Source organism: Suncus etruscus, chromosome 9 (assembly GCF_024139225.1).
Source record: "Suncus etruscus isolate mSunEtr1 chromosome 9, mSunEtr1.pri.cur, whole genome shotgun sequence".
NCBI lineage: Eukaryota > Metazoa > Chordata > Mammalia > Eulipotyphla > Soricidae > Suncus > Suncus etruscus.
In genome coordinates this window covers 48,430,055-48,550,994 of record NC_064856.1, presented here as the reverse complement: position 1 = coordinate 48,550,994, position 120,940 = coordinate 48,430,055, and the positions used below count along the sequence as shown (strand labels likewise).

Below are 120,940 nucleotides of genomic sequence, written 5' to 3'. Positions count from 1 at the left end.
CAGGCATTCCATGTGGTCCCCAGAGCACTATCAGGAGTGATCCTTGAGTACAGTCCCAAAACAAAACGAGAGACTTAACTTTAGATCTGGAGCTTGAAACTATCTGCACTTTCTTCTTTTGGGGGAGGGTCAGACTTAACAGTGCTAAAGGCTTACTCTTAACTCTGAGTTCAGGGATCAGTTTTGGAAGGGCTCAAGATAACTTAGAGCAGTGTTTTTCAACCGTTTTGTGCAAAGGCACACATTTTTTCATGAAAAAAAAAAAAATCACAGGTACATCACCATTAGAAAATGTTTAAAAAACTTTGGGGCCGGAGAGATAGCATGGAGGTAAGGCGTTTGCCTTTCATGCAGAAGATTGGTGGTTCGAATCCCGGCATCCCATATGGTCCCCTGAGCCTGCCAGGAGCAATTTCTGAGCATAGAGCCAGGAGTAACCCCTGAGCGCTGCCGGGAGTGACCCAAAAACCAAAAAAAAGAAAGAAAATATTTTTTTTTTGTTTTGGTTTTTGGGCCACACCCGGTAACGCCCAGGGGTTACTCCTGGCTATGCGCTCAGAAGTCGCTCCTGGCTTGGGGGACCATATGGGACGCCGGGGGATCGAACCGCGGTCCGTCCTAGGCTAGCGCAGGTAAGGCAGGCACCTTACCTCCAGCGCCACCGCCCGGCCCAGAAAATATTTTTAAAAAAGTTAACTCTGTGCCTATATTGACAATATATAAAGTAATTCCCTTGAATAGGGATCAAATAAACACAAAAAATTGTTTTATAATTACATAATAAAGTATTTTATAATTGTTCATATTTCTGTTTACTTACTCAGTGTGAAACCTGGGCCTGTTTGGCTGAACACAAAACTGATATTCTGACAGGAATCAAAGAAAGACACACACGTAGCTCTTTATCAACAGTTCTCAGTCTTTCTGTCTTTAGTTTTTGTTTTTTTTTGGTTTTTGGGCCACACCCGGCAGTGCTCCGGGGTTACTCCTGGCTGTCTGCTCAGAAATAGCTCCTGGCAGGCACAGGAGACCATATGGGACACCGGGATTCGAACCAACCACCTTTGGTCCTGGATCAGCTGCTTGCAAGGCAAATGCTGCTGCACTATCTCTCCGGGCCTCTGTCTTTAGTTTTATAGTCCATAACATGTGCTTTGGCTCACAAATAGACCAATCGTGCCAAAGCCACATATTACGGATGAAATTAAAATTTTTCCCATGGCACACCAAACAATATCTCACAGCACACTAGTGTACCATGGCACAGTGGTTGAAAAATGCTGACTTATAGGATACTGAAGATTAAAACGGCCACATGAAAGACAAATTCCTTATCTGCTGTACGACTCCAGTCGTATCTTTCTATCTTTCTACACTTTGTGGTCTTTTTGGATGGGGTCAGTGGGGAATACATTTATAGGTGCTCAGAAATTACTCTTGGCTCAGTATTTGGAGGTGTTCCTGGTAGAGATCAAGGGACCAATGTGGTTCTCGGTCCCCTGCATACAAAATGTACTCCAAGGCCGGAAAGATGGCATGGAGGTAGGGCATTTGCCTTGCATGCAGAAGGACGATAGTTTGAATCCTGGCATCCCATATGGTCCCCGAACCTGCCAGGAGTGATTTCTGAATGAAGAGCCAGGAGTAACTCCTGAGTGCTGCGGGTGTGACCCCAAAACAAAACAAAACAAAAAAACCAAAACAGAATGTATTCCAACCCAATGGCCTCTATAATTTTCACTTCTCACCTCTATAGTTCTCCACTCTTCTGTATTGCCTATGGTACAGGCTAGTTGAAATGACCAGAGTAGGGCAGACATACTGAGCTGAGCAGACTTCCTGGAGGATGGAAGGGACACCTCAGAGCTGGGGACCATGAGCATATATGTGCCATTCTCTATGGTGTGAGATGGTACCTCACTGTTGTTTTGAGTTGCATCTCCCTGATGATTAGTGATGTGGAGCATTTTTTCATGTGCCTTTTGGCCATTTGTATTTCTTCTTTGAGAAATTGTTCATTTCTTCTCCCCATTTTTTGATGGGGTTAGATGTTTTTTTTTCCTGTTAATTTCTGTTAATACCTTGTATATCTTAGATATTAGCCCCTTGTCTGATGGGTATTGGGTGAATAGTTTCTCTCATTCTGTGGGTGGCTTTTACATCGTAAGCACTATTTCCTTTGAAATGCAGAAACTTCTTAGCTTAATATAGTTTCATCTGTTTATCTCTACTTCTACTTGTTTGGAAAGAACTGTTTCTTCCTTGAAGATGCCTTTAGTCGCAATGTCATGGCATGTTTTACCTACGTGTTGTTCAATATACCTTATGGTTTCGGGTCTAATATCCAGGTCTTTAATCCATTTGGATTTGACCTTTGTGCATGTTGTTAGATGGAGGTCTGAGTTTGCTTTTTTGCAAGTGGCTGACCAGTTGTGCCAACATCACTTGTTGAAGAGGCTTTCCTTACTCCATTTTGCATTTCTTGCCCCCTTTATTTTGTTTGTTGTGTTTATAGGCCTCACCAGCAGTGCTCAGGGGTACATATGGAATGCTGGGGATTGAACATGGGTCAGCCATATATAAAGCAAGCACCTTACCCACTGTACTTTTTTTGACCTTGCATATTTTTCTGGAAGCAAATCACAGTAATTTGATAATTGTTACTTTGTGCCCCTCCAACATCCCTTGGCCTTTCTCAACTTTTTATCACTTCCCCTATGTCTGCCAAGGAGCTCATCATCCTTCAGACTTACTCAGAAGTCACCAGCTCCCTGCAGGGTCCATTCTATGAGTGACCTCTGACCTCCCACACACGTTCTCCTTCACCACACCTTCCTGTCCTCTTTCCATGCTCTCAGAATTATAGAGGCATGTCTGCTCAGTGCCAGCTTCCTGTCCCAACTTTGGTGGAGGTGTCCACCTAGTCTCCCCACACCTGTAGGCCAGTGCTGGGTTCAGTTTTGATGCCCAGTGTGAGGGCAATGACTGCTGTGAGAGAAAATGATTTTTAGTTTTTGTTTTTTGTGGATCCTCAGGCTGTGGACCAGTGGTTAAAAAACACTGGCTTGGGCAGCTGCTTGTACTGTGAGGGGCTGACTGAAAAGAACATGCATCAAGCCTCTGTCCTGTGTTCTGTCTCCTGGACCTAGTCGTCCTAGCCCAGGGTCATAGGGTTGTGAGAAAATGAGATGGGAACTGAGGCTGTTGCCTCAGGTCCCTCACTTCCCTCATTTCCCTCTGAGCTCCATATCCTGGCTGGATGGAGGCCAATACTATGGGTTTGTTCCACCCAGGGAGGAAGGCTCTTCCCATTATCCTCTTCCCATTGCTTGGAATTTGAGTTAGATGCTTGACTGACTCAGGAGACTAGTTCCAGAGTCAACTCTGGGAGAAAGAAGCAGGCACAGCCCAAGAATTGCAGGTTATTTCTAGTTTTAGTTGCTCAATATTCTGTCAGACTGTCAGACTTTTTTTTTTTCCCATGGGTGCCAGTGCATGAGGGCAGGGTAGGGGATGACAATTACTCATTTTTATTAATTTCACTCATTCATCGAATTTTTACTATGGATCCACTTACTCCGGATTCTGGACTTGTGGTAGTCAACAGCCCAAGTGGGCTGTTTGTTTATTTGGTTGACAGGAACCTGGATTCAGTAGTGGCCTTTGCTAACTGAGGCTTCAGAAATGCCTGGCTTTAAGTTAGATTCTGGACTTGGGGTAGTCAACAGCCCAAGTGGGCTGTTTGTTTATTTGGTTGACAGGAACCTGGATTCAGTTGTGGCCTTTGCTAACTGAGGCTTCAGAAATGCCCGGCTTTAAATTAGAGGAAGGTCTTCAAGGATGAAGAGAAGAAAAAAGGGGAAGTGAATTTGCCTGTGTGTCCCATTCACTTCCCCCTTGCCATGGTCATACTCTTGACTGCCTCATCTAGAACCTGGAAGAAATTGATGGTACCTAGGTCTCAAGAAATGCTGGTGCCAAGATGTTGCACAGCAGGTTCCAGATACCCTCAAAAAATCAGGTCCTGTAGTAAAATGAAGCACAAGGAAATTTGACTTTGCCTGTGCAGATGAAAATTCTATTTATATTATTAAGGTGTGTAAGAGAATTCTCTGAAGGGAAGCTCTATCCTTATCTTCATTCAAGTAAACTTCATGGCTAAACTCTACTCAATGTTATTGAGCCTAGTGAGACCTGCCTTTGGTAGGCACATGAGCATATGACTCGCAGTGTCTCCAGAGCTTGAGCAGAACAGTGCCCTGCATGAGGATAATATACCTAGGGAGCAGCATCTTTGACAGGGGTGTGGCACTTTCCTCCACAGTCCAAGGACATGGGTGGAAGAGGCTGCCAAGGAAACTACCCATTTTGGATGAAGTAAGGGGATCTGGAGGTAGCAGGGTACACACCAAAGTGTGTGTATTCCAGGACCTGGGACCTGAGGAAGTGATGAGAATGACTTGATAATAGGTGTCTTGAGTCAAAGGCTAATTTTATATATTCATATTTTGGTTTTAGAGCCATTCCCAGTGGTTCTCAGTATAATGATTGACTTAGTATCACCCTGGAGATGCTGGAGAAACCATATGGGATGCCAGAAATTGAACCCAGGTGAGCCACTTGCAATGCAAACCCCCCCCCCCCATCCACTGTATTTACTATCTCTCAGGCAAAACTGGCTCAGGCTAGTTTTTAGCAAAGGCCTCCCACTTGACCCCACCAAGGGGCCAGATCTGCATAACCATGGGTCACCAACATTCAGCAACTCTACCCCTAGAGCCTGACTTGAACCCCACTATTAACTTTAAAGTCTTCAGAGAGGCTGCTCTCCACAGAGGGTCCCAAACTGACACTTGATGGCCTTCCTATAAGCCCCACTTCCTTAAATTGCCCCCTTGGAAAGAAAATATATGCTTTAGGAGTTAATAGAGAGGAGTCTATCTAAGTTCATTATGGAGACGTGAACAGCTTCTGTGTGGCGGTGCAGCTACTACCAGGGTTTTGACCCAAGTTTAGGCATTGGGCACCCAGTGGAATTCCAGACTAATCTCATATTTTTTTTTTATTACTTTCAGAGTATATAGTTCACATTTGCAGGCAGAATGAAGTCTTTAGCATGTGGTAAGGCCAAACAGAAGCTCCTGGTTCTTGCCCTTCCAACCAATAAACTTGAGTAATGGTGTGATTCTGGCAGAATTATAAAAGTTTCAGCCACCATCAAGGAGCCAAAAGCAGTAGGGTGGTTTGACCACAGTCCATGTAACTTTCCTGTTTGTTTTCTGCAGAAGGTCTGTGTCTCAGAAAATGTGAGGCCATGACTATCCTAAATATTTCCTCACACACATATGTATATATAATCATTTTCCATATAATAAATGATTGTATATAAAATTATTTGGTGTGAAATTTACCCTCAAAAAAGATGATTTTCTCTTTGTAAAACAATTTTTTTCTCCTGGCAGGGGTAGCCATACATCATTCTTTTCTTTCTTTTCTTTTTTTGGTTTTTGGTTTTTGGGCCACACCTGTTGACTCTTAGGGGTTACTCCTGGCTCCTCGCTCAGAAATCACTCCTAGCTTGGTGGGAGGGACCATATAGGACGCACAGGATTGAACCGCGGTCTGTCCTAGGCTAGCACACAAGGCAAATGCCTTACGCCTTGCACCACCGCTCCGGCTCCCCATCATTCTTTTTTTTTTTTTTATCATTCTTTTCTTATCTAGACTTCCTTCTCATATCTTGAAATGTTTCCAGTTGATTTTTCTGTGACAGTCTGACCTGTGTAGATTTGATTGGTCTCCTGTGTCACAATCATCATAATTTCTATTGTGTTGACGATACCATGGATGTGGGCATGGAACGTGGCTAGTATTGTGGATGGCTGAGAACTGATCTACTAAGGTTGGGCAGAATCGCAGGACAGAGAGAAGTTTCTGAATCTCATGGCCTCTGCCATGTCTGTAACAAGTTTCTCAGTCATAGATATCCAGAAAAACAGAATTTATGGAGGATATAGATTATCCAGTTAAAGAGATCATGGAGCTGGAGAGATAGAAAGGAGGTAATTCATTTGCCTTTCATGTAGAAGGTCATTGGTTCAAATCCCAGCATCCTATATGGTCCCCTGAGCCTGCTAGGGGCGATTTCTGAGCATGGAGCCAGGAGTAAGACCTGAGCAATGTCGGGTGTGACTCAAAAACCAAAAAAAAAAAAGAAGTTGGAGTTGGATCATGGTGTTGGGAGAGACAGCATAGCGGTAGGGTGTTTGCCTTGCACCTGGTTGACCCAAACCAGACCTCGGTTCAATTTTTGGCATCCCATTTGGTCTCCTGAGCCTGCCAGGAACAAGTAACCCCTGAGCACCACCGGTTGTGACCCAAAAGCCTAAAATAAATATAAATAAATAAATGAAATTGGATCATGCATGTTAGAGGTTGAGAATCCTATGAAGGTCTGAGGAGCAGAGCTAATGGAATATGTGTTATTGTTTTCAATATTGTAGCTGTGAGCACATATTATCTCTTGTCATTTATCCTATTCTACATGAAGCAATTTTCTTTGCCTGTTTCAGCTAGGCTAAAAACTAAAAAGAACTTTTAAATCCAATTACTTTTCATTGCTCCAACTCTAACCCCTAAGAGCAGAGAGCTAAATAAGGACTTTTATTTCTATTTTAAAATTAAATTAAATTTTATTGATTTTGAGGTCATATCCAGCTGTGTTAAAGTCTTACTCTCTTATTCCTTGATCCATGCTCAGGAATCAACACATGATGTGGCTTGGGGGACCATAGGAGAATGAATCCAGGTTGACCTTATGCAAGGCACCGCCTTACCTGCTGTACTATCTCTCTGGCTCCTTGATTCAATTTAATCTCACCCAGAAACACTCTCACAGGTATATCCAAAACAGTGTTTAACCAAATAGTTCAGCACCCATGGTTAGAAGTCAATTTGACTTAGAAAAATAACCATTACACCCTATAGCATGAAAGAACTGACAGTGCTCTCCACCCCATTGTGGTAGTTAGGAAGAAGGGTAACACTGTTGGGTTCCTGTATATTTTAAAGGCAATGCAGATCCCATCTGGTTTCATGCTCTGATTTGTGAACTCAGTACTCCAGAAGGCTGCCAGCATTGAGAGAAAACTTTTCTGTAGCCTCAGTTAAAATACTGTACTTCACCCACATGGCTCTATGCCCCAGAAGATCCATGGGATCTGCAAGTGGAAAAATGAAGTAGAGCTTTGGTAAATGCTGAAGGCAGAAACACAGCACAGAAACTTGCACTTAGGAGCAAACTGGGCACTCCTATCTAACAATGCTGCTCCTTTTAAGGAAGAGATCCTTGGCTTGAGGCTGGACTCTCTTGGAATGGTCTTTACGTGGGAGGATCCAGCAAGCACAACAGTGGCCAATATTTGGCACAGTAAATCTTGTCTTTTCTCAAGAAAAGCCAGTTAGGTACCAAGAGGCTACTGATCTGACAGAAGTAAATTAATCCTGGGGCCGGAGCGATAGCTCTGTGGTAGGGCATTTGCCTTGCACGCTACTGCCCAGGATAGACCTGGATTCGATCCCTGGTGTCCCATTTGGTTCCCCAAGCCAGGAGCAATTTCTGAGCACATAGCCAGGAGTAACTCCTGAGCATCACCTGGTGTGGACCAACCCCCCCTAAAAGAAGTAAATTAATACTGCATCAGATGTGAAACTCTCCATCACCCCCCCCCTCCTCAAATCTCTGAAATGAGTCTTCTGTTCTTTCAGACTCTGCGATTGCCAATCTCCTCATTTGTTGGGTCCCGTTTACTCTTTTATGGGTTGTTTGTGAATCCACAAAGAGCTCCCAGAATGAGAAATTGATTCCCATCCCTTTGTCCCCTTTTGGGGGGGAGATCTTGGTAATATTTATCCGCAGCAAATAATCCACACAGACAGGAGGATTAAGGGGTAAAAGGTTGGGCGAAGAGAGTCCTTTGTCAGCCTGCTGCTAGCTCCAAAACACCTCGAGTCAGCCAGCCAACTCTGGCAAAAGACCCCGAACGCCGGGCACCCAAGCTATTTATTTGGCTCTCAACAGTGGCCCCACCTGGAAGGTCAAGGTGGGACAACAGGCAAAGGATAATCTTATGGAAATATTTTCATATACAACACTCATTGATCTCCTGATTGCCACAAAGCTACTTTATTGTTTTTATTATAAAATGTGATATACTAGGTTGTTCATAAGACATTCCAAGCATTAAGTATTCAAACACCAATCCTACCTAATGTGCCCTTCCCTTCACCAGTGTTCCCAATCTCCTACCCACCACCTTAGCCTGCTTCCATACAGTCACAAATTTGCTTCATATTGCTTGTTATAAAGTCAAATGGAATTATCAATATTTAGATTAACATGGGTCAATTTGAAATGATGTTATATATATTATATAATTATAAAATTATAAAATCAATGTCTAAGGATTTACTGAGCCATGGTTGGTGCTAGTTGAGCCTTCTGTGTTAGTTACTGTTTAGGCTTACAAAGGTTGGTAGATTACTATGTAATTTTCCCATCAGACTACCTGTGATACTACTGGCTGAAACTACTATAAAATATTGATTTCATGTGGTCATGTGTGGCTGCACAGTTCAGTATTTTTAGATCTGAAACAAATTTGGTGGCTTGGCAGTTTGATAAGGTTAAGTGCAGAACTGGACCATTTTTGTCAGAGGGTGTAGGATGTGGTGTTGGGCTATTATAGTTCATGCAAAAAGAGGGGATCTGTCCCCAGACCCCCTTTTCTGATAGTGCCACAGAGGTATCAGCCTGGACTGAGCTACCAGTAAAGTATTAGCAACCATTATTTTCTTTTGGAGCTTGGTGGATTAGCTAGGTAGTTTTGTTTGCCAGGAATATGGTATTGATAGGCAGGGGTTCCATAATAGTCATTTTAAATCTTATTTTGGAAATAGAGAAAACTTCAAACATAGATGAAAATTGAGAAAATACATCCATAAACCCATCAGAAAATTTCCGTATGCATGTACCTAAATTTTGCTCTTTTGTTCCATGCGTCATTTTAGCCAATTTTATTTTTTGGTTTTGGGGTCACTTTCAGTGGTATTCAGGGTTATTTGTTTCTGGCCCTGTGCTCAGGGGTCACTCCAGGTGGAGCTTTGAGGATCATATGCGGTGCTAGGGATCAAACTTCAATTAGTTGTGAACAAGTTCCAACTGTACTATTTTTTTTCTTTTTTTTTGGGGGGGGTCACACTCGGAAGTGCTCAGGGGTTACTCCTGTCTCTATGCTCAGAAATCCCACCTGGCATGTTTGGGGGACCATATGGGATGCCGGGATTCAAACCACCAACCTTCTACACGCAAGGCAAATGCTTTACCTCCATGCTATCTCTCTGGCCCATATTTCTTTAGCCACATTATTATATTTTATTTTATTTTATTTTAGATTTTTGGGTGACACACCTGGTGGTTCTCAGGGGTCCATATATGATCCTAGAAATTGAACCAGGGTCAGCTGCATGTAAGGCAAGACTTTTATTCTATACTATCTTGTGGTCCCCATGAGCACTTTAAAGCTATGGGGCTGGGGTTGAAGTCGTACAGTGGGTAGAGCACTTGTCTTGCATATGATCAACCTGAGGTTGATTCATGGCATCTCACATGTTTCCCTGAGTTCTTCCAGGAATGATACTTGAACATGGAGTCAGGAGTAAGCCCTGAGCACAGCTAGGTGTGGCCCTAAAATAATAAAAATTAATAAATAAGTGAAACAAAATCCATAGGGCAGAGGGGAAGTCATGTATCTGATCTATGGCCCCTCTTCCCATGCTTTCCCCAGTTGGTGTTCCCTTTAATCTCTTCCAGCCTCAGATACCCCAGCACGTTTCCCTCTGGGTGCCTGCCACCCCCACCCCATAAATAAGGTTGTTTTCCAGAACTTTGCTTGGATCCTCCTCCTATTATCGCCCCTCTCTCTGGATAAAACTACCCCTTTTTTTCAGGAGCTATTAAAATCCATACTGCAATGAGGTCCCCATGTCTGCTTCCATCTCATACCCCTACCCCTGAGATCAATGCACTTGGACCTTGCTCAGTTCCTTCTCCCCAGCATTTCTCTCAAAGCACCTTGAACTCAAGTTCTAACCTGCTGCCTCCTGGGTTCCTACTCAACCACTGAGCACACTGTTAGTCCACACCTACCAGGTGAAAGAGTTAAGGAGAGAACAAACAGATGTCAGCTAAAGCCTCTGTGCACAGAAGCCTTGAGGTAGACAGACCTGGTAGCACAAGGCCAAGATCACACCTACAATGTTCTATTCTTGACACTCCTGAAAAGTTCCCACAAGCGTTTTTCGTAATAACACTTAACAAGTTCACTTTACCAATGCATGTTATGTTCTGTTTGCATTAAGTGAAATTCCTGGGAGAAATGCTACTGGTTAACTTGTACGTAATCCTTTGTTAAAAGCACAATAAGAAAGCTTGGAAGAGGCAGCTCGGGGCTTCAGATCTGGGATGATCTATAGCCCTCTGCTTTTCTAGGATAATCTCATTCTGGGGTTGCTTGAGTCTTCTTTTTTTCTTTTTTTTTTTTTTTTAAAGCCTACAGCACCCGGTATTTTCAGGCAGTTTCCCATCCAAGTACTAACCAGGCCCGACCCTGCTTAGCTTTCAAGATCAGACGAGATCGGGTGTGTTCAGGGTGGTATGATCGTAGACTGCTTGAGTCTCTTACTGACGTACTACAACAAACATAAAGGAAAGATGAGAAAGTTCAGAATATGCAATGTAATCAGCACTGTAATAAAAACAAAAGATGAGTGCTGAGAAGGAACTAGAGCTCTCAGACACTGCTGGTGTTTCAGAATGGGAAATGGTGCTGTCCTGGACAGTCTTGAGTGGGTAGGCGTGATTAAGCTGGACAGCCTTGAGGTGGAGATTAGATGAAAGCAAAGTGCTTGGATGGAAGGTAACCTGGCTTGACTAGGTGAGTGGGGTAAGTAGAAAGGTCAGGGAACTGGGGGGCTTTGTTACAAGGTCTCTGAGGGCTAGACTCAGGTATGGAAGCCACAGATGACGACAGAAGTACTTAGGGGATGGCCTGAACAACTCAACCCAGGATGGCATAAGGCACTCTGCTGCTAGATATGCTGGGGGTGGAGAGGTATTTCCAGAGTTTTCATGGCTTAGGCTGAGGGTAGCCATAGTGACAATTTCTTGGCGTCTCCTTCTCAGATGGCCTAAGTTCCTGGAATTGTGACTGGCCCCGAGAGGGAGGCTCTAGGAAAATGACTAATATTAGAGTTCCTGTCAGCTCTGCCCTGAGAGAAGAGACCTTCAAGCAGATGCCATTTGTTTTAACAAACTCAACCTGTGCCCACATTTCATGTGTCCCAAATGCTATGATGTAGTTTATACTTACAGTTATGAATTGCCTTCTGTGTGAAGTAAGACGGGTGGCTACTAAGAGAGAGAAAAAAGAAAAAGATGGGACAAGTAGTGAGGATGGGTTTTAATGTCTGGAAGCTGAGGGTGGCCTCCAAAAGCACCCCTCTAGTGTCCACGTTTTGGGGGCGCGGTGAGGGGAGTTTGGACCATACCTATCAGTGCTCAGGGGATATTCCTGTGTTCAAGTGTCACTCCTGGGGTGCTGGGGATGGATAAGCTTGCTGTAAGGTGAGCACCTTCACCCCTTGTGCTCTCTGGCCCCAACCTGCCCAAAGTTTCTAAGCGAGGACTGGATCAACAAGAGAGTAATGCCCATCCCCTTACCCCATTCACTATGTGATAGACTTGGGACTCTCCTACCTCAAAGCAGCCTGGCGCCTATGGCCCACCACCTATTCCAGGGCCTGGAAGTGGTCAGCAGGGGTGGAGCAAGGCCTCTCTCAGATGTGTCCTCCCGTCTTGGCCCGCAGGTGGCGCCAGCAGCCTCCTCGCGTCCGGCCTAGCCGGCCTAACCTGGCGGGGCAACCTAGAGTCCAGATCGTAGGCTGGGTGTTAGGGCCGCGAGGATCGGGCTCGGGCAGGGGCACAGACCAGGACCGTGAGATTCCGGGCCGAGAGCGGGGCTCGGCCGCGGGGAGGGATTCGGGGCATCTACCAGCCCCTTCCGGTGCCCAGATGAGGGTGCGGCCCCGGTGTCCCCCCAAGCAGACCTAGTTTCCGGCGGAGAGAAGGGCTGGGGCGCTGGGAAGAACCTGCCCCTCGGGGTGCGCCTGTGAGAAGGGCCAGGGCTAGGAAGCCCAGGTTTATGTGAGAGCCTAGTGCTGCCGTCTCTTGGGGTTCATCTGGGACCACTCTCAGAAAAGACAGGGCGCCTTATTCTCGCCCTGCATATCTCTCTGTCTCTGTCTCTCTCCTCCCTGTGTTTGTCTGTCTGTGTGTCTGTCTCTCCTCTGTGTCTCTGTCTCTCTCTCTTTCTCTCTCTCCTCTCTGTCTCTGTCTGTCTGTCTCTCCTCTCTGTCTCTGTCTGTCTGTCTGTCTGTCTCCTCTCTGTCTGCCTGTCTGTCTCTCCTCTCTGTCTCTGTCTGCCTGCTTGCCTGCCTGCCTGCCTGCCTGCCTGCCTGTCTCTCTCTCTCTCTCTCTCTCTCTCTCTCTCTCTCTCTCTCTCTCCCTCCCCCCTCTCTGTCTCTGTCTCTCTCCACTCTGTCTCTGTCTGTCTGTCTGTCTGCTTGTCTGCCTGCCTGCCTGCCTGCCTGCCTGCCTGCCTGTCTGTCTGTCTCTGTCCTCTGTCTCTGTCTCTCGCTTTTTCTCTGTCTCTCTCTCCCGCCTTCCCCCTGATTTTTTTATGGCCACACCCCACGATGCTCAGTGGTTACTCAATTCTGCATTTAGGGTTCATGTCTGGTCAGCTCAGGGGACCATAATGGGTGCTGGGGATCTAACCCAAGCCAGACGTGTGCAAGGCATACACCCCACCTGCTGTACTATCCAGCTCTTTCCTAACTTTATATTATTTATTTATTTATTTGAGGGGGGTGTTGGGCCACATCTGGCTGTGCTCAGGGGTTCCTGCTAGCTCTGCGCTCAGAAATTGCTCCTGGCAGGCTCGGGGGAACATATGGGTAGCCAGGGATCGAACCGGGCTTGTTCCAGGTTGGCAGTGTGCAAGGCAAACACCTTGCCACTGTGCTATCACTTAGGTCCTCCTTCCTAACCTTTTTTATTTTGGTATATATATCTTTATTTAAACACCATGATTACAAATATGATTGTAGTTGTATGATTTTAGTCATGTAAAGAACACCCCTCTTCACCAGTGCGACATTCCCACCACCTATGTCCCAAATCTCCCTCCCCCCCACCCCACCCCTGCCTGTACTCTACACAGGCTTTCTACTTCCCTCATTCATTCACATTGTTATGGTAGTTCTCAATGTAGTTATTTCTCTAACTGCACTCCTCACTCTTTGTGGTGAGCTTCATGTCGTGAGCTGGACCTTCCAGCCCTCCTCTCTTTTGTCTCTGAGAATTATTGCAAAAATGCCTTTCATTTTTCTTAAAACTCAAAGGTCCCCAGGAAGCAACTTTCTTTCTAACTGGCCCCAAGGGAATGCAATCTCCTCCAGGTGGGGCCTCAGTAGCACCCCACCCTAACCCACCCGTGCACTCTTAGACCTGGTTTGCAGGCCGTGCTCTGGAGAGGTGGTGCCCTGGAATGCGGCTGGGAGGCCCCCATCTCAGAGAGGCACCTGTGTCAGGAGGGTGACTCTGGGGACAGGTATGTAGGAGGGGTGTGTTGGTCAGAAAGAGAATGGGAAGCAAGGAGCAAGGGTATTCATGCAAATACTTATTTTATTTGTTTTAATTTTGAATCATACCCCAAGGTGTCAGGTCTTACTCTTGATTCTGAGCTCAGGGGTTACTCCAGGGGCTACTCAGGGAACTGATGCCAGGATCAAATGGGGTTAGCCCTGTGCAAGGCAAGCAATTGTCTTAAGCCCTGTACTATGTGTCCAGCATTATAAAAATATTTCTTTAGTCTCACTGTGCTTTTCCTTCTTTGCTTGACCCAACAGTTACAACTCATACTGCAATAAGCTTTTAGGACTCTTCAGTGGACGGGAAAGAAGTCTGTGTGTGTGTGTGTGTGTGTGTGTGTGTGTGTGTGTGTAACTTCGGGGCTAGGAATCCCAGGTTCTATAGGAAGTGGCTTGAGGAATCAGGCTCAGAAAACCAGATTATTGGAAGTCATCTGCATTTTCTGTAATCATTTCCCTGGAAGAAGGAAGTTGTGCTCCTTTAGAGAGAGCTCTTTTTTATCTTTAAATATTTTTGTTCGTTTGTTTTGATTATGGGACCATACCAGCTAGTGCTCAGAGATCACTCCTGGCTTCGCACTACAGTTATCACTCCTGATCGGGCTCTAGAGATCATAATGGGTGCTCAGGATCGAACCCAAATTAGATTGATTGTATGGGATTCTTGGGATTGAACCGCATGCAAAACAATTGCCTTAAATCTGTACTCTCTTCAGCCCTTTAACTTTTGGTGAAGTAAAATAATTTTATTTAGAGAAATATGGCGGGGTAGAAAGAGACACACATTAAAAAAAATTAGTGTCAGAGCTAATGATTTAGTTCAGAGGGTAAGGTGTTTGACTTGCATGAAACTGATTCCAGTTTGATCTGAGACACCACATATGGTCCACCAGAATCTTCTAGGAATGATTCCTGAGCACAGAGTAGGTACCATTAGAGTACCACCAGGTAGGGCCATTCCCCCCAAATAAAATAAATAAAAATAAAACAGTGAGATACTCTGGACTTTCTGTTGTTTGTGGTTTTTTTTATTTCTTGGACCACATTCTGTGGTAATCAGGGCTTTGCGTTCAGGGACCACCTGGCAGTGCTCATGAAACCATATGGGGTGCCAGGGATTGAACCTTCATGCCAGCTAAGTTCCCTACCTGTTGCACTATCTCTTTGGCCCTCTACACTACTGGTTATGACTGGGTATAACCCAGTCCTCCCCCCACATAATGGTAGTAGGACTAGGATGTGGACCAGTGCTAAAGCATATGCCTTGCATTGCAGGAAGTCTGGGTTCAAACCCTGGTACTGCAAAATAAAACAAAACAAAAAACAAGAGGCCAGAGAGATAACATGGAGATAGGACATTTGCCTTGCATGCAAAAGGACGGTGGTTCGAATCCCAGCATCCCATATGGTCCCCCCAAGCCTGCCAGGAGTGATTTCTGAGCGTAGAGCCAGGAGTAACCCGAGCACTGCCAGGTGTGACCCAAAAAACAAAAAACAAAAAAACAAAACCAAAAAAAAGCATTAGAATTCAGATCAAAAAACAAACAAACAAACAAACAAACCTACAAAATCTGGAACCAGAGTGATAGTCCAAAGGGTAGTGTGCTTGTCCTGCATTCAGTCCGGGTTTGATACCCATATGGTCTCCCAAGTCTGCCAGGAGTTATCCCTGAGTGCACATTCAGGAGTAATCCCTGAAAACAGTGGGAATAGCTACCCAAACAAAAACAATAACCTACAAAGTCATACCAGATAGATTTTGTCATACATACTTGTCTCTCCTTGGCCAGTCCTTGTTGAACATAAGGAGGTGGTGAGAAGGTAAGAGACTGCCTGTCAAGGGCATGGGGCACTCCTACCTGGTGCATCTCTCTTTATCCTTCACTGGATCCTTTTGTGCTCATTCACTGTTCGTCTGAAACCTGCCAATCATCCTAGCAAATTAGGGAATCAAAGGATGAGTGTGGGGGCCCTGGTTTATGGCCAGTCTATCAGAGATGAGCTAAAATCCTGGTCCTTGAATTGCCTCTGGAGACAGGGGATGGTCTTAGAGCATGAAGCCCCTTAGTATGTGCCCTCATGTTGTCTGCAGGTGAGGAGTGTCAGAATCATGTTCCAGAACTGAGTCAAATTTGAGACCCCCCCAGCTGGTGTTATGAGATTGTTCCTGTGTCAAATGGCCCCAGCTGGTGTGAGAAGTGAGCATGATACCCAATAAGTGGAAACACAGCTTGATGACCCTGGCTTTGTCTTCTGTGGAGATCAGAAGTCCTGTTCTCTCCTCACCTCTTCCATTCATTCCTATTTCAGGCTGATGGCTCATCAGAGTTAAGGATGGCTGAGTGCTTGTGAATGTGAATCGCTTGCATACATGTATGAATACACAAACAATTGACACACACATTCTCACATACAATAACATAATCACACATTCACATGCCCACATCTTCACACACATCTTCACATATGTACTCATATATTGATATATGCACAATACAGGCACACACATTCACATTGACTTTCACACACACACTGTCATATCCACACCAATGCATACACACACACACACACACACACACACACACATACACATATATACCTGGAGCCAAAGTGAGATATTGATGAGCCAGAGGGACCAATTTTATTAGATTCCAGCAAGACTATACAATACATGTTTCATGCAGATTAAATATGTATCTCCGCTGCCCCTGGCGGGAGCACTTTCACTACCAGCTCCTTCCTTGGCATGTCAAGGGGTGGGCCTCAAGGGGAACCCTCGATATATTCTGAATGGGGGACAGTTGGGATCATGACTGGGGGTGGAGGTGGGACAGTGGGCAGCTGTGGGCCACGAGGGCCTGGAATCTTCAGTGGCTCAGAGACCACAGGACCTTGGTCCTTTGCTGCTGGTGGCACCAGAGGATCGTGACCTTTAAGAGGCACTGGAATTATAGGAACTTGACTCTTTATGGACTCAGGGACCACAGGACCTTGATTCCATGGAGGTTCTGGGACCACAGGGCCCTGGTCTTTCTTTAGTGCTGAGACCACAGGGCCCTGGTCTTTGATTTCTGTGGAGACCAGAGGGCCCTGGTCTCTGATTAGTGCAGGGACTACAGGACTCTGATCTCTGATTAGTGTAGAGATAACAGGACTCTGATTTCTGATTAGTGTAGAGATCACAGGGCCCTGGTCTTTGACTGGTGTGGGGACCACAGGGTCCTGGTTCTTTGTAGATATCACTGCTGCCACATTGCGATCTTTCTGGGGCTCCAGGACCCCTCCACCTTGGTTCTTCATGGGGTCTTCCTTGATTCCAGGTGCAGTGACTGTGATTCTTTGATCCTTCAGAGGCCCTGGTACCACAGGCCCTTGATCTTTGATAGGTGTGGAAACTGGAGGACTTTGGTTCTTGGGAGGCTCTTGGGCCAAGGAACCTTGGTCCTTAATCCCTGCTGCAACCGCAGGACTTTGATTCATTGGAGGCTCCCTGATGGGTGCCAAGATCCCAGGACCTGTATTCTTTAAAGGCTCGGGTATCGGGCGATCTTGCTCCTTCACTGATGCCAGGACTTTGGGTCCTGGATCCTTTAGTGATCCTGGGGTCACAGGACCTGGCTCTTTCAGAAGCTCCAGGGGGCCTTTGTTCTTTGGAGGCTGTTGGATTCCAGGCCCTTGATCTTTCAGAGGTGCTGGGACCACTGGACTTGGCTCCGTGGCTACCGGACCTCGATTCTTACTTGAGTCCTTGGTGGGCTCCACGCGACTCCTGAAGAGAAGAGAAAGAGAGTCACTGTGAGGACAGAGGGAGGGCTGAGTAGGGCAGAGCACAGATTGCTGCAAAATTTCGCCGAGTGGAGCCTGGACAGGCAGCCCTTGCTGGAGCACCAGGAATAAAGCTGAATGCCAGATTCTTAGGGCAGAACATGGGAGGGTGGGCAGGTTTGGGCCAGTCATTCAATGTGTTTGCCAATTGATTACCATCTGTGTGTGGCCCAGGTGGTGCCAGGTAACAGCAGCAGAACTGAAGCTCCCCCACCCCACAGTCCTCTATTCCACCTCATCCTTCTTCCATCTCTAGGTTGACTGAGACTTCTCACTTGGATGGGCCTCTGAGCTATGCTCTTGCCTTGTTCTTGAGGCTCCTGAATTTCTTGTTCCCCGAATTTTTTAGTTAAGAGCTATCTATGGAGAGAGCAAAGGTCTGAGTAGTGCCAAGAAAGACAAATTTCCCTCTTCTTTTCCTATCTCCTTTAGGGGACAAGTATTTGATCACGGGCATTGTTGAGAGCAGCCAGCACTGAATATAAAGCCTGTTGGCTGGTTACTGCTTTTGTAATTTTAAGACAATGCCTCTACCCATTGTTGCCTGCATTCCTACAATGTGTCCACCTCTTTTGGGTGACCCACTGGGATTCCTTATTCAGACAGTGAAATGTTTCTGGGGTTGGTCCTTGCTTATTGCAAAGCTCCTGAGCTCAGCTCCCCAAGCCTCTCCTGGGGGTCCTGCAGGCTGCTCTTGGCACCCCTGAAAACCACCTTCCCCAGTCCAGTCACAGGATGTAGAAGAGTACATCACTGCTGCCCCCAAGCAAGCATGGACACATCAGACCAACCATCCAGGCGCAGCACACATACCCCTTCCACGTGGCTGCCCTGCTCTGCTAGGACTCGTCCACAGGACTGTGGGCTCTAGCACTTCATAGCACCCCAGTCCTGGTGCTTCTCAGAGCTCACTGCAGCTCTATGAAAACTGTATCATCGTGTCTAGTCAGAAAAATAAACTGAGGTTCACCAAGAGCAAATGATGGAAGGGGTGAGAACTGTGAGGCTGTGATTGCATCTTCCCCTCCTGGGCCTGCTTCCCTGAGTAGCCTGGCCTGGAGCATCACTGTGGACCTAGAGGGGCCAAGGCAGCTTCCTGACTTAGGGCAGCTCAGAGCACAGGTGCTTAGTGGATGGGCACAGCTGGCTGCCACATGGACCTTTTATGAAGGAGCACATACAGCCTGTCGACCACAGGTGGTATTCAAAGTCCCCTTATGCTTGGTGGCTGTCTCAAGAAATAAAACAGGAATCCAGAATAGACTTAAGCTGGGACTTGAGGCGGCCCCTATTGGGTCATGAACGACCAGGATGGGGTCATGCTGAAAGATAAAGCCAAGACAAGCGAGCAGAGCTTAGATTTGATTTTAGTCCAATCCGCTACCGCAGGCCAGGGTCTCTGCGCCCTCTGCTGACAGGAGTGAGAAAGGCAGGCTAGCTGCGCAGTAGAAAAGTTCTGGAGGGTGTGTACTGCTTTTCCTGGATAGTTTTCGCAGTTTGGGCTGGCCTGCAAGGCCCCATATTCCTGTTTAGTGAGAATTCTTAGCCTACTAGATGCTTACCCCAAATTTTTTGGAACTATAACCCTATTTGCCTTTGGCTAATAAACTTGCTTCCTTCATCCCTGTTTTTAACCATGAGAGGGTTTATAAGATTAGAAATGACAAGTGAAATCTAATCCGAAGTATTAAATATATTTTTAAAAGAGTTGATATGAGTAGATTTATTTAAAAAGTATTTGTGATTTTTTAAAAAATAATTTGGAATTTAAAATATTTAACAGATTTATTTAGTGGTTCTGACACAAAGTATTAATGGAATCATTTACTCAAATTTAGATTTTTTTGTTTTTTGTTTTTTGGGTCACACCTGGCAGCGATTAAGAGCTATTCCTGGCTCTACATTCAGAATTTCCCCTGGCAGGCAAGGGGGGCATATGGGATGCCAGGATTTGTCCTTTTGCATGCAAGGTAAATGCCCTACCGCTGTGCTATCTATCCGGCCCCTCAGATTTAGATTTTTAAGTTGAAAGACTTAATGACAATTTAATGACTTTTGTCAATAATGATAAAACTCCTACTATAAATTATCATATTTTCAAGTCAATTGTAATGATATGCAATTTGAGTTATTTGGGGGGTTAACTTAGTTATTTTTCAACCCCATTAATTTAAGTGTTAAGTTTCACTTGAAATTTTTGGGGCTACAGCTGGTAATACTCCAAGGTTACTCCTGATTCTGCACTCAGAAATCACTGTGGCAAGTTCACTGAACCATATAGGATGCCAGGGATTCAATTTGGGTTGGCTGCTGCAAGGCAGGTGCCTAACCTACTGTTCTATCTCTCCAGCTCCTAAATTTTACTATTTAAAATATTTGTCACTTTTATAAATGAAAAATTCCTGTTGGTGCTTGGGGACACAGTGGTGCCAGTGATCAAATTATGGTCAGAATATGCAAGGCAAATGCTGGTTTCACTTCACTTGGCTCTGTACTAACATTGTCTGCAAGTTTGGGGCTAATTACCCAACCACAGTAGACCTGTTTCCCCACCTGTAAAATAGGGAGAACAATTAAACTGCCAGGGGCTCAGATGAACTCAGCCTCAAAATTTGGGTTATATGGAGGGTTCCAGGCACACCCAACAAACAATTGTCTTCAGTTGTGACCATAGTCATGGACTACTGAAAGTTCACACACTAGATGTCTGACCCTACTAGCCACTCCCGAATGTCCTGGAGGAAGATAGGGCAGGGAGTGGTTGTCTCCCAAACCCTATCTCCTTCTGTTGTCCTAGATCACCTTAGCAAGGTACACACAACTAACATCTGGTTCCTTTTCCTTCTTTTTGGAAGGCCCCTTCCATCCACTTTCTCGTCAGTCCTGGTCCAGAAAGCGCATTCCCATGTGGGAACTGTCAAACTCGTCCCATTACACAGGAGCTCCCTGACGGCAGAGCCATCTTTCCTACCTGCAGTCCCAGTGCCCAGCACAGATTCTGGAACAAAGAAGGTGGAGGAGAAAGATTTACAAAGGACACAGCAACCTGATTCACTAGTTGCCTGTGGGACCGGGTACCAGAAAAAGCTCAGAGTTGTCTAATAATTCCTATTTCTCCACTCTTCACTGAGACCCAGCTATTCCAGCTTCTGACACGGGGCCTTCCTTCAATCTCCTCACTAGCTGAGACTCCTCTCTGCATCCCCTCCTAACTCACACTCCCTGCAGTAAGATGACACCCAGCTATCAACTCAAAACAAAGGGGTTCCCCCAATTTCCTTTTCACCTAGCCCTTTGATATATGTAAGTCCACCTGGACCTTACTCCACCCTCACCTATCCTGGTGGATTTTGTTCTGGGAGAATAAAGAAAGAGCAGTTTTTAGCTTGGCACACTTGCAGAGATACCAAGAGGCAAAAAAGCAAACCGACTCCATGACTCTCTCCTGACTGGCTTGGTTTGTTAATCCTTCACTGTTACCCTGCTTCTTCAGACCTGTCTGCCTGGGAGTAGAAATATGGTGCATGGGGTGATCTCGCAACATGGATTTATTTTACACTCTGCTACCCTGTGATCCACCCCTGGAGGCTTCCCTTGCCTTCATGATGAATACAGAGGTGGTTCCAGAGCCACCCAGCCTGTTCCTACAGTGTTCCTGGACTTGGTGCATCTTTGGCTTTCAGGGAGCCTATTAGCTCTTTGGAAACCTTCCCCCTGCATGTCCTCAGCCTCCTACTCTGGCAAGTCTCCCTTAGAAGCTCTCCACAACCCTGAAGTGAATGGGATTGGCAGCCTTGTCCTGATGCTAGTGCTCTGTTACTTACTTCTCATCACAATGAGTCAGAGCCCTTGGGTACATGGATGTTTTCTTCCCAGACTGCTCAAGGCTGAACCAGTTCCTTCCTAGCCAGGGGATGGCACCAAGGCCAGGGCAATCTCCTGACATCAGCTTTCTCACCTACAAAATAGGGACAACAGTGCCCACTCAGGGACGTTTACTGACTTTCCTGCATGGCCTCTAGAGTAGGGGTGAGTATGATGTGAGTTTCCAAGGGGACTTCAGAATTCAGTCCAGTTGTGGACCTGACTCTATAGAGGAGGAAAAGCTAGGCCCATAGAGGGCAAGTGATTCTCCACAGCCACACAGCATCAGGGTGAAAACACAGGTCTTTGTCTAGCTCATGGGGAAAGCAGATGAAGTAAACTCCGGGTGCAGAGACAAGAGGGATTGGGTGGGAGTACAAGATGGTGGGAGGGGCTACCAGTTTGGAACAAGGACAAACATAACCCACAACAGCTCAGACATTTCACTTTTGGATCCATTACCCCAAAAACTGCTGTCCTCACAACACAGCTGATGAGCACTTCCATCTGACTCTCACCCTTCTGAAGGAAGTGTCACCTTAGAAGTGATTGTGTGGGGGCTGGAGAGATAGCATGATGGTAAGGCATTTGCCTTTCATGCAGAAGGTCATCGGTTCGAATCCTGGCATCCCATATGGTCCCCCGTGCTTGCCAGGAGCAATTTCTGAGCATGAAGCCAGGAGTAACCCCTGAGCACTGCCCGGTGAGACCCAAAAACAAACAAACAAACAAACAAACAAAAAAAGAAGTGATTGTGTGGTTGTGGGATCTGACCTCTACATTGCCCCTGAGATAATCCTGGTTGTTTCTGTTTTCTCTCAGGTTGGCCAGAACAGCTGCCCAAAACACCTTCCCCATGGCCTGCAAAATCCCCCTTTTTGTTTGCAGATTTGGGGTTACTTCCTCAGTTCCTGATGCAGGGATGCTTCTTTCTGGGTTTCTACAGCACCAATCCTCAGCCCCTGCTATCCTCACTTCTTCCCGGCAGTCCCCATAGAGAGGTTACCTCAGGTTGATGTTCTGTCTCCTAACTGGGGATCTTGGACTGCAGAGACCATACTGGCTTCCCCCTCTCAACCTTCCTTCCTCCTTTGGTCCCAGTGTTTCTCCTCTAACATCTCATAAACTTATTAAGGTTCAGGTACTCAAAAGGTTCTAAAATTAAAGGCTAGAGCTGTAATATAGCAGATAGCCTACTTGCCTTGTATGTGACAGACTTGGGTTTGATTCCTAGAATCCCATAAGGTTTCTAAGCACTCTCAGGAGTATTCCTGAGTGCAGAACCAGGACAAATCCATCACCAGGTATGGCACCTAAACAAGTAAACAGACTCTAGGACCAGAGAACCCTGACAAGGCAATATTGAATGGGAGACTAGCATCCTCAACCAGACTTACTGAAAACAATGCAAAGGGCTGGAGGCTGGGGAAAAGGTCCAAGAGGCAGGCCACAAGCCTAGTGTGTTTGAGACACTGATTTCTGCCCTGACACCACCAGTAGTGGTCCTGCTAAAAACCTAACCTCCAGTCAGTTGTCATCACCATAGCCTTTTCTGGCCTCCCAAACTTAGGCCCTTGCTCTTGGTTTAAGAGGATTTTTGCACACAATGTAACAAGCTTTTATCAACTAGGTAGGCAGGGGTCCTCCAGAACCCCCACTTTCAGAGGTGGGAAGATGATTTAGAAAGAGAAGGGCAGGGACTGGAGCAATAGTACAGCAGGTAGGGCATTTGCCTCGCAAGTGGTTGACTCTGGTTCAATATTAGGCAAGGCATATGGTTCCCCTGCACGAAAGAAAAATCTACTTCCAAAAACAAAGGGGAAGCTGGTGGAGCAATAGTACAATAGGTACACTTGCCTTGCACATGGCCAAACTGGGTTTGATCCCTGGCACCACATATGACCCTTGGAGCACTGCTAGGAAAGATTCCTGAGTGCAGAACCAGGAGTAACACCTGACCGTTGCTGGGCTTGGCTCCCAAATAAGAAATATTTTTTAAAGAGAAAAGAAAAGAAAGTGAAGGTTATCCAGTAACTGTGGGACACTCAGCACCTTTCCTGACCGATTTGGTGCCTTTCTTTTCTCTCCAGAACAGTACCCCTCTTGTGGCCCTTCTCTTGGAGAGATCCCTGCTTTGCTGACTGAGGTCTGACTGGAAGTGACCTTTACCATCTCTACTGAAGGATAAAGTCATCCTTTGGCCTTTGTAGGTCCAGCACACAGTTCCTAACAGAATTTTTTTGGAGGCTAAATCACACCTAGGACTCTCATGGCCACAGTCAGCAGGCAGCTGACTAACATTCAGAGCTGGAGACATAATGCTGCTCAGGGCATGTGAGGTGCTGAACCTAAACCTGGGGCATTGAGCCTGCCAGGTCTGTGCTCTGGTCCTGAACAGCAGCTCTTCTCTCTCTCTCTCTCTCTCTCTCTCTCTCTCTCTCTCTTTCTTTCCTTCTTACTTTTTCTTTCTTTCCTTCCTTCCTTCTTCCTTTTTCTTTCCTTCCTTCCTTCCTTCCTTCCTTCCTTCCTTCCTTCCTTCCTTCCTTCCTTCCTTCCTTCCTTCCTTCCTTCCTTCCTCTCTCTCTCTCTCTCTCTCTCTTTCTTTCTCTCTCTCTCTCTCTCTCTCTTTCTTTCTTTCTTTCTTTCTTTCTTTCTTTCTTTCTTTCTTTCTTTCTTTCTTTCTTTCTTTCTTTCTTTCTTTCTTTCTTTCTTTCTTTCTTTCTTTCTTTCTTTCCTTCCTTCCTTCCTTTCTTTTAAACTTTATTTATTCATTTATTTATTGATTGGTTGGTTGGTTTTGGGGCCACACTCAGCAGTGCTCAGGGGTTACTTCTGGCTCTGCACTTAGAAATCGCCCTGGCAGACTCGGGGACCATGTAGGATGCCAGAAATCAAACCAGTCAGTTCACATGCAAGGCAAATGCCCTACCACCGTGCTTTCTCTCTGGCCCAAGAACTGCAGTTCTTGAGAGAGCTGCCCTTCTGGGGACTGGACTCCCCACATCCTACTTCCTGACACCCTAGTCTCCTTGTACCTATTACACAGAATCTTTGGGTTTACCTCCTGGCATTCAGCGTACCCTGGAAAGGAAGTCAGGTCCACAAAGCAAAGGCATCCTGGCCTACCAGTGCCTGTTAAACCCTACCTGTTTGGCTGCTTATCGGCCTACCAGTTGGGGCCACAAGAGGCCACCCAGAGTGACTTGTCAGTTCACAGAAGCAGACAAACTCAGTTTGGAAAAATGCTGCTACCACAAGGCTTCATTCTGGGCTGGGGGAATGAAGAGTAATTGTGACCAAATTCAGCATTTACCCAGATCCCTCCCCATAACTGTTGAGTTCAGTATGACTGAAGCTGGGAGTGAGGAAGGGATGCAATAAAGAGACCATATCAGTTGTTCCTGCCCATACTTTGGAGCCTAGAGCTGCCCCAATAGCTGGCCACAGAAAGAATGGATTTGCATCACTGGGTGCTGGCTTCACTCACCTCTTGGCTCACTACTTAGAAGTTGTGTGACTTTGCTATTTAGTCTTGGTGGGGAGGGAGAGGGCTATGTCTGGTGATGCTTAGGAGTTACTCCTAGCTTTGTGCTCAGGAATCACTCCTGGCTTGGGGTGCCAGGTATTAAACTTGGGTTGAACATATGCAAGGCAAGGACCCTACCTGTTGTTTTATCACTCTGGCCTCTGAGTTAATTTATTTTGTTCTTGATAGGATGATTCCCATAGATGCTCTAGCCCATGTAGGGGCAACCTGACCACAGTAACTACACCGCAAAGACCAAACTTGGGCAGGGGGCAGTGACCCTCATCCTATCTTGGCCCACCCTGGGTACCCTTCAGGCAGATCTGCTATTCTGAATTCAAAGCCCTGGCTGTCTTAACAGCCAGATGACTGCTTTATGCCTGTGCTATTTTTGTCTTTTTGCTATTTAACACCTTTTCCTAGGTCTGACTGCTAAGGAAAAATGTTAAATAAATTTCTAGGTCCATAATAAATATTTTAAAACACATCCTTTGGGGGCCGCAGAGATCATACTGTGCATAGGGCACTTGCTTTGTATGTGGTAAACCAGCATTTGATCCCTGGCATCCCATATGCACATTCCCTGTGCACTTCTAGGAGTGATTCCTGAATGTGGAGCCAGAAGTAACCCCTAAGTGTGAACCAAAACTAAAAACAAACAAAAACAACAAAACACAAAACCCCCAAAACTAAAACACAATATAACCCCCCTCAAAAAAAAAACCAAAAAAAACAGTCTCCCAAACAAAAACAAAAAGCACATCGTTAGTTGTTTTCACACCTAGAAGACAAAGTGAAGGACATAGTTGACTATCTCAGTGGATTACCAGGAATTTGATAATGCTTCCAATGACCTTTTTAAAGGGCAATCTTAATCATTTCTCAGTGATTTTTTTTTTTTTTTTGCCATCTGGCTTGTTGATTCAATGCCAGGGTCAAAGGATGTGGTGCTGTTCATGTCCTGCCATGTTGGGGATTACCAGGCCACACCTAGCAGAGCTGGGGGCCTTCAGGGCATGCCTGGTGATGTTTGGGGGGGCCATGTTGGGTGCCTGACCCCTTATAGTATCTCTCTGGCCCCTGTCATGCTTTTATAAAATGCAAAGTGCTAGAAGAAAGCCACCAGGCAGTGACAGCTTGGCTCCTGGGAACTTGAAAATGGCTTCTGAACCTTTTCCCACCCTATTTGAGGCCAAATATAGTGTCTCAAGTGATTGTGAAAAAACAGTTTCATCTCTTCAGAGGGGCTCAACTGAAACTGTGCAGTAAGTAAGTATAGAAATGGAATCTGGGGCCCGGAGAGATAGCACATCGGTGTTTGCCTTGCAAGCAGCCAATCCAGAACCAAAGGTGGTTGGTTCGAATCCCGGTGTCCCATGTGGTCCCCCGTGCCTGCCAGGAGCTATTTCTGAGCAGACAGCCAGGAGTAACCCCTGAGCACTGCCGGGTGTGCCCCAAAAACCAAAAAAAAAAAAAAAAAAAGAAATGGAATCTGCACATGCTAAGTTCTGGTATGTACAGGGGTGAAGGCTAAGTAGGGCTCATGGGAAGGGAGAAAGACTTTACCCCTGGCTATCTTGTGGTGGAGGCTGTGGATTCCCCCTGTAACTGCAGCTGCCTCACTGCTTGAGACCAAGGATGTGTATTGGAATGTGTGGTGCCACCACATGAACTAAAATCAGGCACATTGTTTGCACAGTATGGTCATGGCAATTTTTTTGTTTTGTTTCATGGCCACACCTGGCAGTGCTAAGGTCTTACTCCTGGTTTTGTGCACAGAGATCACTTCTGGCAGTACTTAGAGGACACTATGAGGTGCTAGGGATTAAAGCTCGGCAAGCCCCATGCAAAGCAAATGCCCTACCCACTGTATTGCTCTTGTCCTCTTTTCATCCATTTTATTTTTGGGCCACACTCAATGATGCTCAGGGATTACTAATAATTCTGCTCTTAGAAATCACTCTTGGTGGTGCTCAGGGGATCATATTAAATGCCAAGGACCAAACCTGGATCATCCATGTTTAAAGCAAGTGCCTTTCCTACTGTACTATCACTCTGTTCCCTGTAGAGTAAACTACAGTTCACAGCCATTCTCACTGGGTTCTCAGGACATCCCAGGGTCTCAGACTACAAAGAGGATTCTCATCTGAATCTCCAAACTCTAGGACCAAACAGATGGGAATGGATCCACTGCCCCTGCTGATCAAACACTTGCTTACATGCTGCATTTCAGCACCAAATGATTTTGAGCAGTGATGGAGTTTTGTTTTATTATGATCTTGTTGAGCCTCAATGTCTCTTTGAGATACTAAGAAGATAAAGCAAAGTCACACAACCAGTAAATAGGAGTCCTTGTATTCAGGTGCAGCTTCTCCTTTTGGGTTCCTGAGGGGTCCTTCTCTGGCATCAGAGTTAAGAGTTTACACTGGACAGGGCTGCTATTCACCAGCCTCCTGAGATGATATTTTTAGCCAGAGTCTATAATTTCATGAAGTGGGGGCTCTTGAGAAAAAGTGGCCAAGTGACCAACCGTTGGGTCAGCTATGAGAAACCAGCTCTGGACTCCTAGGTACTTGGCTGTTGTTGAGACTTCTCTCAAAATCATCCCTTTCACGTGGGCAGAGCCAATGGGAAGTAGAATAAAGCCTTGTGGAAACACTTGGTGAGTGTGGGGGAAGATGAGGAATGATGACATTCATTTGCTCACTCATTTGTCATTCAACAAATACTTCCGAACAGTGGTTTTCACCAGCTGCTGGTCTGCAGCTCTGTGGTGGTCCGTAGGCTTAAACAAGAGACTGAAAACCACTGCTTTGGGACATTCTTCAGGGGGGCAATTGCCTAGGAGACATGAAGACATAGCAAGGACCTGCCTTGGAAGAATACACACACACAAACACACACACACACACACACACAGGCAGATGATACAGTACAGGGATTAAGTTCCATGATGGAGACACACAGGAAGCATCTTACCCAGCCTGTGAGGTGCGGAAAGACTTCCTGGAGCATCCCTGAGCGGAGTCTTGCAGGATGAGTTAGCCAGGTGGAGAAGCAGAGGGCAGTCGGAGAAGGTGGGGCAGCGTGGGGAGGATGGAGTGACAAGCAGCATGGCGCACTCAGGGGACAGTCGCCCCTCAGGCCACGAGGAACCCGCAGATGGCATAAGCAGGGTATGACAGGTTCAGATCTGTGTACTCTAGACTCTTGGGCAGCTCAACCCAGGAGCAGTAGCAGGGCCAGTGATTTATATACCTGCACCCAAAGCTTCCTTGGCTTTAACTAAGATGTCTGCATTAAGATAGACATGATGCCAATTCAACAGTGAGAGGGGTCAAGGGGCAGAAACTTAGCTCAATTTCAATTCCACCTAGAGGGAATGTGCCCCTGCCCAGGTGACTTCTACTTAAATGTGTCAGGTGATTAGAGGTGGATTAAGTGGAGCTTTCTCTAGTACCAGCCTATTTCTTGGGAATTCTAGATTCAGTAACCATGCATTTCAATTTCCCCATTAATATAGTAGCCAGATGAGAAAACTGGTAGAGATGCTGGAGGCTAACTAATTGGGTGAGATGGCTAGATGATGAAGCCAGATGATGGAGCTAGGTAGGAGTGCCTGCCTTTATTGCCTCTGATTTGTCTCAGGATGATTCAAAAAGGGTACTGGGAGCCTGCTAGAAGGACAGCATTGGCCCACCCATATTGTAGCCAGTATCATGTGGGGGAACTTTAATTAACAGTACATCAATATGCAACCTATTCACTTGAGCTAGCCCCAGCCTCCCTTGGTTGAAGGGGGAGGAAGCTCAGGTTGGGGAGCAAGAGCCTTCTTCTTCATCTGGCTTTCTAATTAGCTCCTAGCTGCAGGAGATGCACTGAGATAGGCATGATTAAGAGGCCATCCCTCTCCACTGCTGGGCAAACACCTGCTGCACTTGTTAAGGGAGGTGGAAGGAACAGTCTAAAAAGAAATGCTTCATGTGCAATCAGTAAATAGACAGTGTTAGAATATCATTGTCTGGTCTATGGACTCGGGGGTGAGTGTGGGGGTGTGGGTTTGAGTGACACCTGACAGAACCAGGGTTAGTGGCATTCAAGGTAAGCTCTTTAAACACTGTACTATTTCTAAGACCCTGGCTGGAATTCTTTCAGAATGATCTGCCTCTTTTTGTTTGTTTGTGGTTTTGAGTCACATCTGGCAGTGCTCAGGACTTACTCCTGGTCCCTGTGGTCAGGGATCAGTCTTGCTGAGGCTCAGAGGACTAGGTAATTGAATCCACATCCTCATGTAAGGCAGGTGCCTTACCCTAACCTACTATGGTGCCAGACCTTTTCAAAGTGGCCTTAATCCAAGGTTTGCCTCAAACTCATTCATGGACTCACAGAGATTACTTTAAGTCAGTCATTACAGGAGAGCATAGATCTTTGCTTATTGAGGGGGAAGGAGTCTGCAGTAACCTGTATGGGTCTCCACTGTGGGTTCTTTAGTACAGGATTGAAGTATTTCCAGTCCTCTCTTATTAGGGGAAATGGGAGTATCCCCATTTTCTGAAGAAACCAAAACTCAAAGAGGTTCTTGAGGGGCCTGAGCTTCACTTCCTTCACTTATTGATTTAATTGACTGTATAGTATTTCATGCACTCTGTGTTGGACTCTTGACCTAATTTACTATGGCTTCCAGAAATCAGAAATTGAAGACAAGCAATGCAAGAAAAACCCCGGCAGAGAACTCTAAGCACAGAAGGAGAGAGAGGTCCTGTCTGTGCTTGTTGCCTGATATGTGGGTGAGAAGCATGATGGTAGGAAACATGCAAAGGAAGGGTGTGTCTGGGTATGGAGCCCTGTCATGACCCAGCCCGGCCCCTCTGACCTTCTCAAGTGAATAATTTTACAAAACAGAGCTCACCTGATATGTGCACCTCTTAACCCCCAGCCCTGTCTGAATGCCTGGGCCCCTGCTCTGTTCTACTGGACACCACCTATGCAGACACTCATGCTCCTCCCTGGTCCATGGAACCAGCTAGAAGATCCTCCTTTTTCATGCTGCACTGGACCAGAGACAGAAGCTGATTTTGTGGGGCGCACACATTGCCCAATACATAACAGCTCAAAGAGGTGGGAAGAAGGGTCCACCACTAATATACATATTCTGGTCTTCCACTTTAGCAGTCAGTGCTCAGTGGATAAGCTTGACCCAAGACTGGAGGGTCCAGCCCAGCTCAGTCCAGCCCAGCCCAGCCTGGAGCCTGCCTCTGCTCCTGGTACAGACACTTCTGTCCACTCTTCTAGGTGTCCCTGCCCTAAAACCTTGAATCCATCCAGGAGGAAGAAATCTGTCATAACTGGCATGCTACCTGGTGTGAAACCATATCATACCTCAGTTGATGCTATCCTGTTCAGGCCTCTCTTTTGACAGTCTCTGCACCCCGAGCTTAGGACATGGACAGTCCCCCCATCACCTGCCCAGTGGGCCAGGCTCAGGGAGTGGGTAAACCCTTCCAAATGATCAGATCAAACAAGGACCAGTAGGCATCTCTTTCACATCCATAGTCCTGTTGGTTGACAGGATGGGACTGAGCATCAGGGTCCAGTCCTCCCAGAATGATGCTGGCGCAGGCGGTCACTCATCCCAGCAACACAGCATCAAAATGTTACACTACCTTGTAGGCCAGCGGGTTTCCCGGTCCATCTTCGCCTTCCTCAACACTTAGCTCTGAATGCTCGCATTTAGTATCTGGGAGGCAACCTCAAAGAGTCAGGCTGCATTATGGAGGAGCCCAGAAAACTGGAGGGCACAGCTCATCTCGTGCAGAGTGGCTCATAGGTTGCTTCCTTCACCTACTCAGCTGGGCTTTACCAAGGAAAGAAGATCAAGAATGTAGGGTTCATCTTCAGCATTTATTTGTTATTAGAAAAAAAGGTGTTGGTTGGTTGGTTGGTTTCTGAGCAAGCACAGACCACAAGCACGTCACAATCAATTGGCTATACATGAATATTTTTTCTCATTTTCTTACTAACAGTAGAAATGAAATAGCACCAAGAGCGGTGTGTGCTACATATTATATAGACAATCAGTAGTACGCAACAAAACGCAGGCCACAAAATCATAGACACTTCTTGTGTGCCTCGGAGAGGCAAAGGTATAATGGACCAAACAGGAGCACCAGCAGACAAGAAAAAACTTTGGGGAGCCAACACATAGCAGTAGGGTCAATGTTGTCACTGTTACTAATTTTGGTGTTTTGGGAGCTACTCCCCGCTGGCCCTTTGAGCCATCTCCCTCTCCTTTAGGGATTATTATTATTTTTTGTGTGTTTTTGTTTTTTTGTTTGTTTTGTTTTGTTTTAGGGCCACATCTAGTAGCAGTGCTCAGGGGTCACTCCTGGTTCTGCATTCAGAAATCCTGGCAGGCTTCAGGGGACCATATGGGATATCTTGGGTCCAACCCAGGACGGTCCTAGGTTGGCCGTGTCCAAGGCAAATGCCTTACCCACTGTGCTATTGCTCCAGAACCTAGAGATTATTTTTTGCAGGAAAGAGAGGGAGAAACTGGGAATCCCCCTAGCTAGGGGGATTGGAAAACCAAAGGGAAGTGTACCCCCAAATGAGCAGAAAAAGGCATTGCAAGTTTGGCCACCTTCAAAAAGGCAAAATCAAAACATTGCTTGTGAGGTGGAAATCAGATTCAATCAGAGCTAAGAGGAAATTGGCTATGTCTTCTTTGTAAACAGTAGAACTCAAAGGAGGTTTCTTCCCAGTGGGGCAACACATTCAAGAGTCAGAGTGAATTAAAAATGGGGTTCTCTTGGCTGTGGTCTAAGACAGATGGGAACCCAAAGGTTAAGAATCAGAGAGGGAGGAAAAGGAGGTTATGGGGAGGGTGGGAAATTCTCAACATAAACTAGATCCAACACAGGATCAGGTCATATATATGGATCCCGCTGTTGGGTGACTGTGGGGAGAGATTTCTCTACACTGCCTCCAGTCCAGTGTCCAGCACCAAAACTTTTTTGGAAATGTCCAAAATTGAAGGCTCTCCTGTATAATACAAAGTTGCAGTTTCTTGCTCTACAAGAAACAAATTAATCCCTAGACAAGTTTATGGAGGAATCTATAGAGAAATTGTGATGACCTTCAATAAGTCTGACCAATGCCACAGATAGAGTGAAGGAACTTCTGTTGACCAGTTCTCTAGAAACATTGAGAACTCTCTGCTCAATTTTAAAGTTTGCTGGCATGGAACTAGAATCAGGACTAAGATCTACTCTGGACCCTTCCAGATATATTTGAAATTTGATTTATAAAGGTGAAGCTCACTAATATTTTCCACCTTCCTCAGTTCTTCATGGTCCCAAACCTTGAATGGGAAAGAAAAATGGTTGTGGGCTATGAGCCACTAGCTCTAGAAATAAAGCCCTGTATATTCCAGATGGAACTGATGTGCACGAAGAGAAAAAGGGTGAAAATAGAGACTTGATTGCTTGAAGGGTCAATATAAGGAGGTTTTACTTCCTCCAACCTTGAAGGACCTAAGGATACTTTTGAGGTAAGGAACTCTGAGAGTTTCACTCTTCACCTCTTTCCTTAGAGAATAGAAAGCCTGAGCAGAGGCTTTCTCCCAGCAATTTCAGAGAGCAACAATGATCAGGACAGGAAGGACACAAGTAGATACACACACTGACCAATACACGCTACAGGGTTTTATGTCCATAAATATTAACTTTCCTGATAGGTATTTGGGGGGTTTCTCACGAGCACTGGGGGTTTCTGCACAGCAACTCTCTGACTAATGCCTACAACACAATTCAAGCACAATTAAGGGGGCACTTGCCACCACAGGGGGCTTCAGTCACACAGACACACAACATACCAGAGTTGCTTTTAATCATTAACAAGGTCAAGAAGGCTTTTGAGTCACTTAGCAGGGACTCTCCTGGTCCTTAGCTAAGTCACCAATATTTCCCGTAACCTGCAGCTAGAGCCTTTGTCCTTTCAGAAAAACAGGCAAGAGAGACAAGTCGCCAGGCCAACTACTACTTTTCCTTCCCATCTTGTATTTCTCAAGAAGGTCATTTTCTACATACACTATCTTACACATGGAACTTTCTCCCTGGGTCATTTGTAATAGCTACTCTGCCAAACTGGCAGCACTTGCTAGGCTGAGGGTAAACAAGGAACTCTGTCCCCTGGCTTTTATCATCTTTGTACCTAACACACCTAACCTAACCTTTCCCCTTTGCCTAGTGACAGTCAAGGTGGGTGTCTGTTATCTGTTGTGCCATTGAAAGCCCACTGGTAACAATCAAAGGCAGTCACACATTTTCTCACCAAAGACCACTAAGAATTTTCTTCAACTTACAAACAAAACTCATTTCAGTGATGCTAAGCCTGAAGTTATGTGTCTTGAATTTTGTCCCTATTTCCATGTATATTGTCAATCCCTGAAGCCCACACTGAACTGTCATGGCACATGATAACTCTCCACAGATTGGGAAAGGACACATTGACCTACAAGTTCAAAACTGATCATGGACACAGACCTCAGGCTGAAGGAGGAGGAGAAGGAGGAGGCCTAAGACATTTTGAAGTTTGAGCAGGAGGCTCTGTCTACTGCAGTGGGATTTGGCCTCTTCCTCAGCAGCCAACAGCCCAAGTGAGAAGGGGCACAGCTGGCAAGCAGCTGGCCCGTAGCTTTCTAGGGTTCCCGCAGTACCAGCCCTGATGCCCAGGGAGGGAATGGCAGTATGCAGGACTGGGCTGCTCTTGCAGTGGAGGAGCCTGCCTGCCATACTGCCTTTGAAACAGGCTCCTTCAGGATAGGTCTAAGCAGAAAGCTCCTGGAACACTCAGAACCAAGGCAAATGAGAAGCCTCGAATCAATTTTGTGGCCTGTTTTGTTGGTTGGTTAGGGGAAAAAAAATGAAAAGAAAGAAAGAAAGTTAAAAAAAAAAGAGGGAGGAGGAGATAAGAAAAGGAAAGTGCAGTGAAATTTACTCTTTTGCCTCAGCCAGTTTATTGTTCATCTCTTTACTTTGCTCCTTGGCGGCGGCAGGAGTGGTGCTGGCCTCGGCGCTCTTTTTCTTGGCCGCCCGACCCGACACCACTTGCTTGTCTTTGGCCTTCCTCTGGGGCTTATGGCTCACTGAGGTCTTTTTTGGTTTGGAACTCTGGACACTAGGTCTCTCCACCTGCAAGGACAAAGACAGACGAACCACAGAGGACAGAAATGGAGAAAGAGGATGGGTGGGAGAGATTTGGAGAGAAGACAAGATTAGTGTGAAAATCACAATTGACAAGAGGAAACATAAAGGATTTCCTTCATTCAGGGCCTCTCCAATGCCTCAGGGAAGGAAGCAACAGGGGCCTCTAGTTTGAACTTCCAGATCTAGCAGGTGGGCCTTGGCTAGGCTGGTTCCCTGGGCTGTGAACTCTTCCCTCTGGCCCTGGGTGGTGGCTGAACTCTCTGCTACCTCTCCCTGGTTTATACCTGAGCTTATAACTGCCTCATACCCCTTCAGGCAGGCACCTGATCAGCACCAGATCCCCGAATGTGAGCAGGTATGCAGCGAGTGTCACATCCAGACAGGATAGTGAAACTAAGACTCACTCTTTCTTCTGCCCTTTACCATGTACCACATTCCTGTAGCATGGAGTCACATTCTGGGGAAGGTTTGGCAGATTCTGTTTACTGCCACAAACAAAGGGGCCTTTTCCTGTTCTGCCTCCACGGGGTGCTCTGAGGGAGACACATCCTCAACTTGCAGGGCTCCACTTAGTCAGGATGGCAGATGCCTGGCCCTCTGTGCCTATCCTCTGGCTGGATCCCTGCCCAATCTCCTCAGAGCAACTTTTAAGTCCATGACACAGTCCCCTAAAATTACTCCCCCCACCTCAGCTCCACCCATCTCATGCTCATGAGGTAGCCTTGTCTTCTTAAGGTCTCTGGGGAGGGTGGAGAGACAGCTGACAGGGCTGAGGCAGATCCAAACCCAAGCACTTCAGTATCTCTGAAGTACAGCCAAGAGCAGCCTCAGAGCACTGCTGGGTGTGACCCAGCAAGCACTTCCTCAGCTCCCCACCAAAAGAACTGGGTAAGGGAGGTAGCTCAAGTGGTAGAGCATTGTCTACATGCCCAATGCCTTTTGGTACCACCAGGTATAGCCCCTTTAAAATAAATAAATAAATACAGGGTCCAGGAGATAGTACAGGGATTTTGACACATGCCTCACATCAATTCCTGGCACCACATGCTTCCTCAGACATTCCCATGTGTAACCCTAGAGACTCTTGACCACCTCCAGGTGTGGCCCTAGAGGTCCCTGGCACTGCAGGGCCAAATACCACTACATCCCCAGGTCTTGCATTAAACCAGCGACCCGACTGGCTGAGAATTGTTGGTGGGGCTCTCAGGTCTCCTGAGCACCATTTGGGAGGCTCCAAATGAATAAATAAATATTTAACTGAGTCAATCTTTAAGATACTCTAGAGACTGATTGTTCCATTTGCCTCCCATTTTCCATTCATTTCTACCTCCCAATATTCCTCCTTGTTCTCTTGAATCTCTTTTGTCCACAACCAGTCCCTTCTGAGTCCTGTGTTATCTGATAAAGGTACAAAGAGAAGATACTGGATCCCACAGCTCAAGCCATTCATTCACTGAGCTTTCATCATCCTTGACCTATATGAAGGGCTTGCCCAGGACAGAAGGTTTAATGGGATCTAGAACCTTTAGGACTATAGCTGAAAGTGGGCAGAAAAAATGGGTTGGTTAGTTACCTTACCTGCAAACCAGTCCTAAGCCCAATAAAAAGAGGTTAGGGTAAAAAGCAGATAAAAGATTATGTAGGTTCTTGTTCTCTCTCTCTCTCTCTCTCTCTCTCTCTCTCTCTCTCTCTCTCTCTCTCTCTCTCTCTCTCTCTCTCTCTCTCTCTCCTATTAAAGACAGGAAGACTGATATTTGCAACAACCTATGTGGCTTGACATCATAGATTAAGATATGGAATGCATGATTCTTGCTTAAGCAGTTGCATCTTCAGCACACTTCTCCGGCTCATAAACCATTCTGGGATGCAAATAAGGCCAAGTCAGGTAATTACAGGAAAGTATTTAAATCTGCTCTAAGTTACTTAGAAGTCAAAGTCATTCACAAGCTGTTTATTAAAGCATCAATTTCTTCAGAGCAATTCTTTTTTTTTTTTTTTTTTTTGGTTTTTGGGCCACACCCAGCAGTGCTCAGGGGTTACTCCTGGCTGTCTGCTCAGAAATAGCTCCTGGCAGGCACGGAGGATCATATGGGACACCAGGATTCGAACCAACCACCTTTGGTCCTGGATCGGCTGCTTGCAAGGCAAACGCCGCTGTGCTATCTCTCCGGGCCCCTTCAGAGCAATTCTTACAGCTGAAGCAAGAGGTCTGCTGGGCATGAACTGTGAGTAGACAGTATCCCTCAACAAGAAGTGGGGCAGACAGACAGTCATTAAGGCACTGACCTTGCATATAGCCAACCTGGATTTACTGTGTATGGTACTTTGAGCACCTCCAGGAGTGACCCTGAGTGGAGACCCAGGGACAGATCCTGAGCATCACCATGAGAGTGGGTGCGGGTGAGAGAAGGAAGAAAAGGAGGAAGAAGAAGAGGAGGAGGAGAAAAAGGAGGAAGAAGATGAGAAGGAAAAGTAGGAAGAGCAGGAGAGAGGAATGGCAACAATAGGGGCTAGGATCTGAAATAAAATGTCTTATAACCGGAGCTGAGGAGGAGGCTGGGAGCTTGGTGAGAGATCCAAACCCTGCCAGTAGTACCTCAGGAGCAAAAGTTCAATTTAACAAAACAAGGAGATTTAGGGTTGTGTGTGATATTCTTTTTCTGTGACTTTTCTTCCCAAGGTTTTGCAAAATCAGATACTAATTCTTGGAAAACTTATCTTAAGCTAAGGCATCTATTGATGAAAAAAAACAGTTTAAAGTAGTATTTGTTTACAAAGGAAAAGGAGAAAGTAGTAAAGCTAACCCTACAAGAATAGGAACATGGGTCCTCCTGGAATGGTTTATTTTTAGTGCTTAAAACATTTACCTTTGGAGGCTCCTTGAAAGGCTCACTGTAGAGGCTGCGTATTCTCCTGCGATCAATAACCTTATTATCAGTCAACGTTGGCTTATTAGCTTCCCCTTTGAACTGGGCGCTGTAGCTGGTCTCATGAAACATCTTATCTCCTGGGGGTCTGTACTGAGACCTGGCCTTGATGGGCTTCACAGGCTTGATGTCGGTCCAAGCTCTGAATTCATTCCTGTGAAACACAGAAAGCACATAAGCCACTGATACCCATGGGGCCACTAGCAAGGCTCCTGCACAGAGCTGTGCCCACAGTGCTCTGCCAGGCTGTGGAAGGAGTCAATAACACTCTGCAATTCCAGACAGATGCAAGTTCTCCTTTCTGACCTGGCAAATCCAGGCAGTGACAGTAGCGGCATTGGTACCTGGGAAGAAAAAGTCAGGCTTCAAGCTCCATACATGTAATCAGGCACTTGTTGGTCTTGTCTCTGAACCTCATTTTCCCAAGATCTAAAATGACTATATGATCCAGAAATACCACTTATTGGTATTACCTACCCCCAAACACAAACACATTACTTTGAAAGGTTATATTGCAGCATTTAAAACAATAACCAAGATAAACAACTCAAATGCCCAACTATAGGTGAAAGGATCAAGACGTTGTTGTGTATATATATACAACAGAATACTATGCAGCCCTATAAAGAAAATAATATAATCTATAGCAACACAGATGGAACTAGAGACTATCATGCTGAGTAAAGCCACTCAGAAGAAAAGAGATACAAAATGATGCAGGATAATGTTACTTATATATGTGGGACTTAAAGAGTTATGACTAGTTAGCAACAGAGGTGCAAAGGCAACATAACAGGAAAACTAATCCATATAATTGGGTTGGGGAGGGGTGTTAAGAAGAGGGTTCTGGGGGTCTTTGGGAGGGAGAGGGGGTTCAACAGTGTTGAGTGTAATGTTGGAATTATTTGTATAAGAAATCATTATAGCATTGTAACTATAGATTATCAATAATTTTTTTTCTTTTTGGTTTTTGGGTCACACCTGGCAGCATTCAGGGATTATTCTGGCTCTATACTCAGAAATCACCCCTGGCAGGCTCAGGGGACCATGCTATACCATACCTCCATGCTATCTCTCTGGCTCCATCAATAATTTTTTTTTTTTTTTGGTTTTTGGGTCACACCTGGCAGTGCTCAGGGGTTATTCCTGGCTCCAGGCTCAGAAATTGCTCCTGGCAGGCACAGGGGACCATATGGGACGCCGGGATTCGAACCGATGACCTCCTGCATGAAAGGCAAACGCCTTACCTCCATGCTATCTCTCCGGCCCCTCCATCAATAATTTTTTAAACAAGACTGATATGTCTGAGAGATAAAGCTCCTGTCTTGCATGTGAGTGATCTGGGTTCAATTCCTGGGACTGTATATGGTCCCACAGCACTGCCAATCCCACAGATCTCTAAATTCATAGCCAGAAGTAATCCCTGAGCACTACTAGTTGTGATCTCAAAACTAAATTAACAACAGCAATACAATTATAATAATAATAAAATGAGCCTGAAAATAAATGAACCTAATTTGTGGTCTCATGTACATGATTGTATGACTGCTGTGTGTAAAATCCAAATGGAAAGAGGTCAGTAAGACTATGTATTGGACACTTCTCCTGTTCTGTAGCTTGTGGGCATATACCAGTGTCCTCTCATTCATGCAGAACCACCTTAAGTGAAATTCATTCCTTTGATAGCAGGTTGCTTGATTTATCACTTTAATGAAAATCCTTGGGGCCAGTGAGGTGGTGCTAGAGGTAAGGTGTCTGCCTTGCAAGCGCTAGCCAAGGAAGGACCGCGGTTTGATCCCCCGGCGTCCCATATGGTCCCCCCAAGCCAGGGGCAATTTCCGAGCGCTTAGCCAGGAGTAACCCCTGAGCATCAAACGGGTGTGGCTCAAAAAACAAAAACAAAACAAAAAACAAACAAAAAAAGAAAATCCTTATGAAATGTCTAGGTACTTGCAGATCCTTAAGTGAGCATAATGTACTGTTGCAGTAGGACATGTATGGAGCTGTATGATGGGGGAGAGTGTTCATGAACCTAGGTGTGAATCTCCCTGTGCCCCAACTGCAATATCTTTATATATTTTTTTGAGTCATTAGTTTTCTCATTTGCAGCAATAGGGTTTCTAGCTAGTTGATTCTGTTACTGGGACAGAAGTAGATGGCTGACAAGTTCTAGGACAAGATCCATGAACAGAGCTACCATGGAAGGTGACACCCTGTTTGGAAAGTGGGAAATCCAGTGTCTACACCTTGCAGTTGCTGAGGTCTTGCTGGTTGTTTGTTGATGGGATCATGAGAAGGCATGTGCCATGTGTGGGGAGGAAGAGTTGTGCATGAGCAACTCTGGAGTGAGGTCTTTTTGAAGCTGACTTTTAGCAGGAGGCCCCTGGGGCCCCCAGGGATGAACACACAGGCTTTGAGCCCTAACACAGTCATTCTTACCTGTCAAGGATCAGGTCTCTCCCCTCTCTAAAACTTTGTTTCCTCATATAAGGGAATGAGAGGTCTGTCTTGTTCCCTGTGCCCTGATGTATCAGTCTGAAGATAGAGTCTGTTAGTGCAGATTGTGGGTTTGAGGCAACTCTGGACCTTGCAAGCTATTGGCCCTGTTCCACCCCCACAGGAGCTCACTGGGTATCTCTGATTTTTTTTTTCATTTTGCAATATTTAAACTTTCTCATTATTCTATCTGCTTTGGTGGTTGGTGACTGTGATGTTCTAATTGTCACTGTTTGGGTCTCTATACTGTGCCTATATTAGACAGTAAATTTACTGCATAAATGCTGTAAGTGTTCTTGTGGGAGTGGCTGTTTCTGTCTCTCTCCCTCTCCTCTGGGCTCTGTTCCCTGAGTCACCACAACATTGAAATTAGGCCAATTACAAACCAAAAAAAGGGCTCCAATTATCTGGAAGAAAAAAAATCACAGGTCTCTCACTTTAAACTAAAAACCGAAAATGGCTACACTGAGTGAGGAAGGTGTATTGAAAGGCAAGATTGACCAAATCCAGGCTCTAGTTCAGCCAAGTTGTAGATACCAAGGGAAGTTCCTGAGGAAAACTTAAAGTTCTCTTTCAAATAAAAAAAAAATCAAATAGTCTTGAGGCCGAAGAGATAGCATGGAGGTAAGACCTTTTTGCATGCAGAAGGAAGGAGGTTCGAATCCCGGCATCCCATATGGGGACTCAGTGGCCTGGATAGAAGAGCAAACCAATCAAAACATTCCCTTAACCCCTAATCTAGAAGAGCCCAGAGATAGTAAAAGTGCCACAACTTTGATCTTTGCTGTACTTTCCACTGCTGTGTCCCAGCAACACTGCTGTATTAGAATCTCAGGTTCCACAACCTAAATGTGCTCCTCTGGTGTATCAAGTGTGCAAGCACTACAATAAATCGTGTGATTCTCCAGCAATAACAACAGAGGAGGTCATGGGAGGGAGAAAAGAGTGGGTGAAAGCCAAATCCAAAGCAAAGCCCTAACTTGTCAATTGTATGAAGACTGAAAGGTCAGGAAATTGCAGAGGAAATATTTGAAGCCAGAAGTTGCCTCATGAGGTTTCAGGGAAGATAACATGGTGACAAAATGCAAACTGAAAAGGCAAGTACTGATATGTGGTTTCGTGAAGTAGTTGATTCAAAAGACCCAGTTAAGATCACTGTTGAAGGGGCCGGAGCCATAGTATAGTGGGTAGATGTTTGCACCGCATGTAGTTGACTCAGGTTTGAGCCCCAGCATCCTACTAGTGCCCTGTGCACTACTAGAAGTAATCTTAAGTACAGAGACATAAGTACTGAGCACTGCCAGGTGTGGCCCCCAAACAAAACCAAACCAAAATAAAATAAAAACTACTTCCTGGTTTTCTAAATATTTAATTAATTTAATTTTTAGGGGAGGGCACACTCAGAGGTTCTCAGGGTTTATTCTTAAGTCTGTGCTCAGGGATCATTCCTGGTGGGACTTGGTGAACCATAAGGGATGCTGGGTCTTACATGTTGTATTATCTTTCCAGCACCTATTTGCTTGGGGGTCTGCAGGGACAGAAGAACAGGTGCTGGCTTCAGGGTTTAGGACAAGAGCCACAAAGGTAGAAAGAATTGGGGAAAGAGGAACCATTTTACCTGCCCATGGAGGGGTGGGGCTCTGCGAGTTAGAGAAGCTGACAGGGAGTCAGCCAGAAGAAAGGGAACTAATTACAGGCAGGATATAGAAAACATAAAGCAGCTCAAGGGAGGCAAAGTCCCATTCCAGGTCCTGTGGTCGTTTGGGGGTGAGGGCTCTGGGTAGATGCTTTGTGAGGGCAAAGGAGGCTGGCATTGAGTAAGTCCTGCCAGCCCTTCTTTGGGATGGTCCCAGGGAGATGTTAAATGATTGCCAGCCAAGAAGTGTGGCCAGATTCCTCTGAGAGCTTTGGCAGAGGGTGAATGGAGGACAGGGAGGATATGGCAGGCAGGAGGCCATGGGGACAATGCAGGGAGCAGAGGGACAGCAGCCGTGGGGACACACGCCAGGGCCCCAAGCCATGGAGGAAATGAGCAGGACTTGAGAAGAGCTACAGAGGGAAGCTGGGGCCACGGAGGAGTCTGGAATGGCTCCAGGACTTTGGTTTGTGGGTGGCAATGCAGCTTACCAAGGCAGGGAAACTGGAGAAGGGAATTTAGGGTGAGGACAGATGGCACCCCTCTTTCTGGTAGAAAGGCTGCTCTTTGATCTTTCCCTCCCTGCCTGCACTTCTGTTCCTTTGATTCAATCAGTTACTATGATCCATGTCTGGGACTAACTCAGTTTATATTTGAGGTTCTGGCCTCTATCACCTGCCTAAGGCTCCAGATTTTTCCTTCTTTTCACTCATTAGACAAACCCCTAAGATTTGGGCAGGGCCTCCCAATAGCCACACAGTAGCAATCAGCTCTCAAACATATGCCAGCAGAAATTGGGTTCTCAGGCACTAAGGCTGTGTCAGCATCACTGCTCTCCAACTCAGCAGCTCTCACATCTCTGCAGGGCCTAACTGAGAGTGGGGTACTGGGAAACTCTGGGAAGCCTGGTCTTGAACAGCTACTTCATCTTCATATGAGACCCGGTAAGTAAGTCCCCTGCACTGAAAATAAGTTTAGTGCAATTATGGTAGACTTAAACCCAAATTGTTTTTTTTTTTTCTTACTTTAAGAAAATTAAAATTGGCTGGTCTGATGGCAGTGGTTTATCAGAACTCATTAATGTTAGTATCACAAAAGTTGGTATATAAACCCCCCCACTGCTCAATTTGACTGGCTTAAAAAAAGAAAATTAAAATTAATTAAAAAATTGTGGTTGTTACAAAGTTTTTGATAGTTGAGTATTAGGCATATAATATTTCTTTTTTGTTTTTGTTTTTGTTTTTGTTTTTGGGCCACACCCATTTGACGCTCAGGGGTTACTCCTGGCTATGCGCTCAGAAATCGCCCCTGGCTTGGGGGGACCATATGGGACGCCGGGGGATCGAACTGCCGTCGGTCTGTCCTACGCTAGCGTTGGCAAGGCAGGCACCTTACCTCTAGCGCCACCTTCCCGGCCCCTGGCATATAATATTTCAATACCAATTCCACCATAGTGTCAGCTCCCATCACCAGTATTCCCATACTCTATCATTGATGACCCCCCCTTCAGCCCCTCTTCCCTACTCCCTGCCTGCTACCTTGACAGGAACATTACAAAGTTCAGTGGTTATAACTTAGATCTCATGTTTTCAGTGTTGCTAAGTCTGTGCTTTGGGTGTATATATTTATACCACTCTCCCACATCATCAACATAACCAAAGCTTATCCCCGTTTCCCCATTACTTCCTGTCTCATCTTCTTTACCACCTTTATTTCTTTCCTTCTCTGTCCTCCTTGAGTTCTGGGGTCAAGGGTGATCTAGGCACCCCCTTTTACTACATTACATTTCCTCATCCAGTTATTCTATATACAACAGATAAGTAAGATATCTTGTGTTTGTCTTACTTCTTCTGGCTTACTTCACTCAACATGATATCTTCTAGTTCCAACCAAACTGCAGTTAAGTGCATGATTTCATCATTCCTTGAAGTTGCATAGTATTCCATTGTATATATATATATATATCACATCTTTTTTTTATCTTTTTTTTTATTTAAACACCTTGATTACATACATGATTGTGTTTGGGTTTCAGTCATAAAAGGAACACCACCCATCACCAGTGCAACATTCCCATCACCCAAGTCCCAAATCTCCCTCCTCCCCACCCAACCCCCGCCTGTACTCTAAACAGGCTCTACATTTCCCTCATACATTCTCAATATTAGGACAGTTCAAAATGTAGTTATTTCTCTAACTAAACTCATCACTCTTTGTGGTGAGCTTCCTGAGGTGAGCTGGAACTTCCAGCTCTTTTCTCTTTTGTGTCTGAAATTTATTATTGCAAGAATGTCTTTCATTTTTCTTAAAACCCATAGATGAGTGAGACCATTCTGCATTTTTCTCTCTCTCTCTGACTTATTTCACTCAGCATAATAGATTCTGTGTACATCCATATATAGGAAAATTTCATGACTTCATCTCTCCTGACAGCTGCATAATATTCCATTGTGTATATGTACCACAGTTTCTTTAGCCATTCGTCTGTTGAAGGGCATCTTGGTTGTTTCCAGAGTCTTGCTATGGTAAATAGTGCTGCAATGAATATAGGTGTAAGGAAGGGATTTTTGTATTGTATTTTTGTGTTCTTAGGGTATATTCCTAGGAGTGGTATATCTGGGTCGTATGGGAGCTCGATTTCCAGTTTTTGGAGGAATCTCCATATTGCTTTCCATAAAGGTTGAACTAGACGGCATTCCCACCAGCAGTGGATAAGGGTTCCTTTCTCTCCACATCCCCGCCAGCACTGTTTGTTCTCATTCTTTGTGATGTGTGCCATTCTCTGTGGTGTGAGGTGGTATCTCATTGTTGTTTTGATTTGCATCTCCCTGATGATTAGTGATGTGGAGCATTTCTTCATGTGTCTTTTGGCCATTTGTATTTCTTCTTTGTCAAAGTGTCTGTTCATTTCTTCTCCCCATTTTTGATGGGATTAAATGTTTTTTTCTTGTAAATTTCTGTCAGTGCCTTGTATATTTTGGAGATTAGCCCCTTGTCTGATGGGTATTGGGTGAATAGATTCTCCCACTCAGTGGGTGGCTCTTATATCCTGGGTACTATTTCCTTTGAGGTGCAGAAGCTTCTCAACTTAATATATTCCCATCTGTTAATCTCTGTTTTCACTTGCTTGGAGAGTGCAGTTTCCTCCTTGAAGATGCCTGTAGTCTCAATGTCCTGGAGAGTTTTGCCTATGTGTTGTTCTATATATCTTATGGTTTGGGGTCTGATATCGAGGTCTTTAATCCATTTGGATTTTACCTTCATACATGATGTTAGCTGGGGGTCTAAGTTCAATTTTTTGCAAGTGGCTAGCCAGTTTGCCAACACCACTTGTTGAAGAGGCTTTCCTTGCTCCATTTAGGATTTCCTGCTCCTTTATCAAAAATTAGGTGATTGTATGTCTGGGGAACATTTTCTGAGTATTCAAGCCTATTCCACTGATCTGAGGGTCTGTCCTTATTCCAATACCATGCTGTTTTGATAACTATTGCTTTGTAGTAAAGTTTAAAGTTGGGGAAAGTAATTCCTCCCATATTCTTTTTCCCAATGATTGCTTTAGCTATTCGAGGGTGTTTATTGTTCCAAACAAATTTCAAAAGTGCCTGATCCACTTCTTTGAAGAATGTCATAGGTATCTTTAGAGGGATAGCGTTGAATCTGTATAACGCCTTGGGGAGTATTGCCATTTTGATGATGTTAATCCTGCCAATCCATGAGCAGGGTATGTGTTTCCATTTCCACGTGTCCTCTCTTATTTCTTGGAGCAGAGTTTTATAGTTTTCTTTGTATAGGTCCTTCACATTTTTAGTCAAGTTGATTCCAAGATATTTGAGTTTGTGTGGCACTATTGTGAATGGGGTTTTCTTAATGTCCATTTCTTCCTTATTACTATTGGTGTACAGAAAGGCCATTGATTTCTGTGTGTTAATTTTGTAGCCTGCCACCTTGCTATATGAGTCTATTGTTTCTAGAAGCTTTTTGGTAGAGTCTTTAGGGTTTTCTAAGTAGAGCATCATGTCATCTGCAAACAGTGAGAGCTTGACTTCTTCCTTTCCTACCTGGATTCCCTTGATATCTTTTTCTTGCCTAATCGCTATAGCAAGTACTTCCAGTGCTATGTTGAATAGGAGTAGTGAGAGAGGACAGCCTTGTCTTGTGCCAGAATTTAGAGGGAAGGCTTTTAGTTTTTCTCCATTGAGGATAATATTTGCCACTGGCTTGTGGTAGATGGCCTTAACTATATTGAGAAAGGTTCCTTCCATTCCCATCTTGCTGAGAGTTTTGATCAAGAATGGGTGTTGGACCTTGTCAAATGCTTTCTCTGCATCTATTGATATAATCATGTGGTTTTTATTTTTCTTGTTGTTGATGTTGTGTATTATGTTGATAGACTTACGGATGTTAAACCATCCTTGCATTCCTGGGATGAAACCTACTTGATCGTAGTGGATGATCTTCTTAATGAGGTATTGAATCCTATTTGCCAGGATTTTGTTGAGGATCTTTGCATCTGCATTCATCAGCGATATTGGTCTGTAATTTTCTTTTTTCGTAGCATCTCTGTCTGGTTTAGGTATTAGGGTGATGTTGGCTTCATAAAAGCTGTTTGGGAGTGTTTCTGTTTGTTCAATTTCATGAAAGAGTCTTGCCAGGATTGGTAGTAGTTCCTCTTGGAAAGTTTGAAAGAATTCATTAGTGAATCCATCTGGGCCTGGGCTTTTGTTTTTGGGCAGACTTTTGATTACCATTTTTATTTCATCAATGGTGATGGGGGTGTTTAGATATGCTACATCCTCTTCCTTCAACCGTGGAAGATTATAAGAGTTCAAGAATTTATCCATTTCTTCCAGGTTCTCATTTTTAGTGGCATAGAGTTTTTCAAAGTAGTTTCTGATTACCCTTTGAATCTCTGTCATATCAGTAGTGATCTCTCCTTTTTCATTCCTAATACGAGTTATCAAGTTTCTCTTTCTTTCTTTGTTAGGTTTGCCAGTGGTCTATCAATCTTGTTTATTTTTTCAAAGAACCAACTTCTGCTTTCGTTGATCTTTCGGATTGTTTTTTGGGTTTCCACTTCGTTGATTTCTGCTCTCAGCTTTGTTATTTCCTTCTGTCTTCCTATTTTTGGGTCCTTTTGTTGAGTACTTTCTAGTTCTATTAGCTGTGTCATTAAGCTACTCAGGTAAGCTCCTTCTTCCTTCCTGATGTGTGCTTGCAAAGCTATAAATTTTCCTCTCAGTACTGCTTTTGCTGTGTCACATAAGTTCTGATAGTTTGTGTCTTTATTGTCATTTGTTTCCAGGAACCTTTTGATTTCCTTCTTGATTTCATCTCGGACCCACTGGTTATTGAGTATGAGGCTGTTTAACTTCCAGGTGTTAAAGTTTTTCTTCTGAGTCCCTTTGGAATTCACAAATAATTTCAGGGCCTTGTGGTCAGCGAAGGTAGTCTGCAAAATTTCTATCCTCTTTATATTATGGAGGTATGTTTTATGTGCCAGCATGTAGTCTATCCTGGAGAATGTCCCATGTACATTAGAGAAGAATGTGTATCCAGGTTTCTGGGGATGGAGTGTCCTATATATATCCACTAGGCCTCTTTCTTCCATTTCTCTCCTCAGGTCTAGTATATTCTTGTTGGGTTTCAGTCTGGTTGACCTATCCAGTGTTGACAAAGCAGTGTTGAGGTCCCCCACAATTATTGTGTTGTTATTGATATTGTTTTTCAGTTTTGTCAACAGTTGTTTTAAATATTTTGCTGGCCCCTCATTTGGTGCATATATGTTTAGGAGAGTTATTTCTTCCTGCTCTACATACCCCTTGATTAATATAAAATGTCCATCTTTGTCCCTTACAACCTTCCTGAGTATAAAGTTTGCATTATCTGATATTAGTATGGCCACTCCAGCTTTTTTATGGGTGTTGTTTGCTTGGATAACTTTTCTCCAGCCTTTTATTTTGAGTCTATGTTTGTTCTGACTATTCAGGTGTGTTTCTTGTAGGCAGCAGAAGGTTGGATTGAGTTTTTTGATCCATTTAGCCACTCTGTGTCTCTTAACTGGTGCATTTAGTCCATTGACGTTGAGAGAAAGAATTGTCCTGGGATTTAATGCCATCTTTATATCGAAATTTGGTGTGTCTTTTGGTTAGTCTTGTTTTAAATTAGGTCTTTCAGTTTTTCTCTTAAGACTGGTTTTGAGTCTGTAAAGTTTCTGAGCTGTTTTTTGTCTGTGAAACCATGTATTCTTCCGTCAAACCGGAAAGTGAGTTTTGCTGGGTACAGTATTCTAAGTGAAGCATTCATTTCATTCAGTCTTGTCACAATATCCCACCACTGCTTTCTGGCATTGAGTGTTTCTGGTGACAGGTCTGCTGTAAATCTCAAGGATGCTTGCTTGAATGTAATTTCCCCTTTTGATCTTGCTGTTTTCAGAATTCTGTCTCTATCTGTGGGATTTGTCATTGTGACTAGGATGTGTCTTGGGGTGGTTTTTCTTGGGTCTCTTTTGGTTGGAACTCTTCGAGCATGCAGGATTTGATCACATATATTCTTTAGCTCTGGGAGTTTCTCTTTAATAATGTTCTTGACCGTTGATTCTTCCTGGAAATTTTCTTCCTGGGTCTCTGGGACTCCAATGATTCTTAAGTTGTTTCTGTTGATCTTATCATAGACCTCTATTTTCATCTGTTCCCATTCTTTGACTAATTTTTCCATTGTCTGTTCATTTGTTTTAAGTTTTTTTCCAATCTCTCCTGTTGTATGGAATTGTTATGTATCTCATCTTCCACAGCACCAAGTCTATTCTCAGCTTCTGATACCCTGTCCCAGAGCTTATCCATTTTGTCATTCACTTCATTTACTGATTTTTTCAGGCCTGTTAGTTGACATGTTATTTCAGTTTGGAGTTTTGTGATTTCTGTCTTCATATTTTCTTGATTCTTATTAGTGTTCTGTTCTACTCTATTCATGGTTTCTTTGAGTTCTTTGAGCATATTCCATATTGCTACTCTAAAGTCCTTATCTGAGAGATTGATTAGTTGGTTGGTCATTAACTGGTCATCAGAATTGTCATCTTCATTCTCTATGTCTGATGCTGGCCTGCGTTGTTTCCCCATTGTCACACTTGTATTGTGGGTTTTTCTACGTGTTGTGGTGGTATTCATTGGTTATATGATGCAGGCAACACACTTCTCTGGCTCCGCCCTTTCTGGATGGGCCGACTTGCCTCCAAGGTAGGGGAGTCCTCCGTGGATGAAGCCTCACACAGGATCAAATCTTAGGCCCGAGCAGGCAGCAGAGTAGACAGTCTGGAGAGAAATTCTTGCTTCTGTGATCCAGCACAGTTCTTAGTGTGGTTTTTTTTCTTCTTGTGATGGTGTTCTTTTTTTAGAAAGAGCGCACGGCTGCGTAGCGAAGTGGAGCTAAGTGCCTTCTGGAGCCTCTTTTCAGCCCACTCTCAGGAGGTTCACGCAACAGGATAGCAGAGAGACACACACAGGCAGAACTCACAGTTTTTCACAGTCGGGCCCCATTGGTCAGGCGTAGTTTTCACTCGCTCGCTGGGCAGCTTCAGAATGCTATATTTTTGGGGTTCACTTCCCAGGACTCTGAGGAGAGTCACCGGCTCGTTGGGTAGCTTCCGAATGTAGTTTCTTTGGGGTTCGCTTCCCAGGGCTCTGAGGAGAGCTTCCAGAGTTCAGGAGACAGAGAAGAGTAGGACAGGGCTCCCTTCAGGTGCTCAGTTTCTGGCTCGCTGGGTAGCTTCCAAATGTAGTTTCTTTGGGGTTCGCTTCCCAGGGCTCTGAGGAGAGCTTCCAGAGTTCAGGAAAGACAGAGAAGGGTAGGACAGGGCTCCCTTCAGGTGCTCAGTTTCCTCAGAAGAAGCATAGCTGGGTGGAGACTCTGCAGGTAGAGCAATCAGCACTCTGCCTGGAAACCCCCACATCCAGCCATTTCTTACTCACTCACTGGCTTGCTGGGTTGCTTCCGAATGTAGTTTCTTTGGGGTTCGCTTCCCAGGGCTCTGAGGAGAGCTTCCAGAGTTCAGGAAAGACAGAGAAGGGTAGGACAGGGCTCCCTTCAGGTGCTCAGTTTCCTCAGAAGAAGCACAGCCGGGTGGAGACTCTGCAGGTAGAGCAGTCAGCACTCTGCCTGGAAACCCCCACATCCAGCCATTTCTTACTCACTCCTATATATCACATCTTTATAATCCATTCACATGTAGTTGGACCCCTAGATTGATTCCATGCAACAATGAATAATTCTGTACAACAATGAATAATGGTGTGAATGTATCAGTTTGAATGAATTTTTTTTTTTTTTGGTTTTTGGGTCACACACGGTGATGCTCAGGGGCTACTCCTGGCTATGCACTCAGAAATCATTCCTGGCTTGAAGGACCATATGGAATGACAGGGATTGAACCTGGGTCAGCCACGTGCAAGGCAAACACGCTACCACTGTGTTATCACTCTGGCCCCTGAATGAATATTTTTGTGTGTTTTTTGGGTCACACCTGGCAGTGCTCAGGGGTTGCTCCTGGCTCCATGCTCAGAAATTGCTCCTGGCAGGCACGGGGGACCATATGGGATGCCTGGATTTGAACCGATGACCTTCTGCATGAAGGGCAAACGCCTTACCTCCATGCTATCTCTCCTGCCCCGTGAATGAATATTTTTAAGTCCTGAGGGTAGATACCAAAAAGTAGACTTTCTGGGTCATATGGCAATTCAATTTTAAGTTTACTGAAAAGTCTCCATACCATTTCTCATGGGGGTTGAACTAGACAACATTCCCATCATCAGTGGATAAGAATTTCTTTTTCACCATATTCTTACAAACACAGGCTATTCCTACTATTTTTTTTTTCTATTTTTGATACATGTCATCCTCACTGGTGTGAGATGCTATTTCATTGTTGTCTTTATCTGGATTTCCTTAATGATGAGGCACACTTTTTAATGTGCCTAATGGCAATCAATCCACTTGACTTCCTCTGAGAAGTTTCATTTCCTCTCCCCATTTTTGATAGGGTTTTTAAATTTATGTTGTTGTTGTTGATCTTTGTGAATACTTTATATATTCTGAATATTAGGCCTTTTATCTGAAAATGAGAATATTTTTCCCATTCAGTTAACAGTCTTTTAGTTTTAAAGTTTCTTTTGTCATGTAGAAACTCTTTAATTTGATGTAGTCCCATTTGTTGATTTTGATTTTGTTGCCTTTGCCAGTGATATCAGATCACTTTTGAGGTCTAAATCTTGGAACATCTTTGGAACCTATCATTTCCTCAATGTACTTTACAGTTTCCAGTTGGATAAAATTCAAGCAGTTTCTTTGAACTTTCTCTGAAGTCTCTACAAAACCTTTTCCAGAATCATAAAAGTAGTTTCTCCTGTGATTCACCTTTTATAGACTAGAGGGTTTTTATACCTCCATCCTCTATAACCCTTACAACATTACAAAAGACTTACATCTCTTTTACAAAGGAAGACAACCCAGGCGCAATGAGGATAGCAGTTTACCTAAACTAGCATAAATGGAACTAGTCAGGTCAGCCAGGCTCTGCTGCCCACACCTTTCCTTTGTCGTAATCTCAGTGTGTCAAAGCAAAGGGGTGCTCAGCCTGCACCACCCTCAGGAGGCATTTTTGTGGGATCCATCCATGGCAAGCTCTGATCAGTCAAATCCAGTGTATTTTTGCCAACTGTCCATTTATGCCCCATTCTGTGCATCTGGATTTCCTTTATTCATGCATCTACCATAGTCCAGGCAGAGGTGTGCATTGGAGCCACAGGGAGGAGGCAGCCCAGTAAGTTCCCATAACATGCATGGCCCTAAGAAAGGGAGGAATGAAAAGGCACAACATTTTGAGGAGAAGCAGAAGGAAGCCTAATTCCACAGGGGGTGGTGGGACTGTTTAGAAGTGGGTGCTGAAGAACAGAGACAAAGGGACTCCAGACCTCCTTGGGTCTGGGTGGCAGATGAGCTCCTGAGGTACATGCGGGTGGGGTTTATGGAGAAACGGAAGGGGGACCAAGCAGTGCCTGCTGAACCTGAGTGCTGTCGCAGATCTAGGAGCTCTGATTCCTCCTTACTTCCTTATGGATGGCCCAATTTAAATGACTCTTCAAAGCCTGCCACCTTGACAGGAACATTACAAAATTCAGTGGTTATAACTTAGATCTCATGTTTTCAGTGTTGCTAAGTCTGTGCTTTGGGTGTATATATTTATACCACTCTCCCACATCATCAACATAAGCGAAGCTTATCCCCATTTCCCCATTACTTCCTGTCTCATCTTCTTTACTGCCTTTATTTCTTTCTTTCTCTGTCTTCCTTGGGTTCTGGGGCTTGCCCATCTCTTGAGCTTGGGCACTTTATTGTTTCTGCCAACTATTGGATGATCAATGTTGGGCCACTTTGTTTTTCAATTCTTCATGGGTCCATTTTGTTTTTTTATTTTTTTTAAATTTTTTATTGTAAGAATTTATTTAAGAGACAAAATTGATTAACATATTGGGGTGAACTAACGTAACATAATATAGTAACATAACATAACATATAATTAATATAATATAATGCTACATGTAAGTCAAAGAACATTTCTGATTAAAACACAATTTTTTTATCATAATGCTTACATTATTAGAGGCATTTTATTTTTTTTCACAAATCTTACACAGTGATATTTAAGGTACACAGTGACAATAAATGAGGGCCTTTTTATCACCAGTGTTGTCCTCCCTTCATCCCTGTTCCCAAGCATATATCCCTTATCTTTCTTCTTTATCCCCAAGAATGCTAGTGTAACTAAAAGCATATATGCAGTTCCAGATATTTTTACTAGTGGTTTCTTAAAGGTTTAGAGTCAAAGGAGCACTGTAAAAACAATGTTAGAGTGGCAATTATCATTTGCATGGGCCTACCAAAGTATGGGGGTCATGGAAAGGAAAAACTTTGGCCTAAGTACACGGAGACCCTACCCTGAAGTTTCCTGACATAAGACCATTTCTAGGCTCCAGGCAAACTAGTTTGTCCAATCCCGGTCATTGTCTGTAGTGGCCATACAGTTATATTTTTCACAGTCTCTGTTGTTGGTATCATGTTTCTGTGCTGAAGATCCTGGAATCTGTATATCCTACATTGAAGTCAGGATGGTGCGGAGCGGCATCTAATTTCAACTCACAATTGAAGGGCAATGCAGAAAGCCCTGTCCAGTATGCAGGTCATCGTCGTCGTCGTCGTCGTCGTCGTCGTCGTCGTCGTCGTTGTTGTTTAAATCTTCTCAGTGTTAAGGGAAGACTCTTTTGAATAAATTGATGTCAGAGCAGCAGTATGGTCTTCCCTGGTAGAGGATTGCTTCCAGGTGATGTCATAGACAACTTTGGATGTTTCGTAGATGGTTTCCCTGGTTCAAAGATGACTGGAAAATGTCCAAACCTCTGTGCCAGGTCATCATGTTAATGTTCAGGGTGTAAGGTTCCATTGCACCACAAGATTTGTGTGTTCCTATATCTATTAAATAAGAACTTATTTCTATGTATAGTATTTTCCATTTTAATGTGCCCAAGCAAACAAGGAATAATGCCAACTAGCATTATCAGCGCATAAGGGGGCTGCCAGAACAAGTCCAACAATCCCCGTGACCTAGTTCAAACATAAGCATTAAACTGAGGGACTCTTTCACCGAAATTCATTTATATCTCTTAAAAAAAATCGAGGGCCCAGAGAAAACGTGTAAGATGCATACCTTGTAGGCACTGAACCTGGTTTGATCTGATACCACATGTCTCCCTGAACATCACCAAGGGGTCTCAAACTCACGGCCCTCCGTACAACATTTTGTGGCCCTGCCCTAGAGGAATCTTTTTTTGTTTTGTTTTGTGACAGCCTACTGTACCCACTGAGCATCCAGACAGAGTGAGGAGGCAGCCGCAATGCCTTGGATGCCAGTCTGGAGAAGTTGTCATTGGAGTTTGTTATTATGTTCCACTATATCCAAAGGGAGAGACTTAACCTCTCCCAGATAAAGGAATGTCCAAGAAAATATGTCACAAGATGCTCAGGTCTTCTGCCTCCTCCCTGATGGGGCAACCTGGAGGCTTCCCATACAACTGTCCATGAGGGGACTGCAGGCGTGTTCCAGCCCTCCATCACCAATCCCAGCCAGTCCTAGGCACCATAATAATTTTATCAGCAGAACAGTGACATCTGGAAGGTCTCACAGAGTGTCAATACAGAATGGGATGGGAAGAAAGTGCCAGGAGCAGAAAAGATGTAGCCAAAGTCTCAGTGGGAACTTGTGTTTGGGGAAGAACAATATAGTGTTCTCAGAACTGGTGAACGGACCTCACAGGGGTATGTGAGGATTACATAGAGGACACTCAGACATTTTTTATACTTATTTTTTGGTTTGAGGCTACACTTGGTAGTGCTCGTTGGGCTTCTTCTAGCTCTGTGCTAAGTGATCATGTGGAGCCAGGGTTTGAGTGAGGCCTCCTGCATGCAAAGCATCTACCCAACCCCAAGAGGAAAGTTTTAAAGAGCTTGGTCCAGTGCCTAGTATACAGAAGATGCTCACTAAGTAATGATACAATGGCAGAGGAAGAGAAAGAAACTTCCCCATTAGCCATGTGTGTTTAAGCAGGGGTCTCAAACTCATGGGCCACAAACGACCCTCTGTACAACATTTTGTGGCCCTCCCCATCAGGGAGGAGGCAGAAGACCTAAGCATCTTGTGACATATTTTCTTGGACATTCCTTTATCTGGGAGAGGTTAAGTCTCTCCCTTTGGATATAGTGGAACATAATAACAAACTCCAATGACAACTTCTCCAGGCTGGCATCCAAGGCATTGCAGCTGCCTCCTCACTCTGTCTGGATGCTCAGTGGGTACAGTAGGCTGTCACAGAGCCAGGACAAGCTTGCTGACCTTGTGGTGAGGACAGGAACAGGCGCTTCCTGCCAAAGGCCATGTGAGGGAGCCTTCAATTGAATCCTTGGTCCCAGGCAAGCATTCAGATGACCTCCTCAGAGCCCTGAGCATGGACCACCCAGAAACCATCTCCATAGTAAATATAATTGGCCTTAGTCGCTAAAATTTATAGTACTGTTTAACAAGCAATGAACTCTAATAAAGGCCCTAATCACACTGTAAATCTTCAGAGACTGGGATGTAGGAGCTGGAGAGACACGCAGCTGACCCAAGTGATCCCCAACATCCCATATTGGTCCCAAGCACTGCCAGGAGTGATTCCTGAATGCTGAGCCAGGAGTAACCTAGCATCTTTGAATGTGACCCCTAAACCAAAATCAAACAAACAAACAAACAAAGAAAAAAAAACCTAGAGACTGGGTAGCTGGGTCCAAGGGATGCTTCACCTGTGGGACACTGGTACTCCAGCCCAGAGTAGCAACTCAGCACCATAGGTGTGGCCCCAAACCAAAAGCAGCAACAAAAAATATTATTCTCCTCCAAGGGGTCTATATCACCAAGATGTTGGCCAGAACCTTGCTAATTTGAGGCCCTGGGATCATCCCTGATACACCAAAATAAATAAATCAATACTCCTGAGTTTTGTGTCAACAGTGGTACGTGAACTGAGTGGAGAAGTTCCAGTTCCCAGCAGGGCTGGGCCTCCAGGTATCTGAGAGGAGAATGTCCTGGAGTAGGAGACATGGTTAAATTTTTTGCAGTTACACTAGAGAAGCCTCCTATGTTCTAAAGCTGGCAAGATTGTACCCATTTTGGGATGCACTAGTGAGAGATAGGCAGGATATACAGTGTCTGTGTGTTTAGCTCGGGAGCCAGTTTCTCTTCCATCAGTGTGAAAAAAAAATATTGAGCCAGAGTATAGGGACAGCAGGGTTCAGGGGGTCTCAGGCAGAAGCTCAAAAGAGAAATGTGGGGATCCTAGGCCAGAACAAAGAAGGGGGTTCATAGCATGGGGCCTAATGGACTCTGGGATGAGGTCAACCTGAACTCTATTGCAGATCAAACCCTAGGTCAGTCTTAATTTGGGGGGGGCGGTAGGGAAACAAACTGAGTGATGCTCAGGGATTTATCCTGGATCTGCACTGAGGAATCATTCCTGGCTGGCTCAGGGAACCATATGAGGAGATAGGATCAAACACAACATGGCCCTATGCAAGGTAAGCATCTAACTCGCTGTACTATGGCTCCCTCTGGTCCCCTTTCAAGTCAGCCTTTTGCCTGCTCTGTACTTGAAAAAAGTTCATTTGGAAGTATTCACACAAGGCTACTTCACAGGTTTGAGATGGGGATGCAAGAACATTTGTGTCAGAAACACAACATGGAGGGTTCCTGTATAATGTACAATGTGTGTTGGGTTTTCAAGGTAGAGCTGTTTGTTGGAGAAGTATTAAATGTCACCCACACTCCAAGCACAGAACTAGACCTGCAGTATGAACAAGCTACTGCAATTCTAGGCTCTGCTGACCTTGCAGGAGAGCAAGAGGGCGACCTAAGCAACCATACAGGCAAAAATCCACATGCCCGGCTATCCCGTGAGTCCTCTGCTGACTGCAGTCAACATGCCTAAGCACAGAGTGGGCAAAATCTGAGAGCAGCTCCCATTGCCAGGGTCAGTTCATTCTGGACTAGAACAAAGTAGCATTCAATGTATGTGTGCTTACTTGAATCTCCAGTTGCTGAGCATCCACTGTAAACAGATGTTTGCTTAGTAAAGCCTTGTCCCATTTAGCACATTTTCTTGCAGTGATTCAAGGGGGCATTGAAAAACCAATATTGAAAGAGCAATTATCGAGGGAGAGAGGAGACAGGTGAGAGCTGAGTGATTGATGAAGCCAACTCGTAGGAGAGGGAGGAGGGGAGAAGGGCAGGCTGATTTGGTTTTGGAAAGAAACTGTTGTCAAAGGAGAGAATAGAGGCTGCTCTTTCATTGGAACTGATTTGGAAAAGCCTGACATTTACAAGGAACAATGACATAGAGCTACACAAGAAGCAATTTTACTGCTGGGAAGAGTATTACACATGTTAATTGGTATAAATCACTTTCTGACAAATGTGGAGACTTATATAGCATAAGTGGATCATTGCCAACTCCAGACATACATAAAATCCATTTACCTACCCATAAATCCCAGATTTATTTATTGTACATTTAAGTTCTTGGGAAATAAAATCTCCCCTCATCCTCTTGACAACATTTTCAGTAAGATTCTTCAACTGCTCATGAAGGAAGAAACTCATGCTTTAAAGTCTTAATGGTCTACAATCTTCCTACAGATATCCAAAGGCAATTCGTGTTGTCATGGAAACATATTCAAGCTCTGCTCAAAATGCTGCCTTACATTTGTGATATGGAAGAATTCCCCAAACAGGGAAGGGGGTGGTTCCCTTCACAGACACTGATAAAGGCAGTGAGCATGGCTGGCTGCAGAGCTATAGACAGGAGTTGGTTAAAGAAAGTAGAATCTGTAGATCAAAATGAATAAAAATAATGTCCCTGAACCTAGAGGGTATAAGAGGCAACAAAGACGTATCCATCTCTTTTCTCCTAGAAGGGAGACAGAGATCACTGATTGGGCCCAGAAAAGAGGGCACAGAAACATGTGCCTGCATGTTTCTTTCTGTTCTACTTTTTTTTTTTTTTTTTTTTTTTTGCCACACCCGATGACGCTCAGGGCTTATTCGTGACTATGCGCTCAGAAATCGTTTCTGGCTTGTGGGACCATATGGGGCGCCAGGGGATCGAACCAAGATCTGTCCTAGGCTAGTGTGTGCAAGGCAAATGCCCTACCGCTTTCGTCACTGCTCAGGACCTCTACTGGGTTTTGTATGTTTGTTTGTTTGTTTGGATTTTGGGTCACACTCCGCGGCAGTCAGAAATCACTCCTGGTTGGCTTGGGGGAACATAAGGGATGCCAGGATTTAACTGAACCACCATTGTCCTGGATTGACTGCATACAAAGCAGATGCGGAGCCAGAGTAGGACAGCAGTAGGACTTTTGCCTTGCATGTGGCTGACCCAGGATGGACCTGGGTTCAATCCCCAGTGTCCCATATGGTCCCCAAGCCAGGAGCAATTTCTGAGTGCATAGCAAGGAGTAACCCCCGAGTGTCACTATGTGTGGCCCAAACCCCCCCCCCCAAATAATAAAAAGAAAAAGGAAAAGAAAAGAAAAAACGGGGCCGGAGAGATAGCATGGAGGTAAGGCATTTGCCTTTCATGCAGAAGGTTGGTGGTTCGAATCCCGACATCCCATATGGTCTCCTGTGCCTGCCAGGGGCGATTTCTGAGTGTAGAGTCAGGAATAACCCCTGAGCGATGCCGGGTGTGACCCAAAAACCAAAAAAAAAAAAAAAAAAAAAGAAAGAAAGAAAGAAAGATAAAGCATACAAATTAGGAAAGATGAAAAATGTCATTTTCATGTAGAATGGTCAGACATTTAGAAAATCCCAGGAATCTATAAAAAAAAAAACTGAAAACAAATGAGTAAGTTTAATAACATTTTTGGATATGGATATTTTAAAATTCATTCAAAATAACATCAGAAAGAATAAAATATAAACAAATTAAATGAGAGAAAATGCCTTTACACAGAATATAGTTGTTGGGAAAAATAGAAGCCACGGTCAAAATTAGAAGAATTCTAATTCTTCTAGACAATTCTAGAAATTCAAAGAATTCTTATCAAAATTCAAGCAAGCCTTTTTCTAGAAAATGATGAGTTGATATTAAAAGCTATCTGAGGGCCGGAGAGATAGCATGGAGGTAAGGCGTTTGCCTTTCATGCAGGAGGTCATCAGTTCGAATCCCAGCGTCCCATACGGTCCCCTGTGCCTGCCAGGAGCAATTTCTGAGCCTGGAGCCAGGAATAACCCCTGAGCACTGCCGGGTGTGACCCCCCAAACACACACACACACACACACACACACACAAAAGCTATCTGAAGATGCAAAAGGCTTAAATTGCCAAAAAAATTCTGTAAAAGAAAGACAAAGTCTGAGGCTACACACTAAATACACAACAATTCACAGAGCTGGTTAGGCATTTTTGTAAAAAAGTTTGTTTGTTTTTTGACTTTTGGGCCACACCCGGCGGCGCTCAGGGGTTTCTCCTTGTCTCAGTGCTTAGAAATTGCCCCTGGCAGACTCAGATGATGTGATGCCGGGGATTGAACCAGCATCTGTCCTAGGTCAGCAGCTTGCAAGGCAAATGCCCTACCACTGTGCTACCACTCCAGCCTCTATAAACTGTATTTTTTTTGTTGTTGTTTTTCATTTCCTTGACTTTTTCATCACCAAGCCACATATGACCACAGAGTTGAATGTCTGCAACAATTATCACTAAATGTGAAAATGCCTGTGATTTTTAGGTAGAGTGCATGCAGACATACAACTACACATTATCAGAGTCCAAAGAGCATAAAATCTACATCCTTCAGAAAGGCTAGTATATCCCAAACAGGCTGCCTTGCGGAGAGCATAGAGTCCTCCCTCCTGACCTTTCTTTGTTGCTGTTGTTGTTGTTGTTGGTGGTGGTGGTGGTGGTGGTGGTGGTGATTTTGGTTTTGGGATTATACTGGTGATGCTCACAGATTACCCCTGGCTCTGCACTGAAGAATCACTCATAAAATGGAGACCCACCAAAGCTTTTGAAGGAGAAAAGACCCCTAAGAAGCACTGTGTTGGGATAGTGAACACCTTCTGTAAACTGTATTTTTATAAAAGTATCAATGGCTTAAAATCAGTCCTGTGCTAGTTATTCATAGCAGGGAACTGGCTGACACCAGAAGTTGAATATCTCTTTTTGGCCCTAGAGGAGCTAATATTTTTTTTTAACATGAACATCATGCTACTGCTTATATATATAGTTATTTACTCTTAACAAATAAACTAAAGTAATTTAATGGGGTGTGGGATGTGGAGAATAGTCTTCAACAAATGAAGCTGGAAAAACCAGCCAACCATATGAAAAGAAAGAATTTCATTTTATGTCGTATACAAAAATTAATCAGAAACAAACTATAGGAATAATTGTAAATCAGATAACCACTGATGAGGGCCATAGAAATAGCATATGAGTAGGGTTTTTGCATACAGTTAACCCAGGTTCCATTTCTGGTATCCTCCCAAGCACCACCAGGAATAAGTCCTAAGTGCATAGCCAGAAGTAACCCCTGAGTACCTCCAAATGTGGCCTAAAAAACAAACAAACAAAAAAGAAAACCATTGACCTTCTGAATAAAGATATAGTAGAACTATCTTGGAGTAAGAAAGATCTTCTAGGTATGACACAAAACCCAAAAAACAATAGAAGAAAACAATGACAAATTCAAATTTATTAAAATGAAACACTACAAAAGACACCATTGACACTTGCCAAAATGCAAGAGAAAACATTGGCAAAATATCTGACAAATGGGCAAAGTATAAGAAAAGATAGTCAATATTAGCAGAAATGAAACCTGTAAAATCACTTTACTTTTTTCCTTTTACCTTTTTTTGAGTTAATTTGCACAAGTATCCTTAATTATTGCAGCCCTGACCCTCCGGCAATTTATGTTATACTCTGGCTAATAATGTTAGACCCAGACCCTGAGGCTATAACTCAGCTTATAGCAGCTTGAAAGTTTACTCACCACATCTTTTCCCTTCCCAAATACTGCTCCCCCTCATATTCCTAGGCCAAATACTGAGAAAATTAGGTGTCAGCTTGTATCATAGAGTAGTTATAAAAGCCGTTTTGTTTCTCGGTCCAAACAACATCAGACCAGATAAGGGAGGTGGGGGAGACAGGAGTTAGGACTGAGACCTGAGAACCAATCATGTGGAAGTTAAACTGTCTGTATGAACCAATGAAATACTTAGTCTGCTGAAGCCTGTTGACCCTATATAAACTGCCTGTCAGTTTCACACAGGGCCTTTGTCTTTCTTTCATGAGACTGGCCTCAGCATGCTGGAATTAGCTCCCTTTTGCATTTTACACTGTCAGAGATGGTCTTTGACTCTCAATATCACTTGGGTTTTCTCCTCAGACCTTAACAATAAAATTGGCAGAGAAAGCAGCAGAAAGAGAAGCTTAGCTGTCTTAGTAAGAACCAAGAAGCTGCTCAACAACCCCTGGATGAAATGAACCTTTTCCTGTGACTCTGATTTCTTGTGTGAAACTGTAAGCTGAGACCCCAACATTATGGCACTCAAACAGGAACATCATGAGATATCAGCAAACTCTCACTAAACTGGCAAAAAAAAAGAAAAAAAAAAAAAAAAAAAAGGAACACTAATGACTCCAGCTATTGGCAAAAATGTGAACAATGGGATTTTTCATACCTTGCTGACAGGAAGGTAAATGTTTACCACTACTCTGGGGGAACAGAACTGTTTTTGTTTTTGTTTTTGGGCCACACCCAGTGACGCTCAGGGGTTACTCCTGGCTATGCGCTCAGAAGTCGCTCCTGGCTTGGGGGACCATATGGGACGCTGGGGGATCGAACCGAGGTCCGTCCTAGGCTAGCGCAGGCAAGGCAGGCACCTTACCTCTAGCGCCACCGCCCAGCCCCAAAATAGCTCCTGGCAGGCACGGGGGACCATATGGGACACCAGGATTCGAACCAACCACCTTTGGTCCTGGATCGGCTGCTTGCAAGGCAAACGCTGCTGTGCTATCTCTCCGGGCCCCAGAACTGTTTTTAAAGTTGACCATATACTTACATGGAATCTAGAAATTCTATTTCTAAGAAAAGGAATCCTTAGGAATTCCTATTCCTAAGACTATAGAATTCCTAAGAAATTCTATTCAAACAGAAATAAGCACAAGTATCTTGTACATAAATTCTAACTAAAGCCTGCATTATTCATGGTAGTCCCCAAACTACAAACACCTCAATGCTCATTGTCTAATTAATGAAGCAAAATAGGCAAAAATAGGCAAAAAATATATATCATTCAATACAAAAGAATGATCCATAATACATGTATCTCAAAAATGTGCTTTCTGAAGGAAGTCAGACAAGAATGAACGTATACAATATGAGTCTATGTATATGAGACTTGTATAAAGTCAACTGGAAACAGAAAGATGGGTGGTGGCCTAATCCTGGGAGAAGGGTTAACTGTCTGTGAACGAGCATGAAGGTGGCAATTTTCTAAAAGTGTCTTTCAAGGATGGTTGCACAGCCGCAGACATTTACAAAATCTCACCAAGTTGTACATGTGATGGGATGAATGCAAATTATGCCTCAACAGAGCTGTTGAGAGTGCAGCTAGAATGTCCTCTTCCCTGTTCTCCCTGGCTTGCCGAAAGGCAATCCCCATCTCCTTTGAAGCCCAGTGCTTCAATGCATCAGCCTGATCTGTTTCCTCATAGAGTTCTTGGGGTTTGTTCCTGGCCTGTCTGTTCAGCCTGGGAGGCTTTTGTTCTATTTTTGTGTCCTGAATGGAGCCCTGAATGGAGGTTGGAACATTTCTGCACGACTCCATGAGGGTTTACAGAACAAAGAAACACTCTTTGGGCTTTTTGTTTCTTTGTTTGGGGGCCACACCCGGTGGCGCTCAGGGCTTTGTCTTGGCTTTGCACTCAAGAATCACTCCTGGTGGTGTTGGAGGATTGAATCCTAGTGAGCTGCATGCAAGATAAGGACCTTACTGCTGTACTATTGCTCCAGGCCCCAAAGAAATACACTTGTCTTTATGCTTAATTGTAAAAGAAGCAGCAGTCACAGTTGGTGTTCCATTTTTCTTTTTCTTATTCATTTGTAAGAATTCTCTGTGGTATGGGGCTAGAAATAAAAGCTGATAGAGCTCAGGTTGATTCATGCACTGCATTCAGGAGGTCTGGTCTTATCCCTTAACACTTCTTGATCTTCCAGACACCTGCAGGAGTGACTCTAATGCCAAGTCAGGATTTGCTCCTGAGCATTGTCAAGTATGACCCAAACCCAAAAGAATAAAAGATAATTATTTGCAACTATGTTTCAGGATGGGGTTGCTTTTGCCTTAATTATATGCAATATTCATATGTAAGCTATAAATTTGTTATATGTAATTAAACTGACCAGCCTTTTCTTTTGTTTGCTCTTTAGATCATGACCTAATGTCTTCCATATGGGAACCAAAACTTTTCTTATCAGGTTGGCTGTCCCTGGCACGTCATATAGTCCTCTGATTTCCAGGAGTGATCCCTGAGTGAAGAGTCAGGAGTAGCCCTGAGGACTGCTCCCAAACCAAATTAAATAAATTGATTAATGGATTAAATTGAATTTAAATGTTTAACTTAAAAAGTCTTCTTTATGTCAAATTATATATATGTACATATATATACACACCTGTAATGTCTTCTTTATACTTTATTTATTTATTTATTCATTCATTTGGGAGCCACATCCAGTGGTGCTCAGGGGTTACTCCTAGCTCTGTGCTTAGAAATTGCTCCTGGCTGACTCGAGGGACCATATGTAATGCTGGGAATCAAACCCGGGTTCGTCCTGGGTTGGCCGCATGCAAGGCAAACACCCTACCACTGTGCTATCTCTCTGGCCCCCTATTTATTACATTTAAATCTTCAAGTCAGTACTTGGTGGGTGGGGGAATAAAATAATCTTTAAACCATTAAGGAGATGGTGCCTTTTGCATGTAGCTTGCTAAGGCAGGAAAGCAGAGCAGTGCCTCCTGTCAGCAGGCATGTGGGTAGGAAGCATGGCCAGTCCAATGAGGAGGCCTGGGTCAGAAACTCAGTTGCTAAGTGCTCTATGAATATGTGCTGAATCCGAGGACTAAAGAAAGAACCTTTCACCTCATTCTCCCTGATCTAGCATCTTTCTTTTCTAGGAATCTGTCAGAAAGATAGAATTGGGGACTGGAGTGATAGCACAGCGTTAGGGCATTTATTTGCCTTGCACGTGGTAGACCTGGAACCAACCTAGGTTTGATTCCTGGCATCCCATATGGTTCCCCAAGCCTGCCAGGAGTGATTTTTGAGCGCAAAACCAGGAGTATCCCCCAACACTGCCAGGTGTGGCCCCCAAACCAAAAAATAAAAGAATTAAACAAAATATATTTTTTGAAAAAATATATATACTATAAACTTAAGATGATCATCATGCATGAAGGCTACAGTCCATCCTTTGAAATTATGAATAAATTAAAGTTTGTCAGTGCTGGAGTATAAAGCTCAGAAATTATTAAATAATACAAAACATAAAAATTCAAATGGGTTTTAGCCTCACGATGTCATTTTTCTTATAGTTAATGTCACATTTTTTCTTGTTGCTGATGATTCATGAGAAGGAAACTCATTCTATTCTGCCTCTGGCAAACTCTGCTCTAACTCAGCTGAGGTCAGGGAAGCTGGGCAGCAAGGAAAGAACAACCTGATAGTAAAGGGGAAGCAGTCTGCAGAGCCCACTGTGGGACCTGTGCCAGTACAGTTCACTGTTCATATTTTCAGTACCTCTTTTATTTTCATGCTGTGATTTCGTGTGTGTGTGTGTGTGTATGTGTGTGTGTGTGTGTGTGTGTGTGTGTGTGTGTTTTAGACTATATATAAAAGTACTCAGGAGCTACTCCCAGCTCAGAGCACTGGGGTGAGTTCCAGCAGAGTGGGGGTGCTGGGGGTAGGGTACAGGGACCAGGCAGGGCCTTGATGAACCCTGGGACTCTCTCAAGCCCTTTGAGCCACGTTGCTTGCCTGTCTTCCCTTTCCTTTACTAACAATGGTCAGTCAGATCCAGTAGTTATAAGAGGAGGTGCCCAGGTCTGGCAATGCCTGGTCCAAGGATGCCGTTCTAGTCCACCTAACTGTATTCAGGACCACCAGGTGGATGGAGTGCTTTGGGGCGAGAGGGATGTGTTCAGGGAATGAACTCAGGGGACACATATTCTAGACATGTGCTCTACCACTTAAATTATCTCCCCAAACTCCATGTTTTTTCCTCCAGTTACTCTTACAGACCCACTCAGAGATGATGGAAAGGTTTGGGAAAACGTGAAACTATTTTTCAGGTTACAAAATCCAGAGGGGTGGGATTCGGCAATAGTACAGTGGGTAAAGTGCTTGCCTCGCATGTGATTGACCTGTGTTTGATCCCTGGTATCCCATGTGGTACACCCCAAGGACTTCCAATAAATCATGAAAAATCACCAGGTGTGCCCCACCAACAAAACCAAAACCCAGAGGGGTTACATCATAACCAGAATTTAGATTATCTTGATTAAGTTGCTGCTTTAGGGCCATACCTGGTGGTATAAAGTGGTCACTTCTGACAGGCCTTGAGGACCACACAGGATGCTGGGGATGGAATCCAGGTTGTTAGTGTGCAAGGTAACTATCCCTACCTGCTATATTACCACTCCAGTCCCTTTCTTGATAAAGTTGCAGTCCTGCTCATTACTTTCCTCTGCCAGAAATTCTGGGGAACAGTGGAGGTTGACACCTTCCTACACCTGCATACCAGCTTCTGTGCTGCATGCAGACCAGCAGTTTCAACCAAGGAGGCAGACCATGGCTGTCAGTTTTATTGTACCTGCTGATCCACATTGGTCTGTGCACAAGTGTATGAAGACCAACTATTGCCTTGGAGACCAATTACCAGGGGCATCAGGGGCCACAGTGCATTGGCCTCCTCTCTGAGGGAAGTGAAGCACATACATTGACTTCTGAACCTTTTATGTACCCCTGTTAGCCTGGGGCCCACCATATACCAGATCAGTGAAAGAACTTGGGTGTCTTTATCAGGCAGGGACGAATTGACCTAGGTCAGCTCACCTATACCTTTTAAGTGCTGTTGCCTTGTGAATGTCTGAATGCATTCATGTGTGCCTTTGTCCTGTCTTGGACTTGCTCTGAATTCCCTCCACTTCTACTGGAAAAGTTGCATCCAGAGATAGCCCAATAAAGGCAGATAAGGCAGTGAAGAGAGAGAGAGAGAGAGATCAAAGACATATGCCAGCACAGAGAAATCTGCATTTGGAGAAAGTCAGGCATCTCCCTGAATTACTGGTCCCAGTAGACTCCCCCAGCCCACACCCCTGCTGGTCTACAGGTACTGACACAGCCGCACTCACTGGACCAAGAGGATTGAGATTGTTTCCTGCCTCTCAACCTCTGCTGCTGTTTGGTCTCATAGCATTTATAAAGCATCTTTGAGTGCACAAGACCCTGGCACAAGACCTCTGCCACCCAGGAAGTAGAAATAGAAAAAACAAACTTGCTTCCAGGATCTTTTAGGTGAGTGGGCAGGAAACCACACCAGACGTGAGCAAATGTGAGACATAGAGACTGAAGAGAATTTTTTGAGGTGTACTAAGTCCCTTCGGGGAAACTGAGGGGTCTCGAGGGGAGATGCTGGCCCCTTGTGGGGCCTCCTAGGCTCTTTTTAGATGAGGACCCCACAAGAGGCCCCACTAAGTGCCTGGAGTGGAGGGAGAAAAGCAATGCCTTCTGTGAGACAGGTAGTACCCTTTAAAATCTGAGTCTGAGGGCTGGAGAGAGATACTACAGCCTTGTACACAACTGAACTGGGTTTGATTCCTGGCACCCCATATGGTCCCCTGTGCACTGCCAGGATGACTCCTAAGTGCAGAGCCAGGAGTAACCCCTGAGCATTGACAGGTGGGCCAAAACTAACAAACAAACAAAGAATCCAGAGCCAGGGAGATAGTAGAGAAGGTAAGAGAAGGCAAGGCATTTGCCTTACATGCAGTCAACCCATGTTTGCTCTCTGGAGCCACATGTGATTCCCCAAGCTCACCAGGAGTGGTCCCAGAGCATAGAGCCAGGAATAAGCCCTGAGCAATGCCAAGTGTGGCTCAAAATCCAAATAAGTAAATAAATAAATAAATAAATAATCAAATAAAATATGAGTTTATGGAGAGTGGATGAAGATTTTGCAGGAGGTGCCTGAGCTAGGCCCAGCTCAGTTTGCCACTCACACCTGGGTCAAACCCCACATACAAGTAAATAGGTAGATTCATGGTGACTGACACCCTAGAGTGAGAAGGAAGGGGGTATAGGACTCTGGGCTTCAGGGTACCCTATATTTCACCAAATATCCCATCAGCTGGCTTCAACAGTGCAAAGGACAAGATTTTATTCTGTGTTTATAAATAGGAAACCAAGGTCTATTACCTTGCACAAGAACATACAACTAACAAATGCAAGGACCAGAAGCCAGATTCAAAAATTATGACAACTGACTACAAAGCTGACATTTTTCTGTTGTTCTTCATGAGTCAGTTTATATATTATACATATATAAAAAAATAAAGGCAATCTCCCCACCCCTTATTTAAACACTAGAATAACACGTTATGTCAGCCAAGGTGAGGGTGGGCAGACTAGCCATGGCAAGAGAATTATGACCTGAATAAACAAGCTTGGCTCCGTCTAGAGTCAACAATCAAGGAAGACCCTCAAACAGTCAGTTAGCCACAGCCCACCTCAGTAGGCCTACCTCCAACTCTGGTCTTAGCTTATGCTAGCCACTCTTTCTAGAAAGTTCTACTGATCCCCTTGTGCTTTTCTTGACTCCACTCACATGCCACTTCTGTTGGCGCCATCAGGAAACCCTAGCAAGGCTGCAGTGTCCCATCAGGCTCCTACAACTCATCTGTCCCCACATCAGCCTTCTCTTGACAGCCAGGCACAGAACAGACACCCAGAAAAGGTTTGTCCTGGGAACAGGGTTGTGGGAGCAGTACAGGACAGCAAAGCAGATGCAGAGTAGGATCATTTTACAGCTGAGGAAGCTAATAGGGTGAAAGGTGTGTCAGGGCAATGAGCCAAAGCAAGGAGGTAGTAAGGGATGCTCAGGAACCACAGGGAGGGGTGAGGTGGTGATGTGGCCTGGGAAGACTCCAGCACAGAAGACAATGGGAGGCTGGGAGAGGCTGCAGGTTCACCTATATTTGATTTAATGATGGAGTTGCAAACAGTGTCAACTCTGTTTATAGATGATTTTTGTCATTCATTAGCAAAGCAACTTCTCTTTTCTTTTCTTTTCTTTTCTTTTTTTTTTTTTTGTTTTGTTTTTGGGCCACACCCGGTGTTGCTCAGGGGTTACTCCTGGCTGTCTGCTCAGAAATAGCTCCTGGCAGGCATGGGGGACCATATGGGACACCGGGATTCAAACTAACCACCTTTGGTCCTGGAACGGCTGCTTGCAAGGCAAACACCGCTGTGCTATCTCTCCGGGCTCGCAAGTTCTCTTTTCACCATCTGTAACAATGAGGCCCTTTGCTCAAGCACAGAGCACCAAGCATTTGCACACACTTAGAGTGACCTATGGAAAAGAATTCTATTGTTTTCCATTTTCTGGAGGAGAGAAATGAAGTCAGAGAGAAAGTGTCCCTGGTTAAGCCTCAGACAGACTTGAGGCAGGCATTATCACCCAGAGAACCCCCATTGAGAGGCAGAAAAGAAAAACAAATAAAAGGGAATCATGTAGTAGGAGAGGTACTATCAAGGAGCCACACATCGGAGTGCTGGGTCTTAGGAAAAGCGCTTGTCACATTGAAAACAGACCTGCCTCCCTGTAACTTACCCTTTTCTCTTCTTTTGGAGCGGAACCAGGCTATGCAAAACCTAAGCAGATGTGACTAAAAACACAAGCAACGATGTATGAGTCTCTAAAGTCATCTTCATGTTTATAATCACTTAACACATGGCTGCCTCCATGTCATTTCCCAACAATAGGATCAACCCCATTTTTCTGCCTCAGAAATTTTGGGCTATTAGGGGCATCTGGGGTCCCTGGGAGAGAGCTGACCGTGCAGCAGCAGATGTGACACAGGTCCACCACTTCATTAAGTTTCTGAAGGGTCCGTGTAATGCAAGAAATGAGTTCCTGGTGTGTGTGTGTGTGTGTGTGTGTGTGTGTGTGTGTGTGTGTGTGTGTGTGTGTGGCAGGGTAGTGGTGGGGAGAAATGGCACACACAGATTGTTCAGCTGTTAAAGAACTGACATCTAAGAGCACAGTGACTGAGACTCCTAGATGGCTTCTACACTGCACATGTGCTTGGATGTGTCTTGTGTGTGCATGCATCTGTCCTGTGAGTGTCTGTCTTGTGAGTATACATTTCTTTCATATGTGTTGCACGTGTATGTTCTATGTGTGTCCATCTATCTTGTATGTGACATATGCGTAAGTGTCCTGTATGCATCTGTTTTATGTGTTGTATGTGTACAGTCAGAAGAGGGGGTTGGTAACAAAAGGACATGCAAATAAGGGGTCCTATCAATAGAGAAAGGATTTTATTTGAGTTGAGTCATGACAAAGGGGATAATAGTAGAAGGCAGCTTCTATTATTTCTTGGTGTCAGAAACTGGTGAAGACCATTTTCTGCATTATTGTTTTTAATTTCTCAGGGACCAGTACAATTGGCATCTTCACTTTTACTTGCATTTTAGAGACGACAGAACAGGAGCTGAGCAGGTGTAAATGCTGTGCCCATGAACAGAAATAGAGTACCAGGACAAATATGGAAAATTCACTGAAACCCTGAGCACATTCCAAAGGAAGACAAGAGATGACAAGGCAGAATTTTTCTAAGGAAAGGCCAAGAATAGTGGAGAGAGAAAACATAGGCACCAGGAAGGGGTCAGTTTTCAGATTCAAGGAGCCTGCGACCTTGGGGAGGGTGGCAGGTAAAGAGTGAGCAACCTGAGCAATCTAAAAAGGGCAGACAAAGACTGGAGCAATAGTAGCAGACAGGGAGCTTGCTTTGTGTGTGACTGACCTGAGTTTGATCCCCAGAACTCTGTATGAACCCCCAAGCAAGCTGGAAGTAATCCCTGAGTGCAGAGGCAGGTGTAATCCTTGAGCAAATTGTGGCCAACACCCTCCCAAACAAAACAGAAGTGGGGGGTGGCAAATAGATCTGGTTAGTTGGCTGGGAGCAGAATGCAGTGACATGGCTGCATCAGGGTGACCTGTGTTCTCTGGGGGTCAGGACTAACAGCATATGTACTTTCCCTGGACCACAGGGATCTGAAGGCTGCCTGCAGGAGCACCCATCCCAGTGAAGAGAAGCTGAGGCACTGTGGGAGCTCAGCCACAGGAATTCATCAGATCAAGAGGCCTACAGGAGAGATTGCAATAACAAATGGAGCTCCAGAGAAACTAGCAAAGCACCCCCAAGGAAGATACAGCCTCAGCCTGGTGCAGAGAACCCTCACCTCACCCATCCACATAACACTGTGTCTCATGTCTCTTTTGTCCTCTCCTCATCACCTCTGGGCTCCTGCTCCTCCACCCTTTGCAGGCTGGATGCCTGGCAGGAGGAGAGAAGCCCCATCTCAACTCCCCTGTAGCTGTAGGGAAAGGAGTATTGACTTCAAATAGACTAGTGTGTGTTTTTTTGTTGTTTTTTTTTTATACTATGGGACTAGACATTTTAAGACTAAAGAATTTCCCTTTCCTAAAATTTGCTGAGCTAGTTCTGGAGCTTGTCCATAATTTTACAAATGGGTAAGGGAAAGAAATTGCCACAGAGAAAAAATTTAAATTGGGGGTGGCACACCCAGTCCTGTCCATAGCTTCTCTTTATTTTGCACTCAGGGATCACTTTTGATGAATTCAGGGGATCATATGCAGTGCTGAGGATAGAACCCAGGTTGGCTGCATGCATGGCATGTACCTTACCTGCTATACTATCACCCTGGCCTGAGAGAGAAGATTTAAAGGAATAATGGAAAACAAAAGTAAGTTCATTTAATTTTTAAATTAAATAAAATTTTTGTTTTGGGGTCATATCAGCAATGCTTAGGGTCTTTCCAGGCTCAGGAATGACTCCTAGCAATGCTCAGGTGACCATATGAGTTGCCGGAGACTGAACCCAAGTTGACCTGTGCAAGGCAAGAGTCCTGCCCACTGTTCTATCTATCTAGTTCCTCAAACAAGTTGACTTTACAATTATGTCCTATAAGTTAGTTGCATTTATTCAGCTTAAGCATCACCGTGTGTGTGTGTGTGTGTGTGTGTGTGTGTGTGTGTGTGTGTGTGTGTATGTGTGTGTGGTTTTTGAGTCACACCCGGCAGCGCTCAGGGGTTACTCCTGGCTCTATCCTCAGAAATCACTCCTGGCAGGCTCAGGGGACCATATGGGATGCTGGGATTTGAACCACCATCCTTCTGCATGTAAGGCAAACGCTCTACCTCCATGCCATCTTTCCAGCCCCAAACATCACTTTTATAACAAGTGAAAAATGTCTGTGTTTAGAAGATCAAATAATTTATGTACACACTTGATCTAGTTTCATTTCAAACCTTATCCTTCCAAATAGAAGTTATTGTTCATTTGTTATAGAATTCAGAACTCAGGGATGCAAAATGACTTGTCTATAACCACAGATTTAGGAAGTAGCAGTGGAGGGGACTCAAATGCATGAGGCCCTTCTATGTCTGAATCTTACTATTATTATCTTTGCCTGATCCAACTGTGCTGAACAAAGAGGATGTCAGAATGGGAATTTCCTGGCATCTTGAAATGACAAGATCATTTATTCTGATTAGAGGAGTGGGAGGTTTCCAAGCTGTGCTCAGGAGTTCCCTCTGAATCATTCTCAGCCAAGCAAGTCAATGGCTCAATGCAAGAGCCTGAGGATGCAATTGTTGCTCAGGCCTTGTGGGGCTGGGAATATCTGGGACTCTCCTGGTGCTTTGGAGGCCTTCAGGGATGCACCCAGTGATGTTCAGGGGACTATGTGGGGCTTGGATTGCCCACTGTATTGCTCCAGTTCCTGAATTCAAGTTTGTAAAGCCAGGCTGGAGAGCTGCTAGTGAACTAGTGGTAGTGCTCCTAAGGAAAGGGGCTCTTGTCCCTGGATGGGGAGAGAATGTATAGGACAGTGCCAACCAAGGGGGGAGGATGGTAGGAGAGAAAGCAAATCAGGAGAGTATATCCCAATTCATACCCCCAAAGACAAAGATTTAGTGTTTACATCTGCTAACAAATTTTTAACATTCACAATTAGCTATCTAGAACAGAATAACATCAGCACTGGCCTTAGAGAGGAAAGTCTGATCTGTGCATTTGTGTGTGTGTGTGTGTGTGTGTGTGTGTGTGTGTGTGTGTGTGTGTGCTTTCATCACCATTACATCTATACCCTGGCTCTCCCCTTCATGGTCTCATAACTGACCCCTCTAGAACCTGCCTGGCTGCTTCTCTGTAACTCAGCGAATCAGTTGTGACCACTATTTGCCTTTGTTAGGAAATATCATGATCTTTGTCTGGTTTGAGAATCTGAGTAACAGCAGCCTCACAAAATGAATTGGGAAGCATTATCTCTTCTCTGTTTTTGGAAAAGTTTGTGAAGAACTGGTATCGAGTCTCTGAATGTGTGGTAGAAGTCACTGATAAAATGAGCTCTTCTAATCCACTGCACCTACCACATGCTGATAAGCATTTAATATACTGTGTTAAAATTGATCTTTTGCTACAGCTTTACATTTTTATTATTAATTTTTACTTTTAATTTATCTTAAAACATTATTAATAATGTATTTTACTATTAAAATACAATAAGATTTATATGAAATTATTGCAATAATGTATACAAAATTAGGCATGATAGAGTATCATGAGCCTTTATTAAAATTATTATGGAGAATAATTTATACAAAATGCCATATACACTTGACTTTGGTTATTCAATACTTTAAAGAAGGATTATTTATATGTCATAGGCTATTTTAGAAGTTCAGGCTAGAGACCAGATCCTAGTCTATGAATACTAGGACTTGAATTTTATAGTTGTGACCTACTAACTAGCTCTAAAAATAAGTTCCCTCAAATTCCTGTGGATGTTCAATAAAATTCACCCAACAAAACCCAGTGCTGAGTTGCAGCTTACATTCATCATTGCTAAACAATTTCTTTTTTTTGTTTTTGGGTCACACCCGGCAGTTCTCAGGGATTACTCCTGGCTCTGTGCTCATAAATCGTCCCTGGCAGGCTCCGGGGACCATATGGGATGCTAGGAATGAAACCACTCTCCCTCTTGGGTTGGCCAAGTGCAAGACAAATACCTTACCACTGTGTTATCTCTCTAGCCACTAAACTTCTTTTTTAAATAAAAGGGTCCATTACTACATTTAAATGCAAAATGTTTAACTTTTAAAGACTTTAAAATAGGTAGTGATTGTAAATGTTTCATTAACTACAAGGATCTAGTAATTTTTTTTTTTTTGGTTTTTGGGCCACACCCGTTTGATGCTCTGGGATTACTCCTGGCTAAGTGCTCAGAAATTGTCCTTGGCTTGGGGGGACCATATGGGATGCCAGGGGATTGAACCGCGGTCCTTCCTTGGCTAGCGCTTGCAAGGCAGACACCTTACCTCTAGCGCCACCTCGACGGCCCCATAAAGTAGATCTTTTTTTTTCTTTTCTTTTTTTTGCTTTTGGGCCACACCTGATGGTGCTCAGGGCTACTCCTGGCTATCTGCTCAGAAATAGCTCCTGGCAGGCACGGGGGACCATATGGGACACTGGGATTCAAACCAACCACCTTTGGTCCTGGAACGGCTGCTTGCAAGGCAAACACCGCTGTGCTATCTCTCCAAGCCCGGATTTAGTAATTTTTAAGAACAAGGATTCGCTTAGTCTTCAAGAAGCAAGCATTATCCAAGAATTTGCTAATGATGAAAAATCCCACTGTCCCAGCACGGGGTTGAACCCCTGCTGTGTATTTTAACAGGCTCCTTGGGCTCTTTTAAGAGAATTGATCAGAGGGACATGCTTTAAGGAACATTACTTTTGGGACTGGAATAATAGTACAGCAGGTAGGGTGTCTGCTTTGCATGTGGCTAACCTAGGGTTGATCCCAGCATCCCATATATAGTCCCCCAAGATTGCCAGAAGAGATTCCTGAGTACAGAGCAAGCAGTAAATTCCAAGTATCACCAGATGTGTCCCAAACCCACCCACTCAAAAAAAAAAAAAAGAAAAAGAAAAAAAAGAAAAAAAAGAAAAAGAAAAGAAAGAGAGATACTTTAGGGTCATATAGTACCAGGATTAAGGTACTTGTATGCTGCCAACTCAGTTTAATTGTTGGCACTGTGTGGTTCTCTGAGCAGGTAATAAATAAAAGAAACCATGTCTGGAAAGAGCCTGACCCAGCAGAGGGCACAAGGTAGTGTCTGAAGGTGCTGTTGTGAGGGTTTTAGTGTGATCTGAGTCACCTGTTAGACATTTACCCCAGGTGAATTTTCACTTGGAGGTAGAAATTTCACCAGATCCAGGTATTTTAAGTTATTCTTTCATCATCTCTGCTTTCTCCCATCATTAACAAAGATTGGGATCTCAATACAGGCCTATCAGAGATTAGAGGTTGGGGGAGGTGGCTCAGTTATTACTGAGCCAAACCTTGCGCAAATTTGATCTTCAAAGTGAAGACAAGTTGAAGTCAATGGTTAATGTCTTACTTTACAAAGAGTTCAGACAATCTGGGTATTTGGGGTTGGGGGAGGAGGAGAGATTGGAATCCCCAATATGCAATTTACCAGCTCTGTGATTTACAGAATGCAGCCAACCCTAAGTCAGCTCCTTTCTCTGCAAAACAGACAATATCACTTCCTTTGCTTTGGTAATGCCAGATTTTAATGAAATAAGGAAGTATTTTTTTGGGGGGGGTCATACCCAGCAGTGCTCAGAGGTTACTCCTGGCTCTACACTCAGAAATCGTCCCTGGCAGGCTCAGGGGACAATATGGGATGCCGGAATTCAAACCACCGTCATTCTGCATGCAAGGCAAAATGCCTTACCTCTATGCTATCTCTCAGGTCCCAGGAAGTTTTTTTTTTTTTTTGGTTTTTGGGCCACACCCGGTAACACTCAGGGGTTACTCCTGGCTACACGCTCAGAAATCACTCCTGGCTTGGAGGACCATATGGGACACTGGGGGATCGAATCGCGGTCCGTCCTAGGCTAGCGCAGGCAAGGCAGGCACCTTACCTCTAGCACCACCACGCTGGCCCCAGGAAATATTTTTCTTAAATAATCTTTTTTCTTTGCCCTAATCCCTTTCTCATACCCCTCCTGCCATGGGACACCCACATCCACAGGACCTGTAGGGGCATTACATGTTCCTAGCTTTGGGAGGAATGTCTGTCAATTAGTCTTAGCTCACAAAACCCAAATCTGTAAGAGGGGAAGGCAGAGGTAAATACATCTGACTAGAAGATGATAGGTTTGTTTTTTGAACAAAAACCCCAATATAAGTCAGTGGGATTCAACTGAAAAGGAAATTCTTATTTCCTCAGTTGCCTTGATATATTTTGGGGAGACAGGAAGGAATATCAAGGTCAGGTCTATTAAGAGATCCATGAAAAGTGATCATCATTTCTCTGTCCCAGGAGACAGGCACTGAGTATCCAATTATGTGACTGAGATGGGATAATACATTTCGTATCATCCAGCAAAAAGCACCTGCAAAGGCATTACTGGTATTTTTTTCTGCAGCAGACACTAAATATGTGAGTGAGTACATGCCTAGTAATGGGGAAATGAACACTGTGTGAACCATACATTTATTTCAAAGGAATGATTTTAATCAGCCATCTAAAAATTATGTTTTTTTTTATTTTTTTTTCTATTCAGTTCCTACGTGAGGCTCAAATAAGTTGTGTTCCCTTCTTACTTTAGTCCTCTTCTATTTCCATGAAAATGAGGAGTGACAGGCGCCTTCCCTGAAGTGACCCTACTAGAGAGTGGTAGTCCCAACCCTGAGCAGCCTTCCTCTGTGTTCTCATTCATTCCAAGTCTGTGCTTAATCATGTACAGCTTGTTGGGTGGGGAAAATACATATATTTTTGAAAAATAAAATTTTTAGATGTTCTTCTGGGTCTTTCCATGTCCAATCATCTGAGATTATAATTCCGCCAGGTTGGTGCCAGAGAGATAGCACAGCTGCAGGGCATTTGCCTTGCATGCAGCCAATCCAGGACAGAAGGTCGTTCGAATCCTGGCATCCCATATGGTCCCTGTGCCTGCCAGGAGTGATTTCTGAGTGCAGAGTCGGGAGTAACCACTGAGCATCATTGGGTGTGACCCCCCCCCAAAAAACAAACAAACAAAAATCCCTCCAGGTGAAAGCTTCAATATGTATCCTTGTGCAAAATTTTGTAAAACCCTCCTCAAAAATGAAGGCTATGGAGATGGTTCAAAGGGCTGGAGCTCAAGCTGTTCATGTGGCAGGGCCTAGTTTCAATCACTGACCTGGAGGTCCTCCAAACAGTTCCAAGAGCAACCTCCTAGTTCTACTAGGGTGATCTAAATAATTGCCCCACAATCAGCACAAGTAAAGCAGGTTTAATGAGTTTTATATGCCTCCCCTCAGACTCAGCCACAAGTCAATATATCCCTCCTTCTTTCTTTGTACTCAAATATCTTTCATTATCATTATTTTTGCCTTTTTAAGAACTCTATTATCTACTGGTACTCAACTGTCTACTACTTTCAAAGCTCAAAACCTCAGAAGTACACATAATACACTTTCAAATGAAGAATAGGATTATAATAGACAAGGAAAGAATGGGTGGGTGTGATAAAACACACACACACACAACTAGGAGTCATTCAGGGGAATAAAGTTTGGGGCAATATCTTCAGAAACAAGAATTTTCTGAACATCCATCCATTTGTGCATGCATGCGTGCATTCAGTCAGCTATTCCTAATACCTTGGATTATTTTAGAGTTCATAGAAATCCAATAAATCACTTAATTCAATGTGTTAATCCTAAACTTATGGGGATAATAGGTAGAAAGAGAAAATGTTGGGGACTGTGACTTGTTTGAGGTTATTTTGCTATACTTTCTGCCTTAGTTCAGCCTTTCACCTAAAGGCTACATGCAGTCTTGCTGTAAGTTCTTGGGCCAAAGAGAAAGGAATGTGCAGCTGCAAAGTATAATTAATCTTGTAGCCCGGAGGAGAGCAACACGGCCCGGTACCATTCCCAGAAATGAGGTCTTACTCCCTCAACTACATTCCGGAGTCAACAAGGCAGTTATTATGTGTATATGTTACATTGTCTGTACAAAATTATTTCTGTAAGAACATTGCCCCCACCTTATATCTGTTAAAAGTTTAGAAATGCAGCTAGAAGGTCACAAGATGTTTCCATGGATACTGCAAGAAGTATTGCCCACTTGCCTTATTTGGAATAATGAAGTAATTTTCATGCCAAAAGAATGATTGACATTGCCTTTTGCCTGCCTCCTTCACCTTCCCTATATAAAGAGGTGCTGGACCTCAATAAACGCCTTTGAACAGAGTTTATGTCTTGGGCCATTTATTATTAACCTCTCTCAGATTTTTTACAGGTGTGGTTGTTCTTCTACTCAGCAAAATAGAAGTGCGGTTGTCTGAGAAGCCTTCCCAGCTAATTCCTGCTGGCCGGGCCCCCCTGGGGGGCTTCAGGACCCCACAAGAAAAAGTAACACTGATATTAAACAGTACTGAATGGCAAACCTTTCACTTTCTGGTCCAGATTTTCATTTAATTTATTGCGCCATAATATACTGATTATTTTAAAGTTGCTGATTAAGTACAATAATAGTCATCAGTATAAAACTTATTTGCAACGTACTTCGTATTCCATTTGAATGAACACATACAGCGCATTTGAAATTATTACATCGGTTTGCCAAGTTTCCGAGTGTTTTCTTAGTGTTTGTAAATTCCCATTCCAGAGGACTTGTGGGGGTAGAAAACCTTCCCAACAAACCCATCTGTCCCTTATTATTTTGTACTGTCAAGGGCTTCACATGTTTGAGGCAGTGCTTTAGCTCTGAGCTATTCCAGTGATTCACCACCCACCTTTAGATCTTTAGGTTTTGCCCCACAAAGCTGAAATTAAGTCTCCCTTTGTTGGCAGATACTCTCAGTAAATGAATAAGCACTTTATGAGGGATTGCTGAATGATGTTCAATAATCCATTCATTCACTTATTCAACATATACTAGCCTAGCTTCTTTTAGTAGAAGATCGGAATACAATAGTAGACAGAAGAGACAGTACTGGGCTATCTTGGTCTTAGAGTCCAGTGAGGTGAAATGAATAACAAATAGCCACACAAAACGGCAAGTGGTGGTAATTTCTTTCTATTTTTTTTAAATGTTATTTAAACTGCATGGTTAACAAAGTTGTTCTTAATAAAGCTGTCTCAAGAATTCAATCTAACACCAGTCCTACCACCAGTATGACCTTTCCTTCACAATTGTCTCAGTTTCCCAACCATCCCCCAAGCCTTCCCCTTGGCAGGCACAAAATGATTTATTTTCTATTGCAAGTAACAAAATGGCTAATAAAATTACCAAAAAATACTTCAGTAAAAGAAATTTTGTGAAAATGGTTATATCCCACAATGGAGTCATTAAAGTCCTTGTCTGAGAACTATATGGGGTGCCAGGGACTAAACTCAGTTTGGCTGCATTCAAGGCAAGTGTCTTATCTGCTGTACTATTGCTCCATCCCCTTTAGTTGGCTTTTATGATACTTATCATCTAATTTTGTGGGCTCCTACTGGGATGTCAGTTTTGTGGGATTTGAAGGATTCACACAGTTGCACATGCAGCTATGTGATACCTCCAAACTCCAGGGTTTGTAAAACTAATAAATTTACAGTAACTTGACTTTGTCTCTTTAGAGATTAGCAGGAAAGCTGTGAGACTGGGCTACTGCTTACATGGTGGCGGCTGCTGAATGAATGTGTGTGGCTGCTGGGGTTCCTCCCAGTGTGTATGTGGAGGAGGCTGCCTGCCTCACTCAGAGAAGATTCCAGAGTTTATAGACCTTAAACTGTTGTACCTGGAGTTATTGTCAGTTTGGTGTCTGTAGAGATTAGTAATGAAGTTGTGCTTCACTTCTATGGAGGCGTGGGGGCAGCTGTGACGTGTGAATGCAGCTGTTGGGACTTTGACAGGGTGAGGACTCGGCCTGCTCCCCTCCCAAATGTGTCCCACTTTTCAGCCCAAAGATCAGTGTACCTGTGAGTTTTATCATCTTGGATCTCTTTCGAGATTAGTGATGAAACTGGGATGTTTACATGGCAGTGGCATGTGTGGCACCTTTTTTTTTTAAAGTAGTATAAATTTTTTTTGGCCACACCCATTTGATGCTCAGGGGTTACTCCTGGCTAAGCACTCAGAAATTGTCCCTGGCTTGGGGGGACCATATGGGACACTGGGGGATTGAACCTCGGTCCTTCCTTGGCTAGCGCTTGAAAGGCAGACACCTTACCTCCAGTACCACCTCACCGGCCCCAGTAGTATAAATTTTGGGGGGCCTGGAGAGATAGCACAGCGGCGTTTGCCTTGCAAGCAGCCGATCTAGGACCAAAGGTGGTCGGTTCAAATCCCGGTGTCCCATATGGTCCCCCGTGCCTGCCAGGTGCTATTTCTGAGCAGACAGCCAGGAGTAACCCCTGAGCAACGCCGGGTGTGGCCCAAAAACCAAAAAAAAAAAAAAAATTTTTTTTAACAAGATTAATCAAGGTGACTGAGTCTGTGTGTGTGTGCGTGAGAGAGAGAGAAAGAGAGAGAGAGAGAGAGAGAGAGACAGACAGAGAGACAGACAGACAGAGACAGAGAGACAGAGAGAGAGCAATGTCATTGAGAGTCAAATTTAATTTCTTAGAAAATCTGATAGAGGGGCCAGAGAGATAGCATGGAGGTAAGGCATTTGCCTTTCATGCAGAAGGACAGTGGTTTGAATCCTGGCATCCCATATGGTTCCCTGAGCCTGAGCCTGCCAGGAGCGATTTCTGAGCGTAGAGCCAAGAGTAACCCCTGAGCGCTGCCAGATGTGACCCAAAAACAAAAAAAAAAAAAAAAAAGAAAAGAAAAGAAAAGAAAGAAAATCTAATTGAGGTGAGGATATAGACATCTCAGGGAAGGAAGAGTATTCTGGGAAGAATGAGATCTGGTGGTAAGTGGGGTGTGTGAAAAAAAAAAAGGGTTAGTGTGGCCCGGGTAGATGCAAACTTGGAGAGGAGTGGGAGCAAAGATCAAAGGAGGAAGGGCAGGTGGGGCCACAGAAGCAGCCAGGGGTGGGCTTCATTTTGATTTGATTCTATTTCATGTAGATTGGTAACCAGCAGAGGAATGGAGCAGACCCAGTTAAGGACTGAGGGGCAGACCTTGCCTTTTGTATTAGGAAGTTAAGAATGTACACTTGTGGGCCAGAGCAATAGTGCAGTGGTATGGTGTTTGCCTTGCATGTGGCTGACCCAGAAAAGACCTTGGTTTAATCCCCGGCATCCCATATGATCCCCCAAGCCAGGAGTGATTTCTGAGCGCATAGCCAGGAGTGGACCCCTGAGCGCCACTGGGTGTGGCCAAAAAAGCAAAATAAATAAATAAATAAAAAAGAATGTACACTTGTGCACAGAAGAGTGGAGTGGCATGATACTACTTTGGTAATCAGGTGAGGGTCTGGAGAAGCTATGGCAGTTGTGTTATTCTCACCAGGAAAGCAGAAGATACTTGTGGAATTGGTACAGTAGGTAGAGTATTTGCCTTGCATGCTGCTAACCTAGGTTTCATCCCCAGCATCCTATATGATCCTCAGAGCTAATCAGGACTGGAGAAATTCCTGAGCACAGAGTCAGAAGTGACCTCTAAACATTGCTGAGCATGACCCAAAAACCTAATTAAGAAAAAAGATTATTACAGAATGAATGAGTAGTAGACAGGAAGTCAAAGGAACGTGTGAATGAAAAAAAAGTTATCTATCTTATGGACGAAGAGAAGGTGAAAAAGATATTGAGAGGGATACGAGTTTACTCTCAGTAGTTTAGAACTTGCCAAATATGGGAGGCTTTTAAAGGCTACCAAAAGTGCAAGCACATTTCACAAAGAGCCCAAGGTGTGGCTCTGATCAAGATCAAGATCCTGGAAAATAGAGGACATGAGGGTGCAGGAGAGTCCGTGAGGCCTGATATTGGTGAGCCAGGCTTGCTACACCTGAGCAGGACAAAGACGACCTCTCAGGGTTCTCAGCTGGCTGCTGTAGGAGGAACTTGGAGGTGCTGATGGTGAGGACTAATGCCCTAGGTTACTGGTTCCTTTGTCAGGGGAGGTGACTTCTGCAGGTTTCATGAAGCCCATGTACATCCCTCCCCACTCCACCCATCTCTCCCCTTTCCCTTGTGAGCAGGAAAGCTGGTACTGTTCATGTTGCTGCTGGTGTTCTTTTGTTACTGTTGTTCACATTTTTAAAATACATTTTGAATTGAGTCACCATGAGATATATATCTATTCCTCAGTGCACATTTCCCATCAACGGTGTCCCCAGTTTCCCTCCTGCTCCCCACCTACCACTCACAATCTGCATGCATGGCAGACATTTTTCTTCTGTCTGTCTCTTCTGTTTTCTGTTGAGGCATTATGGCTTGCAATATTGCTACTGAAGGGGATATCACTTTACCTCCTTTCAGCACCCAATTTTTGTCCAGAGTGATCATTTCCAACTATCGTTGTCATAGTGGTCCCTTCTCTGCCCTATCTGCACTCCCCACTATTTGTGGTAAGCTTCCTACCATGGGCTGGTTCTCCTGGCCCTCATCACTATTATCTTTGGGTATTACCATACTATTTTATTTTTTTTTTAATATATCTCACAAATGCATGTGAGTCTGGGCTCCTTAGAGGGAGGTGCACTGATTATGACCATGATAACACTTTTCATAATATTTTGCAGGAAAATTTATCCCTTTTCATTTAATGAGGGTTTAAGGGCTCTTAAAATCGCATTTGTCATCTGTAATCATGAAGCTTTAAAGAGAGCCCTTTTGTATTCTTTCACTGTGCTTTCTCACACCAAATTACTAATGAGGTAATTACCAACATAATAATTACTACATAATTACTAGGGGGGAGGAAATGTGGAGCAAAATAAACAGCCAGGCTCAGGGCTGTTGAGTCAGAGAACTGGTGAGAATTTTCTTGGTTACTCAACTGAAAGGTTATCATTTGATAAACTGATTGTTTTATAAAAGCAATAGTTAGAAGTATCTCTTCTAGCCCTAGAGAAACAATATTGGGATGAATGTAGGCAGGAAAGCAAGGACCTGATTTTCCTGGTTGCAGGAAAGCAATCAGCTCCCTATGAAATAATCACCTTCCTTCTTGACCAAACACTTGTCTATGCCTCACTTTACTTAATTTATTTTTGGGATTTAGGGCCACACCAATGCTGCTCAAAGGTTATTCCTGGCTTGATTAATCTTGGAGATTCTCAGGAACAATATCTGGTGCTGGATGTCAAACTGGTGTTGGCCATATGCAAGACAAGCATCTTGCACATATCCCTGTGCTCTCTCTAGCCCTGGGCCTTGTTTTATTAAAGTAAAATGGGACAAATACCTCAAGGGACTTCGGTGAAAGTTAAAAATATCAACACTAAGTGATCAAAGAATGGCCTCTGGTGCTTACCAAGTATGACTCAGCTAAAACTCTTCAGTCACTACCAATCCATACCATACTAAAAGCCCCATTACTCAGGACCAGACGACTTAGAAATTATTCGATCATCTGTACCTTTATATTTTTCCCTTGAAAGTGTCAAAAATCGTTTCAGTTAGTCTGTTGCCTGATATTTTTAAAAGTCTGAGATAAAAATAGTAATCCATGGGGATAAACATGGAATTGTAAATCTCACAGCTGCCTCGAGGCCAGGCTGTGGGGGAGTCCTGCTGCCAGAGAGCTTGGTTGCTACGTTACTTCCATTCTCTGCATCTATCAGGGCATCTGTAATATTAGCCTCCCGGAGCAGCTGGCTTAAGACTACTAGGGCAGCAGGAGGTAGGGCTTTGGGACTTATCCTTTGTTGTCCATGTGTTTAATGGACCTTAGCAGCTGCTCTGTGAGGCAGCAAATCAAATATCACTCCTCTCTCTTCTTCCCTCCCTCTCCTCCTGCCTGCCTTTCTCTCTCTCTCTCTCTTTCTTCCTCTCTCCCTCTCTCTCCATCTCTCTCCCTCTCTCTGTATGTGTGTGAGTGTGAGAGAGAGAGTGTGTGTGTGTGTGTGTGTGAGTGTGTGTGTGTGTGTGTGTGTGTGTGTGTGTGCTAAAACTCAGGGACTCTACCAACTTGAGCTGTTTCCTTGACACCAAACATGGTTCTTTCTTGACGGGGCTACACCTGGGTGGTGCTCAGGGCTTACTTCTGACTCTGCACCCAGAATCACTCTTGGACAACTGGAGGTACTATATGCAGGTGCCAGAGATCAAACTCAAGTCAATTATGTGCAAAACAAGCACTTTGTCTGCTGCACTACTGCTCTGACCCAAACATGCTTCTTATTTAAAGAACTAGTGTATTAGAGACTGAAGTTCTATAAAGGCTATGTTATTTCTCTACAATGCCCATCAGAGTGTTCTCTAAATTGGTCTCCAACTTCAGTGTCCCCAAGATTCTACCAACAAGGGAAGAAGGGGCTTATTAGAATTTTGACTCTTAAGTCCCACTCAGAATCTGAATCTAGTGCCAGTAACTTGAATGCTATTTAATTATTTTATTGTTATTTTTGGTTTGTTGTGCTTAGGGCCTACTTTCATCTTTAAATGTGGAAGCTGATACTAGAGGTGCTGGGGCTGAGTACTATGTGATACTGGGGATTAAGTTCAGCCTTCTGCAGGCAAAGCATCTTTCCAGATTATTTTATACCAGTGCTCCCCCTGAGTGGCGTACACTGAAGAAATTACTGCAATATCCAATCACTTTTTTTTTTTTTTTTTTGGTTTTTGGGCCACACCCGGGGATGCTCAGGGGTTACTCCTGGCTGTCTGCTCAGAAATAGCTCCTGGCAGGCACAGGGGACCATATGGGACACCGGGATTCGAACCAACCACCTTTGGTCCTGGATCGGCTGCTTGCAAGGCAAACGCCGCTGTGCTAACTCTCCGGGCCCAATATCCAATCACTTTGTACAATCATTTTAGAATATAAACAGAGTAATATTCTTTATTTACCCACGGAGGCAACATGCCATGCCATACTCAGAGATAGAACTTCCTGATCCCACCTTAACATGCTGTAATAACCTATGTCCAAACAAATACCTTAATATTGACTCTTCCCTTAATACCCAAGATGCACTTGGCTGTTATGACTTAAGAGTTCTCCCCCTGGTACTTTAGAATTAAGCTCTGCCTTGTCTCCACATAGAGCATCTAGTTCTAATTCTGATGTTTTGCATTTGGGGCCATATTCTGGACTAGCCAGTTCCCAAGTCTGTGAACAACTTCGTCTGTCTTTGATATGCAGACCCCACACTCTTCCCCATTTGCCTCCTGGGGCAGGCTCCTATAGAGGCTGCTCACTACACTGCCCTCATTAACCTGGACCAGAACAATAATCCAAATTTGCCCATCTAAACCTGCTGGGCTACCTGCTCGCCTCAGTCATTCCTTTTTGTGAAAACCATAAGAAAGACTTGCCTCTTACCTGCTCTGGACCAATCCTGGTGTGTTCTCCTGTTCTCTCAGGCCTGGCCTGCAACCTGCCCTCCTTTCAAGAGAGACTGTTCAGAGACTGTGAGGTAACTCAGGTCCCATAGAATCTAGGATCGTCTAACCTGAATAACAAATACTGCATTTTTTTGTTTGTTTGCTTGTTTCGGGGCCACACCCAGATCTCAGAGCTTACCTCTGACTCTGTGCCCCTCCTGGAAGGGCTCAGGGATCATAAGAAGTGCCAGAGATCAAACCCAGGTTCACTGCATGCAAATCAAGAGCCCTGTTTGCTGTACTATCTTTCCAGGCACAAAACCTGCATTTTATTTATTTATTTAAACATTTATTTATTTAGGTTTTTGAGCTATTCCCAGCAGTGCTCAGGGGTCACTACTGGCTCTGTGCTCAGAAATCTCTCTTAGCAGGCTAAGGGGGTCATGTGGGATGCCAGGAATCAAACCCGGGTCTGTCCTGGGTCAGCTACATACAAGGCAAATGCCCAACTGCTGTGCTCATCACCAAGTCTGCATTTTAAACCAGCTTCAAGCATCCAGGAGGACTTTCTCCTTTAAACCTTTAATTATTAGGTTAAAGATAACTCAGAAGCCAAGAGATACAGGGGATAAGGCTAATAATGGCTTGCATGAGATCTACCCTGGTTTGAATCCCCACTGCTTTCTAACATATACAGTTCTTGAAGCACTAATAGGAGTGACTCCTGAGCACAGAGCCAGGAATAGCCCTAGAGCACTGCTGAATGTGGCCCAAACTACCCTATTCCACAAAAATAGATGAATTTAGTGTTTTTTTTTTTTTTGGTTTTTGGGTCACACCCGGCATTGCTCAGGGGTTACTCCTGGCTGTTTGCTCAGAAATAGCTCCTGGCAGGCACGGGGGACCATATGGGACACCAGGATTCGAACCAACCACCTTTGGTCCTGGATCGGCCGTTTGCAAGGCAAATGCCGCTGTGCTATCTCTCCAGGCCCTGAATTTAGTGTTTTACTCAGTGTGACTATTCAAAAATATTTGTTGAATTATTTATTTATTTATTGGCCACACCCAGCAACACTCATGGATTACTGGATTACTCCTGGCTCTTTGCTTAAAAATTACTCCTGACAGGCTCTGGGATCATATGGGATACCGAGAATTGAACCTGGGTTGGCCATGAACATGGCAAACACTCTACCCACTGTGTTATTGCTCCAGCCCTTGTTGAATTAATTTTTTAAATTTTATTTATTTATTGGTTGGTTTTTGGGCCACACCTGGCAGCATTCAGAGATTACTCCTGGCTCTGTGCTCAGAAATCGCTCCTGACAGGCTTGGGGGACAATCTGGGATGCAGGGAATTGAACCCAGTTCCTTCTGGGTTGGCTGCATGCAAGGCAAATGCTTTACTTCTGTGCTATCTCTCTGGCTCCTGAATTAATTATTGAAGTTAATAAAGAATTCGCAGCCTCTGCCATGTAAATGGCCTAGCTTCACAGATTTGTGACTAAGCTCTACAGAGACACCAAAGTAATTTTTTTTTTTTTTTTTTTTTGGTTTTTGGGTCACACCTGGGAGCGCTCAGGGATCACTCCTGACTCTATGCTCAGAAATCGCCCCAGGAAAGCATGGGGGAACATATGGGATGCTGGAATTAAACCACTGTCCTTCTGCATGAAAGGCAAACGCCTTACCTCCATGCTATCTCTCCGGCCCCAAAGTCATTTTAAAATAGATCCCAAGCCAACAATACTCCCCAAAACCCAAGTCTTTGAGCTAAAAATTCTGGCAACCTTCCTCTGCCCCCATAAGGCTAGAAGCCCCAGCAGCCACATCCACAACCTACAGCCTCTTCCAGATAAAGGTCCAGCCTCACCACTAATCTACTAACCTCAGAAGAGAATCCTAGCATTCACATTGGTCTTTTGGCTGAAAACTCTGGGACTCCCTTAGGAGTGGGAGGGCCATGAATAGTCCAGTTCTACAGATCCTGGGGCTCCTGGAGCACTTGACCAACAAGCAACTGTGCAACACCTCCTAAATACTAACATAGTTGGAGCACAGCAAATTAGATGGAACAGTAGTATAAAACTCAATAAGCAAAAACAATAACATAATAGACTCATTTAGAAACAAACAGCTCAGTAAACCCTCAGACAATGCCTTTAATAACACCATTGTGAGATCTAACAATTTTTAAATTTTTTCTTTTACTGAATTATTTTTTGATAATTCTACTTACTATTTTTTGTAACAAGAAATATAATATAAATTAAATTAATTTTGTGCCTGCCTAAGGGGTAGGCATGGTGGTGAGGATGGAGAGAACAGGGGACAATGGTGAATGGGAGGTCACACTGGGGAAAACTGAATGCTCAGAACAACTGTATTATGGATGAGGAGAAACTGGCAAGATATTTGCAGGCATAGGGGATCTGTGAAAGAAGGTAGTGAAGATTTACAAGTACAGAGAGGCCTAAACCACCAGAGCATGATAGCCAGGATAAAACAATTCTGCATAAAACTTGTATTCTTTCTCAGACTTGCTTACTTGATTGCTTCCACATTTGAAGACATAAAAGAAGAATGGACCCTTAGTTTGGGGCTGATAAGGTATTAGGGTGAACAACTTAGTAAAGCATGATGTTTAAATAAAGTTAGAGACTTCAAATTGGGATATGAATAACCTTAAATTCTGTTCGTTCCTTGTATACACCCTGAGATTGGTTTTATTTTGCACATTTGTTGTTGTTGTTGTTGTTTGGGTCACACCCAATGGCACTCAGGGTTACTCCTGGCTCTGTGCTCAGAAATCGCTCCTGGCAGGGCTGGAGAGATAGCACAGTGGCGTTTGCCTTGCAAGCAGCCGATCCAGGACCCAAGGTGGTTGGTTCGAATCCTGGCGTCCCATATGGTCCCCCGTGCCTGCCAGGAGCTATTTCTGAGCAGATAGCCAGGAGTAACTCCTGAGCACCACTGGGTATGGCCCAAAAGCCAAAAGCCAAAAGCCAAAAAAAAAAAAAAATAGATCTACTTTATGGGGCCGGCGAGGTGGCGCTAGAGGTAAGGTGTCTGCCTTGCAAGCGCTAGCCAAGGAAGGACAAGGTTCAATCCCCTGGCATCCCATATGGTCGTCCCCCCCAAGCCAGGGGCAATTTCTGAGCACTTAGCCAGGAGTAATCCCAGAGCATCAAACGGATGTGGCCCAAAACAAAACAAAAAAACAAAAAAAGAAAAAAGAAAAAAGAAATTGCTCCTGGCAGGCTCCAGGGACCATATGGGATGCTGGGATTCAAACCATCACCTGTCCTGGGTCACCTGCATGCAAAGCAAACACCCTACCACTGGTGCTATCTCTCCAGCCTTGCATAACTTAAAAAAATTTCCACACCTTTTTGACTAAATAAAGGCCTTGAAATGTGAATTTACAAAGCCTTCTTTAAAGATGTTGGTAAAGAAGCATAACTGTAGCCTTATGTTCATATTCACATTTTTTGTTTTGGGGTTATACCAAGCAGTTTGGGGGACACTCCCAGAAACGGGGAGATTGTGCAACATGGAGATCACACCCTATCCTTACTGGGAGCTGGAATGATAGTATAGCAGGGTGAGCATTTGCCTTGCACATGACCAGCCTGGGATCTTTCGCTGGCATCCCATATGATTCCTCAAGCCTGCGAGGAGTAATTCTCTTAAATGCTGACTCAGGAATAACCTCTGAGCACTGCCAGGTGTAACCCAAAAACAATTAAACAAAACAAAACAAAAGAACCAGGAACAACAACAACAACTAAAAACCCTGGCCTCCCACATGTAAAGAATGTGTTGTTTTTAGAGGCATCTCTCCAGCCCATATGTTCATTTTTTCATTAGAATTTTAAATGTTTTAAACTGTTCCTCAAACTATTTTTTTCCAAGCAAAATTATAAAAGTCCATGGCAGACCATATGGGATGGTATTTCAATCATGCAGGGGAAGTACTTACTGACACTTCATTGGAAAAGACAGTTAGTTTCTGCTTTCTAGTTTCCCAGGAAAACAGATAGTATTGAGTCAAATAAATATTTAAAAGTCAGAAATATTTAAAAGGGCAGAAACACATTCAATAAACTAAACCCAGCTATTTATAGTATCTCCCTTGGGCCCTTTGGAAGTATTTCTGCAATGGGATGTGAATGATGCAAGATGGAGTCGGAGGGTGCTTGGTGAGAAAGGAGAGCTCTGGGTCAGGAGTCCAAAGAGATATCCATGCAATTCCCTATTCTGAAAAAAAAATAAAACCTTTTTGTGCAAATCACAAACCCTGCTGTGAGCTTCAGCAAAGAGGGGAAACAGGGGGAGGGTAAGAATAGAGGACTTCTAAGACACCTCCTGGTCTCTATACTACCTCAAAAGAAATGCTTTGCAATACAACTTGGCAAAAGAAGATGAAGGAAGAAAAGAGAAGGAGGGAGAAATGCATTCCTTGTCAGGCTTGGAATTCAGTGAGGAAACACTGAAAATAAGTGAACTGCTACTAATGCTAAATAGGAATACTAAATAGGGAGTTTGCAATGTGTAGGGGCAAAGCATGAGACTGACTAGGTGGCCTTCACTGAGCCTTATTCACGAAAGCTGTAACTCACTCCTTCCTGCTGGCCCTGACCAAAAGTCTGTGGCAGCTGTCAGCATTCTGAGGAAGTATTCTGCTCAAGATTATACAGAATGAATCAGAAAAAAAAAATCTAAAGAATAAATCCAGTTGAGAAAACACTCTGGTATAGGTCAGGGGTGCTTTCATAGCCAACTTGCACATTTCAGCTGTAACAGAAAGTCACTGCCCATGGTGAAGTGGGGGTGGGAGCCCAAGTGCTATGGACGGTGGCAGAAACAATAAGGACACTGGCATGAGATGGGTTAAGTAAGTAGTTCATAGCTCATGGCATGCCATGCCATGAACTAAGACTAGATGTGAAGGAGGGTGAAAGGTTTTCCTAGTGCTTAAACAAAACATCCAGGGGCTGGAGAGAAAGCACAGCAGTAGGGCTTTTGCTTGCATGCAGCCAACCCAGGAGGGACATAGTTCAATTCCCAGCATTCCAAATGGTCCCCCAGCCTGCCAGGGGAAATTTCTGAGTGCAGAGCCAGGAGTAACCCCTGAGTACCGCTGGTTGTGGCCCCCAAACCAATCAATCTATCAATCAATTTTAAAAAATCCAATGGTGAGACCAAGCTAAAACACCCAGTTTTCTGTGCCCTATAAAGTCTCTCTTTGTTCCCACCAGGGAAAGCAAGAATAGGTCCCAGTGAAAGTGGCACAGACTCTATGATGTAGTCATTAATGCTTTAGCTTATCAAAGTCATGGCCACTGGTGCCTGGACAGCTTTATGCCTACCATAGAACCCATGGACATGTCAGCATGGCAGAATCTCAGACCTCAGGCATCCCCATGCATTTGGGGAGGAGAGTGGGAGAGAATAGGAAAGAAGAAAAACATGGGGCCCGGAGAGATAGCACAGCGGTGTTTGCCTTGCAAGCAGCCAATCCAGGACCCAAGGTGGTTGGTTCGAATCCCGGTGTCCCATATGGTCCCCCATGCCTGCCAGGAGCTATTTCTGAGCAAACAGCCAGAAGTAACCCCTGAGCACTGCCGGGTGTGGCCCAAAAACCAAAAAAAAAAAAAAAAAAAAAAAAAAAGGAAAATATGAAAACATAAGATGGGAACAAAAAAAGCAATAATGTTGTTCCCCTGGAGCTTCTTTTCCCCTTATGTGTTTTTGCTCACTTGCCTAAAGTTTTCATTACTTCAACCCCTGTAGGGTACATGCCCAGCAGTGCTCAGGAGTTACTCCTTGCTCTGTACTCAGGAATCAGTTCTGGCAAGTTCAAGGGACCATACTGGGTGCCAGGGATTGAACCTGGGTCAGCCCTGTGCAAGATAAGTGCCCTACCTGCTATAATATTGCTCTGGCCCCATCTTCTCTACCTTCTTATGCAAATGCTTTCATACTCTCAATGAAATTTTTTTGAGGGGGTTGTGAGTGCCAGTGGGGGCCCCATTCTCACTTTATTACCAGAAAATTCAGGATACCTGGTCCCTCATGTACATTTCTTATTCCTTTACTTATATCACTCAGAATTTTACACCCTAAAATTCTGTTAAATTATTAAATTCTGTTAAATCCACAAAACTGGAGACCTAATCGGCTTTTATTAAACGATTCCCTAATTCAGCAGTATTTCACCTAGAAAGTACTACAAGGGTCTTTCAGTGGATGACAGTTTTTTATTAGTTTTGACTGACAGATCTTGCCATGGGCTTATTAGCAAGATTCCAGGGTGACAGCAGTTTTGTGCTCAGCTTAGCAACAGGGGCCTTTGTTCTGGAACCTCTGTGGAGACCAGGGTATCATTGGGAGCTTGAGTTCGTGCTGGAGTAGTAGCTGCAATCTAGGTCTTGGTTTGGGCCTTTGCCTTTGGCCATCAGATTCTGAATCCTTGGTACTACAGATAAGTATGTTTCCCAAACTTGGGCTAAGCAAGTAGGCATGTTGACTGTGCTGCTGGTTTCTGGCTCTTGGGATGCTAACCTAATCTCCTTGGGTATTCCAAGGGCCTTAGGAGCACTGCTGGCCCTTCTTGATGTGCTTCTTGGCAAAGTACATGCTCCTCAGGAAATTGGGGTTTGCTTTACCAAGAGACTCATATATGGGCTGGGGAGATGGCTCAAAGAGGAGTCCTAAGATAAATCCTAAAACCTGTGCTACCCCCCTCCAAATGAAACTTTTATCCTTGTGATAGGGTGCAATTGAGGGGTATCATTTCTGTGCAATTTGGGGACTGACTGTGCTTGGTGTGATTCTTGACTTGCTCAAGACTGAACTAAAGGTCCATGGCTCCCTGAGAGCTAAAAGGAAAATAACAAAATAAGGGTATTTAAAGAAAGAAAGAGGGCAGGACAAGGTAATTCGAAGCGTTGGTTTAGATATCCTCATCTGGGCACCCCACTGGGTGGTTTAAGGTAAGACTTTAGGGTGTCTGAAAACTGAACTTGGAGGGGTGTTATGCTTTGCTGGAGTCAGAGGAAGGACTCCATACAGGGACTATCATTTTACCTTTTTCTTAACAGCCCTTTCTTCTCTGGAGGAGTATCTTTTCCTGAAGGTACAGGCTTTTTCAAAACTGTTTAACTGTACATGAAATACCTGATTTAAAATAAAAACTAGTGAAATAATTAAAAAAGAATGCCAGGGACTGTCTGAGGTGGTGGCAGGAATATCTGCCCCTGGGGTATGTGCATTTCAGATCTATTTGTCACTAGGCCTTCATAGCTAAATTTGAAGCTGGAATCCGGAATAGAATGCTAGAATGGAATTCCCATTCCAGCCCTCTTCAAGGTTAATGACTTGACTCCAATGTAGAACATAGAATGAGAAATGCATGATTCCAACATTAGAAAAATATACAGAGACAAATTCCAAAGCTAAAGCATCTGCTTCTGAGTGGAGGGACTGGAAGTGACTTCCAGTTCAGGTTTCTACTTTGCACTAATTTGTCCTTAAAAATTCTTTTTTCTTAGGAAGGAAGAAAAAGATTCAGGGTTGTATCCTGGAACTTTCTGCAGGCTACTGGGCCATCGCTTATACCCACCCTGGCTCTCCCAGGCACCACCTCCTGCTCCCGAATACACAGAAGTCTGTCAAAGTCTGTTAAGTCTGGTTGCACTTTATTTTGACTCTCTTCTCTGGCTGGCAGCCTCCTGGCAATTTGCAAGCTGGTTCCCATGGATACCCTCGCCTTTCAGACAGTGGCTGCTCAGAGCAGATGGTCACTGGTGCAGGACAGGGAAATGAACCAGACTGAACAATGTCTGAGTTAGCTGGTGCCTGCATGCTTCTGTTCACACCGCCTCTGACATGCTATATGCCCGAGCACTGTCTTATTCTGCTTGCTGCTGGCCTTGAGCCCCTGACACTCTCACTAACACTCTCAGCCTTCTGTAACATTTGTTGACTACCTGCTATCTGCCAGAAGTGCTTGGCATCCAAAGGAAATAGAATCACTTGGATGATTTAAGAGTCAGTTAAACTGTAAAGTTTAAGAATTTCCTGTTTCCTACTCAATTCAAAAACTGGAAACTGGATTGTTTGGACCAAAATGCTAAGATTAGTTATGGACTTGGGCCCGGAGAGATAGCACAGCGGCGTTTGCCTTGCAAGCAGCCGATCCAGGACCAAAGGTGGTTGGTTCGAATCCCTGTGTCTCACATGGTCCCCCATGCCTGCCAGGAACTATTTCTGAGCAGACAGCCAGGAGTAACCCCTGAGCATCGCCAGGTGTGGCCCAAAAACCAAAAACCAAAAACCAAAAAAAAAAAAAAAAAAGATTAGTTATGGACTGTTGTTACAGGAGGGAGGGAGAGAGAGAGAGACAGAGAGAGACAGAGAGAGACAGAGAGAGACAGAGAGTAATAGAGAGAGACAGAGACAGAGAGACAGAGACAGAGAGACAGAGACAGACAGAGACAGAGAGAGATAGAGAGAGACAGAGAGAAAGAGAAGAAAAGAGAGGGGAGGGGACAGGAGGGGAAGGGACAGGAGGGGAAGAGGAAAGGAGAGGAGAGGAGGGGAGAGGAGAGGAGGGGAGAGGAGAGCATTTCTGCAGAAATGTTCTTGTGATTTTGTTTAGAGAAGTTTATGAAAATAAACTCGAATGTCCTAGACCAGTGGTCGGCAACTTTTTTTTTTTCAACTGAAGCAAATCTCGCCAAAACCACGATTGAAATTTATTTTGAGAGCCACAAAGGACGCGCACTGACAGAGACTAGGAGCAGAGTCCTGACTCCTGGAGTGGCCGCCCGGCACACAGAAGAGCCAAATTAAAAGTGTAAAGAGCCGCATGTGGTTCGCGAGCTGCAGGTTGCCGACCACTGTCCTAAACTAATATCACAGTGTTTGGTGTAAGAATGTTTAAAATTTTTTCAAATTAGGTGTATCTGCAGAAAGGTTCTAATGTTTATGTTCGGAGAAGTCTATGAAAAATTTTGTGATATGTAAAAGACAAAGATATGGAAAAGCTGATTATTTTGAGAATATGTATGCATAATCTGACCTTTGATGCTTTTACAGCCAACTTTTACAGTGCATATGCAAAATAACTATCATTTTTATTATAAGTTTTGATCTGAGGTTCCTCCTTTGGCGAGAAATTTAGTACAAAACGTTTGTAGCTTTTCTCTCTCTTGTTTTGCTTTGTTTTAAATAAAAAGGGTGAAATTGTAATATGACACGCAGCTATTATTCCAAAACAAAGGCATTTCCCTATCTTCCTCTTACCTTAAACTTCTCCTTTGATATGTAAAAGCTCATCTGGATCTTACTTCACCCTGCCCCACCGGTTTGAATGAGCATTGGTTTAATAAAGAAAGAAGCAGTTCTGGCTTTTGGTTCAGGCAGAAAAGATGAGGTGAAAAACCACAGACTCCATGATCTTTCCTGACTGGCTTGGTTTATTGATCCTTCCAGATACCCTGCTTCTTTAGACCCATCCACCTGGGGTCTGCATGTGGGTAATCTCACAAACTGTGTATTTTATTTTACACTTGGCAGTGCCCAATGAAGCCTCCATTTTTAGTCCCACCTGTGGCACTCCTAGTCAAGAAACTCATCTGGGCACCCACACCAGCACTACTTACGCTGCCTTTCTCACACCTCATACCAGGGCTTGGGCTGCCTGTGGTGTCTGAACATACTTCCTTTACCACTTGACCCCCAATTTTCCATATCTTGCTGATAGCCTTACAACATCATGGCAGCTTTGCTTCCAGCCTTGGCCCTCTAACCTCTCACTACAAGGCTCCCAGACAAGTTTCATCATTGTTACGATGACAAAGGATGGCACAGACTTGCTGGTGGTGCTCCCCAAAGGCCCACACTTCGTGCATACAGTGTTGTTGTATACTAGAGACTTTGATATGACACCAAAAATCTCAAACAACAATGCTGCCAGGATCACACTTGACATGTGGAGTGTTGCAAGGGATGGGACCCAACCTTGTACCTCCAAGGCAAGCACTCAACCACTGTGCTTTTCTGGGATCCAATTAGTATACAGATGCCCTCCCTCCCTTTATTCCTTCCTTCCTTCCTTCCTTCCTTCCTTCCTTCCTTCCTTCCTTCCTTCCTTCCTTCCTTCCTTCCTTCCTTCCTTCCTTCCTTCCTTTCTTTCCTTCCTTCCTTCCTTCCTTTTTCTCTCCCTCTTTCCCTCCCTTGTTCCCTCTTTCCTCTCTCCTTCCATTTTCTTTCCTTTCTTCCTTCCCTCCTTCTTTTCTTCATTCCTTCCTTCCTTTGATCCAACTCCCTCAATTCTTTGTTGTAACAAAAGGCAAGATATCATTTATTCTAGTAGCTGAGTTGCATTCTATTGTGTAGATATGCACCTTCAATTCTTTATCCACTCATTTGTTGTTGGACATTGGGTTGTTTCCAGATGTTGGCCATTGTGAACAGTGCTGCAGCGAACATAGGTATAAATGGATTTTTTCAAACTGATGTTTTTTTTTTCAACAGATGCCTAAAAGTTAAATGACTAGACTGTATGGTAGATCTATTTTTAACATTTTTCAAACTCTCCCTATTTATTTCTATAGGAGCTATATATATTTAAATTTACATGACACCATCTCATTAGAACAAAAAAATAAGTTAGGAAAATGGAATATAGGATGTCTACATGAATTACATGGCACATAAAAGACAAAGTCGAGGTTCTAAGGTAAACTACATACATTATGTATATACCATCATATATGCTGTCAGGTTTTGACCAAATCATTAAATGATACACAATTAAAGCCTACAGCATTGGCTAATGGGTGAAATTCTGTCATGTCTTCATGAATCCTCACTTTTTCCCATTCACTTTCTCTTTATGTAAACAAAATGTCAGTCAACAGTCATGTTAGACTGACACTCAGTTGTCATTAACATGAGTTAGTTCCTTGCTGAATTAACAGCACTCATAATCACAGTCTGGTTTTTTGGCATCATTTGTTAGAATGGAGTTATAGAAACTGATGCTGAGTTTTGGAAGAAACACAATGTCATAGTAAATTTTTATGTGTCTGGAAGTTATAGTAAAGAATATCACATATTTTATTATTATTTGTAAACTGGGCTTACTTTTGAGCATTGGCCAGCACACCTGTGTAGGTGCCCCTTTGCGTTTTGTATGAGCGAGTCACTGGCCCAGGAGAGTAACAAGGAAGCTCTGCGCTGTCTAGGGTTTGGGATGATGGGATGATGGATAAGGGTAAACAATCAGTCATGCTCTAAACATAAGTGACACATAAATGTGGATTCCCTATTTGCAGTGGCCCCCATACATGGATCCCTATTTGTAGTATCCTATTTATAGTTTTATTGCAAACCTCAAACTGTTAAAAATTACACTTTTAATCTTGTAAAAGATTACACTCTGTTTTTACCCAAAACAAAGGCAGTTCCCAACTTCCTCTTTATTTTCACTTACCCCCTTGACTTGTAAAAGTCCACCTAGATAGGTGCTTTTGTCTCCCACTTGATCCTCCTACTCCTGGTTGAATTTGAACTGCTCAACAAAGAGAGGTTTTGGTTTGGTGGGCCCAGAGAGACCATGAGGCAAGAAGCCATCTGACTCTGTGTTTTATTCCCTATGACTGGCTTGGTTTTTGTTTTGTTTTGTTTGGTTTTGGTTTTTTTTGGTTTTTGGGTCACACCTGGCGGTGCTCAGGGGTTACTCCTGGCTGTCTGCTCAGAAATAGCTCCTGGCAGGCATGGGGGTCCATATGGGACACCGGGATTCGAACCAACCACCGTAGGTCCTGGATCGGCTGCTTGCAAGGCAAACGCCGCTGTGCTATCTCTCCGGGCCCTAGCTTGGTTTTTTGTGAATTCTTTGTGGCTACACTGCTTCAGACCCACTCACCCAGAATTGGAAATATGGTGTGGGGATTTATTTTACAACCAGTAAAACACTGAATACCCCTCTCAGAAAATAACATATAATCACCCCAGAGGGCTACCTTATTCATTTGTTTGTTGGTTGGTTCATTGGTTTTTGGGTCATATCCAGCTCAATGGTTATTCCTGGCTCTGCACTCATAAATCACTCCTGGCAGGCTTGAGGGACCATATGGGATGCCAGGACTTGAACCCAAGACTGTTCCAGGTCAGTTGAGTACAGGATAAATGCCCTACTACCTTGCTATTTCTCTGACCCCCAGAGAGCTATTTTAAACGACCACAGTAAAATCTTAAAACCCTTGGAGGAAGTCATCTGCCATGATGATTTGTGTCAATGAAATGATATCATTACCTGAGGAAGCCACCAAGATGGTGAAGAAGAGTGAAACAAATGCATGAGGGTATGGTACATGATATACGAGACAATTGTATAGAGACTCTGACACTGGTGGAGATGAAATGTTGGAATACCGTATATATCAAATATTGCTATTTATAGAATTATAAATCACAGTCTGAATACAAATTTTTTTAAATATGCCATCACTTGAACCATATAAAATAAATATGTAAAATGTTTAAAAGCATAAAATCCAGGAAGAGAGCTTAAGTGATAGCATGATTGCCTGACATGTATGAGGCTTCAGTATTATCAGGCTGAAGCAGAGTCATCAGAATGCAGTGCACTGCCCTGGACTCCTAAGCACTAGTCAAGCAGCCCCTATAAAAAATTTTAAAGGAAGTGCCAGAGAGATAATATGATGGTGGGATACTTTCTTTGTGTGATACCTGGATTCTATCTTGATACCCCATATGATTCCCTGTGACCCCTCAGTGAAAAGTCAGGTGTATTACTTGTGCACTAATGGATATGCTCCAAAAACAAAATTAAAACATAATTTTTTAAAGGCACAAAGAAAAAAGAAATTACAGTAAAATGATAGTGTGATAAAAGGACTCCACTAAAAAGAAGATACATTTTAAAATATCAAATAGAACTTTTAGATATAAATCAAGTTAAAAATTCAAATGGAGAGGCAAGAGAGATAGCATGTGGGGCCTGGAGAGATAGCACAGCGGTGTTTGCCTTGTAAGCAGCAGATCCAGGACCAAAGGTGGTTGGTTCGAATCCCGGTGTCCCATATGGTCCCCCGTGCCTGCCAGGAGCTATTTCTGAGCAGACAGCCAGGAGTAACTCCTGAGCAACGCCGGGTGTGGCCCAAAAACCAAAAATAAAAAAATAATAATAATAAAAAGAGAGATAGCATGGAGGTAGGGCGTTTGCCTTGCATGAGGCAGATCCAGGACAAACCACAGTTTGATCTCAGCGTCCCATATGGTCCCCCAAGCCAGGAGCAATTTCTGAGTTCATAGCCGGGAGTAATCCCTGAGCGTTACCAGGTGTGGCCCAAAAGCCAAAAAAATAAAAAAAAAAGAAAGAAAGAAAAGAAATTATTAAATTAGAAAGAAAAATATGCCATTAAAAAAAAAACTAAACAAATTGAATACAGGAAAGATTTTTACATGTAAATCACAGTTAATAAGATAAAAAAGATAAGTCACAGAAAACAGTTATTAATAACCAGAACTAATATAGTTTTTAATAACACCCTAACAATGGAATATACAATCCAAAGAGGAGGAATGCAAATGGCCAATAAACATAAAAAGCTTCTTAATTTCACTGGAAATGTAAATTAAACAACATACCATTTCTTTTTTTTTTTTTTTTTTTTTTTTGGTTTTTGGGCCATGCCCGATGATGCTCTGGGGTTACTCCTGGCTGTCTGCTCAGAAATAGCTCCTGGCAGGCACAGAGGACCATATGGGACACCGGGATTCGAACCAACCACCTTTGGTCCTGGATCGACTGCTTGCAAGGCAAATACCACTGTGCTATCTCTCCAGGCCCACAACATACCATTTCTTTTTTTTTTAATTTTTCTTATTTTGAATTATGAGAACAAAAGATGCAAAGAAAGAGGACAAGGTAAAGTTACAGTGGAAGGACAATCAGCCATAACATAATTCTCAGAAGAAGTCCCCTTGCTGATATCTTAATTTTGAACTTTCAGCCAAAGAACGTTAAGATAAATAAAACAGAATCCATGTACAATTACTTTGTCCCTCAAGTCCCCAGATTGTAGCACATTATAATATTTCTTAACAGCACACAAGGCAATCTAAAGCCATAAAACTTATGTAACTCCTTAAACATTAGAGGCATAGTATTTTTTACATTTCAATGTACATGCATATTAGCTTAAGTTAACCTCAAATTTTAAGTGGGTGCATTTAACCTCAAATTTTAAGTGGGTGCATTTTAAGGATTAGAGTCAAAGGAGCACAGTAAAAACGGTGTTAGAGTGGCAAGTGTTGTTTGCATAGGCCCACCAAAATATGAGAGGCATGGAAAGGAATAACCTTGGCCTAAATACAAAGAGATCCTACCCCTGAAGTTTCCTGGCATAAGACCAACTCTAGGCTTCAGGCAAGACAACATACCATTTCTAAATTACAAACTGTCATTGCAAAATGACTAAACTCTAATATTATAAGAAAAATGGTACTTTTATAAATTATCAGTTGAGTTATGATTGAAGGCAGTCAAAGATCCAACAATTTCATTTCTTAAATATATTGAAAGAGTGACACCCTGAGCACTGTTGGGTGTATCCTAATTCTCCCTACAATTGAAATAATAAAAGACATAGAATAAACCAGGATGTCACAAACTTGGACCCTAATTTTAGCCCCAGAGTCTAGATCAGCCTCTCAGATGATGCACCCAACAAATACGACTTGTATTAAGTTTAATTGAAGGTAGCATTCTCTACCTTCCTCCATATACCTAGAAACTTGTCAGTGCTTATGAATCACCACATTCTCCCAAATGTAGCTTGAGTCAGGATTTTCACAATGCAACAAGGCTCCCCTGAGAAGAGCAGTGCTAGAGGAGATTACTTATAACTCGAACTACCAAATATTTTTCCAATTCACAGTTGGTCTTTAGCAGACTCTAGGGAAATGCTGGGCCAGGGCTTCTGAGCAACAGTCTCCTGGTAGAGCTCTCCGGTGATTTTCTTGGGTGCTGGAACCCAGGCAAGAGGATTATGTTCCCTCTGCACCTTATAATACCACTATTCCCTTAACATCATTTTGAATGGCCATAGCATCCAAAGACAAATATTATTTCACAATGGTGACTCCTGTATCTTGTATTCTTAGTTACTATGAGACATGGGTTGGTTGCTCATTATAAAATAAAACAAAGAGACATTCTCATGTCCATCAGTGCCCCATTGCTTTCAATTTTGTAAGGAAACAAGAGGATGCCTATGTCACACTTGGGAAGATGTGCTTGTTAAGTCTCAGTCAAGCCAAGCATTCTCAGGCATTCTGTTCAGGAAGTTCTTTGCTACTTAAACACTTGGTGACACATATTCTGACCTTAATAACATTAACAAAAAACTGGTAAACTATGACCTGTGTATCAAATTCAGTTTTGTTCAGTTCTGTGCTAAGAATGATTATTTAAGATATGCAATAATGTTTTTAATATTTGCAATTAATTTCATGAACACATACTCTCATTTTAGCTAATGTAAGTCTTCTGAAAAATAGATATTGCTCATTATGTCCAACTATTTTTATTTATTTATTTATTTATTTATTTACTTATTTATTTTTGGTTTTTTTGGGTCATACCCGGCAGCACTCAGGGATTACTCCTGGCTCTACGCTCAGAAATCGCCCCCAGCAGGCTCGGGGGACCATATGGGATGCTGGGATTCCAGGATTCAAACCACCATCCTTCTGCATGCAAGACAAACACCCTGCCTCCATGGTCTCTCTCCGGCCCCACTATTTTTATTTTTGGCAATAAAACTTTGAAGAACTTTGTTCTCTCCTAATATCTAATATTTAAAGAAAGGTCTGCAAAATTTGAAATATCTATCCCTTTCTTCCTCTTACTGAAAGTTTGCTGACCACTAATCTAGACTTTTTCTGAAAAGTTATACATATTTAAGTTATTTTTTAAAGTAGCTTTAAAAAATAAAACTCAGATTTAAAAAATATAGGAGTTTCTTAGCAGGCCTCATGTTTCTTATGGGCTAATAGCTTGGTGAAGAGTTCACTGGGACTCAGGGTCCATGCAGTGCTGGGATCAAGTTCAGACCTCACAAAACCCTTGGAATTAATTCCAACATCTTGAGTTATCTCCTTGGTTTCTAAAACTTAATTCTAATGGTCATCAAAACTTTTAGAGGATACCAAGGAGCCTCCTAGAACTGTATCACTCCTCTTCTTGAGACATCTGCTATATTTGAGTATCTGGTGCCCAAATTCATGTCTAGCTTATCATGATCTGAAATCAAACCAATCTTTTTAGATCCAGTTCAGATGCCCTGCTCCCCTTTAAAAGTCTTTTCTCATCCTTTAAACCATACTAAAAAGATATTCATAAAAATCTTCTAACCGAGGGGCTGGTGAGGTGGCACTAGAGATAAGGTGTCTGCCTTGCAAGCGCTAGCCAAGAAAAGGCCGCGGTTCTATCCCCCGGCGTCCCACATGGTCCCCCCAAGCCAGGGGCAATTTCTGAGTACTTAGCCAGGAGTAACCCCTGAATATCAAATGGGTGTGGCCCCAAAAACCAAAAAAAAAAAATCTTCTAACTGAGCATTTCATTTTCTCTTCCACAAATTTTGTGTGTAATTAGAGCAAAAGTACCTCTTGATATTGGCCAAGTGGCATTCAACACATTGGGGATAATGATGATGAAATAATGTCATCTAATTTATTACTTAATATGAGATTAGCACTATATTAAGTGCCTACATACATTATTAATTTCTTCAAATAATATCTATTAGTATCTTAATACTATGCACCAAGCTTGGGTGCTGATGTGTAATGGTAAAGATGTAAGAGAGTTAAGATACACTTCTCAAAAGACTAAGAATTGAGCTTTCGGGCCCGGAGAGATAGCACAGATGCGTTTGCCTTGCAAGCAGCTGATCCAGGACCAAAGGTGGTTCGTTCGAATCCCGGTGTCCCATATGGTCCCCAGTGCCTGCCAGGAGCTATTTCTGAGCAGACAGCCAGGAGTAACCCCTGAGCACCGCTGGGTGTGGCCCAAAAACCAAAAAAAAAAAAAAAAAAAAAAAAAAAAGAATTGAGCTTTCATGCTCGCTTCGGCAGCACATATACTAAAATTGGAACAATACAGAGAAGATTCGCATGGCCCCTGCGCAAGGATGACACGCAAATTTGTGAAGTGTTCCATATTTTTACATGCTTACTATTTTAGATGATAGCAGCTTCATTAAGCATAACCACTTATTTTATACTGAAAGTTGTTTAAGATGTAGAAAAACGTTAGTCATCTTTTTGTGAATAATAAAATTAGAGTGATTTTAATTATCTTTAAAAAAAAAAAGAATTGAGCTTTCATATGTCCCAGCAATATATTACTTCTTAACATCTACCTCAAGGGCCCCAAAACTCTATTTGGAAAAGACATTTGCAGTCCTGTGTTCAAAGCACTATTCGTAATAGCCAAAATATGAAAACAATATAAGTGGATAACTGGATAAAAAAAAACCCAGGGGCCGGAGAGATAGCATGGAGGTAAGGCATTTGCCTTTCAAGCAGAAGGTCATTGGTTCAAATCCCAGCATCCCATATGATCCCCTGTGCCTGCCAGGAGCGATTTCTGAGCATGGAGCCAGAAGTAACCCCTGAGCACTGCTTGGTGTGACCAAAACAACAACAACAACAACAACAACAACAACTCAGCTAAGCCTTAATGGTCACCAAATATTCCACAGGATACAAGGACAACTCTCAGGATTCATACAACTTCCACAAATCTTCCCACAGAATTAATCTAACCAACCTTGTAGGCCTGGCAGCCTAGACCCACTAGCTTTGCTGGCCTGCATCCAGACACCACACCTCCTTCAGCAGGAGCTGAATCACGTATTTGAATCCTCAGAGCCCACAGCTTCAATCTTCGAATGTTAGATAGCAGTGAACTTAGAATTAAAGTAATGCTAAGCCAACTGCACTAGTTTATATTATGATCAAACAAATCCAACTAAATTCCCAGCTTTTCTGGAATAAGCCTCTTTCCCAATGGACTAATAGCCCAAAGGATTGAAGGATTTAAAAAGTAGATGGAAAGAGGCAGGAGGTAAAACTGAGCAATGGTTTTGAGGTGGGGCTTGGCAAGGCCCAGAGCAAGGTGTGATTTTCATTTGCACTCAGAGCAGAGAAGCCCCAGGGAAATAATTACATGTTTGTGGCAGGAACAGTGGACAAATATTCTGGGCACAGAAACCTTTTGACTACAGACTGGACATCTTTGCCTTGTTCCGGAAGCAACAGGGCTCCACAGAGAGCTGGGGACAAGTCATGGGAACCACTCCCCACTCCAACTCTCGCCAACAGCATAAACAGGCTGACAGAGGAGGATAATCAAAGCCTAAGAGGCAGGGGTGGAAAATAGCAGTAGAACATTTGAGGGCTGTAACCCTCCTAAGAAAGGCCTATTGAACAAAGAGGACAGGGCAGGGGTCAGCTGCATGGCCCAAGCAAAAGAATAGTGGGCTGGAAGGAGGAAAACCAGGTCTTTAGTCAGCTCAGCCACTGGTTGTTTTTTACCTCAGTCCCCTGGGTGTCACTGATTGTAATCATCACTTTAGAAGGATGCTGACCTTTAAAGGTCACTATCAAGTCTGAGTAAAAAGATATGCAAAGCAATTGGCAGGGAGTAAGCACTCAGTAGATGAGGCTGAAACTCAATTATGTCTGTTCTCTTCTAAAATTCTTTTGCATTCTGCATTGTCTTTGGCCCACTGTTAGAATTTAATCAAGAACAATTCCTGGGATCTAAGAAAATTACAAAAATGCACTCTAGGATAGGTTGCTACTTGGGCCAACTTTCTGACATTGTGGCACAAAGTGCACAGTGAGCACAGAGAACAGTTTTGTGGAATAGACAGTGCTGTAGGGAAGCACTTGCTGTGGGTCTTGTGGCTTAAGACTTAAGCCAAGCCACAAGCTTCTTTTTCTTGCTGAAAGAAATAACACCAGGCTAGATCCTACAAAAATCTTTTCATTTAATTTGGAAATAAATACATGGGGTCAAAAGATAGTACAGGGATATGGCACTTGCCTTGCAAATTGCAGACCCTGGTTCTATCCCTAAGGCCACATGCCTCTCTAAGAATGATCCCAGAGCACAGAGCATGAATGAGCCCTGAGCACCACCTCAAACAAAACAAACAAGAGTAGAAAAGGAAGGATGGAGTATCATTATATAATACACATGGGTTAATAATACACATGTGGGTAATACACAAGGCCAAAAGCAGCCATTATGGAGATTGAGACAATGGCAGAGCATAAGTCTCACTTCTGTTAGAACATGATAAGTCCCCTGTTGGAATTCCAGTAAGCTGTTCCCAAACCATCTCGCAGACAGACCCTTGTAGAGCAACTGATTTAGGGGACCCTGGAGAGCAACTGCTCTGGGGATTCTCCTTGAGGCAAAAGCTTTGGAGACACCCTACAGAACTGGGGAAGGATAGCACAAAGAGGTGTGCAATCTCCTCATGATTTGTAACTACTCATGCTTGACTTGGGGCAGTCTCTCCTCCCTCAACGATACCACAGGTTAATGAAATTGCCTATTTTCTTTGTGGCCATTATTATCACCCATTGTGATGCTCCCTAGACACCTCGAAGCCCCAAAATTTAGGTTTATGTTAAACTTCTCCCTGGTGCCTCACATCCTTCTGACTGACCTTTATATCTTTTATATCTCTGGCCCTGTCACCCTGCACATATTTCAATTTCTCTAGATAAGTTTCTCTATCTAAGCACTGTCAGAATGAAATAAAGGGTCTCTGTTCATCAGCCTAGAGCCTATTCTTTCCTGGTCACCAGTTGGGGGCGGGGAATGTCCTCTGTTCCGAACACATTGGGAAGATGGAAGTTGACCCTCACTGGCCAACTGGGTCACCACTGGGAAATAGTCACCACTGGGAAACAGTCCCCAGTGGTCCTGGTGAACTTTCCTTCCACTCATCCCTGACTTTACTAGTGCTTGCTGTGCTCTGCCTCAGCATTAGCTTTTTCTTATCTTCCCCAACACTTGTCATCACTGCCCAAATGTCCAGATCTTTCTATCTGTTCTGTCCTTTCTTCTGAGCATCAAACCTTTATCTCCATTTAATTAACTTAGTTTTGGTGACAGGAATAGTGGTGATGGTGGTAGTGAAAGTTTCCAGTTATTCTAAAGATAATAAAATTCATAAATCTTAACTGCTTGACTATATAAATTTAAAAATTCAATGTCTAGATCTTGATATCTTGGAAGGTTTCCTAATACTCAATAGCCAATAACACCAGGGGTGTTAACTGCCAGGGGTCATCTGTATTTTCATTTCTATTGTAGACTGTTGCTTTTGCCCAACTTTGAACTTCACATAAATGGACCCATTCAAATAATGTACTGCACCTGATTTCTTTCACTCATTATTATGCCACCGAGATACATCCATATTATTGAGTCCTGCAGTAATTTTACTTTTGCTTGCTCTATAATAGTAGGTTATCTTTTCTTTGAGGTGTCATACCTGGCTTTATACTCAGGGGCCACTCCTGGCAGTGCACAGTGAACCAAATATATGCAGTGCTAGGTTTTACTACATGCAAGGCAGGAGCTTTATCTCCTGAACTATATATCTCTGGCTCAGAGAAAAGATTGAGTTGTTGCTAAATCTCAACAATGCATAGGACCGCTATTCATAACAAAAAATTATCTGTCCCAAATACCAGTAGTACTGACATTGAGAAAGCTTACATATTAGTTTATTATAAACTAATGCTATAAATGATCAAAAACTGAATAGCTTAAACCATTGGAATCAGAGTAACAATACAAATGGCAGAGTTCTTGCCTTGCATGCAACTAACCAGGGTTCAATCCCTGGTATCCCATATGGCCCCTGAACTGCACCAGGAGTGAATCCTGAATGAAGAGTCAAGAGTAACTCCTGAGTATTGCAGGATATGGCTCCAAAACTCTCCCTCTCCCTTCCTGCTTACTTTTCAATGATCATTATATTCTATCCATCAGTTCTTGTATATAATCTTTCCATCAAGAGGTCTTCATCATCTCTCATTCACCTCCTTCCTGGATACTATGCTACCAGTTCCCTCTCCTCCTCCTCCCTCTTGCCTTTTCTAAAATCCCAAAGCTAACCATGCTTAATTTTTCATATAAATAAATTCTTTAATTGAATTACCATGAGATACAGTTACAAAGTTGTTCATAATTTAGTTTCAGTCATATAGTGTACAACACCCTTCACCAGACACATTTCCCTCCACCAACATCCAAGAACTCTTGCTATCCTTCCTGCCTGCTCTGTGGCAGACGTTTTTCTTCTCTCTCTTTCTTTCTCTCTCTCTTTTTTTCTTTTAGACACTGTGATTTTCAATATTGTTACTGCAGGTGTATCATGCATATATGACTTTATCTCCTTTAAGCACTCAGTTCTTGTCTAAAGTGATCATTTTCAACTATCATAGTCATAATGGTTCCTTCTCTGCCCTAACTGCACTTACTTGTGGCAAGCTTCCTACCATGGACAGGTCTTCTTGGTCCTTGTCTCTATAGTTTCTGGATATTAAGACCCTACTGTCGGGGCAGGAGCAATAGTGCAGCGGTTTACCTTACATGTGGCTGATCCAGGACGGACATTGGTTCGATCCCTAGTGTCCTATATGGTCCCCCAAGCTAGGAGCGATTTCTGAGTGCATAGCCAGGAGTAACCCCTGAGAATCACTGGGTGTGACCCCAAAACTAGCAAAACAAAAAGACCATCCTATCTCTTTTTTCTAATAGTACACAAATGAGTGCAATTACTCTTCTTTCTCTTACTCATTTCACTCAGTATAATACTATCCATATCCATCCATGTATAAGCAAATTTCATTTTTCTTAATAGCTGTATAGTATTTTATTGTGTAGATATACAATAGTTTCTTTACCTACTCATCTGTTGTCAGTCACTTAGGTTGTTTCTAGATTCTAGTTATTGTGAATAATGCTGCAATAAACATAGGAATACTTTGTGTTTTTGTAATGCTGCTTCTCTATCTCTACCTACCTACCTACCTGGCCTACCTTTCATAATTCTATTCTCACCCAATAAAACTTCTCAGTTCTACCTGCATTTAATTGCTTACAATTTTACCCTCTAAAATTTACTCAAATGTACACTCATCTTTGGAGCATTAACCCCAGTTCCTGCTCTATTGAACTCTTTGCTCTATAGCCCTCAGTTTCAAGAGACTCTCCTCTGCCCCCATCACACCCTACACAGATTTTTCTCTGGCACATGCACATTTTTGCCACACTTGTCTCTGCAGAGATGCCTTTTTGAGGGGGGGAGGGGTTAGTGATGGCTAACCTTTTTGAGCCCGAGTGCCCAAACTGCCACACAATGCCCAGTCCTCCCAATGACCAGTCCGGCCCTGTTGCCAGGTGAGTTGCAAAGCAGACACTGGTACACTCGCCTCCCGCCTCGCCGAATATCTTAATTGTGGACCTTTTCCTGCGTGCCGATGAAGGCCTGCACATGCCAACGCTAGCACGTGTGCTGTAGGTTAGCCATCGAGGGTAGGAGAACAACCAACTTTTTTTCTTTTTTATTTTTTGGGCCACACCCGTTTGACGCTCAGGGGTTACTCCTGGCTTTGTGCTCAGAAATCGCCCCTGGCTTGGGGGACCATATGGGACACCGAGGGATCGAACTGCGGTCTGTCCTAGGCTAGCGCTTGCAAGGCAGACACCTTACCTTTAGCTCCACCTTCCCAGCCCCGAACAACCAATATTTAATTGTATTTTCTCTACGCTTTGTGAATTAATCTCAGTATTTCTGAAAATGAACTACGTAAGATCAACTGATAATATAGAAAATAGATTGCACACAGTAATTTCTCAATAAAATTCCCATAGGCATTGCTGAGTTGGGGACATAATAGTATTTTCGTAATAAGTCTCTCCTGGTTTTCTCCCATCCACTTTGATCTCTCCTCTGTCTTTTTCATGACTATTTATTTTGCTGTCAAGACCCCCAAATATGCATATTACTCAGCATTCTTTCTCTAGAGGCTATTTTTTTTCTGTTCCCTCTCAGGGCTGATGATTGCATCTCCTCCCAAAGTTTTGTTTTTTTTTGGGGGGGGGAGTCACACCTGGCAGTGCTCAGGGGTTACTCCTGGCTCTACGCTCAGAAATCGCTCCTGGCAGGCTCGGGGGACCGTATGGGATGCCAGGATTCGAACTACCGTCTTTCTGCATGCAAGGCAAATGCCCTACCTCCATGCTATCTCTCCGGCCCCTCCTCCTATAGTTTTAATAACATCCACAAGTGTTTCAATTTTGTTTTCATAGTCCAGATCTCTCTGCTGTGTTTCAGATCCATTTGTTCAATGGCCTCTTGACCACTTATTGCCAGATACTCTAATGACAATTCAAATTCTATACTAAAAATAAACTCAAGTGCTGCAGAAAATGGGTCAGTGGATAAAGTGATGTGTAATTCAAAGGTGATATGTAAATTCAATCCCTGGAGCCATATACATGAGTTGTCCTGGCTGCTCTACTGTCTGTGTTATCCAAAACTACAAGTGATTTCGACCACACTATTGCTGGTGTGTGCAAGTACAGCAACTAAGTGTGCAACCTTTTTGAGTACCAAAAGTGAAAAGATGTGGAAATACCTGAGCCAGGAGTAAGACCCTCAGTAATCGAATGTGTGATTACCATCAGTAAAAGTACAACTCCTGGCAAGTACCATGACTGAGTGTACAAGGGTCAAACTTTCAGTGAGTAGAACCACAACATGTTAGGAAACCCAGACATGTTGTTGTTATTGTTGTTGCTGCTGCTACTGCTGCTGCTGCTGTTTTGGGGCCATTCCCAACAGTGCTTTGAACTTACTTATGGCTCTGAACTTGGGTTATTCCTGACAGGGTTCAAAGGACCATATGTATACTGGGGACCCAACTGGGGTCAGCTCTATGCAAGGCAAGCATGTTACCCATTGTAGTGTGGTTTCACCCCAACATTATCAAATTATGCTATTTCCCTGTTTAGATTACTTTAATGACACTTCCCTTTTTGTTAAAAGAAGATTCAAGCTCTTTTACAGGCATATAAAATGGTTCCTGACCTGATTTATTTCTACCTCTCAGATTACATAAAAAGAAAAGAAATGAATAAAATAAGAAGAAAATTTAAGGGCCAGAGCAATAATATAGCAAGTAAGACGTTTGCCTTGCAGATGGTCAACCTGAGTGTGATCCTCAGCATCCCATATGTCCTCCCAACCCTACCAGGAGTAATAACTGAGTACAGAACCAGGAGTAACTCTGAGCTCTGTTGGTGTGCCCTATGCATCAAAACAAACAAATAAATTCAAATTTTAAAACCTAAAAAGAAAATAGCAGGCAGGGCATTTGCCTTGCATGTAGGTGGCTGACTCAGGTTCAATCTCTGACACCCCATATGGTCCCCTGAGCCTCCCAGGAGCAATTTCTGAGTGCAGCGTCAGGAATAAACCCTGAGTGTGGCTTTAAACCCAAAATAAAAAATAAAAATAAATTATCGGTCCCGGAGAGATAGCACAGCGGTGTTTGCCTTGCAAGCAGCCGATCCAGGACCAAAGGTGGTTGGTTCAAATCCCGGTGTCCCATATGGTCCCCCGTGCCTGCCAGGAGCTGTTTCTGAGCAGACAACCAGGAGTAACCCCTGAGCAATGCCGGGTGTGGCCCAAAAACCAAAAAAAAAAAAAAAAAAAAAAAAAATTATCAATTTTTTTATTATTTGAAAGAACTAAAAAGTAAATAAATCTTAATAATACTAGCATAAAAGGGTAGAAATTAATATTGAAAATTAAGAGAAAATTATAGCAAAGAAGTAGAGTATATTTTAAATAATATTATTATTGCTATTATTAAAATGCAGCAACTAATTATTGCTCTATTTTACTTCAATAAATTTAAAATGAGAAGAAATGTAAAAAATACTAGAAAAATGCTCGTTTCTAAAATTAACATAGAAATATATGGGGCTAGAAATAGTATAGTTGGTAGGGTGCTTGTCTTGCACACAGTCAAATCAGCATCAATTCCTTGAGCCCCACCAGAAGTGAGCCCTGAGTACAGAATCAGGAGCAAGCTCTGAGCACAGCTGGGTTGGCCCAAAATTCAAAATAAATAAAATAAGGATAAATACCAAAAAATAGTCTGAGTAAATTAATCTCTGTTAAAAGCATTAAATTTATATGCAGGAAACCTGGGTTTATTGCTGGTGCGGCACATGGTACCCTAAGCACCAAGAATAATCCCGAACAGAGGGCTGAGAGCAGTCCAGAACTCTGCCAGGTGTGGTCAAAATAAATAAATAAATAAATAAAATTGGGGAAAATTATATAGCCATAAAAAAAGATGTCAGGTGTAGAAAGTTTTAGAAGAAAATCTTGTCAGATAGAAAAGGAATGGTTCTTGTTATATAAATTTCTTCAAACTACTGAAAAGGAGTTTAGTTATCGGAAAATCTGCTCAATTTTTAAGTACAAATTTGACCCTGATATTACAGAAAGTCAATATTAAAGAGGAAAAATTAAAGACTAAATTTGCTTATACATTTTTCAAATAAAAAAAGGGGGCATCAGAGAACATTTATGAGTTAAGTCTCATGCCTTGCATTTGATCTCCAAAACCAAATGGTTCCCCTCAAGCATCACTAATGCACCCTGAAGGTTGTGGAACACCATTGGGTGTTGTGTTAGAGGCCCTCACCACCTCTGGGATACCCAGGCAATGCCAGCATCACAGGCCTGAACAGCATCACCTTCCCAGGACAATAAATTGCTGTCCCAATTGGTTGAAAATCACCAGAAGGGGCCCTGTATTTCTTGATCCAGGCTTGAAAGATCTGACTCCCTCAAAGAGAAAACTATATTCACCATCAATAAGCTGATAAGAAGAAATCCATAAAAACAGAGTCACCTTGGGGTCTGGAGTGATAGTATAGCAGATAGGGCACTTGCTTTGCATGCAGCTGACCTGGTTCGATCCCCTAACAACTCACTTGGACCCCAAGCCCTGCCAAGAGTGATATCTGAGCACAGAGACAGGAGTACATTTTGATCACTGATAGGTGTGACTATAAACAAAAAATTATATAAAAAACAGTCGCCTTATACCTAATGGTAGTTTTAGAAGTATTCTCTGGGCCCAGAGAGATAGCACAGCGGTGTTTGCCTTGCAAGCAGCCGATCCAGGACCAAAGGTGGTTGGTTCAAATCCCGGTGTCCCATATGGTCCCCCATGCCTGCCAGGAGCTATTTCTGAGCAGACAGCCAGGAGTAACCCCTGAGCACCGCCGGGTGTGGCCCAAAAAAAAAAAAAAAAAACCCCAAAAAAAAAAAACAAAACAGAAGTATTCTCATGTTCCATGATAAAAATTCCTGTAATCACCTTACTATGAAAACAAAACTAGTTCAAATTAGGCAAGACAAAGATATCAAGGGGCCGGGCGGTGGCTCTGGAGGTAAGGTGCCTGCCTTGCCTGCGCTAGCCTAGGACGGACCACGGTTCGATCCCCCGGCGTCCCATATGGTCCCCCAAGAAGCCAGGAGCAACTTCTGAGCGCATAGCCAGGAGTAACCCCTGAGCGTCACAGGGTGTGGCCCAAAAACCAAAAAAAAAAAAAAAAAAAAAAAGACAAAGATATCAAGAGCATCCAGATAGGAAGTCAAATTCTCAATATTTGCAGATGATATGATACCATATTTAGAAAATCCCAAAGACTACAAACAAAACATCTAGAAAAAATAGATCTTTACAGTAAAGTGGCAGGCTACAAAATTAACAAGCAAAAAGTCCATGGCTTTTTATATACAAATAATTAAAGAGAAGAAAGGTATTAAAAAATAATACCATTCACAAGTACCTCAGAATTCATTAAAATAAAGAACTGAAAGACCTACACAAAGAAAACTACAAAACACTGCTTTAAGAAATGAAGAAGGGGGCCGGGCGGTGGCGCTAAAGGTAAGGTGCCTGCCTTGCCTGCGCTAGCCTTGGACGGACCGCGGTTCGATCCCCCGGTGTCCCATATGGTCCCCCAAGCCAGGAGCTACTTCTGAGCACATAGCCAGGAGTAACCCCTGAGCATTACCGGGTGTGGCCCAAAAATAAAAAAAAAAGAAATGAAGAAGGATATGAGGAAAAGGAAATACATCTCCTGCTCATTTATTAGGAGTATTAACATCATTAAAAAAAAAAAAAAGCAATACTCAGGAGCCAGAGTGATAGTGCAGCTGTAGGGCATTTGCCTTGCATGAGGCTGACCCAGGATGGACCTCAGTTCGATCCCTGGTGTTCCATATGATCCCCCAAGCCAGGAACTATTTCTGAGAGCATTGCCAGGAGTGGCCCCTGAGCATCACCAGATGTGGCCCTAAAACCAAATAAAATAAAAACAATCTTTGCAAAAGCATTGTACAGATTCAATGTATTTCTTATAAGGATATCCATGATGTTTTCCAAAGAAATAGATCAAATACTTCTGAAATTCATAGAACAATAAACCCCTGTAAATAGCTAAAGTAATCCTTGAGAAGATGAAAAGACATCACCTTTCCCAACTTCACCCATACTACAAAGCAGTAATAATCAAAATGGCATGGTATTAGCATAAAGACAAACTCTTAGATCAGTGGAATAGAATTGAATATCCTAAGATAGATCCACAGGTATATGATAAGATAATTTTTGATAAAGGAGCAAAAAATGTGAAGTGGAGCAAGAAAAGCCTCTTCAAAAAGTGAAAAAATAAAGTCATAAAATTTGCTTATATGTAGATGTATATGTGAAGAGTATTATGCTGAGTGAAATGAGTCAGAGGGAGAGGAATAGACATAGAATGATAACACTCATTTGTTGGATACAAAAAAAAATAATATGGTAATAATACCCAAAGACAACAGAGATGAGGGCCATGAGGACCTGTCCATAGTAAGAATTTATCCATAAATAGTAGGGGAGTGCAGTTAGGGCACTATTATGAAATGATAGTTGGAAATTATCACTGTGGACAAGAACTGGGTGCTGAAAGGAGATAAAGAAATATGCATGATTCTACTGCAATAACAATACTGCAAATCACAGGGGAAAAGGAAAAGAGAGAGAGAAGTAAAATGTCTGCCATAGAAGCAAGTCAGGGAGAGGGCAGAATGGAAACTGGGGACATTGGTGGCCACATACACACACACACACACACACACACACACACACACACACACACACACACACACACACCAATATGTAAATGTTGTATATGTAAATATTTTGGGGGATTACTATGTTGCTCACCCTAAACTGATTAGGTGATTGTGCCCTACCCTAGGGTGTGACCTGGCATTCTGCCCCCACCCTAGGGTAGGACCTGATTCTGCTTTCACCATTGGTTGGTATCTGATCCCACCATTGGGTGGGACCTGATTCTGGAGTATAAAAACAGGAGTCTGTGGAAGGCCGGGAGCTTTTGGCTGGCTGGAACTTAATCTGAGTCTTTGGACTTCAGTTTTGTCCATCCGAATAAAGCAAATATTTCCACGAGCCTGATTGTCTGCGAGCTGTTTACCCGCCGTTTCACCTCAGAACCGTGGGCTAGACAGGGTGGCCTCATTCTCCATCCCACCATCAGTCAACCTCTTCAGGGGCTGTCCTGCTACATGTAAATATTGGAAAAGTAGTAAATTGACATTTTCTAAAATCATACAGATTTTCCAAAGCAGTCTAAGAGAGCCTACAGACAAAACTAGGGAGTATGGTAAGATTGCCAAACAGAAAATTCACATACAAAAATGAATTCATCTGAGGAAAAACAAATTATAAAAAGTAATAAGTCACTCTCTGCAGTGAGCACATATAAAAAATAGCTTAAAGGACCAGAAAAGTAGTGAAGCAGGTGTCTAACATGTGCTAAGTGCTGAGTTCAGTCCCAACACTGCAGATGCATGACTCTGGAGGCCTCAGAGCACCTCCAACTGAGTTCCACTGGAGTGACTCCTATTAAACAAGAGGAATTTGGAATATGGCTCAGAGGAGCATCTGTCTTACATGAGTGAGGCTGTGAATTGTATCCCCAAGCACCACAACCAAGCATGCAAGCAGCACCACAAGTATGTGTACAAGTACATGTCCCTGATACAACACAATAATACTTTTTCAATAGTTTAGGAAAAAATGAGAAAGTAATTAAAGAACTCAGATGGAGAATACAGTGCTCAGAATGATATTCCAGTGAAATGTAATAGTGAAAAATTACATATTGGGGCCGGGCGGTGGCGCAAGAGGTAAGGTGCCTGCCTTGCCTGCGCTAGCCTTGGACGGACCGCGGTTCGATCCCCCGGTGTCCCATATGGTCCCCCAAGCCAGGAGCGACTTCTGAGCGCATAGCCAGGAGTAACCCCTGAGCGTTACCGGGTGTGGCCCAAAAACCAAAAAAAAAAAAGAAAAAAAGAAAAATTACATATTATATATATATAATTCTTTATAAGTTAGTAGAAAGAATGGTAGAGAAAGACTGTAATTTTTAAATGTATACTGGGGGCAGGAGAACTAGGTCAGAGGGCTGAGCACCCATGGGAGGATCTTGTTTGTTCCCTGGTAGGAGATGATCCCCTGAGCACTGAGGAACCAATAGTAGCTCCCAAGCAGTACAAAGTATGGCCCAACAGCAATAAAAAGTAATGGGATAAATTATTTTCCATATGGGAAAAACAAAACTAAATCCCTACCTCATTCCAATTATAAAATTAAAAAACAGTGCTGTTATTAAAGGCTTATGTGGAGAAAGTGACAAAATAGAAAGAATGGACATAAAAGACTTAAAATGCAAAGGGAAGGGTACCATGTTAGAATAAAGAAAAATGTACTACCTTAAAGATAGCAACTCTTGACAAGCAGTGTTTTCCCAAATAAAGTCTGAAGTTTACCTGCATCCAAATTACCTATTTGTTAAAATGTAAAGTTCTTGGGCTTTTTATTTAAAAAACTAAACTCAAAACAAAATTATTTTCTCTTTAATACCCTTTTCCCCTCTCCCTCCTTTTGCATGCTCTCCTATATCTCTCTAAATTTCTTTCAATAAAAACTTACTTTTGCTTCACTAAAAATAAGTTAAATAAATGTATGTTCTTAAACGCAAATTTTAACCTACTAAATTATATATTTAAGCAGATTCCCAGGAAACTGCATTTACAAAACTCTGATAATTCTTTCCTGTGCAAAATTTTGCCTTGTAGGGGAAGTCAATCATTAGCTGAATTGCACACTAGAGTGTCTTGAGAGAATTTTACAAATTCAGATGCCTACCTAGGCCATGCCCCAGACCAACAAAATCAGAATTTCTGGCAAGGTGCCTAGGCATCAGCATTACCCCCAGTGATCCAAATTTGTGAGTCATTGCTTGGAAGAAGGTGCCTCTGGATTCATATTGCAAGATTTTCTGCCTTTCCCTACTAAATATTCACTTTCAGTACAAATTTGTATTGAATTTATTTTGATTAAGGATTTATCTTGATCAAGTGGTATCTTCATTAAGGAAAAAACAATTTCCTTGCATAAGCATAAAGGTTATTTTTCTATCATTGGGCATCCTCAGGATCCTAATACATAGGATGGACTCAGAGCTTAATTTATGAAACAAATTCAAGTAAATGAAACGAATAAGTGAAACAACATGTAGGTGAGTAAAATTTTCACCAAACTCTAAATTTTCTACTGGATTCAACAAACCTCCATAACTCCAATACACATCAGTGTGCTAAAAGAGGTATCAAGAAAACAAAATACAGCTTATCTCTTTGTGATCTGGTTGGGGAGGGAGATATGGACAAAATAGCTTCCCATCAAGCAGACAACACGCAGTTTGGAGAACATAAAAGGAAATAAAAGAAAAAGTAGTTCCAAATGCAGAATTGAGGAAGGTATTACTGAAAATTCAATATTTAATATTGGCTTAAAATATTACTGCAACATATTCAGGAAATAGACTGAATATTAATTTTAATACATTCACATTACATAGATATTATGAAATGGAGATAAATAACATCTTAGTTATTATTTTTAATATTGAGGATAGATTTCAGTTGTTTTACCAGGCACAGACAGGATAGGTCTGTATTAACCTAGGCAGATGGGCCTTGCTCTGACCTTCACAGAACACTATAGGGTTCAAGAAGCACTAAAGGTTCCTTTCTTTTGATTCCCTTATTACTGCTTTTTAATTCAAGTATTTTGCCTCTGGTTTTTTAATTCAACCTCCTGGTGCCTCCAACTGAGGCCTTCCAGAAAAGTGCCTCATTTACATTTCTATGGGGAGAACCTGCTATCCCATATATCCTTAACTAATGGCCAGGTCAATGGGGTTGACTGGAATGGGAGGGGTGGTTAATCTTTCCTATGACTTGTCTATTTCCTTTTTTTCTTTTTGTTTTGATTTTGGGCCACACCCAATGGTACTCAGGGATTACCTCTGACTCTGTGCTCAGAATTATTTCTGGCAGGCTTGGAGGACTATATGGGATGCCAGGGATCAAATCCAGGTCAGCTGGTGTGGCTGTGTGCAAGGCAAATGCCCTACCCACTGGGCTATCACTCCAGCCCTCATATTTATCTATTTCCTAATTAAGAACTCCAGGTCTAAAATATCAACTGTCTGTCCAGTGAGACCCATCCTCAATATTAAAAATAATAACTAAGATATGTTTTCATTTCATAATATCATCTATGTAATGTGAATGTATTAAAAAATTAATACACTTTGTGATAGTAATAATTCCAGTGCTACCCCAGACACCACTTGGATGCAAAAAATTCAAGGCTAAGAATTCAAGGTTAGGGCCGGGCGGTGGCACTAAAGGTAAGGTGCCTGCCTTGCCTGCGCTAGCCTTGGACGGACCGCGGTTCGATCCCCCGGTGTCCCATATGGCCCCCCAAGCCAGGAGCTACTTCTGAGCACATAGCCAGGAGTAACCCCTGAGCGTTACCGGGTGTGGCCCAAAAAACCAAAAAAAAAAAAAAAAAAAAAAAAAAAAAAAGAATTCAAGGTTAGAATTAGATAAATTGCTGGACAGGGAAAGTGTCTCAAAACCATTATGTCAAAGGACATTTGATGTTATCTACCCATAGCATATTGTAGGGGAAAACCAATTAGCATGTCTATGACTCTGGATGCTGGTCATCTATTTTACATATACACCAATGCATATTAAGTTGATGGATTATGGTCCTTTTTCTAAACAAACTGTTCACATTGTTGTCATGTGACAGCTGTCATTTGCAAAGCCCAGGAGATGAGCCCATCACCATGGTGTAAACCACTGTGATTTATGTAGCATGGCAGAAGAAAAGGGTTTATAAATCAAATTACCATTGAAATGGAACCCTGCTTGGCTTCTGAAGCTCATCTACAAGCAGTCATAGGGAATATTTAAAACCAGGGGGAAAAAGATAACAAGGAAAAGAATGAGAGACAATAGAAGTGAAAAGTATGATTTAAGATAAACCTATAATTTCTAAGCATTTTTATAGAACATTTATCAGTTAGCTTATTTCTTTATACCTTCCTTTACCCAAAGTGTGTTGCCCTATTCTTGATTAATTTTTCTTCTGGAAAAATGTTAAATTTCACATCTAATTTGTCATCCATTTAAATGTCCATTAAAATATAAATGTCTCTTAACATTTATTCTCTTAATGCTTCAAAACCCTCCCAGCAAAAGAGAACAGCTGGTACCAAAGATATATGCATAATTACATTTTCAGAAGACCCAAATTAGAAAAAAATATTTCTGAGGTGCTCAGAGATTTTTCTTGACAAGCTGATGAAATTTATTAGCCATTAAGAAATTTTATTAGCCATTAATCATTTTCAGATCCAATAGAGCCAGTAGGGCACTTGCCTTGCATGAGATTGACCCAGATTTAATCCCTAGCACCACCTATTGTTCACTGAGGACTGCCAGAATTAAGAGTAGAGCCAGAAGTAAGCCCTGAGCACTATCAGGTGTGGCCCAAAACCAAATTAAAAAATAAACACATTCTCACCGTGTACAAAAACATAAATTGCCCCAATCAATGCAAACCCTTGCCATATGCATGAAATTCTCTCTGTAAGGTCTGACATGTTGACCACAAAGATGAAGTGCTTGTCTAGGGAGAAGAGGTCCAATGGAGCAATGCTATAACCCAAATGATTGCATTTAGTAGACTGGGACTGACTGATGGAAGTGAGGACAGCTAACTCCTCCCTGTGAGAGATAAATTTCTATCTGTCATATAGGAGTAGAATAGGAGTAGGTAGATGACGAGACCAAGCCCCATATCCCTGATGGTGGGTTAACCTCAGGTTTCACATGGCAGATCACAAAAACCACATCTTGGCTTTCTCTGGTTTATATGTCCCTGACTTGTTTGCTTCCTTTATTTTTTATTCTCCCTCGGTAGGGACATAAACATTATTAACTATGCCACTTCCTCCTGGCTGTGAGTCAAGGGAAAATATCAGTGTCCTTGACTGACTCAGAATCTGAAATGGAAAATGATGTCTTCTGTGATTGTGCTAACAATGAACTGAGAGAGACCTGTCAAGAAGGAGATAGAAATGAGGGGAGGAGATGTCCGCTTCAGTTTCCCCTTCCCATTGTGATATGCTTTCCAATGCTAAAATCTGGGAGGGGCATATTTTTCCTTAACAAGAGAATGATATCTAATGTAATAAAATGTTATGTTAAATTTTATTTTTTTTAACGGAGAGAATGTCTATTCTATTCCAGTCTTGGTATCTAAGAGGTGTTAAATTCATTGGCGAAGGATATCAATCTGACGTGAAGATACATACATATATAGAGTAGCAAAAGCCACTTGCTCCATGATTCTCCGGGCCACACCCTCAGCTAAAGCAGCTAGTATGGCAGTAATGAAGATACTCATAAATCACCTTTTGGACACCTCTAGCTGGAATACTTTCATCACGCTTATCTCCTCCAGAGACCCCAATCCCAGTGTTAGGTGTTCAGAGCGAACTATGGTCCATTAGCTAGTTGATCTGAGTTAAACTATAAGGGTGGTACTAAAAACTAGAATATAGTTTAGAATATAGGATAGCTAGGATAACTGAAAAGGGATAAATGAAAAGTTTGAAGGGCTGAGGTTACCATAGAGGGAGATCTAGAAGGTTGAAAGAAGAGAATAACAATGAAAACATGAGGAAGGGGGAGAGGAAAAGGGAGGAAGAGGAGGGAAAAGAAAAAAAAAGAGGAAATGGGGGAGGAGGAAGAGGAGAGCCTTTGTTTGAAGGCATTGTTTAAAAGAATTTCAAATGTGCTGAAAAGGTAAGACACATGTATGGAGAACAAGTGAGGCAAAAGAAAATGGTAAATGCATCAACAGGAGACACAGACCAGGTGTTAAAAATATGACTATTTCATATTAAGTCAATAAATGAATGAAAAATTCCATGAGCAATCTCTGACAATTCTGTGATTTAATCCAGTTTTACAGACCAGACTAGCACTCCAGAAGGTTAAGAACTTGCTGTCACTAAAAAAAAAAAACACAAGAACCATAATCACCTTCGAAGCCCGCTTGGTATAAAGAAGGCAACTCTCAAGGGCCCTGCAGGGAAGTCAGAAAGGGGTGTGGCACTAGGGCGTCTCCCAGCAACTGGGAATGGGGAGGAAAGAATGAAAAGCCTAACTGAACTGGGCTAGGGGAGGGAGAGGAAAAAAAAAAGCGTCTAATTCCTTCTGGGAAGAAAGATGTGCTCAACTGGAGGGCCGCCAGGCCTGCAGCAGAGTCCAGACTTAGGGTGGGCAGAATAGAAGCAACGCCTGTAAATAAAGTCAATCAGTGCTAAGGATCATCTGAGCTGGGGAATGGGAGACTGAAATATGAAAAATGAAGACTGGTCAGGCTGGGACAATGATTTTTTTATGTGGAAAAAAAAATAAAGTAAAAGCAGAGGACCTGGGAGGTTGTCTGAGATGGAGCTGGGATCAGGGTGTGGTCTGGGATTGGAATGGGAGTGGGAGGACATACAAGACCTGGACAGTTTTCTGCGGGAGGACAAGGGTGATGGGTCCAGGAGAGTGAGTGAGCTGGGGGGTTGGGAAGTAGCGGGGGAAAAAAAAAATAAGGGTGACACTGGGACGATCAGGCAGGCGAGGGTGCGGCGCGCAACCTCTCACCTGTAGGAGCTGCCGGCCGCAGTCGCCACCTCCTCTCGGATCTGCCTGTTGAGGGCATCAGCCGCCGCGCGCGCCTTGCCCGTCTCGCGGGGCTGGGCCGGGGCCTGCACGGGGTCCTGCTGGTCTGGCCCCAGGCCCTCGGCGCGACGCACCATCCAGGCGGCCCCAGCCTTCCTGCGCGTGTCGCGTTCCTCCCCTCCGGATGGCTTCCCGGCCGCCGCAGGGCCCCCCGGCCCGCTGGTGGCCGCGTCCTGCTCGGGAGCCTCGGCGGCCTGGTGCACCGGCCAGCGCTCCTGGCTCTGCGGCCGCCGCCGGGGAGCGCCCCCGAGCACGGGAGCCGCCGCCTGGGCCGGGGCCGCGGCGGGGATCTGCACGGGCTTGGGGATCCACGGGTGGTCCCCGCGGCGCGGCAGCGGCCAGGCGCGGAAATCCTTCTGGTACTGAGTCTCGCGCTCGAAGGGCGCGTCCGAAGGCTGGTACTCGCTGCGCGGCCGGCAGCTCGGCTCGGGCCGCTGCACCTTCCAGGCGCGGTAGTCCTGCCGCATCACCGAGTCGGCCGGGCCCGGGCCGGAGCCCGCCCCGGGAGCCCGGCCATGGGCGCCCGCGCCTTCGCGTTCCGCGCTCGGTCCAGGCGCCGGCCCCGTTGCCCGGGCAACCGCATCCAGCTCCCCCTGGGCCGGCTGCGTCTCTATAGCGACGGTGCGCGCCGAGGGGGGCCCGGGAGCCGGCTGCGCCTGCTGCAGCGACGGCGGCGGCGGCGGCGGCGGCTGCGACGGGGCTCCGGGGTGCTCGGTGGCCTCCGAGTACTTGGTGAAGACCAGGGGCACGGCGATGTCCGCCTTGTCCAGCTGGTTCCAGAAGCGGGCGATGCAGCAGGCCCGAGTGATGCACGGCCACGCCATGATGCGAACGCTGCAAAGCCGACCCTCCCTTCTTGCTTTGGGGGGTTCTGAAATAAGTCTCGGATTTTATTGCCCCCCTCCGGGCTTCTCCCCGAACCTCAACTAGGCCAGCTAGCCCGCCGCGCCCCGGGGTGGGATGGAGCTAGCTAGCTACCCGCTGAGAGCACCCGGGAAGGTCGGGCAGGCCGAGCTGTCACTGAGCTCCAAGTCCGTTCAGTCCCTCGATCGCCCGCTGCTGCTGTCAGGACCTCCCGGAGAGGCTGCAAAGATCTGGGGCGCGCAGTCTGCAGCGGGCAGCGAAGGGCGAGGGACGCGGTGTCTGGGACGCGCCCCTCCCTGGAGCTGCTGCAGCGGCGGCGGCGGCGCGCAGACCCCGGCCGAGCCAGGCGACAAGGCGAGAGGTGGTGGCTGCGGGCTTAAGCCATGGCGCGGAGGCAGACCGGCGCGGCAGGGTCCGCCGACGCAGCTTTGGGGTCTCCCGTCCTCGGGGGGTCCGCTCCGAGCTGGCCACCCAAAGGGGCTCAAAGGCGATCACCTCCTGCGGAGGCCGAGCATGGCTGCCGCCGAGGCGCTCAAGGATGCTGCAGCCGCGGTCGCCGCCGTCTCTACTGCAGAGACGCGGCCCCACCCTTTCTGCCGTTCAGCCAACAGCAGGAGGGAAGAAAAAAAAATTCCAGGAAAGATGCTGAGAGCAAGCGCGCTGCAGGAAAAAAAAAAAAAAAAAATCACCTGCTGTCGTCACCGCGCGCGGCTGGGAACTCGCTCCTCTTGCCTCGCTTAGCTGAGGCGGCGGCTCCTCCCTTCTCCGTTGCTAGGCAACAGCCGAATCTGGGGCCTTGGTGGGTTCAAGTCCCAGGCTGGAGACAGACAGCTGTGTTTGTGCTGATTGCTTCCCGTTCCAAACCTCAAGTCAATCATGATGGTAGGGTAGGGAAGGGTAGGGTAGGGTAGGGTAGGGTAGGGTAGGGTAGGGTAGGGTAGGGTAGGGTAGGGTAGGGTAGGGTAGGGTAGGGTAGGGTGG

General features: G+C 43.8%; 1 protein-coding gene, 1 non-coding gene and 1 pseudogene across 2 annotated transcripts; 1 reads left to right on the top strand and 2 right to left on the bottom strand.

Annotated features, from left to right (window-relative positions):
* Positions 1-10,607: 10,607 nt before the first annotated feature.
* Positions 10,608-10,726, bottom strand: LOC126019523 (uncharacterized; annotated as a pseudogene).
* A 5,662-nt stretch (positions 10,727-16,388) lies between these two features.
* On the bottom strand, positions 16,389-120,633 carry MAP6 (microtubule associated protein 6). The gene is made up of 4 exons (XM_049780260.1): positions 119,018-120,633; positions 37,059-37,272; positions 33,983-34,176; positions 16,389-17,539 (listed from the first exon to the last, which is right to left on the bottom strand). Exons 1-4 carry the CDS (start codon positions 119,917-119,919, stop codon positions 16,534-16,536), a joined length of 2,316 nt encoding a protein of 771 aa, XP_049636217.1. The 5' UTR covers positions 119,920-120,633; the 3' UTR covers positions 16,389-16,533.
* On the top strand, positions 100,853-100,959 carry LOC126019702 (U6 spliceosomal RNA). Its single transcript, XR_007499330.1, has one exon. It is a non-coding gene; the product is annotated as a U6 spliceosomal RNA (small nuclear RNA).
* Positions 120,634-120,940: the final 307 nt, after the last annotated feature.

Bases quoted from the DNA above. Each gene is read 5' to 3' on its own strand.
- MAP6 (XM_049780260.1), bottom strand. From the start codon at position 119,919: ATGGCGTGGCCGTGCATCACTCGGGCCTGCTGCATCGCCCGCTTCTGG. The intron at 37,273-119,017 runs GTGAGAGGTTGC...TGTGTTTCACAG, and splicing joins GCGGCCGGCAGCTCCTACAG to GAATGAATTCAGAGCTTGGA. The intron at 17,540-33,982 runs GTAAATTTCACT...TCTTCTCTTCAG, and splicing joins AAACTGGCTGAGGCAAAAGA to GAGTCGCGTGGAGCCCACCA.